Here is a 138,533-nt window from a genome sequence, read left to right on the forward strand (position 1 = left end):
AAAGGCTCTAAGTCTGGCCAGGAAAACTCATTTGATGACAAGTAATTCTTTTGGAATCAGTAAGTCAGACTTCCCATTCTTTCGTACCTATCTTACATGTTAATAAAGGCTTCTGGAAATCAGTTTGAAGATCAAGGAACAATTCAGTTCAAGCATATGCAATCACAGGATCCGTACGTCACCTGCAAAAGTCATTTTATTCTATCCAACCCCATGCTCCTATTACAGAACCTTGCATAAGACAGGTGATATACCTACAAAATTATCTACAGCTTAGACTATGAAAACAGGGAGTCTAGCTAGAGAAAATAATCTACCTGTGCTTCTGAGCAATCTGTTAACCACTCTCACACAGTTCAGGCCATTCCAAACAAGATGCAATGACATGTCAGCCACAGAAACAGCTTGATTTTAGGGTGTTTGTTTGGACAAGCCCCTGTTGCATACAGGCGTCAAACATGCATTACTTGGGGGCACATTGTATTTGATTTAACAGATCCTCTTACCTTTGGCTTTGCACAGAGTCCAAAGTCCATCAGCTTCTAATTGTCAATCAGCAGATTTTCCCGGTGGATGAGAAAGCAGTCAGGAATGATTTCCACCCAAGTGCCCAAGGAAACATATTTTCTCTTCTCTTCTTTCCTGCTGTGGACAGTGGTTCCCAGTCTACTCAAAGCTCGCTCGCTCTCGCTGTCTCAGAGATCTTCACTGACTGCTGGCAAGTTCCCATCTTCCAATATCCCAGGTGGGAAATACTAGCTTGTATCTGTTGGAAAGGACCTGGGGACTAGGAGGACAAGTGGTGAGAGACCACAGGCTGAATGCAAGCCAGCAGTGTGCTCTGACAGAAAAGAAGTACAACAAGATCATCAGCTGCATTAAAAAGCAGCACAACCAGACCAGGACAAGTCATTCCTGCTTCAACACTCATTGCACCACATCTACAATACTGTATCTGGTTTTTGGCCAGGAAGGATAACAACCTGAAACAAGTTCTGTGAATGAACTCCAGCCTGTGCAGGGGGCTGAAGCTCCCACTCAGAGAAGAGAAGCTGGGGAGAAAGATGTTTGTTCAGAGTGCAGAGGAACCTCATGGCAGCTTCTCAATGCCTGCGGGGTGGGGAGAGGGGGTGCGTATGAAGGTTGACTGAGGCTCTGGCCAGCAGGTCACGATGGGATAGTGACAGGAAGCAGTCATACACCAAAACAGCAGACTAGATAGAAGGAAATAGCTCTCAAAGCACTGAACATATTACCCAGAGAGAACATGCAGCCTCATCCCTCGCAGAAGGTGATGATGAGAGTGGGAAAAGCTCTTGAGAAACTTGGTCTCACGATTCCCAGAGCAGCAGGTTCAGGCACAAATCTCTACAAGTCACCTCCACACCCAGTTCCTGTCCAAGCCTATAAATCCATCAGCTTCTCAGATGGAAGCCAGTTACTTCTAAAAGGTATAGACAATGCTTTATTTTTCAGTGAGGAAAGGCTCCTTAGATAGAGGGATTTCATAAGATGCCTAGGAAAATGCTCGTGCTGTAATTATTTGCTTTACTCCGAGATACCAGCAGCTTACAGAATGCCAAGCTCTAACCTACTGGTGAGGAAATATTCAAGCCTTCCAGTACCTAACCTGTGCTTCAAGACTTCAGTGACAGAAAATCCATTGGATGGGGCCAGAGGAATGCATCTCACCCCATACCCTCTGTATAGCCACCATTTGTTTAAAGGATCACTCTTCCTTGAGGCACAAAACTAGAGCAGGTTACACAACAGACTGACACCACAAGGGCTTCTCTCTAGATACAAACTGCAGCAAAGAGCATCACAAAAATATGAAACCAACACTCAGATCAGATCTGTGTCTCTGCTCCGCTCATTCGGAGCATCATGTTTTACTCCCCTTTCAGAGGAAGATACTTCTTCGAGGATAACAAATTCCAGCTCAGCTACAGAACACAGTACCACATAGCAATAATTATCTAACATTTCCTGTAGGGAAAGAATCCTAAGCACACGTTACTGTCTGAGTTTCAGCTGGGACTGAATTATTTTCTTCAGTGTCTGATGTAATACTACGTTTTCATTCTAGAGGCTGAAAATGCATTTAGAGAGTATCAGAGAGAGATAAGTAACAATGACAGCACAGAAAGCATGGAACAGCACCGACAGGACTCTCCAGTTCCCCGTTCTCAATCAGAGAATATATATCAGAATATATAAAATTTTCTACTTAATTTTCAAACCAATGAATCTTGAACCCAGTCTCCACTGAGATATATAAGAATCCTTTCATTTCAGCTTTATTTTTATATTATTGTCTACTGCTAAAGATAAAAACAATCAACTGAAGTGTGGCAGAAATTATTTCTTACCTCTAAGACTATAAATATTTCTTTGATGTCTCTCTTACATGATCCAATGGGCAAACATGTTGATGACTTCAGTTCTTCACGGCATGAATTTCTGTTTTAGCATGAGACAAGTCATCCTTAAGAGACCATAAAAGCATCACTACTGTGACATACCAGGTACCACATCTGACTGCTGTGGAACATAACAAGCACATATGGGACTGTACACAATTCAACATCAACTCAGCAATGACTGACATCACTCCCATAGAAATTCTGAAACAGAGCTGTGAAAACTGAGAAGTAAAACATTCAGCATTTTCATTGGCATTTTGGTAAAGTTGCTGTAATAATGTAATAATGTTGTAATGACATAATGTAATGATGTAATAACTTCCTCCACTTTACAGCCAGAGAATACTGCCCTCTGAACAATGAGGAACAAGATTTGTGGTGCTCTGTTAAACTTTTTCCAGCTCTACAGCATCTTTCAAAAGGCAATGGGACCAGTAGGCTGCATTCCTATGTACCATCCCACCTGCCCCTGTGTTCTAGAGAACTCCACAACTCCAACAGAAGATATTATCATATTTAAATGCCTTTTGGCTTACCCATAAAGTAACTTTCTCCATGATTTTTACTGCAACTTTTTCACCACTAAGAAGATGCCGCCCGAGTTTTACCTTTGCAAAACCACCTACAATTCAGAACACAGATGCTTAAAGTTGAGTGTGAATTCTTCTCTAATATAATATTACAGGTAAAGCAGAGTACCTAGCATACATTGTGTGTAATGCTTTAATTAGAGGAAGAGGTAATCAGCACCATCAATTTCCAACTGGATTCAAAAATCCAATTTCAAGTTTATTTAAATGAAACCTGACTTAGAGAACTGACAAGAGCTGTTAATCTATTCTCAGATTAATTCTAGAGTGGTGAGACAGACTGTTAGGCGTGCTGTTTCTGTACAAAGATGACACTTACCCGTTCCAACTGTTTCATGGAATTCCTAGTACTGGAGAATTTCCTTGTAGTCACTGACAGACATCCTGAATGTGCAAGAACTGAAGATCCTCCAAGCACGTGCAATGAGGAAGTGCCAGCAGTGTTCACATCCTACTTAGGACATATTCTTAGAGGCAGAAGGGACACTCGTGGCAGATCCAGCAATGCTCATCTTCTCACCAACGTGCATCCCCCTCTCACCCAGCAACAACAAAACACAGTGTGTGAAGCTGGCTTCACTTAGGTTAACAATATGGAACATCCCTCAGGGCTTTGTGCCACAGAGCAGTAGCAGGGCTGGACTACAGCTTGAGGAAGCAGTGGAAGCCTTTCCCTGTATGGTTACAGTGTCCCTGCATGCACCCCACAGCCAGAGCATTGCAAGCTGAGCTGCCTTGATGTTTCTTACACTCATCCCAAACTCTGCAAATGAAAACTCAGAATGCAGTCATGGCACGATTGAGCACGAGCGTGCCTTTATTCAGTAGGAGAAAGGAGGGGGTGTGAAGCTTGGCGGAACGACGGGACTCATCCACTGTTGTCTCACGAGAGTGGCTCAGAAGTCGTGCTGTTGCCCGGAGCCTGGGCCTCTTGGCCTGATTCTACCTGCCCCTCCAAGATGTTTGGCTTCTCCTCTGTAAAGCTGACCTGAGCCTGCATGGTTGTGCTGCTGTCGGGCCACTCGGGCTGTGCTTTCGCTGGGCTTTCCTGGAAAGGCTCTGGGTCACAGTCCAGGCTGGTGCCTGAGGTGTCTGGCAGGCTCAGGTCAGCAGGTTCATCAGGGATGGGGTGAATGAGAGCTTCAACGATGATGACATTTCTTTCTTCGTCACTGCTGTCATATGATAGGCTGTCACTTGAAGTGCCGCATCCTGTGCTTCCCATGAGCTCTATATTGATGGAAGCACAGGATGCGGCATCATCATATGAGCTGCGTCCTTCAGTTCCACAAGGGCTATAGTCTCCTAGGAACGAGTAGATGCACAGTGGTTAGTGTTGAATGTTCAGAAGATGAATCATGAAACAGGTTCTTGACATTTGGCATTTTTTAGTGGTGGTGGGCAGAAGCAAATATGCTTCTAGCAACAGTGTCACTGTCTTGAAAGTGATCCTCGTGCAGGTCCAGCTCTTGTGTTGACAAGAGACTCATTTGGGAAAGACAGGGGTCAACTGAAGATGTCAGGCACGGGCCTGAACTCCACAAGGAGGTACAAGCCCACTGAAAGCAAGAATTCTACCAGTGTTGCTGACAAGCAGTGTTTTGAAAGCTGGATTTGCACCCTTACCTGCCAAGACCACGACTTCTGCTTCAGAGGGCACACTGGCACTGCTCTGCAGTTGGTGTTCGGCCATATGGAATGGTCTGTGCAGGCAGAAGCACGAACACCAACTGCAAGCTGGTGACTCTGCCCTCTTACTGGGAGAACTTGGTCTGGAGAGAGAAAACAGAGCATGCTGTCAGTCGTGGTGCAGGGTGAGGGAAGAGCTGCACTGAGCCCTTGCCAATAGTTGCCCATTGCCAGCACTGCCTGCTTTCTGCTGAAACACAGCTTAGAAACACACTCTGTTTCAAACAGCAGAGGATGCTTCCATTCCTACAGCTCAGCCCTCAAGTCCTGCTGGCTACATTCTTCTCAACCATGTCAATCAAGATACAGAGCATGTGAGTAAAGGCTACACAGCTGGACAGGACAGGAGCTGGCAGGCTCATATATATATAATGGACAAATATTAAACCAATAAAACCCACCCAACCAATGAAGATACGGTCTGGAAAGGGAAGTCCTCTTTACCTCTTAGATGGAAAATCAATGACAGTGTGGAAGGCCCCAGGTACAGCTGCGGGGCCTTCCTCCACTTCGATCTCGCTGCTCCACGTAGCAGTGGGAGAGCTGCTCTGGCCGCTTCTCTGAGCCTGTGCCTCCTGCAGCGTGAGCAGCTTTGTAGCAGGAGACACAGACTTGGGCCCGGCCAGAGAACTGTGCCCTGCAAGGGAAAAACACAGGTAAGACGGAGGATCAGAAAGCAGCAGCACAGCCATCCCAGTTCTGCATTTCTCTAAGACTTCCATATCCGAACCACTCAAAGAAGAGGAGCTCAAACTAACAGTGTGCTCAGAGGTATGCTCGTGGCAAAGGACACAGTCATAATTAAGAGCAGCTCACTATACTGAAACAGGCAAACAAAAAGCCTAGAAAAACTAGGGGGCAGGGATCTCAGAAAGCTTTGCTGCCACAATTCAATCAAGCTTCAGCTGCTTGCAAAATATCTTAACAGCAGTGACAGTTTTCTCCATGTAAGGTTTGGGTTTGGACACACTAAGGACCCAGCAACAGGGCACCATATGCTAATCTAAGCCCAGAAGCCTGCTGTCTCCTCGACAGCAAAACCATTTTCAAAGGTTTTGGAGAAGCCCTGGATTGGATCAAAGTGTCAGATCAAGCTAATGGAGGAAGACGCTCACCCTCTCCCACGGCTGATGTGGTTTCGGAGCAGAAGATGAAATCTGTGTGACTGATTATGAATTCCACAACATCTGTCTGTGTCTGCAGCTCCATGCAGGCAGCTTCACTATTGGAGCAGGCAGATGGGCTCTGCTGGGATCTGAAGAAAAGGCAGATCTTACAAGTTATTTCCCCAAGATCATTTCTCCAAGTCTGAATTTCTGTAGCCAAAAACTGTCAAACTGGGCTCTGGAGACTTCCGCAGTGGGCAAACAGCGATGCCACTGACGAAATTCTCCTGGATGATCAGGGACACAGCAGTCCCAGCTAAACAAGTGAGTAGAAACTGTCATCTAGAAATTGTGTCCCTGGGGTAGGAGGAGAGCAGAACTAAGCATCGTGTTGAAACAGAAAAAGAAGTTTACCTTAAGAGGTTTGGAGCCCACACAATAGCTAAGTTGTTAGCGTCCATGCTGGTGTCGGAGCACTTCCCTGCAAGAGACGCCAGGTGTCTCATTAGGTACGCCAGGGTCCTGGAAAACAAGAGAGGCAGATGTTCACCACCAAAAAGCAAGCTGTGCTGCAGTGCACAAAACAAACATAACTTCATCCAGCTCAGCAGACCTAGTGCAGCACTGACCTGTAGTGAGGAGCGGGCAGCTGCTGGATGGCGTCCTTCATTCTCTGCACCCGCTCCTCCTCTTCTGCAGCACCGGCAGCGTCCTGGAAAAAGGCAGGAAGGGATTCAGACACCAATCAGCATAGATAGCTGCCACAGGTTTGTGAACCATGGGACAGTGCGCTAGTGGTCAGCACTGAGGCAGACTCGATGCCTTCCAAGAGGTATCAGGGGAACACAGCAGCACGCAGCCTGTGCCACCAAGGCCAAGCATTGCAAGATCTGGGGGGCTTTACTGCCTGATTACATAGTGCAGCTACTCGCAGCAGGGATTTTTTCTCCAAAATGCTAATAACCCCATTCTAGCAATAGCTGGGGAACAGCATAGGAAAGGGAATTCTCACAAGCATTGTGAATAGCTTAAATAAGCACCTCCTGGCACCACCACAAGTGCCATCAGTGAGAGGCAGGATATGACAAAGACATGCCTCATGGGGCTAACAGGAAGAAGACCTCAGAGCTGGGGCACTGCTGCAACCACTAGCCAGGACGCCCAGGGAACAGGTATGTGTCATTTCCAAGACATTCCCCAGTGCTTACCAGGAACTTGTCATACAGCTCCTCGGTCAGCAGCGGGTTTGGGAGCTCCCTGAAATACATCTTGCACAGGGAGCTCACGCTGTGAATGTCCTGGACGCTGAGCTCGGGAACCTGCTCCGTATCGAATTCATGGCTGCAGAGAAGGACACAGAATTGGGCAGAGGGCTTTGAGAAAGACGAAAACAAGTCCACAGCCACACAAAATAGAGTCAAGAAAAGGAAGGGGATCCTCTGAACACCCGCAGCATGGCACGTGCCCCTACTGACAGCTGTGTCAGTCGCAGCACTCTTACCGTAGTCGCTGGATCTTGGACTTGACTCCAGACAGGCGGTATATCCCCCGCACCACGCCATGATGCTCAATGAATTGAGCACAGCTCTGCAGGACCTGGGGGACTACAGAACAAGAGCCAGCGGTTAGCTCAACTTGCCCAACGAAGGAAGATCTCAGGAATGGGCTGTTCCTTACCATCACGGCCAGTGCGGAGAAGGTGCTCCCCCAGGTCACAACCAAACACCCCTTCCTTCTCTGGCTCCGGCTCCGTCGCTCTCCTGGGGCGGGCCTTCACCAGGGAACGAAGGAAGGGGATGAGCTTGCCCCGTCTCCTTGGCACTGCACAACAAAACAAAGAAACCAGTTCATTTCAGGCTTGGCTCGGTTGGACAAGGCCAAACATAATGCATTTGACAAAGCATGTAACAATGGGAAGAGAATTCCCAACAAGGACACGCAAGAACAGATTTTCCCTATCCCTGGAGGTGCCCAAGGAGCTTAATGCAGTCCTCTTGCTAAGCTTGCTGAACTTGGGTATTAACAAATCCCCTGAAACTCACATTTTGATCCCATTTTACTAACCCGAATTATCAAATGTAACATACGTACCTGGCTCTGGCAATGAGTTGAGGAGGGAATCGGGAACTTTTCCACTGATGAGTTCAATGCACTCACCAGGGAAAAGCCCAACCTGTAATAAGAACAAAAAGACAGGTGGGCATTAGACCAAACACAGAGCCAAAGGGAAGGTCCTCTGACACCAACACAGGGCAACCGTTTTCATCCAGAAGCCATCCTGTGCAGGCAGAGCAGCTCCAACCTGAGATTCCTGACTCTACTCAAGTTGTGCTCTCTGCTCAAAAACGTGTGCCTACCTCAAAGCCACGCTTGCCTCTCCAAAAGGGGCTCAGCTCCTTTGGTGGCATGTCAATAATGCACACCAGATCTCCAACCTGCAAGAGATTGAAACGTCAATCCCACATTCAGCAAATCTGGTAGGAAAACAGATCTCAAACGACTGCCTTCTTCTATGCATGACAACAAGGAACGCCTGTAACTGCTTACCTCAAGGGAGAGCTCACCCGGCCCCTGGGCGACGTAGGTCTTAATAACATGGGCCGCCGCAATCGCTGGAACGTTCAAAGATGACACCACACGCTCCAGCTGCGGCTTCCGCATGTTATCAGCCTGCAAAACAGAGAACAGGCCATGGTCAGGGGCTGAGGACAAACCAGGAGAATTTCAAGGTGAGGAGCACATCTGCAGAGAAAGCTGCAGCAAATGTGCTCCGTCCTTATCAGGTGCACTTCAGAAGGAGCTGCACGTCTCATCACAGTTATTTTTCTTCCTGGCGTGCATTGCCAGGCCATGCAAAGATGCATCTCTCTCTACCCAGACTAATCAGCAATGGCACTGGCGCAGACAGTTGGCCAGGCCTTTTTTGGCCCAATCTTTCCTGCAGGAGAGTACATCTGCAGCTCCTTCTAATGGCTCAACACAGGGAACAAAGACCAGCCAGAGCTTCATACTGTACCTCCATCGCCACCAACTGAGGCTCACGGCTGATCCCACTGCACGCAGCACCCATCACAGCAAGTGTGAACAGCTGGAACAGAGCAGAAACACACTTCTGTTTTCTCTATTCACACAGCACAGTATGGACAGAATTCTTCAGAACTACATTCACATACCATGCGGCAAAACCATGCAGGGGAAAAAACATGGCACGTACCTGGCAGTGAGATCACCTCAAGCTCTCTGCAGCAGTTCCTTGTCGCTTTGCTCAGATGATATGAGAGCAAAAGCTGCACCGAGGCAGTGGGCGGAGGGCGAGGAGAGGAGAGAGAAAGAGCAGGTCAGTGAGCAGGGCTAAGACAGTCATGGAATAACACACACAGCACAACTGTCCCATCCACTTGCTGCAAGACATGCTGAGTCTCAGGCTACGTGATGCCTGTCCACCCAGCAACTTTACAATGCTTCCACTACTGAGCAAAGACAATGGAAGAAGCACGGGACAGGTGCCAACTTTACTGATACCCCCTTTGGAACGTGTGTACCGGGGAAAATTACGTCTGATGGTCCAGAGTAAGCAATATGGTGCTGTGAGCTCCGACAGCCAGCAGTTCTCAACACCTCACTGCCCACCCATCCATCCCACGCCAGCTCAACTTACCTACAAGCTGCTGCACACGATGGTGTGAAGAAAAAAACACTAAAGGAACTAACTAACTAACTAACTAACAACACTAACTAACTAACAACACTAACTAACTAATGGCACTAACTAACTAAAGTCACTAACTAACAAACAGAACTAACTAACAAACAGAACTAACTAACTAACGGCACTAAAGGCACAAGAACCACAACGCAACCAACCACTCCAACCACTAGCTCACCCACAAAGGAACACAGAACGCACCGCTCCTCCCCTCATTCCAGCCGCTTATGACATCACCAACGGCCAACAGCCTGGTCCACCATGACCCCCCACAAGGCGGGGAGCCAAGACCACGTGGTCACATCTGATTCCAACACGGCACCACAACATTCCAGGACTCAGTGTGGGCTTGGAATTCTATCCTGGTGTGGCAGCGCAATGGGAGGTGTTAGGGCACAGCTGAAGAGCTGACAGACACCGGACGTTTCCAAAGGAGGGTGCCAGATTAACTCTCAGCATTCTCTTGCGGGGCTCTTAGGAATGCTTCAAACCCATTTTCACTGCCTATATCATTTCTAGAAAGTCCAGTTGAGAAATGCTCACTTTGTCTGGGGAACGCCTCTATGCATCATGAATGAAAAATAAAATAAAATGGGCACGCGACCCTATGAAACTTACCTCTCTGCTCTTGCTGTCAGCCAGACACCTCAGATGAGCATGACGTGTCCCTGCTCCTGAATGAAGATCCACCCAAGTCTGTGTTCCTCTCTGCTCCATCACAGGGTCTAAAAGAAACACAGACAGAGATGATTGCAAGATAATTTGAGCAGACGAATAGGAAGGATGCACATGAATTCTCTTTAGCAAGAAATACTACTTGAGAATCCACAGACAGTTTTTTGAGAGGTAGTATGAATGATGAAGAGAAAGAAAATAGATTCATTAAAATAACCTAGTTAATTATCTCCCCATCAAAAAAGCAAGCTTTCTGGGCACTGTTACCAGCAGCTCCTAGAACACCTTGCACCACAAACTGCGGCACATACATTTTCTTCCCACAGGTCCCTCCCCTTTCTCATTACTGTCAGATTCACTCAGGTTAAAATACATGGATCAGAACAGCCATTCAGTTCTGATGAGGCAGGATCCCACCACCGGGATGTCCCCCAGTCCCATTCCCTGCTTTTCCCAGCATGGGTTGGGAAATCAACAGCAACTGACATCACCTACCCAGACTTCTGCAGGGCCTTCCATTTGGTCTCACATCACAGCGAGAAGCAGGAGAGCTCTCGTGGCACAAAGCTCGGGGCTGCAGAAATCAAGGCTGCCTCTAAGATGGTGCTTCAAACAAAATGTGGAACTGGACATGAGACATGAAAGACAGGGCTGCATGTGCAACATCAGCGCTTCCTGCAGAGCACATCGCACAGCTGTAGGCACACTGCAGAAGACTCACACAGCACCTGAGAGGTAACAGCTCAGGAAGGAAAACCTTACCCCGGGAACACAGCCACAAGCTACTCTCTTCTTCGTGGCCTTCCTTCACACTCAGCATTTCCCTCAAGAGTGCTGCTCAAGGTGATGCTGTCTCCAGCTGTTGGCCACTTGCACTGCTGGATGCTGCACCCACAGCTCATTCTGCTTGGGGCAAAGCCTGCTGGCTTCACTGCAAACCACAGGCACAGGCCACAGCCTGATCCACCTGCTTTGTCTGAAAGGCTTCTAAGGCTGCTCTCATGGGATCCCTTCTGCTGCTCCTTCTCTCTGGGCAGGAAGCTCTACTCTCTCAGCAACAGCCAAGAGCTGGAAGGCTGGAAACGCCTCCAATCCCCACGGATGATTCTGTCTACAAACACAACAGCTGCCTGCTCTTCAGCAGGGGGATGCTCACCCAGCAAAGCGCTCACCCACCAGATACCTTTTCCATAATCTCAGAGCTGTGACAGCAGTGTGCAGCTCTTGGCACTGCATTTCCAGTCAAGGTAAACATAGATCTAAACTACTCCTTCTGTGTTCATACATAGATCCAGTTTGGGCTGGAGATCGAGAGCTCAATACAACAGATATAATGTGAGGTGCAACTGGAAGACGTTTCTCCAAGCCAACAAAAGCCAACTCACCAACCGTCAGCCAGGTCTTGCTAATTCGGATGATCGGAGCATGAGGGAGGGGATCGGACATCGGACCACAAGTGTCCATTTCCACTGCAGCTCCATCTAGAGAAGAGCATCAATCAGCAGGTGAGGATGAATTCATTCCCAGGCTGCAAAATGTATCTGTTCTTTACACAGACAAACCAACATTGATCCCTAACCAAAAAAAAAGGAACGGCAGGAGCTAATACGGACCAAAGAGGTTCTTGTTCCTACGCCTCATCCTCTCATCTCAAGTCCTGGGTGATGCCCACAGGCTTCAAGTCAGGTCTCAAATCCATTGGACTCCTGTCACTGGATTCACCCTGGCCTGGTCCAAGCCCCGGTCCTACCATAGAATCATAGAATTGCCCAGGTTGGAAAATACCTTGAAGATCATCAAGTCCAACCGCAGCCTAACCAGTGACCTAACTGTAAATACCCTACACTAAATCATATCCCTGAGTACCACATCCAAACGGCTCTTAAACACAACCAGGGATGGCGATTCAACCACCTCCCTGGGGAGCCTATTCCAGTACCTAACTACCCTTTTTGTAAAGAAGTGCTTCCTAATATCCAACCTAAACTTGCCCTGCTGCAACTTGAGGCCATTTCCCCTTGTCCTCTCACTTGTCACTAGTGAGAAGAGACCTGCCCCACTCTCACTGTAAGAACCTTTCACGTACTGGAAGAGGGCGATAAGGTCTCCCCTCAGCCTCTTCCCCAGACTAAACAGCCCCAGCTTCCTCAGCCTCTCCTCATAGGGCTGATTCTCCAAGTTTTTCATGAGCCTTGTTGTCCTTCTCTGGACCTGCTCCAGTAACTCCATGTCTTTCCTTTCCTCAGGTCCCCAAAACTGAACACAGTACTCGAGGTGAGGCCTCATCAATGCCGAGTACAGGGGCAGGATGACTTCCCTAGTCCTGCTCACCACACCATTCCTGATACAAGACAAGATGCCATTGGCCCTCTTGGCCACCTGGGCACACTGCTGGCTCATATTCAGCCGACTGTCCATCAGCACACCAAGGTCCCTTTCCATCTGGGAGCTTTCCAGCCACACCTCACCAAGCCTGCAGGGTTGCCTGGGGTTGTTGTGACCAAAATGCAGGACCCGACTCTTGGCCCTATTGAAACTCATGCCGTTAGCATGAGTTAACCAGACAGACCCTGGAATGAAGACTGCTCTCCAAAGCCCAGCAGGACACCAGCACACAAGAAGTTGATCAGATCCATCCCCAAGCAAGCACCGAGCCTCCCCAGGAAACTCCTTGCCATCAGCTCCTTCATCGCCTTTCCTTTCCTCCACACCTCAATCCCAAAGTAGTTTCCACATCTGCCAGCACGTGTTACCTCCCACCTGCTCATCGCACACTGCTTCAATAGCACCAAACTTGCTTCCAGGGCCCTCCTTCACCTCACTGTGCTAACATTCATGATTCAAAATACACAGAAATCCTAGCAGAAGTTCTTGGTGAAAACTGCACCTAACATTCCTCCTTCTACAAGCAAACAGGCCCAACACGTGGTCATGAAAATGCTTTCATCACAGAGAAGCAGAGATGGCACGGCAGGACAGACGTAATCAGAGTGCAAGTTTGAAGCAATTCGAGAACCTAGTCGTTCTTGCTGCAGGACCCCTGACTTCTGTTAAAAGCTGAACGGTCCCCAGAGCACCTGTTTCCATCAGCTGCCACCATCCAAAGCAGCCAGCCTTCTTACAGTCACCTGGCCCAAACATCCCTTTTGCTCTACACTTGATTCCTGCAAGAGATGGGAGCTCAGCATGCACACCATCCGTCCAAAACCCTATCCTTGTAGCAAGGGATCACAGCACTGGCACAGCTGAAACAAAAAGGGTGTGCGAGTTTCCTGTTAGCACTCACTGTGAACAAATCTACCACTGAGCAACACTGTGAGCCCCCACTTACCTCAGCACAGGTCAACCTGTAACCCCAGCCTTCCCCTATCCATGTGCACACGCACACCCACGCGCCACCCTCCCTGCATTGCACACCCACGTCCACGCACTGCATTGTATGTCCTCCTTTGCATTCATAGACGTGTGCAAACCATCCCTGGAAACACGTATGTGCCTACACCTTCCACAAATATTCGTTTGTCTGCACCTGTGTGCAACCCAACTCCTCAGCAAACGCACGCGTTTGTGCCACCCTGTCCACGCACTCACCACGTGCCCTTCTCATCACTGCTGCCTCCTCTGGTACCGGACCCACAGATGCTTCAGAGCTCATTAGCATGGACTTCCTTCCTCCCCTCAGCAGCTGCTCCTGCACTCACCTTCATTCCTACTCAGATACCGGCCGCTTCCAGCACCAGCTGACCTGCAAGACACAGAAAGGAAAGGTGGGAGTCATGCAAACGCACAAGCCCAAGGCTGCGTCACCACCACGTATGGCAGCCTCGGGAAGTCAGCTGCAACTACAGCCTTTGTCAGAATGGAAACAGGCACCGTCAGTTAAGTGTGACCTCTGAACTCATTGCCACCATCAGAAATAGGCACTGAAATCGCTCACTTCACTGCAGCTGGTTACCTCCAAATTCTTTTGCTTTTGGGAAAATGCGGACACGGAATTGAAGGACACCAGAAAACTGACAACTACTTCATTGTAGGTGGTTAAGCTTGGAAGCAGGACTTGAGCAAGAAAAGCTTCTCAGCTCCTTGTAAGGCACTAAGTGATGGGATGATTTCCCATACCTACAGATATCCTGTCCTCTGCCACAGGTGGCTGAGTGACACAAAAGCTGTGTCCTTGGTTCCCGGCGTTACCTTCTCATGCCGTTCATCTTGCTCTGCAGCTCCTGCTCTGAATAGTCTTCTTATATTCCCATGTGATGTACCCTGAAATGCATCATTTAGTGAGTCTGAACAAAACATAAGACATTAATTGGAACTATGAAGAAATGTCTTTTTTGCAGCCTGGTCACTCTTCGTCATCGGTATCCAGCAGGAGATCACGAAGCCCTGGAGGCACGGTGGTATCCACGCCATCATCCGAAACTTCGCATATATATATATCATTTATATTATTTTATATAGTACATAATATATAGTATTATGTATATAGTATACTTATACATATAGTATATGTATATATATATGCAGACTGCCACTGTCCAAACGTTCGGCTCCCCCAGCTTTTCCTGGGGGTTGGAGCATTCCCGTTTGGGATTTCGGTGTGGCCTCAGCTTTGTCCCCATCTCCTGGAGCTGTGTGAAGTTTCTACCCAGACGCTTGCCGAGTGCTCCAAGTTGCTCTGAAGCTTCTGGCACGCTTCATCACCATCACTTTCTGCCCCTCTCCTGCTGCCTGGTCTCTCTTCGTCATCGGTATCCAGCAGGAGATCACAAAGCCCTGGAGGCACGGTGGTATCCAGCTCATCATCTGAAACTTCTTCCACCAGATTGGAAGGAACCAGTCCTCTTGTGCCGTCTGTCAGCTCTCCCAGAAACCAGCCATCCTCATCCATGTCTCCACAGATGTAAACGTATTGTCCAGCTGTCAGTGGAAGCTCGTTTTCTGGGTCCTCATTCGGGCCCTCAAAAGGATTGTAGCTGTGACGAGCTATGAATCTTCGTATTGGTGGTGATGGTCTGCGACAATGCATGATGCAGACTGCCACTGTCCAAACGTTCGGCTCCCCCAGCTTTTCCTGGGGGTTGGAGCATTCCCGTTTGGGATTTCCGTGCGGCCTCAGCTTTGTCCCCATCTCCTGGAGCTATGTGCAGTTTTCCTCCAGACGCTTGCCGAGTGCTCCAAGTTTGACGTCAGCCTGCTGGACACTCTGCAAGAGAAGGGCTTCATAGAGCAGCAGCTGTGGAGGGAGCAGGAGAAACAGCATGAGAACCAAGGACACCTCTAGGAAAGGAATGAGTAGCTCCAGGCTTTCAAAGTAGGTCTTTGACCAGGAACTGTTATTGCAGTAGCTTTCCTCCAATTGGTGTGTATGGTTTATAAACGCCCTCGTCTGTCTGCTATAAAAGCATGGCTTTTCGGGCAGTCGATGGACGCCGCCGTATTTAACCATATTGCTGTCTGGCTGTTTGTCCTAGCGCGCTGACCTTTTGCCTTCAGGTTTGCAAACTACTGTCTCAGGAACCAGAGTTATTAGGCATTATCCAGGTTATCGTGTGCTTCTTACTGTTAATAGATTGGATGTGAATCCAATAGGTTCTAATGGTACCAATGGTGCTGGAATCTGCGGGATTAATCATTGAATGTATTAGTAATGCTCGGTTATGATGCTATTAGCCTATCTTAATTTAAAGCCTTTTCTTAATTTGCAAAGGCAAAACCTGGAAAGGAATCTCAGGCAAAGGGATGACCCCGTATCACAGAATGGTGATTACATCTTACTCTTCCACCCAGCTAACAGGGATTTTTCCAATAGGACCACTCATCTCTTGAGAGGAAGGCGCACGCTCATAGAACTGAATGGGAGAGTTGATTTCATTTTCCAAGCAGGTGTTCCACTTGGGCTCTGTATCACGCACTGGCCATGCGGATATGGAGTCCAATGGGAAGAAATCGTTCAGAGCCTGAATGCAGGAGAGAATGTGTGGTGGGTGAGAGAGGAAAGGTGCACTTTGAAGCAGGGGACGCCCTGCTGGCACTGCCTGTCGCATCCACCACCAACACGGTTTGCTCTTTCTCCTGCTCCACAGCTGCTGCTCTGTCAAGTCCTTCTCTTGATCCATGGCTGCTGCCATTCTTCTGGGATTACAACAGGGGGCTGGGAGGGAGGTTTTGGGCAGAGGGAGGGAGGGAGGGAAGTTGATTGGGGGTGGGAGTTGGAGGGGGTGGGATCAGAAAGGATTGTTAGGGTGGGAAATGGTTGGGTGGGAATACTGTCATTTCTTGACTGTTTGCTACGTTCCATGATTAAATGTCTTTGCCATATTTCTGCCTGCCTGCCTGCGGCCGTTCCTTCAGTTCCAAAGCCCACCTCCCCAGGCCCCCAGGCCCACCTTCAGGGCAATGTGGCTTCAGGGCAGCAGAAAGGGCAGTGTCCCAGATCTGCCACCACCATTGGACCCATCCCTCCCCTCCTCAGTCAGTTCTGCGTGGGAATGGAGGGATGAGAAAGGGGGATGGATGGCAATTCTAATTAAGGGAGAGCTGAGTGGCTCAGCCTGGAGTGGAGGAGGCTCACTGCCATCCCAGACACAGCCATCAGTCCCCAGGTGCAGAGAGGACTGAGCCAGGCTGCACCCTGCAGCACCCAGCAGCAGGAGCAGAGTCTGAGGCCTGCCTAGGTCGTGTGGCTGCGCTGCAGGCTGAGCTATGGAGAAAGCCCCACTTGGAGATTTCTTCGCTCCCTGAATGTTCCCCCCTTTCTCCATCTTGCTCTGCTCCATCCCCAGCCGCAGCCCGGCGTCCCCGACATGTTGCTGTGCTTGCAGAGCTGGACTTGGCCCTTGACCTGTACAGGCCCCTGTCCCCACCTGTCGGATATCCACCTTGCCTTCTCACCCCTCTCTCTAGATCCAGTTCATGCCCCATCTATCTCACCTCCATGTCCCACCTACGTCCTCTCTACGTCTTTTGCTCTCCCCCAAACCACCCTCACGGTGCCTTACCTCCTGGCAGCCTCAGGGAAGGAGCACCCGGTGCCCTGAGCCCACAGGCCCAGCCCTGCACAGCACTGCACACACCACTGTCATGGCGGCGCCCGGGGCTGCCGCACAGCATCCTGGGAGTGGTAGTTCCTGCAGCTCCCAGCAGGCCCAGGCGAGGGCAGAGGGGAGCAGTGCTGTCAGCCGGGAGCTCGCCCAGAGAGCCCGATGTTCGGAGCACTTCACACCAGGAACTTTGGACTCGGCTGCTTCTGGCCACAACGTCCCTGAGCTGCTCAGGAAGCACAACTGTCTCACCCTCTGACAGCTGGGCTGTGCAAAGGAGGCTGCAGTTGCAGGCTCAGCTCTGCCCTGTTCCAGCAATGCACTTCCTTACAACTGGAGCACTGGCACGCTTGCTTCTTGCTTCAACGGAGCAATCGCCCACCGCTTTGCACACCTCTGTGCTCGTGACAATGGACACCACCCCATCCCTGCACACACACACACACACACACACACACACGGAATCACAGAATCACAGAATGACCCGGGTTGGAAGGGACCTCAAGGATCATGTAGTTCCAACCCCCCTGCCTAGCAGGGCCACCAAACATACACCTTTACTAGATCAGGTTGCCCAGGGCCCCGTCCAACCTGGTCTTTAACACCTCCAAGGACGGGGCATCCACAACCTCCCTGGGCAGCCTGTTCCAGGGCCTAACCACTCTCCTAGTGAAGAACTTCCTCCTAACATCCAACCTAAATCTTCCCTCTTTTAACTTAAAACCATTTCCCCTAGTCCTGCTATTATCAGCCCTTTCAAAGAGTTTACTCCCCTCCTAGGAGTAAGTTCCCTTCAGGTATTGAAAGGCTGCAATGAGGTCACCCCGCAACCTTCTCTTCTCTAGGCTGAACAAGCCCAACTCCCTCAGCCTGTCCTCATAGGGGAGGTGCTCCAGCCCCCTGATCATCTTCGTGGCCCTCCTCTGGACCCATTCCAAAATCTCCATGTCATTCTTGTACTGAGGGCTCCACACCTGGACACAGTACTCCAGATGGGGCCTCACAAGAGCAGAGTAGAGAGGGACAATCAACTCCCTTTACCTGCCGACCACCCCTCTCCTGGATGGGTGGAGATCCCATTTGCTTTCTGGGCTGCCAGAGCACACTGCTGGCTCATGTTAAGTTTCTCATCTATCAGGACCCCTAGGTCTTTTTCAGCCGAGCTGCTCTCAAGGACAACTCCTCCCAGCCTGTACAGGTGCCTGGGGTTCTTCCGGCCCAAGTGCAAAACCTTGCACTTTTCCGTGTTGAACCTCATTAGGTTCACCCGAGCCCAGCTTTCCAGCCTGTCAAGGTTCCTCTGAATGGCATCCGTTCCCTCCACCGAATCGACTGCACCACTCAGCTTGGTGTCATCAGCAAACTTGCTGAGGGTGCACTCCATTCCCTCATCGATGTCATAAATGAAGATGTTAAAGAGCACCGGTCCCAAGACAGACCCTTGAGGGACACCGCTCGTTACCAGCCTCCACCTGGACATAGAGCCATTGACCACCACCCTCTGTCTGCGCCCTTTCAACCAATTGCTTATCCATCTAGTTGTCCACCCATCAATTCCACTTCCCTCCAATTTGGAGATGAGGATGAGATGGGGGACCATGTCAAAGGCCTTGCTCAGGTCCAGGTAAATGACATCGGTCGCCTTCCCTTCGTCCACCAATGCCATCACTCCATCATAGAAGGCCACAAGATTAGTTAAGCATGACCTTCCCCTGGTGAAGCCGTGCTGGCTGTCTAGGATTACGTGCTCGTTCTTTATGTGATCGAGCCTGTTGTCCAGGAGGATCTGTTCCATAATCTTCCCAGGCACGGAGGTGAGACTCACCGGCCTGTAGTTACCTGGGTCCTCCCTGCTCCCCTTCCTGTAAATGGAAGTGACGTGACCCTTCCTCCAATCATCCGGGAACTCACCTGACAGCCACACACACTTACCACCGCGTCCTTGCACACCCTCTTCCCACAGAGTCCAGAGCACATTAATGTCTTCTGACACTCACACTCACAGAGAAAATGTCAAGGGGGAGCATGAGCATGTACATAAAGGATGTACGGACCTACAGTTAAGGATGTGGTTGTGCATCTGAGTCTGTGCCTGCAGACAATGCAAGCGCTATGCATTGTCAACCAATGGAAATGATCAAACAGCTGCTTTGGGACAGACTGTCTGTAGGGCTCAGGCAGTGTGGCCTTCCAAGGTACTTCAGGTGTCTCAAAGAACAGAGGCAAGCAGTGATGATTCCTTTCTCTCTCGATTTTAATACTTGAAGGTAGAGCGCTTGAGAAAGACTTTGGAGGCTTTCCTCAGCCTCCTCCTTTCCTTGTACCTTTACAAAAGCGGACTGCCAAAAACCAAGAAGACTGGACACACTTTTTGGGTTTGGTTGTTTTTATTTTTTTTAGAATATTATAATATATATAATATATATTATATATTACACATAATATATAGTATATAGTACATAATTATATACTATATATATATTATATAATATATAATATTTGTTGTTGTTGTTTTGGTGTATTTTGTGAATTTTTTTGGTTTTTTTTTTTTTTAATCCAGTCCAATGAAATAAATCCTCAGTCATACAAGGGATGAATTTTTAAGGTCTTGCTGCTGATGGACCACACTCCACTTGAACATCAAGTGGAGCAGGAGGTAGCCTTCATCCAGAAAGGTGGAATCTTGATAAGATGTTGATGTCTTATGGAGAGGAATTTCGGTGTCCCCCAGGCTAAGCCAACACACAGGCACAGATTTCTGGATGGTGACCATCACTTTCTGCCCCTCTCCTGCTGCCTGGTCACTCTTCATCATCGGTATCCAGCAGGAGATCACGAAGCCCTGGAGGCACGGTGGTATCCAGCTCATCATCTGAAACTTCTTCCACCAGATTGGAAGGAACCAGTCCTCTTGTGCCGTCTGTCAGCTCTCCCAGAAACCAGCCATCCTCATCCATGTCTCCACAGATGTAAATGTATTGTCCAGCTGTCAGTGGAAGCTCGTTTTCTGGGTCCTCATTCGGGCCCTCAAAAGGATTGTAGCTGTGACGAGCTATGAATCTTCGTATTGGTGGTGATGGTCTGCGACAATGCATGATGCAGACTGCCGCTGTCCAAACGTTCGGCTCCCCCAGCTTTTCCTGGGGTTTGGAGCATTCCCGTTTGGGATTTCCGTGCGGCCTCAGCTTTGTCCCCATCTCCTGGAGCTGTGTGCAGTTTTCCTCCAGACCCTTGCCGAGTGCTCCAAGTTTGACGTCAGCCTGCTGGACACTCTGCAGCTTCTGGCACGCTTCTGGGCCTTCAGGGTGGTTGTGGGCCTTCAGGGCCTGGCACTGCCTCTCCAGGTTGCTCAGGGCCTCTTGTTGCTCTGCAGCCTGAACACCCACCTCTGCTACAGCCCGACGGCAGGCCCTGGCCCCGCTGCAGGAGGCGGGTGGCTGCCCCTCCACGTGCTCCAGGATGTAGTGCAGGAAGCGCCTTCTCTGCTCCTGCAGCTCACACTGGAGGCGCTTGCTCTCCACGGCCTGCTCTCCACGGGACTTCCAGCAGAGCTGCCGCTGGACTTGCTGCTGCATTCTGCGGTCCGCTCTGCTGCTGCCGCTCCTCAGTAGCGCCTCCGCCAGCTGCCGCTGCAGATGCCATGCGTGGCGGATGGTGTCGTTGCGCCGCTTCTGCAGCAGCTCCGTCATCTGGCGCAGCTGGGCCTCCTTCTCCCGCAGCAGTTGGCGAATCTCTGCTTCCCACTGCCTCAGGCTCTGCTCCCGCAGGCGCTGCAGCTTTGACACCCGCACCCGCTCCCACTTGGAGCGCAGTTTGTCGGCCAGCAGCTGCCGCTCCCGCTCTGCCGCCTCCTGCCGCTCACGTCTCTCAGCAGCGCAGCGGCGCTGCAGCTCCTGGGAGCGGAGCCGCTCACCCTCCAGCTGGGCCTGCAGTGCCTTCAGCTCCTGCCTCTTCTCCTCCCACTGCGCAGGGCAGGCAGGGGGCTGTGCCGGGCCCCGGCGGGGTGAGGGCCGGCTTCCAGGGAGCCCCAGGTCTTCCTTGGCTGTCTCTGGCACCTAGAACCAGAAAATCATACCATAACAGAATGGTCTGTGTAGGAAGGGGCCTTCAAGACTCTCCCGTTCCAAGCCCATGCCAAGGGCAGGGACAGCTTCCATTAGCTCACGTTGCCCAGAGGTGCCTCCAGTGGTGTCTGCGGAGCCTCCCCTCCCTCCCCAGGCTGAACAATCCCCACTCTCTCAGTGTGTCATCTCACCTGGACGTGAGCGTCCTTCATGGCCGGTCGACTGGAGCCCTGCTCTGCACAGTGGCGGCGCAGAGCTCCTTCTCCGTCCTGGGAGCAGGACATTCCGTTGCGGAGCTCGTCTTCCAAGCTGCCCACGACGTACTGGTTGAAGAGCCTCCTCTCCAGCTCCAGCTGCTGCTGGAGGTGGCGGATGCAGGCGGGCTGCTCCCCATCCGTCTCCCAGCGCAGCTTGCTGAGGACGTCCTGCAGCTGGGCATGGGCCGCCTCGCTGCAGCTGGGGGGGTTCCTCAGCACCTTGGCCAGCTGCTGCTGCAGCTCCCGAGCCTGGCGCAGGGCTGCATCGCACTCCCGCTGCAGCAGCTCCTTTGTGGCGCGCAGCTCGGCCTCCTTCCAGCGCAGCAGCTGCCGGGTCACCGTCGCCCGCTGCCGCTGCTCCCACTCCTTCAGCTGCTGCTCTTCCTGGGCCTGCTGCTTCTCCCAGGCACAATGCAGTTGGTCGGCCAGCAGCTGCCGCTCCCGCTCTGCCGCCTCCTGCAGCTCACATCTCTCGGCAGCCCAGCGGCGCTGCAGCTCCTGGCAGTGGAGCCGCTCGCCCTCCAGCTGGGCCTGCAGCACCTCCAGCTCCCAGCTCTTCTCCTCCTGCTGCGCAGCGCAGGCTGCGGGCTGTGCCGGGCCCCGGCGGGGAGAGGGCCGGCTGCACTTGCCTTGTCCCCGTCCCGCACTGCCTCGCAGCACGGCCATGGCAAGATCTGAAGCTGAAGAGACCTTCGGCCTCCAAAAGCTCTGGCCAAAGGCCACCAACAATCGCTCTGCTCTCACTCGTGGGGTCTGCAAGGACAGCTGCCCCTGACCCCGTAGCGCCCACTGCCTCTCGTCCCTGTCGCAAGGGTGTGCAGACAGTGAATGCCTTGGGGGTGCTGCGCCAGCACCTTCTGTGCTGTGTGCTGGCCCAGCTCATAGTGGAGGGCGGGGCAGTGGCCTTCAGCTATTGGACAGTGAGGCCTTCTGGCCCAGCTCATAGTGGAGGGCGGGGCAGTGGCCTTCTGTGCTAGATTCTGCTCATAGATTCCACGTGTGAGAGGTAGATGTGTTTTTGCGGCGGAATTTGTCAGTATTATCAAGCTCATCTGGAGTTATAAGTTCAATGGTGCCATGCTTATTTGGAATTGTTTTAATTATTTTTTAAAGAAACTAAGGAGTATTTAAAAACCAAACAGATGGAAACACACACAAAGATGAAAGGAAACAAACAACAACAACAACAAATCCTTCCCTCCCCAACCAATCCAGACTCCGATCTTTCACTGGAATCACTTGATAAGCATTAACCCTTGGCAGCTGGCTTTGCCGTAATTGCTTCCCAGAGCTTGGCCTGCGTGCTTCTTAACAATATTATCTCTGGGTGGCTGTGGGTGGTGATGTCAGTCCTGAGAACGGTTCAACTTCACACTGGGGTTAACACAGTTTGTACAGGTCGTCCTGGCTCACCAGCACTCCCTGCACTGTGGTACCATTCCTTTTGACACCTTCATTCCTTGCTTTTATCCACCTGATGATGACTGACGTGTAACTATCCATGGTATCTCCAACTTCCTAACAAACTGGGATTTGAATCAAGGGACCTATCTGCTATCAGTTAGATGTGGTCACAGAAGAAACCCATCATAAAGCCCTTTGCAACGTGATGTAGTGTCATGGAGTCATTGATTGTAACACCAGTCCAGGAGGCCCATTGGGAACACGGTTGTTGGAAAGTGTCTAAGTTTTGATAAGAGATGTGAATGTGCTGGGGTCACCCTCTTGTAATTTATATGGTGGGGTGCCCTACGCACTCTGTTCTCTGAAATTTCTATAGACTATATCAATACCTGAACTGGCCAAATCAGTCTTTATCCTGAACCATTTGGATTGCCTTGGAGATGCTCAAATGGAAAATTCTATTTGTATTTAGCCTTGGAGCAATGTTCAGAGTTGTAGCGTGGTATAGTGATAGTGCTGCCCAAATCGAGTGTTCAGCTCAGTTCAGAGCTGACTGCTGGACCGAGAATCTCTACGATATTAGAGAACATATTTGCTCTATAAATTGTCCTGGCAAAACATAAAGTCATCTTTGAAAACACCACCTGGCAAGTCCACATGTTGTCAAATTGGACTAGACATGCTTTTGAAGAATTAAACTCACAAGTGCAACAAGCATTGCAAATGGCACTGCAACAACACTTAGTGCTTGATATGTTAAAACTTAACAGAGTGCATGTGGCATGCAAAGTGTAATCAAAGGGTAATGTATTTCTGTTCGTAATGCTACAGCCTTCCTAGAAGAAGCTTGAAGACAAGAGATCATAGAGCAAACATCTGAACTGTTCCACTCGGACCATCCTCTGACATTCTGGATGCTTCTCCTAACCAGGATTTCCTGCATATTGCACTTTAAAAAGCACTATGTTCTGGGAATGAACACTGACGTCACTCGACACCATGTGCAGCGGATGGGTGATCACCGTGTGAGCTGTGGAGGCTGCTGTGCAGGGCTGGGGATGGCACCTCCCCCATCTTAACTTAGAGGCCAGATGGGGATTGATTGGGAAATAAATTCCAAACTCACATTAAAATAAGTTTTGTATTGGCTCTGGTGTTCCGAACAATGTATATCTGGCAGTAACCTCCACCTGTGGTGCAGCAGTTTGGGCAGTGATGTTGGCAGTGTTTGGCAGATGCTGCTAGTGAGCTGTGTCTGCAGGGGCAGCACGAGTGCCACTCTGCTCTGCTCCCAGATTTATAAACACGATGGAACTCAGGTTGGAACAGATGGAAGAATTCACTGGGTCTGACGTCTTCTGCAGATCTGCAGTCGGTTCATGGAGCTGAAACAATTCATCTCCTTATTGCTCCTGAAAAAGATTTTGCATAAAACAGTTGATATGTGATCACTGAAAATTGGAGAGTTACAGCAACACAGGAAAGAATTTACAGAAAATGGCTTATTTTATGAGGAAAAACTTGCATTACTTCAGGAGTTTGGTGTAATTCTGTCTCCCGGCAGAAAGTTCCCAAGGTACAGACAGAAAAATCTTGGCAAAAATCATCAGGTACTGCACTTTCACTTGACTAAGTGCTATTGAGACATTGTATAGTGGAATCTGCAGGAAAGGTTGTGAGGGGATTTCCCCAAGGAGAAGTGAGATTTCAGGAACGGGACACACTCAGAAAACCCAGAATGATATTGAGGCAAATGTAAAAACGGCTGCTACAAAGCCAGTGATAACAAGAAAGAATTCACTTCCAGGAGTTTTTCAGAGCCCAGTTAAAAAGATTCACGGCACTGGCTGTAGGATCCTCTTTATTTCAAACAATCTGGATTTCTGAGCTAACTTTAGTTTACTTCCAATGAGAGCTGTGATTCAGACCAAGGTATTTCACAAGAAAACACCACTTTCCCAGAGTTCAGATTTGTTCCTAAGAAATCCCAACAAATCCCAGAGCTCTGGAAATAAGGAACTATAAGGGAAACAATGGCTGAGCTCGTATGTCTGCTTTGGGAAACCAAACAATCCCATTAAGTAACGCCCCCATGAAAGCCAGCAGCACTCTTCCACTGACGCAGTAAAGATCCCTGTTGCATACTGGTGATGGATTGGCTGCAATGGAAACCTCTTTTCTAAAGGTTAACAATCCCCCCAAAGCCTGGACTGCCTCATGGCTGTAACTCGTTATCTATCTGGAAAATGTCAGGTTGGCCGGTGTCCATTGTCACATGCAGCATTAAGTGTCCCGAGGTCTTTACCAAGGAAAATGTTTGTCACAGACAGGTAACTGCCAGCAAAGAACGTCCAGCATTGTCTGCACTGGAGCAAGCAAACAGCAAAGCAGAGCTTTTCACAAAGGACAAAGAGAAAAGTTCCCATGTGTACTGATCTCTACAAGAACCAACAGAATAATGGCAAGAAGGGATTACCTTATATCAGAGAGGTGTTGCAGTACAACAGGAGCTTCTCTGTATTTTGAATGTCCAGCCTGCAGTAACAAAGCAAGGTGGCACAGCGATGGAAAAAGGACTCGTTACTGCAGGCTGCCAGGACGGGCTGCAAGGGACCTGCAAAAGAAAAGGGTTTTTAAATGGCTGCACAGATGTTGGGGCAGAACAAATAAACTGGTGACTGATGGCTTTTCAGGGCTTTATATGCAACCGGAATAACTGGGTTGGTTCTGGGCACATGGTGCACAACTCAGGTAGAACTAGGAATGGCGTGGCATTGACTGCACCTACAAACCACCGAGTGCCATCCTCCTGAAGTGGAGTACATCTCATCAAGCATTATACGACACACTGAAGGCAACAGTATTTGTGGGCACCTGCTAGATGACACTGTCAGGTGAACAAACTGACCAACAGCAAATGCCTTCAGTGCAGAAGTGGCACCGTGTGAAGAGGCAGCAGCCCGTGCAGCCTCTGTCTGCAGCGTGTGCACCAAAAAGCCATCCTGAACACAGTCCTGCCTGTCAGTAAGACCCCAGAGATAGAGTCAGCAACTAAAGAGACCAAGTGACAGAAAGCATACTATGGATTTACAGTCCAGCTCGTGTCTAGCAGTTTGAGGCATGTTTTGTCAGAGCAGCCCAATGCTTTGGTCCATTAGTGCTTCAGAACAGAAGCAGACAGCAACTTGTCTATAGGCAACTGATTCTACCAAAGAGAAAAGCACTGCAGAAAGTCTTATCTCCAGCTGCTGAGAAATCAATTCCCAGTCCTACCTCCATTCAATTAAGCATGACTCCTCCTTCTCCAAGGAGGATCCTCTATGAGGAGCAACATGGCAAAACGTGACCCTCTCACGTTACTCCACTATCCTTCAAACCAAGGCATCTAGCATCTCAAGCTTGGATTCTGGCAGGCAACAGGTTAGGAGGCAGTGGGTTCTTTCCTCACCAATCAGATCTTACAGCCGCACTGACCTTCCTATTTAGCAAAGCCAGACCCAAATCTCTCTTGTGCAATATTATGGCTGGTTTTGAAACTTGCAGCACATCCCTGTAATGGGGGCCGTGTGTTTCCCACATAGCTGGATTTGGGCTTTGGCATGAAAATTTGCAGTTGCTTTCTTTGGAACAGCAACAACCTACCTGTTAAGGGAGCTTGATGAAGATTTTCCACTCTCTGAGTACGATCTGACACAGCATCTGTTCCACAGCTTTTAGCAGGCCACTGGTGAGATGATACACTCACATTGGAGTTATTACATTTCATTTCTCAAATTTCATTCTGTTAAAGACAGTGTTTCAATTAAGAGAATGTACAGGTATTCCATAGGTACTTGAAGGAAATCTAAGCAATGATCCCTACAGTCTCGCTGTATAAAACTCCGCTGAGAGTCTGAAAAAAAATTCAGGAGTTAACTGCTGGAATAATTCAAGATCTGCCCACGCTGTACAGAACACTGAGTCTGTTCTTTTGCACTTTACTTGGAGAATGTTCCATCCTATAACTTCTGCTCTCAATTGTAACACATGATTTTTTATAAAAAGAAAGATAACAAGTCAGCTCTTCAGTGTGCACATTGATGAAACTTGGTGAAATACAACTTTAAGAAAAGGTAATTTGAAAACTTCAATATTCTTATCAGAATCTCTGCTATTAGTTACCGTTCCAATGTTCTGATCTGATGATGTGTCTCTCAGAGCTGTTTTGTCACTCCCCCCCTCAAATGCACTTCAAGTGCTTTAGGAGCATCACTGGAATTTTGAATAAACTTGATATATTTTAGCAAAGCTGCTACAGATGCATGACTGAAGTACTTTGGAAAAATATAATCTTGATTGAACGCTGAACAGTGTTATTTAATTATAATCCAGGTAATTAAATTAATTAAACCAAGGAAATCACCTTCCAGTCACTCAGCTCTCACCAGGGAAATCGCTTCCCTGCCAAGCAGATGCAACCAACACAAGCTGCTACATCACTCTAGGGCCCCACTGAGTCTTCCCAAGGGGTCTCCAAAGGCTTCCCTGTTGACTTCTGGGAACCTGGGAACACTCACATGGAAGCCAGTGCCCCCTAATGTGCCCCAGACGTTTCTCAGGGCCCCACAATTAGCTCTACAGACATCCAGACATGCCCCAGAGCAAGTATGTGTGCTGTAGGGAGCCCAAGAGACATTCCAGAGCACCCTAGTACTCCTCAGTGCACTCATGGATGCTTCACCTGTGTCTAAATATGCCCTACTGGACTTTGTTTTCTCTTCTGGAGCTTTCCTTAGTTCTCAGCTTTGCTTTCTCATGCCATTTATCTCGCTCCACAGCTTTTGCTCGCAATATTCTCTCTTGCATTCCCACCTTCCAACAGAATCACAGAATTGTAGGGGTTGGAAGGGACCTCTAGTGATCGAGTCCAACCCCCCTGCCATGGCAGGTTCCCTACACCACGTTGCACAGGTAGGTGTTCAGGCGGGTCTTGAATATCTCCAGAGAAGGAGACTCCACCACCTCCCTGGGCAGCCTGTTCCAGTGCTCCGTCAGCCTCACCGTAAAGAGGTTCTTGCACACATTTGTGCGGAACTTCCTATGCAGAAGTTTCAGCCCATTACCCCTAGTCCTGTCCCCACGCACTACTGAAAAGAGACCAGCCGTGCCACTATGGCCCCCACACCTCAGGTATTTATAAACCTGGATCAAATCCCCTCTCAGCACCGCCAACGACAACCCTCTGCACTCTGCCAGTCAGACAGTTCACGACCCACTTCACTGTCCACTCATCTATCCCATACTTCCTCAGCTTTGTTATAAGGATGTCATGGGGGACAGTATCAAAAACCTTTCTGAAATCAAGGTAGACTACATCTACCACTCTAGCCCCGTCCACCCAGCTAGTGACATCTTCATAAAAGGCCACCAGGTTGGTCAAGCACGACCTCCCCTTGGTGAACCCATGCTGAGTACTCCTGATAACCTCCTTATCACCCAGTTCTCTGGAGATGGCATCCAGCACAAGCTGTTCCATCACCTTCCCTGGGACAGAGGTGAGGCTGACTGGCCTATAATTACCTGGCTCTTCCTTCTTGCCCTTTTTGAAGACTGCAGTGACATTGGTCATCCTCCAGTCTTCAGGCACCTCCCCAGTTCTCCAAGACCTCTGAAAGATTACAGAGAGCGGCTCAGCAATGACCTCCACCAGTTCTCTCAGCACCCGTGGATGCACCCCATGCACCCATCCCATGTATTTATGGACATTAATGTTTCCTAGGCAATCACAGACCACCTCTTCCCTGACTAAAGAGAAATCTCCTATTGTCCAGACTCTCTCATTAACCTCCAGGGTCTGGGATTTCTGAGGGAGAGCCTTTTCACTAAAGACAGAAGCAAAGAAGGCATTCAGTGTTTCTGCTTTCTCAGCATCCTCTGTTATCAGAACGCCTTCCTCCCCCCCTTGTTTTTTGTTTATTAGCAAACTATTAATATACTACAAAATAATAGCACTAATTACTAAGTAACATCACCATGCCAGCATCCCGACCACCTGCTTTAGAGATTTATCCTTCATTTTGTGTAACACTTCAAACACTGCAAAGAAACAAAGCAAGTGCAGAAACAGGATGCCACTTCCCTCAGGATTTTACAGACTCATTCATGTCTGACAGATGGAGGCCCTGACAACAAGAGCTGTGTCTGTCCATAACAAGGACTCACCTCTGCAGGTGCAGGGGCAGCTCTCAGAGAAGCCTTCTTCATTTCTGCTTTCTTCTCTTTTTGTCTTTTGACTGGGAGCTGGTGTCGATCTGCCTGAGGGAAGGGAGGCCCCTTCAGAGGGATCTAGATAAGCTGGATCAACCTCACTGGGCTGAGGTGAATGGGATGTGGTACACCCAGGCCAAGTGCCAGGTCCTGCACTTTGGCCACAATAACCCCATGCAGCGCTATAGGCTTGGGGCTGAGTGGCTGCAGGGCTGTGCAGAGGAAATGGACCTGGGGCTGTTGGTTGATGCTCAGCCGAACATGAGCCAACAGTGTGCCCAGGTGGCCAAGAAGGCCCACGGCATCCTGGCCTGTCTAAGAAATAGTGTGGCCAGCAGGAGCAGAGAGGTAATCATCCCCTTGGACTCAACACTGGGGAGGCTGCGCCTCAAGTCTTATGTTCAGTTTGGGGTTCCTCGCTACAAGAAAGTCATTGAGGCACTGGAACTTGTACATGGAAGTCTGTCCCTCGAGCAGCTCCCATTCATCATCAGCTCCCATTTTGCAAAACAGCAAAACTTCTACTGCAAATGGCTGCAGTCACCAAAGCTCAGCCCACTATCCAGGTATCAGCCTTCTCCCTTCTGTTTTCCATCTTAGCCCATAGTTTTGCTTCCAGAAATGGAACTCCTCTTTAACAGCCAAAACACAAACTAATACATCACTTTCACTGCTCCTTCCCGCACCCCCATAGGAATGGTTACCTGACATCCCCTACAGCACAGCACCTGCTCACAAGTATCATTCAAACTCTATTCTTTCATACTTCTTGAGAGAGGACAGTAAAAACTCCCTTCTGCATGGCACTAAGGACAGTCTGTCCCCATCACATCCCTCTGTGTGCTGAAAGCTGCCATTGGATCTCTTGCAGCCTGCTGGCTGCTGCTCACAAACACAGGGAACTGCACCACACTGATTCTAAAGAGAGAAAGGAAGAAACGCTGGTGGGAATGGGCACCCAAGGATTGCAGAGATGCTCCAGATTGTGACAGAGATGGAATATCAGAGTGCTGGGACATGATTGATCACTAAGGAAAACACTTGGAAGCACATTCAATCTGCAGAAGCTGTAATTACTGGGCACAGTCAGCTTTCCTATGGCTCAGCTGGAGTAGGCGGGTGCTCTCAGACATCTGCTCAGGGGCTTCAGCTGAGACACTTGCACAATGCTGGGATCATTCTGATGGAAACTATGTCTTCAGATACCATGGTTAAATCCATCCAAAATGATCAAGCCGAGCTTTAGCTCTTGAGCAGCACTTCTTCCCCACCCTTCACTACTCCAAGCAGCTCCAACAAACTTCTCAGAAGAAATCCAGGCCAGCACAGACCTGGCAGACCAGAACCAAGTGCAGCTGGTGGGACGGCAGTGCCCACTCCTTGCTTCCACCCTGCTCCAGCAGGTTAAGGAGTCTGAGCATCACTGGCCTTTTACAGCTCAAGACTTTCAGCACCTCATGCCAACATTTCTCACTAAGATACACCTCAGGCATTGAATTCTCTTCTCACTACCACCTCCCAGTCCTCTCCTAGGAACAGAAACCATTCAGATTCTACAGCAAACTACAGCTTCTGCACTGCAAGAGCACACTGAACCACCTGCAACAATGAAACATGGTTTTGGAGAGTGGGTTTGAAAACACACCTTTAGACAGCTGTCTCCCTGTAACCAAAAGGAAACCAAGCAGCAAAAGAAGAGTCCAGCCTGAAACATGCCCATGCTACTAGCCCAGGTTTTTCACAGTGAATGTAAAATCCATCCTGTTCTTGAGGTAACAAATGACCAGTGGGTCTCCCTTTGCTCCACCCCTTCTCCTTCAAAGCCAGAAAAAGAAAGAAAAAACAAGCAGAAGAAACCCAGACGTACCTTTCCACACACAGAGCAGAAAGTGGAACAGCAGTTGGTCTCCTTCCTGAGACATGGTGGGGAGCATCCCAGAGGAAGCCCAAGTTCTTTGCTTCTCTCCACAGGGACTTCAAGCACTCTTGGCAAGAGCTGCTTTGGTTCTTTCTTCAACTGCTTCCATCACCAGAATCTCCTTTGGAAAAGGAACACTAAAGAAAGAATCAGCAAATGAAAAAGAATGAGCAATAACCACTTTCCCAGCTTTCTTCTGACATGCAATTAAGACTCACGACTTGGGCAAGGTCTTAAAATCAGCTGGTTACAAGAACTGTCCCCAAATATATCCAGCTTCTGTACAGCTGCTGTTATTTCTGACAGCGAGTGTAATCACAGAATCATAGAATGGCCCGGGTTGGAAGGGACCTCAAGGATCATGAAGATCAATCACCTCCCTGTCCCTGCTGGCCATCCCCTCTTCTGATGGAGCCCAGGGGACCATTTGCTCTCTGAGCTGCAAGAGCACGCTGATGGCTCACGTTCTGTTTTTCATCCACCAGGACCCCCAGGTCCTTCTCTGCGGGGCTTCTCTTAAGGACTGCTCCTCCCAGGCTGTAGAAATGCCTGGGATTCCTCCAGCCCAAGTGCAAAACCTTGCACTTTGCTGTGTTCCACCTCATTAGATTCACCTAGGCCAACCTCTCGGTTGAGCTCCCTCTGAATGGCATCCCTTCCTTCCACTGCATCAGCCGCACCACTCAGCAAACAGCAGAGGGTGCACTCCATTGCATCATTGGTGTCACTGATAACCATGTTAAAAAGCACTGGTCCCAAGACAGACTCCTGGATGACACCACTTGTTATCAGCCTTCACCTGGACATCGAACCATGAATCACCACCCTCTGTCTGTGGCCTTTCAACCAATCCCTTATCCACCAGGTGGTCCACCTGTCAAATCCACATCCCTCCAGTTTAGAGATAAGGATGTGGTGGAGGGCCATGTCAAAGATCTCGCTCAAGTCCAGGTCAATGACATCAGTTTCCTTCCTTTTGTCCACAAATGCAGTCACTCCATCATAGAAGACCACCTGATTAGTTAGGCATGGCCTTCCCCTGCTAAAGCCACACTGACTGTCTTGGATCACATGCTCATTCCTTATGTGATCAAGCATGTCTTTGAGGTGTATCTGTTCTTCACCATCTTCATCACAGTTACACATTTGAATCAAATAATTGGTGTTGCTGTCACAAAGAAAACCTCTTTGTCTTCTACTCCTGCTGCACTACTGTGCTTTCACCAGAAGCAAAGGGAGAGGCCACCTCCTAGATCCAAATTTTAAGAAACCAACACCCAATAGGTGTCATCTGAAGTAAAATAGCAGAGAAATTAAGATGACTCTTCTGCATCCAGCTTGGATCACTCCCTCACTCAGGCACACCACCATCAGATCAAGGAGATGCTGCCTTCAGCTTAGAGACTGTATGGGAAATCACAGCTTGAACCTCTGATTAATCAGCTGAGGCCAGTGTTGGGTCAGCTGCGGGAGCACAGGTGAGAGTAATCTAGCTGTGCTCCTGGAAGGGGTGGATCTCGACTCCACCTCCTCTGAGACCTCATTTAAAGGCTGACCACCACTGAGGCAGCACCTCTTGGAGATTGCTCCCCAGTTGAGACTGCCTCAGCTTTCTGGTCAAAACATCGACATTGGTGAGTTTTCCTTTGCTAACAACCTTTGACTATTTACCACCATCTTGGTTAACATCTTTATATTAGCCACCCTTACAGAGACCATAAGGGTTTGGGCTTCCAAACTCTCAGCAAGCACTTGGATCAGACAGCTTCCTGCTGGGGAGCCCCCTGCATCACTTCTGCTTCTTCTGATTCCGAACCCGCAGATGCTTCAGAGCTCATTAGCATGGACTTCCTTCCTCCCCTCAGCAGCTGCTCCTGCACTCACCTTCATTCCTACTCAGATACCGGCCGCTTCCAGCACCAGCTGACCTGCAAGACACAGAAAGGAAAGGTGGGAGTCATGCAAACGCACAAGCCCAAAGCTGCATCACCACCACGTATGGCAGCCTCGGGAAGTCAGCTGCAACTACATCCTTTGTCAGAATGGAAACAGGCACTATCAGTTAAGTGTGACCTCTGAAGTCATTGCCACCATCAGAAATAGGCACTGAAATTGCTCACTTCACTGTAGCTGGTTACCTCCTTATTTTGGAAAATGCGGACATGGAATTGAAGGACACCAGAAAATTGACATCTACTTCATTGTAGGTGGTTAAGCTTGGAAGCAGGACTTGAGCAAGACATGCTTCTCAGCTCAGAATCACAGAATTATCAAGGTTGGAAAAGACCTACAAAATCATCTGGTCCAACCATTACCAATACTTCCCGGCTTAATCATATTCCTCAGCACCACATCCAAACGTTTCTTGAACACTGCCATGATCGGTGACTCCACCACCTCCCTGGGCAGTGCATTCCAATGCCTGAATACCCTTTCCGACAAGTAATGTTTCGCAGTGTCCAGCCTGAATTTTCCCTGGCGCAGCATAAAACCTTTCCCTCTAGTTCTATCAGTGATTACACAAGAGAAGAGGCCAAACCCCAGCTCACTACAACCTCCCTTCAGGAAGTTATAGAGAGTTATAAGGTCTCCCCTGAGTCTCCTCTTCTCCAAGCTGAACAATCCTAGCTCCATCAGCCGCTCCTCATAAGGTCTTTGCTCCAAACCCCTCACTACCTTCGTAGATGAAGACGTTCCAGAACCGCAAGGTTTTCTCTCATGGAAGGGCCCAAAACTGAAGAGGTCAGACCTCCTTCTCTCCATCATTGCTGTCATGGGGAAGGCTGTCCTTGGAAGTGCAGTGACTCATACATCCTAACTGCACTCCATTGATGGAAGCACAACGTGCATCATTGCAAATTGCTGGTGGGTTCCTGTGTTGGCGAGGGATGGATTCACCAGGAAAGAGTAGATACACAGCAGTTAGTGTAAACTTTCACTATCCAAGGAGGCAAAGGCTTGGTGCTGCCTGTCAAGCAGGTTTCAAGCAGCTTGCGAGACTCATTTGGGAAAGACAGGAGTCAACCAACGATGTCAGGCACGGGCTCGAACGCAGGAATACAGAAGGAGGCACAAGCCCACTGAAAGCATGAATTCTACCTGTGTTGCTGACAAGCAGTGCTTTGAAAGCTGGATTTGCACCCTTACCTGCCAGGACCACGACTTCTGCTTCGGAAGGCTCCCTGGCACTGCTCTGCAGTTGGTGTTTGGCCACAGGGGATGGTTTGCCCAGGCAGAAGCAGGAACGCCAACTGCCAGCTGGTGACTCTGCCCTCTTACTGGGAGAACTCAGTCTGGAGAGAGAAAACAGAGCATGCTGTCAGTTGTGGTGCAGGATGAGGGAAGAGCTGCACCGAGCCCTTGATGACAGTTCCCTATTCCTGGCACTGCCTGCTTTCTGCTGAAACACAGCTTAGAAACGCGCTCTGTTTCAAACAGCAGAGGACGCTTCCATTCCTACTGCTCAGCCCTCAAGTCCTGCTGGCTACATTCCTCTCAACCATGTCAATCAAGATGCAGACCATGTGAGTAAAGTCTCCACAGCAGAACAGGACAGGAGCTGGCAGGCGTAACTGCTTTCTGAGGAATGGTGCAGCCATAAGGGAAGCTCAAAAGCATCTCTGACTCTTACGTTAACACCTCCTCGGCCTCAGCTCACTGCCATCTTTAATTTCTAGTGCCTGCAAGTCTGACCAACAGCTCTGCTTACAGGAGAAGCACAATTGGTTTCAGGTGTGTGGCCCTGAAATCTGGAAAACCCCAGTGTTTCCAGGTACAGCCAACACAGACCAGGATAGACGTCAGCATGGCTTTCTGCATCTCGTGACTGCCTGCCCAACCAGGAAGGAAATGCACCCTTGTGTGGCTCCACTGAGCCCGTAGGGCAACTGTGTGTAAGTTGAGTCCTTGGAGATGTAACGGACAAAAAGTAAACCAATAAAAATCACCCAAATAATGATGATGGGGGCTGGAAAGGGAATTCCTCTTTCTTTATCTTTCAGATGGAAAATCAGTGATTGCATCCAAGTTCCTTAGTACAGCTGCAGGCCCTTCCTCTGCTTGTATCTTGCTGCTCTGTGTTGCAACAGGAGAGCTGCTCTGACCTCTCCTCTCAGCCTGTGCCTCCTGCAGTGTGAGCAGCTTTGTGGATGGAGACACCCACACAGACTTGGGCCCTGCCAGAGAACTGTGCCCTGCAAGGGAAAAACACAGGTGAGACGGAGGAGGAAGCAGGAGCACAGCCATCCCCATTCTGCATATCTCTCAGAATTGCTCATCCGAGCCACTGGAAGAAGAGGAGCTCAAAATAACCGTGTGCTCAGTGGTATGCTCGTGGCAAAGGACACAGCCACAATTAAGAGCAACTCACTGTATCGAAAAAGGCAAACAAAAAACGTAGAAAAACTAGGGGGCAGGGATCTCAGAAAGCTTCACAGCCACACTTCAATCAAGCTTCACCTGCTTGCAAAAAATCTTAACAGCAGTGATAGTTTTCTCCATGTAAGGCTTGGACATTCTCAGGACCCAGCAACGGGGCACAGTATTCTAACCTAAGCCCAGAAGCCTGCTGTCTCCTCGACAGTAATAGAATTTTCAAAGGTCTTGGCGAAGCCCTGGATTGGATGAAGCTGTCAGATTTAGATCAAGCTAATGGAGGAAGGTGCTCACCTACTCCCTCTCCCAAGGCTGGTGTGGATTTGGAGCAGAAGAGGACATCTGTGTGGTTGATGAGGAATTCCACAACAGCTGACTGGGTCTGCAGCTCCATGCAGGCAGCTTCACTGGCGCAGGGAGATTGGCTCTGCTGGGATCTGAAGAAAAGGCAGATCTTACAAGTCATTTCCCCAAGATCATTTCCCCAAGTCTGAATTTCTGTAGCCAAAAACTGTCAAACTGGGCTCCGGAGATTTCCGCAGTGGGCAAACAGCGATGCCACTGACGAAATTATCCTGGATGATCAGGGACACAGCAGTCCCAGCTAAACAAGTGAGTAGAAACTGTCATCTAGAAATTGTTCCCCTGGGGTTGGAGGAGAGCAGAACTAAGCATCGTGTTGAAAAGGAAAAAGAAGTTTACCTTAAGAGGTTTGGAGCCCACACAATCGCTAAGTTCTTCGCGTCCATGTTTATCACCAAGCAGATCCCAGCCAGAGACACCAAGTGTCTCATTAAGTCCCATGGGGACAGTGCACTGGTGGTCAGCACTGAGGCAGACTTGATGACTTCCAAGAGGCATCTGGGGAACACAGAATCACAGAATGACCCGGGTTGGAAGGGACCTCAAGGATCATGAAGCTCCACTCCCCCTGCCTGGTAGGGCCACCTATCTTCCACATTTATTAGACCTGTCTGTCCAGGGCCACATCTAACCTTGCCTTGAATACCTCTACAGATGGGGGATCCACAACGTCCCTGGGCAGCCTGTTCCAGGACCTCAGCACTCTCCTAGTAAAGAACTTCCCCTACCAACCAACGTAAATCTTCCCTCTTTCAACTTAAAACCATTTCCCCTTGTCCTGATATTATCAGCCCTTTCAAAGAGTTAACACCCCTCCTGATTATACACACAGCCCGTGCCATCAAGGCCAAGCTTCTATCTCTTCTTGATTCCTAGTTCCATGGCGTGCACAGCATGCTGTGCTGCATGCACAGCACAGCTGTTCTGCAGAGGAACAGGGGCACCCAGTGACCAACAGCAGCCATTGTCTGCAAATACACAGCAACTTCCCAGGATCTGCAGCAACAATCTCCCCACACACTCCACTTCACACAGACACTATGACCCTGAATAGACTCAAGCAGCAGACTTAAAACAAGTCAGAGTTTTAGATTCCAGGATATTTGAGGGTCTATAATGTGTGAAATTCAGTTACACAACAGTGCCGAGGTGCCTGCGTTTCAAGCAACTTTCAGATCACAACCATGTAAAATAAAAACAAATTCAGTGCAGAAATAGCAAGCCTGTACCTTAATACCCATGAGATTATCCATTTTTTACTGCGTTCTGACTAAGTTCTAAAATTTGCTCATCCCAGTTCACTTCAACAAGTTCCACCAATTCACGCAACGCAGTTCTGAGATCCTGTGTATGTTAGGCAGATAGAATTGAGCAGTGCAGAAATAATCTCTGACAGCTTTAAGAGCTCGGTTCTGCTTACAAACTCTCAGTCCAAAACTATTCTCAGTTTTAAGGAAATGAACACCTGAAGCAGTTGGATCATCTGCCATTTGCCGCATTCTGCTTCTTGGCATCATGATTAGCACAAAGGGTTTTCTGCTGTCCTGCAGAAATGGACAAAGTCCTGCTTACAAATGGACCAAGTTTCAGTCTACAGCAGAGTTTGTACCAGACTAAAAAGCCACGTCATTCAGTTCATGTGCTCAGGTTGTTATGCACTCCCAAAGGAAACAGAACTAACTGCTGGATTCTGAAGGCAATCTGTGGGGTCCTACATTACCTCCTGATTCTGGAAGAGGAAATTCTAATAGCAAATGCAGAACTTTGCTCTTTGTAGACATGAGAAGAGCTGGCAATTAGGAACATTCATTTCTGGGAAATCAAATGATGTGTCTCTATTTTTACTACAGATAGTATAGGGAGCAGCCAGTTGAAGAACCAGATACAAAAAATCCGCCCATTGGCAAGAAAATACTTCTCCTTAAATTCTGTATGCTATCATGGTATAGAATCAGGCTACAGTGCCACATAGGCCAACCAAGCGTAGAACCCAATCCACAAAATACTGGCAGACAAAGCAGCAAAAACAGGGACAATATTCAGCAGACAGGCCTTTCACAGAATCACAGAATCACAGAATCACAGAATTACCCGGGTTGGAAGGGACCTCAAGGATCATGTAGCTCCAAACCCCCTGCCCAGCAGGGCCACCAAACATACACCTTTACTAGATCAGGTTGCCCAGGGCCCTGTCCAACCTGGCCTTGAACACTTCCAAGGACGGGGCATCCACAACCTCACTGGGCAGCCTGTTCCAGGACCTAACCTTTCTACCCACAGCTCAGCATGTTCTGCCATCCGAAAAGCAAGGCCTCTTGTCAAGCTCAGCTATTTCCCTTCTCAGTGTATTCTAGCACCACTGATATCCACTGGTATCCTCCTGTAGAGTCCCATCATATTGTCATCATCCAAAGGAAAAACCCACACAGCAGAGCATACAGCAGTACACCCACGCTCCAAATATCCGCCTCAAAAAACAAAAAGACAAGCTTACAAACCTGAAGCACCTCAAATGGCTTCCTGACAGACTGGATTGTCTGCCCTTGCCAAAGCCCACATATAGCCCATGAAAAGCTGGCTCTTTATCTCAAGAAAAAAAAACCTTATCGTCCCAGAGAAAGCATATAACCCTAATTCAATTGTTCTTCCACTCAGCTTAGAGCACTACTAAAACCAGCATCTTCACCTTAGCTCATCACACTGCTGCAGTTCCTTTTACAAGGATTTCACTGGCAAAAATGAAATCAAAGCCGTCACAAGGGATTTAGCACAGTTACGTGCTACTGGCTACAAGAGCTGTCAGCACAGTCACCTGTCAGGCTTTGCTGCTGTTCTCTTTATGTAGAGGCACAACAAGGTTCAGACACTTCACAGTGCAATTCTCACTTGGACTGTAAAGAAAAAGGAGGCTTGAAAAGCAGCGTGTGGAAAACAAAGAAACAAGAATTAGAACAACAGTGGGGCCATGGCACTTGTAGGAATTGCTCCGCTTTTAACAGCAGAGCGATTCAAGAAGGATGAGGGCATTGCAAACCAGACCAGTTTGGACAGATTAACAACTGCAAGTAGTGGGTTCCAAAATTCCAGACATCTCTCAGTTTTTAGTACATTATAAATCACAATGCAAATTAATCTTCACATACAACATGGAATCTAAGGAGAAGTCTGACAAAAAAGACTGCACAAAAATGATGGATAATTAGAACACAGCAAATTGCTCTTTCAAAAACTTAGTAATAGAAAGAGATCTCTGAAGCTGCTGTTCTGTAGAGCCCCAAAGCAGTCGCTTGAGGCAGTTCAGGATTAGCCAGAGACAAACCAGCCAGCTGTGTGAACTGAGACCAATTGCACTTTTCTAGTCTGTGGCCACTGACAGCTTCTGAGAGCTACCAAGCAATGCAACCTAGCAGAATTCAGAAGGGAAACCAAGAGAGCCTACCTGAGCTCCACTGCCTTGAAATGCTCTGTGGAGAGGGAAGGGAAAGAGGGGGAAACAAACACCGCTCTACATCCCTCTGAGCCAATAGACGCTTTGCCCTGGATTAGCTCTGGTGCTGCATAAGCTGGGCTTCCACAGCATGTGTTCAGGCGGTAATCAAGGCCTCCCTGGAAGAACACTAAAAAGAGAGAGAAACGTTTGCTTTAACAGAGTTTATGTCTTCTGGTCATAACACTTCAGAAGCCTCAGAGGCTTCTTCTCCTGTGTATATTTTCATTCATCTTAGATTTTGCTTTCATTCAATGTGACCTCACTAAGCAAATATTGTCTAAGACCATGAGCATCACATGAATGTGCAGATCTCAAGCTGCTCACTTATCTAGTTCCCTTGGCATGATGCTTTATTTTCCTCAGCTGATCATCTCGATTGTGCCTGTTGATTGTGCAACAACAGCCTGTTGGTCTCGATTACCTGTGAGAGGCTCTAAATTTGGCCAGGAAAAATCATTTGATGATAAATAATTCTCTTGGAATCAGTAAGGCAGTCTTCCCATTCTTTCTTACCAGCACCCATCTTACATGTTAATAAAGGCTTCTGGAAATCAGTTTGAAGATCAAGAAACAATTCAGTTCAAGCATATGCAATCACAGGATTTGTACGTCACCTGCAAAAGTCATTTTATTCTATCCACAATCTCATCCTACATACAGATCCTTAGAAGGTCCCTTAGGCACACCAACCCCATGCTCCTATTACAGACCCTTGCATAACACAGGTGATATACCTACAAGATTATCTACAGCTTAGACTATGAAAACAGGGAGTCTAGCTAGAGAAAATAATCTACCTGTGCTTCTGAGCAATCTGTTAACCACTCTCACACAGTTCAGGCCATTCCAAACAAGATGCAATGACATGTCAGCCACAAAAACAGCTTGATTTTAGGGTGTTTGTTTGGACAAGCCCCTGTTGCATACGGTGCTCAAACATGCATTACTTGGGGGCACATTGTATTTGATTTAACACATCCTCTTAACTCTGGCTTTGCACAGAGTCCAAAGTCCATCAGCTTCAAATTGTCAATCAGCAGATTTTCCTGGTGGATGAGAAAGCAGTCAGGAATGATTTCCACCCAAGTGCCCAAGGAAACATCTTTTCTCTTCTCTTATTTCCTGCTGTGGACAGTGGTTCCCAGTCTACTCAAAGCTCGCTCGCTCTCGCTGTCTCAGAGATCTTCACTGACTGCTGACAAGTTCCCATCTTCCAGTATCCCAGGTGGGAAATACTAGCTTGTATCTGTTGGAAAGGACCTGGGGACTAGGAGGACAAGTGGTGAGAGACCACAGGCTGAATGCAAGCCAGCAGTGTGCTCTGACAGAAAAGAAGTACAACAAGATCATCAGCTGCATTAAAAAGCAGCACAACCAGACCAGGACAAGTCATTCCTGCTTCAACACTCATTGCACCACATCTACAATACTGTATCTGGTTTTTGGCCAGGAAGGATAACAACCTGAAACAAACTCTGTGGATGACCTCCAGCTTGTGCAGGGGGCTGAAGCTCCCACTCAGAGAAGAGAAGCTGGGGAGAATGATCTTTGTTCAGAGTGCCTTCCAGTAGCCTTAGATAGAGGGATTTCATAAGATGCCTAGGAAAATGCTCGTGCTGTAATTATTTGCTTTACTCCGAGATACCAGCAGCTTACAAAATGCCAAGCTCTAACCTATTGGTGAGGAAATATTCAAGCCTTCCAGTACCTAACCTGTGCTTCAAGTCTTCAGTGACAGAAAATCCATTGGATGGGGCCAGAGGAATGCATCTCACCCCATACCCTCTGTATAGCCACCATTTGTTTAAAGGATCACTCTTCCTTGAGGCACAAAACTAGAGCAGGTTACACAACAGACTGACACCACAAGGGCTTCTCTCTAGATACAAACTGCAGCAAAGAGCATCACAAAAATATGAAACCAACACTCAGATCAGATCTGTGTCTCTGCTCCGCTCATTAGGAGCATCATGTTTTACTCCCCTTTCAGAGGAAGATACTTCTTCAAGGATAACAAAATCCAGCTCAGCTACAGGACACAGTACCAAGTAGCAGTAATTATCTAACATTTCCTGTAGGGAAACAATCCTAAGCACAAGTTATTGTCTGAGTTTCAGCTGGGACTGAATTATTTTCTTCAGTGTCTGATTTAATACTACGTTTTCATTCTAGAGAAACAATGGAGATAGCGCAGTGATGCTTACAGCTGCTGCCAGGCAGCGTTGTACAGAGCCACAGTCAATCTCAGCTGAGAGCCCAAGGAAGTGAGAAGGAACAGAACTAGGACAGCTGACTTAAGCTGGCCAAAGGATATTCCATACTATATGACATATTGTGGAAGGAGTTTTGAACGGGGTAGAACTTCATGAAAATCTCTTCCACTACTAGGAGGCTAACTGGACACTGATTGGTAGGTGGCGAGCAATTGCTTTTGCATTCATCATAACTATTATCCTTTTCTCTATCTCAGTAAATAATTCTATCTCAACCCATGAGTTCTACTTCGTGTTTTTTTTTCCCCCTTCAATTCTCTCCTGCAATCCACTGGATTGGAGTGGAGTACTGTAACTTTCTCTCCCAACCGAAAGTGCATAATGTTTTAATTAGATGAAGAGGTAATCAGCACCATCAATTTCCAACTGGTTTCAGAAATTCCATTTCAAGTTTATCCAAATGAAACCTGACTTAGAGAACTGACAAGAGCTGTCAATCTATTCTCAGATTAATTCTAGAGTGGTGAGACAGACTGTTAGGCGTGCTGTTTCTGTACAAAGATGACACTTACCCGTTCCAACTGTTTCATGGAATTCCTAGTACTTGAGAATTTCCTTGTAGTCACTGACAGACATCCTGAATGTGCAAGAACTGAAGATCCTCCAAGCACGTGCAATGAGGAAGTGCCAGCAGTGTTCACATCCTACTTAGGACATATTCTTAGAGGCAGAAGGGACACTCGTGGCAGATCCAGCAATGCTCATCTTCTCACCAACGTGCATCCCCCTCTCACCCAGCAACAACAAAACACAGTGCATGAAGCTGGCTCCACTTAGGTTAACAATATGGAACATCCCTCAGGGCTTTGTGCCACAGAGCAGTAGCAGGGCTGGACTACAGCTTGAGGAAGCAGTGGAAGCCTTTCCCTGTATGGTTACAGTGTCCCTGCACGCACCCCACAGCCAGAGCGTTGCAAGCCGAGCTGCCTTGCTGTTTCTTGCATTCATCCCAGTCTTTGTGAATGAAAACTCGGAATGCAGTCAAGGCGTTGATTGAGCACGAGCGTGCCTTTATTCAATAGGAGAAAGGACGGAATGAAAGGTCTGGGGTAAAGATGGGACACGTCCTCTGATGTTAAGGGGAAAGTGGCTCAGAGCTTGAGCTGCTGCCTGGTGCCTGGGACTGGAGGCCTGACTCCAAGTCCCCCTCCAAGAGGCTCGGCTGCTCTTCAGTAACGCTGTCCTGGTCCTGCTTGGAGGTGTTGCTGTCAAGGCAGTCGGGCTGCGCATGGGCTGGGCTGTCCTGGAAAGGCACCAGGCCACAGTCCAGGCTTGTAACTGTGGCATCTGGTAGGCTCAGGTCAGGAGCTTCTGGAGGGATAGGATGAATGAGGGCTTCAACAACGATGACATTCTTCTCTGCATAACTGATGTTATATGGAAGGCTTTCATCAGAACTGCAGCATCCTGTGCTTCTCAACAGCTCTTCATTGATGGAATCACTGGATGCATGATCGTAACATGCCCTGCGTCTTGGGGATATACAAGGGCTCGGGTCACCTAGGAAGGAGTAGATGCACAACGGTTAGTGTCGAACGTTCACAAGATGAACCATTAAGAGGTTCTTGACATTTGGCTATGTAGTGGTGGTGGGCAGAAGCCAATAAGCTTCTAGCAACACTGTCACTGTCTTGAAAGCTATCCTCGTGCAGGCCCAGCTCTTGTGTTGACAAGAGACTCATTTGGGAAAGACAGGGGTCAACCAAAGATGTCAGGCATGGGCTTGAACGCCAGAAGGAAGTACAAGCCCACTGAAAGCATGAATTCTACCTGTGTTTCTGACAAGCAGTGTTTTGAAAGCTGGATCTGCACCCTTACCTGCCAGAACCAAGACTTCTACTTCAGAGGGCTCCCTGGCACTGCTCTGCAGTTGGCGTTTGGCCACAGGGGATGGTTTGCCCAGGCAGAAGCAGGAACGCCAACTGGCAGCTGCTGACTCTGCCCTCTTACTGGGAGAACTCATTCTGCAGAGAAAACAGAGCATGCTGTCAGTCGTGGTGCAGGGTGAGGGAAGAGCTGCACTGAGCCCTTGCCAATTGCTGCCTGTTCCCGGCATTGCCTGCTTTCTGCTGAAACACAGCTTAGAAAAGCGCTCTGTTTCAAACAGCAGAGGATGCTTCCATTCCTACAGCTCAGCCCTCAAGTCCTGCTGGCTAAATACCTCTCAACGATGTCAAGCAAGGACATGGATCCAGAGAATGTCGTTGGTTCCGGCTGCTTTGCTCTCCTGGGGTGGGCCTTCACCAGGGAACGAAGGCGGGTGATGAGTTTGCCCCGTTTCCTTGCCACTGAGCAACAAAACAAAGAAACCAGTTCATTTCAGGCTTGGCTCAGTTGGATGTGGCTGAGTGCAATGCATTCGACAGAGCACGTAACAACAGGAATTACGTTCCCAACAAGGACACACAAGAACGGATTTTCCTCATCCCTGGAGGTGCCCAAGGAGCTTAATGAAGTTCTCTTGCTAAGCTTGCTGAACTTGGGCATTTACATACCCCCTGAAAGCCACATTCTGACCCTATTATACTAACCCGCTTTGTCAAATGTAAAATACGTACCTGGCATTGGCAAGGAATTGACCAGTGACTCAGGAAGTTTTCCCCTGATGAGTTCCACGCACTCACCAGGGAAAAAACCAACCTGTAATAAGAACAAAAAGACAGGTGGGCATTAGCGCAAGCCCAGAGCCAAAGGGATGGTCCTCTGACATCGGCACAGGGCAACTGTTCATGGCAAGAAGCCATCCTGTGCAGGCAGAGCAGCTCCAACTTGAGATTCCCGATTCTGCTGAAGTTGAAATTATAGTCGAAAGCGTGTGCCTACCTCAAAGCCACGCTTGCCTCTCCACCAGGGGCTCATCTCCTTTGGTGGCATATCAACAATGCACACGATGTCTCCAACCTGCAAAAGATGAAACATCAATCCCAGCTTCAGCACAGCTGGCAGGAAAGAACAGCTCAAATAACTGCCTTCTTGTGTGCTGCAGAATACCCTCAAGCTTGACAGCAAACTCCTCCCAACCCAGAAAAAGTCTAAGCTGCAACAGAACCTTCGAAGCTTCATCTCGCAAGATATACTAAAGGTGTCTGAGACTATTCCTGCTGCGTTCACAACTTCTACTACTTTCCCATGCATGACAACAAGGAACGCCTGGAACTGCTTACCTCCAGAGAGAGCTCACCCGGCCCCTGGGCGACGTGGCTCCTAATAACATGGGCCGCCGCAATCGCTGGTACGTTTAAAGATGACACAGCACGCACCAGCTGCGGCTCCCGCATGTTATCAGCCTGCAAAACAGAGAACAGGCCGTGGTCAGGAGATGAGGACAAACCAGGAGGATTTCAAGGTGAGGAGCACATCTGCAGAGAAAGCTGCAGCAAATACACTCCGTCCTTATCAGGAGCACTTCAGAAGGAGCTGCACATCTCAACAATCGTTTCTCTTCTTGGCGTGCATTGCCAGGCCATGCAAAGATGCATCTCTCTCAACACAGACTAATCAGCAATGGCACTGGCGCAGAAAGTTGGCCAGGCCCTTTTGGGCCCATTCTTTACTGCAAGAGAGTACATCTGCAGCTCCTTCTAATGGCTCAACACAGGGAACAAAGACCAGCCAGAGCTTCATACTGTACCTCCGTCGCCGCCACCTCAGGCTCACGGCTGATCCCACTGCACGCGACACCCATCACAGCAAGTGTGAACAGCTGGAACAGAGCAGAAACACACTTCTGTTTTCTCTATTCACACAGCACAGTATGGACAGACTTCCTCAGATCTACCCGCGCATACCCTGTGGCAAAACCATGGGGGGGGACAAATCATGGCACGTACCTGGCAGTGAGATCACCTCAAGCAATCTGCAGCAGTTCCTTGTCGCTTTGCTCAGATGGAATGAGAGCTAAAGCTGCACCGAGGCAGTGGGCGGAGGGTGAGGAGAGGAGAGAGAAAGAGCAGGTCAGTGAGCAGGGCTAAGACATCCATGGAATAACACACACAGCACAACCGTCCCATCCACTTGCTGCAAGACAAGCTGAGTCTCAGGCTACGTGATGCCTGTCCACCCAGCAACTTTATAATGCTTCCAAAATTGAGCAAAGAAGACAATGGAAGAAGCACGGGACAGGTGCCAACTTTACAGATACCCCCTTTGGAACGTGTGTACTGAGGGAAAATTACGTCTCATGGTCAAGAGTAAGCAATACGGTGCTGTGAGCTCCGACAGCCAGCAGTTCTCAACACCTCACTGCCCACCCATCCATCCCATGCTGGTTCAGCTTACCTACAAGCTGCTGCGCACGACGGTGTGAAGAAAAAGGCAATAAAGTCACTAACTAACTAACTAACTAACTAACTAACTAACTAACTAACTAACTAACTAACGGCACTAACTAACTAACGACACTAACTAACAACACTAACAAACAACACTAACTAACAAACAACACTAACTAACTAACAACACTAACAAACAACACTAACTAACTAACAACACTAACTAACTAACAACACTAACTAACAACACTAACTAACTAACGACACTAACTAACGACACTAAAGGCACAAGAACAACAAGTCAACAACCACTCCGACCACTAGCTCACCCACAAAGGAACACAGAACGCACCGCTCCTCCCCTCATTCCAGCCGCTTATGACATCACCAACGGCCAACAGCCTGGTCCACCATGACCCCCCACAAGGCGGGGAGCCAAGACCACGTGGTCACATCTGATTCCAACACGGCACCACAACATTCCAGGACTCAGTGTGGGCTTGGAATTCTATCCTGGTGTGGCAGCGCAATGGGAGGTGTTAGGGCACAGCTGAAGAGCTGACAGACAACGGACGTTTCCAAAGGAGGGTGCCAGATTAACTCTCAGCATTCTCTTGCGGGGCTCTTTGGATGCTTCAAACCCATTTTCACTGCCTAGCTCATTTCTAGAAAGTCCAGTTGAGAAATGCTCACTTTGTCTGGGGAACGCCTCTATGCATCATGAATTAAAAATAAAATAAAATGTGCACGCGACCCTATGAAACTTACCTCTCTGCTCTTGCTGTCAGCCAGACACCTCAGGTGAGCATGACGTGTCCCTGCTCCTGAATGAAGATCCACCCAAGTCTGTGTTCCTCTCTGCTCCATCTCTGGGTCTAAAAGAAACACAGACAGAGATGATTACAAGATCCTTTGTGCAGACGAAAGACACGGGTGCACACGAATTCTGTTTAGCAAGAAACACTACAGTCCCAATGGACTGCTGTGGTAGTACTTGAATCCTCATTTGGGGCTGGAGCTCAACAGGTCAACACATCAGAAATAAAACAAAGTGAATCTGGAAGACGTGTCTCAAAGCCCAGAAAATCCAGCACGGGAGGGGGCTGGACAGTGGACCACAAGTGTCCATTTCCATTGCAGCTCCCTGTAGAGAACAGCACCAATCAGCAGGCGTGAATCAATTCATTCACAGGCTGCACAATGACTCTGTTCTTTACATGATAAACACACAGAGATTCCTGACCTAAAAGTTGGGAGTTAAGAACGACCAAAGAGGTTCCTGTTCCTACGCCTCATCCTCTCACCCCAACTCCTGGGTGATGCCCACAGGCTTCAAGTCAGCTCTCAAATCCATTGAACTCCAGTCACAGAACTCCATCAAAAAGGATGTCACACATGTGACACTTACATACATTTTGCATCAGAAACAGTGACGCCAGCAGGAGCAGAGAGGTGACTGTCCCCCTGTACTCAGCACTGGTGAGGCCACAACTCGAATTCTGTGTCCAGTTTGTGGCCCCTCACTGCAAAAAAGACACTGAGGCATTGGAACGTGTTCAAAGAAGGGCAACAAAGCTGGTGAGGGGTCTGGAGCACAATGGGGCCATATGAGGAGAGGCTGCAGGAGATGGGAATGTCCAGCCTGGAGAAGAGATGGCTCAGGGGAGACCTCATTGCTCTCTATAACTTCCTGAAGGGAGGTTGCAGTGAGCTGGGGGTCGGCCTCTTCTCTCGTGTCATTATTGATAGAACTAGAGGGAATGGTTTTAAGCTGCAGCAGGAGAGGTTCAGGCTGGACATTAGGAAATATTACTTCATAAAGGGTGTCCAGGCACTGGAATGGACTGCCCAGGGAGGTGGTGGAGTCACCCACCCTGGGGGTGTTCAAGGAATGACTGGATGTTGTGTTGAGGGACGTGATTTATTGGGAGCTAGTGGTAATAGGAGAACGGTTGGACTGGATGATCTTTTAGGTCTTTCCCAACCCTCGCGATTCTATGATTCTGTGATTCATACGCTAAGAAGCAAGGAGAGGCTCTTTTGTTAAATCTTTCAGTAGAGAGAAGACTTGATATTTGCTTCTCCCGACAACAGAAACACGGTACCAGCTTTCTAAGCCAACCCACCTACAGCAGGCAGACAACGCATATGTAAAGGAGCACGCACATCCCCTCCGGCATCACTTGAGACGACAACCCACCTTCAGATCTCTGTGCATTTCCCTTGTTTTACAAAGATGCAGCCTCGCTGCAGCTCCATGGGTGTCACACAAGGCCTGCAGGACCTTCCTCCACAAACCCCATTTGCAGGCCTTGCTCCGTGAGGATTGCCACCGGCCCTCCTGAGCAAAAACAAGCACTAAGAACGAGAGTAAAGCACACTGGATTCGCCCTGGCCTGGCTCAAGCCCCAGTCCTACCAGACAGACCCTGGGATGAAAACTACTCCACAAACACCAGATGGACACCAGCACACAAGAAGTTGATCAGATCCAACGCCAAGCAAGCACCAAGCCTCCTCAGGAAACTCTTTGCCATCAGCTCCTTCATCACCTTACCTTTCCTCCACACCTCAATCCCAAAGTTGTTTCCACACCTGCCAGCACGTGTTACCTCCCACCTGCTCATCGCACAGAGCTTCAACAGCACCAAATTTGCTTCCGGGGCCCTCCTTCAACTCACTGTGCTAACACTCATGATTCAAATTACACAGAAATCCTATCACAAGTTCTCAGTGAGAACTGCACCTAACATTCCTCCTTCTACAAGCAAACAGGCCCAACACGTGGTCATAACAATGCCAGCATAAAAAGAAGCAGAGATGGCACGGCAGGACAGATGTACTCGGTGTGCACGTCTGAAGCCATTTGAGAACCTAGTCGCTCTTGCTGCATGACCCCTGACTTCTGTTAAAAGCTGAATGGTCACAACAACACCTGTTTCCATCAGCTGCCACCATCCAAAGCAGCCAGCCTTCTTGCGGTCACCTGGCCCAAACATCCCTTTTGCTCTACACTTGATTCCTGCAAGAGATGGGAGCTCAGCACGCAGACCATCCTTCCAACACCCCATCCCTGCAGCAAGGGATCACAGCGCTGGCACAGCTGAAACAAAAAGGGTGTGTGAGTTTCCTGTTAGCACTCAGTGTGAACAAATCTACCACTGAGCAACACCGTGAGCCCCCACTCACCTCAGCACAGGTCAACCTGTATCCCCCGCATTCCCCTATCCACGTGCACATGCACACCCGTGTGCCACCCTGCCTGCTTTGCACACCCCCATGCACACTCTGCATTGTGTGCCCTCCTTTGCATTCACAGACATGTGCAAACCATCCCTGGGAACACCTACGTGCCTACACCTTCCACAAATATCCCTTTGTGTGCACCTGTGTGCAACCCAACTCCTCAGCACACCCATGTGCAAGCATACATTTGTGCCACCGCATCCATGCACTATCCATGTGCTCACACACACTCACACAACCACATCCCTTAGTGCAGCCCTGTGCACACACATACAGACACATGTGTAACCCCTTCCTTTCACTCCCAAAGTGCACGCACACACCGGTACCACAATGTCCTTGTGCAGCTCCAACACTCTGCACACCCCTGTGCACACACATATATGTGCATGCTCGTCCTTGCACACATACCCACAGACCTACACACACCTGAGCAACCCCACTGGTTTATACACTCATGGACACAAATGTGTGTGCATCACCATCCATGCACAAATACACACACAAACACATACACACACACACACACGGATCCCCACTGCTTTGCACAACCCTGTGCACACTCACGTGTGTCATGCACTGATTTCCCAGCCAGTCCCCGTATGGTCACTTACTTAGGACAGGAGTGCAGGGGAGCAGCCAGAAGCTGTTTGCATTCCCTGCTGTCTGCTGGGCAGCTTTGCTGGAGATGCTTGGGCTGCTTTGCTTTTCCTTGGGAGGTGGGAAGGAGCTTTGAGTTTGAGGCACATACCGCGCCAGAGCATCCTGATGGCACAAGGGGGATCAGGGCCCCTCTATTGGTTACCTCGGTGGCTTGCAGCAAATGGAACTTTCCCCCTTTTGGAAGGGTTCACCTTGGTGGTTGTTTTGTGTTTTAATTCTTTCAGTCGTGCCTGATGTAGATGAATCCACGGTGGTACCAGATGATGGAGACCAGGATTCCCACGATCGCCTATTGAGAAAGCTAAACAATGTGAGTTTTTACTGACCCATATCAACAAAAATCTCAACCATAAAAAAGAGACGTCTTCGTATTCAAGCACATGACAACAATAAGACCATGCATGTTGTTTTGCTGTATTTCCTCTGTAATCATGGGGAGGATATGAAGAAGTGGTATAATTCATCCACTTCTGCACTTCAGGCACGAGTTCCTTAGAATTGGAAGAGACCCTTAAAGGCCATCTAGCCCAGCTCCCCTGCAATAAACAGGGACATTCACAGCTAGATCAGGTTGTTCACAGCCTGGTCATTAGTCATTCCAGAGGCAAACCACATACTGAATGATCTCTCCTTCAGTCATAAATCCTTGGAGACAACAGCATTGACACTGCATGTTACTGAAGCAGTAAAAGAAACTGCTCCTGTAACTCTCCTTGTGTTAAGTAAAATGATGATAAAAAGCAATGGAATGCTTTGGCAGGACACCAAAACCATCCTCCTTCCTTGGTATCTGCTGCAATGGAACCTTCCACTGGAAGAAAGCCCCTGATGACTTGTCACCCCAGAGAGGTGAGCTTTAGAAGCAGGATTGCTGCACAACAGAATGAACTGTAGCTCCTTAGCATCTCTTACATCAAGGAGGTGTGTGATCAGACCCACCTATCACCTTCAGGTGCGCGCTTTCTGACACCTTGTCTGACTTCACTGTCACTGTGCCAGCATCCTCAGGCTTAACCTGCTTCATCGTCAGTGTGCAGCAATTGCCAACGTTCTTGATGTCATTGTAATTGTTGGTGTAAAGGAGGTTGCCATTCAGGAACCATTCCACGTCCTCGTCATCATGGGACAGCTCGCAGGAGAAGACAGCAGAGCTCTCTTCTTCAATTTCCACATCCTGCAGCTGCTTCGTTACTTCTACATTGCGGGCTGTGGGGAAACAAGGTGAACTGTTACCACTGTTACTATAAATCATACTGGGATGTGGTAGAATGGTTGGACTAGATGATCTTTGTGTAATCTTCTCAATGAAGATTATACATTTATAAAGTTAGCAGGAGAGAACGGCAGAAATCAACCTCAAGAAGAGAAATCTGAGGTGAAATAGGACATGGAAGAGGCCACCCGCCTTGCTCATACCTTCAGCTGTCAGCGTGGCCTCAGTCTCTGCACACCAGCATCATCGGGCTTCAGCTTCAGAATCTTGAGCTCTGCTGAATGCTTATCCCTCTTGATCTTGTACTTCTCAGAGGGCTCGATGGGTGGGTGGCACTTGAACCATTTCACAACCTTTGCAGAAGGCCTGAAGTCACAGGACAGGATGACAGAATGACGTTCCAAAACTGTCTTGTCCTCCAACTTCCTGGTGATTTGTATATGGTAATCTGCAAAGCAGGGGTGGAAGAGAAGAAAGGATGAGGACAAGTGGAAGAAGAGGAAAGTATCTTGCGTCTATTCCATTCCAATTAATTTCATGTTCACAATGGTTCTTTGAACCACTCCAAAGATAAAACAAACGATTCCCTATAGGGAATGCCATTGACTACATTTCTATAAAGTAATACTGTATATTATCTACCAAATGCATGGTCCAGCTCTTGTCCTGTGCCTATTAAATTGCTCCCAGTTGAGGCTTTTATTCAAATAAGAGTGAGCTGAACATTTAACAAGTACTTTAGGATGTGAATGAAGACTCTTACACTGGGGACAACAGCAGATAAAAAGCCTGGAATTTTCTTTCAGATGAAATCAATGACACACTGCATCAAATTTAGGTGCTACCAAACTTAAACTTGTCTAGTTCAGAAATACAATTAATTTCACCTGATTTGACTTCTTTGCTATAGCCAGGGACAAAACGTCAGCTCTGTAGATCTGAACAGTAAGCACATCACAACTATACAAACAGATCTTTTACTGAGATGCAGCTGTCTCATTTAGTGTCCAACGACTTTGAACTGGAAATGGAGCAGACCCTCCAGACACACACACAATATTTCAAAGACCCCAGTGAAGGAAGACTGTACGTTAATTAATTCTTCATCTTCATGATGTAAACCAAGCCAGGATACGCTACCTCTGACGAGCAGATTGGCTGTGGATTTGGATTTGCCAATTGAGAACTGAATGGTGCCTGTCATATCAGTGGTGGTTTTCGGTATGGTCAGCCGGTGGATGGTGCCTTCTTGCTGCATAATCAAGTTTCTTCCAGCCTGTAAGACTTCCCAAGTAGATACCACTTGGGAGGTTTCACAGAAGGAATGGATATCTCGCATTCAAATTTGGTTTCTTCAGGCTCAGTCACATCCTTGTCACACAGCTCCTTTACTAGATGAATGGATTGCTCTTAAAGAAGGAAGGAACAAAAGAAATCAGAGATTTAGAAGGAATGTAAAAAACCCTTACATTATCACCTACTTACTCACATCAGCATTACTGCACGTGAACACTACACCTATCAGCTCAAAATGCCTTAAAACATCATTGGAAAAATAACTGAAAGAAAGGAATGTTGAAAAGAAGTCCGACAATAAGACTGACAACCTGAAGAGAGCCCAGATCTTCTGATTCCCAGTCCAACATCCATATCAAACCATGACCTTCCCATCCCAATATCAAAGTCCTCACATTACGAACTGGAAAAGAGGTTCAATGAAACACGGACATTGATAATTACTTTGGTAAAATATAGTAACTTAGCTCTGAGCAAACCCACACCTACACTTGGCTTCCTCGAGCAAAGAGCTCTGAGGCACATGGCCAGGCTGAGCATCATCCATCTGGTTTCACAGCATCACTGCCTGTTCTCTCATGTCAATGAAACCATCCATTCCCCCACATCCACATCCCCACCAAAGCAGAATCTAAACATGGCTTCTACAAGGACTGACCGAATGCGGCCGCCGTCACCTTCAAAGTACCTGATACAGAAGGATCACACTCACTGTCAGACAAAACCTCTTTGGAGAGGTGAAGTGACTGACCTGTTCACCCTCACTTTGGAAAGAACTGCACTCATTTCCTACCTGCTCCTGGCAGTGTGGGATGGTGGGATAGCATCACACTTCCCACACTAAGCTTCCCACCTGTCACTTGTTCCACCCTAACCTCAGTCCCAAAACGAAAGGGGAACTCCCTTCTGAACCTTCTTCACTTCATTTCAGATGTCCTTTCTGCTTCATCTCCAACCCACACCCCCTCAGGAGAAAGATCCCCCTCTTACACCCTACCATCTTGCCGCATTCTGATGTTGTCATCAGCCTTCAGCTTGTTGTCCTCTTTGTACCACTGGCTCTGAACCTCATCGTGTGAAATCTCACAGACAAAAGATGCACTCCCATATTCATTCACTTCCACATCTTCCAGTTATTCTAAACCATCATCAATTCCTGAGTCATTTCTCTCTTAAACACAGTCAATGCATTACTGCCCTTGAACATAAAGACAGACTAGCTAAAACTGAACTCCCTGCAAACAGTTTTCATGGAAACCAGAATGTCATTTATTCTAAAACCTTTCAAGCAAAATTAAGGGTAGAAGAACAATAGAACTGAATGAATCTTTAAGGTCATTTAGTTCCAATCCCCCTGCTATCGGCAGGGACACCTCCCTCCAGACCAACTCTTCTCCTCAGGGTCAAGGCTACTCTCAAATCATTCTCCTCTAAGCCTGTGCCTGTGCTTGGCATTGCCCTGACCCAGGTGCAGAGCCTTGTACTTGGCCACACTCAAGTTCATGAGGCTGCCAAGGGCCCACCTCTCCAGCCTGTCCAGGTCCCTCTGAGTAGCATCCCTTCCCTCTAGCACATCAACAGCACCGCTCAGCTTGGTGTCATCTGCAGACTTGCTGAGGGTGCATTTGATTCCACTGTCCATGTTGCCTACAAAAATGTTAAATAACACTGGTCCCAACACCACCCTCCACCTGGACACTGAGCTATTGACTGCAACTCTCTGAGTGTGACCATCCAGACAGTTCCCTATCCTGCAACTGGTCCATCCATCAAAACCATTTTTCTCCACTTTGGTGACCAGGATGTCATGCAGGACGGGATCAAATGCTCTGCACAAGTCCAAGTAGATGATGTCAGTTGCTCTCCCATTATCCACTGATGCTGTTACTCCATCATGAAAGGCCACCAAGTTTGTCAGGCCTGGCTTGACCTTGATGAAGCCATATTGGTTACCACCAATCACCTCATCTTTATTTTCCAAACTATGCCAAGGAGAACTAGACGGAACTCTACAATGTCGTGTCACTACAAACCTGTCTGAACCATTGGCTTCTCTGCATGCTCATCACTAGTCTCTCCTTAGCTTGTGTGCCCACAATGTATGGGGAATGTCAGCCACAAATCTTACCTAGGGGACATCTGTACTTCAAAATCCCTTGAACATCACACAATCCCTTTTAACTCTCCAGGTCTGCACTTACTTATGTCAGAATCAGCTCATATTTCTGTGCTACTGTTTCCCTTTCCTTCTGAAGGGCTTGGATACAACTTGGATTAACCTCAGGAGCAGAGTTCCTGCATAAAACAGCCAGTACTGAAACAGCAACCCAACCTGGCTGCAGACTGAGAGAGAAAATGAGAGTTCACCAAAGTCATGGGACAGGACAGATGTTCATGTTCATGCTAACACTGAACCCAAGTGGCCACATGAGGACAGCATCTAGTAGGAAATCAGATAAAAGCATCCTTTCAGACGTCCCTTTGGAAGGTGGCATCTACCAGGGCACAGCAGACCCGTGTGTTCAGTAACCAGTCTGATGCTTCAGAGCCAGCTGATGAGCTACAGACTGGGGTTTAACCAGTGCAACACACGGAGGGAAAATCTGTCATAAGCATAAAGAAAAAAGAGAAAGGTATCCAAAATGACTAACCAAGAAATGCCCAAACTGCCCATGAAGCATTTCTTCCTGTGGTACAAAACACCACAAGAGGATTTATTTGCTCTTTCAGTTAAATATACCATGAACCTTTAGGGTAACTGACGTCTTGTCTTCGGCTGCTTTGCACGAGTATGTTCCCTGATCTTCATATTCACACTTGTGAAAAATGAGGCTTCTCTTATTTCCCTGGGAAGAAATGCCCACTTTTTTACTTTGACGCAGCTCCTTCCATTCCTAGAAGGGAAAATACCAAGTCAGATCTACACGAGTCCTTCCATCTCTGCACTGAGCATAGGCAGCCTTCAGATCTATGCTTAATTCACCCACTCCCCTAGAATTAATGGAATTGTGCTTACTGGAACATATGCTGAAGCTTAAGCACAGTGCAGTGTTTTCAACATGTAGGAATGGCTATAGAACATGCATAAATTCTGGCTGACCTATGACAGCTTAAAGCACTGTGGAAAACTGTTAACAAGCCCATTTGGACATCACCTTGAATAAATGATGTTATCCCCAAGTAAGGGAAGGAACAGCTGAGCACTGCGGAGGTACACAAAGTGCCAGAGCAAATTCTCACACTGTCAGGTGCAAAGAAAACTCAGATTTCACCCTAAAAGCCAGATCACAACAAGGCTACAAAATCCTGGCTGAGAATTTCTGTGTTAGAGTTGAAGCTCAAGACTCTACACCAACCAACAATATTTTGTGCAGCAAGACCTCAGGAGTTCACAAGAAACACAAAACAAACTTTCATTTCAACTTGATAAATGAACTCAGGACATAATAACAAAGAGTGCTGATCTGGGCAAGTAAAAGAGCATAAAGAAAAGAGAGCAGTGCAAAAGCTATCAGGCAAAAGCTTAAACTCTCATCCCTTGGAAGTGAAATTAAAGGCTCTCATTCATTTCCAGACAAGTCAGAAAGGAAAACACCATTACATGCCATACCTTGAACCACTTGATGTCCACGTTGGGCCTGGACAGCTCACACTCAAATGTGACCTTGTCCTTTTGTATGATGCTAATGTCTGCCAATGGTTTGCTGATTTACAAATGCAGTTCTGAGAAGGAGAAAGAAGGATGTGGATTTAGTTGGGAATGAGGTCTCTAGGAGCATCTGGCATAAGGAATAGTGAAAGGCAGTGCCTACTCTCTATGCTTACTAGAACTTGTCATTAACAACAAAAAAACCTATTGTTTTGAGCACATTATCATTACTTGTGCTAGGGACAATAATGTTACAACAATCCTCTTGATATATCAGGGATACTCTGGTGGCAATGGCCCAGTGCAAAACATTCTTATATGCATTATTGACATAATTGCCAATAGAATATTGGCATAACTGCCAATAGAAGTGATAAGTGCACATTTTGGGACACAGAGCAGAATTTTGTGACAACTCTCAGTCCGGAATATGTTGATGAAGAAGATGTCCTAACAGTGCATGCCAGTGATTTGACAAACCCTGCTCTATATGACACAGTTCATCTTCAATTTTTGGGAACTTTGATTCCCAGTTGGCTCTTAGGAAAAAAAAAAAAAAAAAAAAAAGCCACCCAAACAACCTAGTCCTCCCTCATCTCACCCTTCTCATCCAGCTGCTGCCTCACAGAAGGGGTAAAATAAAAACTCTCCTGTACTAGCAGAGAGATTTGCAACGGAGTAACTCAAATAAGGATGGGAGACTGAAGGTGCTGGGGAAGACATCCAGGCTTTAGCTACAGGGCATGCATGCAGAATCACAATACAAAGGCCAGTCAGAGAAATCTGAACTTCATGAGAATTAATGGGGTTGTTTCTACATGCCCACCATATCTGCCAGTGTAAAACCTTCCAGTGAAAAAAAGGAAAGCTACATATAGGTGGGGAGAATTGTTGGTGAAATTATTTGTGATATTTCTGCTAAGAATATGCCCAAAATCCTGGAGCAAGACTTCAAGTTAAGCAACTCAGTCTGTGTAAGTAGACTTACAGAAAGGAACCATAAAGCATGTGGAAGGAACTGTAAAGTTAATCCACAGCTAAAACAGTAGAGACGAATTGCAGGAGCTTGTTTACTTTGCACAAGTGTGAGCTTTAACCACTGCTGAGCTCCTAGTACAAAAGTCTGAACCAATGCAACAAACCAACCCGTCCATGCTGTACGAAAGAATGTACTGACACCACCAGAACACAAAATTCTATGGCTGAAAATACGCGCAAAAATCATCCAGCCCTTCTCCATTGCTCCAGGACATGCTCAGCTCTTTGTGCCCCAGATATTTCACTAACCTTTTCTGAAACCCACAGTGAAGGCTTCAAAGCCCCTCCAAATAACTAATCCAGTCATCCAACCATTAAAGGCTTTTTTGTTGTATAACTCAAAACCAGCTATCATGTTATGTATGAGCACCTTCAAAGAGCCAACAGAGTCAATGATTTTATTGGAAGCTTCAGATTTTATGACTTGCAGTAAGTGATCACCATAACTCACACTCACATCCCCTGCCTGTAGAGGAGATCCTCCTTGCATCTACAAAGATGCAAGAAGAAAAGAGGCAAAGAAGGGGTAAAAAAAAATCCCATCTCACATTTGGGATTTTTAATTCCAGCCTTGAAGGCTGATTTGCCCACTTAACAGCTGTGCTCTTCAGAAGCAGTTGTTCCACAGTTATTTAGAGAGAAAGACAAGTTTTGTACTTGGTTGTTAACACAGAGAACAGCATAAACACACAAATGAACTCAACTTTGCAGTGTTGTAATGGCTGATGAGGGAAGCCAAGGATCCTTCCACACTGTCAGCCTTCATTTCCAGAGACATACCTTTGGGGGTGATGGTAATGCTGCTCTTGTCATCTCTGGACTCACAGAAGTACTCTCCCTCATCCTCAGCCCGGATCCCTGTTATTGTCAGGGTTCTTCTGACCCCTTCCTCATCAATCTGGAAACATTTGCTGGGTTTGATCTCAACTGCATTCCTGCACTACACCACCTTCCCTTTGACATGGCTCACTTCCTCTTCCTCTAAGCCACATAAACAGCTGCTTAGTGCTCCCAAAGCGAATGCTCACCAGTTGTTTCCAACTTGAAGGTCATCTTCTGGCCAGCAGCCTCGCAGATGTATTCTCCAGCACCTTTCTTCTCCAGCTGCTCCACAACCAGACGCCGTGTTTTGCCCACAGATTCCATTCTGAACTTTCTGGAGGAGGCAAGCAGTCTTCCATCCTTGTACCATTTTACTCCAGTTGGATCCTGTGCTACTTCACAGCTGAGGGAGGCACTTGCTGCCAGGGCAGCACTCACCTCTTTCTGCACCTTCTCCTGGTTTATAAACACAGGTTTTGGCTCTGAGGGAAGAAAAGAGAAAGTATTGACTGAGGGACTGAAATGAGACCATCTTGCAGGTCTGTATGTACAGCTTGGAACAGGTTTAGGTTACCACTTGTGCCCAAACTAATAGCCTTCACTAGAGAATATCAGCTCTTCTGTTGAAACTAAGTGTCAAATCTAGGCAAGAAAGAACCTAGGAACTGAAGGAACCAAGAGGGTCCTTGAACACCAGTCCCATGGTTGCAAGTCACTATGCAAACATATTGAACCCAAAAGAACATCTGTCCTGCAGGCAGCCAAAACCTGAGTTCCTTTAACTTAAGACCCACTGTGAAACATCAAAACACATAAACATGTGATAGTCAAACCACTGGCTGCCTTTTCATGACCCAGAACAGTACTCCTGGCTTCCTGAACAGACTCCTCATGGCCTCTACCATTGCCACAACTGTGACTGTCAAAGGCACAAAGGAAATATGCTCACCAACGCAGTCCTTAGTTCTTTGTGTGTGATTTGCAGATATCTATTTTACTTTGAGCTCTGGGAATAGTCAGCTCTACCAGGTCTCTTACTGGGAGTAGCAGACTCACCTATCCAGATGCAGCCTCCAACATAAAGGCATAGTAAAAAGGCAGTGTACTACTAGGAGAAGTTCCTGCTTCTCCTGCCATGAAAGGCTGCACGTACAACATGCACTCCAGCCTCACTGCACATACTTATCTTAGTCAAATGTTTCGGTGAACAAGAATTACAGTTTGGGATCTCAGGCACAGGAGAGATTTGAATAATATCTTGAATATTGCTTCCATTGTACATAAATCAGTAATTATTATTCTACAGACAGACTGAAACAGGTCTTTGTGCCATACTAAAACCAAATACTTTCTACAAACCCAGGCAATCAAGTCTAGGGAAAAAACCTCAGAACAGACTACTGCAACTGGATCACTGTATAATAGAAACTAGATTTTACTTTACTGTTCTCTGCTGTATTTCAGACAACACCTGTCTCACCTGTGACATGAATCTTGAAGGTGAGTTTCTGGCCAGCAGCCTCGCAGCTGTACTCCCCTGCATCTTTCTTCTCCACCTGGCTCACCACCAGCCGATGCTGTTTGCCCTCTGACTCCACCCTGAACTTCTTGTTCCAGGTGATCAGTTTCCCCTCCTTGTACCAGTTCACCTCCGTCTTCTCCTGGGCCACCTCACAGCTCAGCGTGGCATTTCCTGTTGGTGCAGCCTTCACCTCCTTTTGTACCTTCTGCTTGTTGATAAAGGCATCCTCTGCTTCTGGAACTGGAAAAACATTGGGTAAAACAGACATTAGATATGAACAGCTTGTGACTGGAAGACATTAAAATTTGCTTCTATGTTGTACTGTGCAATTTCCTGCAGCAACACTGCTTCACAGTGTTTATCACACATTATAATGCATCCTCAGCACAGTCCTTATGGTCATCCCATCCCTCTCGGTAGTCTTTACTATCAGCTGGGACTCCTAATTTTCAGATTTCTTCTAATGAAGACAATGACAGATCTTCATCTGTGTGTCTTTTTGATATTGCTCCACTCTATGCTGGAGATCAGCCAAATACAGCTCAATTAGGAAGACCTCAAAATCAGGAAACCATAGAAAATTAAGAGCAGAAAACCATCTTTTGACTCTACCCTATGGCAATGATATAGCCCTTAATATGGTGAATACTTGGCCTACATTAGATTTTGTAGCTCCGTTTTATGCATAAAGCATGGTTTTCCACTCTCAGCAACCTCTGATTCTTCAGAGAACTGGCTGAGGTCATCTCCTCTTAATACCTAACACATATAGAAGAAAGTGTTTAAAGCCCACCTTACCCTTTGTGACAACAAATGGAGTTAGCATCAGAAAGACATCAAGTGTAATTGGTTAGGCATACACACTTCAGTTAAGGTGGTTCAGTTAATCACCTTGCTAAGTGGTGTCGATTGATACATCGAATCTTTAATTGATTACTTTAATGACTGTTTTATCTGATTCTTTTTTTACCAACAACTGGTTGCTGAGAGCTTTCATGCTAGTTCCTATTTGAGGCGTGGGAGAACAGATAAACCCTAAATAAATGGGCTTCCACTTCTATTAAATGGTTTGCCCTACAAAAGGCTGTAGAAGTGCAGAATATTTCTGACGCACTTACATCATGGATTTCTCTAGTGCTAGCCAGCTTCTAACAGCAGCCCAATTTTGAAGAAGCTTCCTATGCTTGTTTGGGTCCCAGGAAAGATCCCAGGGTCCTGATGTTGATACCAAGACAGAGGCTCCAAGGATGAATGCAGGACTAGCAGGTGTGAGGGGGACTGACATTGTCTTTTATTTGCAGTGGAGACATGGAAGACCACTCATTCAGATCATTCGTGCAAGCATATTCAGGCATACCCAGCTCAGGTGACCGGGAAGGCTCCTGCTCCCCAGCAGTCATGGCAAACCCTTCCAGGACCTGTCCCCTATCTCCTTCCTCCCCGCTGTCACTCTGTGAAGCCTTCTGCTGCCATCCCTTTCCCTTCCTTCATGACTTTCTCCTCTGCATGCTGTCTGAATTCTGAGTGGCAGCAGCTGCCCAGGAGGGTAAGTTCAGCTCAAGTTGCTGTGCTGCTGACCGTTGCAGTACGTGCAATCCCAGGATTCACACCACAGCTCTACCACCAGCACTGCAGTCCACTGAAGGCCAGGGAGCAGGGCAGCAAGCCAATGCAAGAATGCAGTTGATACACTCTACATTTGATCTCCCTGCTTGTATTGACTGTAGAAGCATCATTCTCTCCGCCCATCTCCAACAGCCCCTGTTTTGACTGATGGTTTTCAGGGGAGCTTCAAGTTGGATGTTAAGAAAAACTTCTTCTGAAGAGGAATGGTGATGTGGTGGCACAGCTTTGCAGGGAGCTGGTGGGGTCACCATCCCTGGAAGTGTTCAATAACCATGGAGATGTGGCACTGAGGGACGTGGGCAGTGTGCATGGTGGGATGGGTTGAGGCTGGATGTGGGGATCTTTGTGGTCTTTTCCAACTACAATGATTTGATGAAGATCAGAAGGCTTGCTTATTAGCAAGACAACAAACATGGCCTAGACCAACCAGGTGATGCAAAACTTCTCACAAATGCAATGGAGCTTTGGCCCACTTCAAGTAAGGATTTCAGCGTGCACCACAAATACTGAGAGAATGAGATGGCAGAATCAGCCCTTTTTACTCTAGTTTTCTATAGGTTTCCAAGGTGTGCAGCACTTGTTTCTTTTAAGCAAGAAGGTCTAATCTGCATCCCATAATGCTCAACACTGAGCACCTAACATTCACGATGTCCTTAAAATGGGATTGTTCTGTGCTACCAGTGGAACCCTGGGGTAGAGGAACCCTGAAAATCTTTCTGAGTGCAATGGGAAGAGGATTAATTAAGACTCAGAAAGCCATTGCACTTTGGGAGAAGCTAGTAAGATGAGGATTTCTGTAGTGAAAGAGCCAGCCACTCCAAGAGTACTCATAATCCCTCCTGACTTTCACACCACATCATTTTGCAGTGAGGGCTGGACTGGCACGTCATGTTACAGTGGTACACATGAGAAATACAGCAACGGTAGCTAGGCAAGCACTCTCCACGTATGGCAGAGGAGGAGGTATTACATTACCCTGTGCAGCCATGAGGTCATCCGGTCTGAAAGAGAACAGAAAACCTTTGGTTTCTGAGGCAAACAGCTAATAATAGCCCTCAGCTAGTAAAATTCAAGTGTAAAAGCACTACATTTCTGGGTTTTCCCCCTACACCTCTGCAATAAGACGTGGGCTGGCTTTGGCTGCTGAGGATTAACTTGGTTGATTCCAGTTGTTGCCATAATCTTTCTGTCATCATTTATATTTCATTTTCTCTGACAGATACCTCCCAAATCTATCCTTTCTGTAATCCACTCTTTGCTGAAACTGCCAATTTCCTGAGCCAAAAGCATGAGCTACACAACTCACGGAACAGATCCAAAGGCCACAGAATCACATCCACGTGGTGTGGGAACAGTGAGAGCTGATAGTTTAGAGTCTACACCACAGGCAGCAGCAAAACTGTCTACTACAGGAGCAGAGATATATTGCACACCAGGGACTGAAGGAGCAGAATGCCCCAAGACGGAGAGAGCAAAGACTGCAACCTTTACAAGGGAACAGAACGCAAGCTATGCCCTGCAAGGACACCAGGTCTGTGTGAGCAGAAAGGCAGTAGACTCCCAGTACAGTTGCTCCTCCACAGAGCTGATCAAATGCCAAACCTTGACCAGGATTAAGCTCCAATGTGTTCACTGCCATAAGAAAGAAGAGGAGAAAACAGATTCCCTGTCCTGATCAGCTCAGAATACAAGACGAGAACTGTAAAGTTAACAGAGAACAAGTTGACTTATGAGCAAAAACCAGTAGAGTGCAGCTACAAATAAAACAGAAGACAAACCCTCGTCATCAGCCAGCTCACTAATGGTCACTCAGAATGCAGCTGATGTGCCCATGGCTATCTGGAGTCTAAGTTAAAATTTACCGGATCTTGTGCAAAATATACTGACACCAGAGCAATCTCTACTGCAGCTGGAGTGAAAGATCTACCTCCGTGCTAAACTCTCAGACTAATGAGAAACGTACAATTAGAAAGGTATCAATGGATTCACGACTGATCATTACATTTACAGAACATGAAACGAATGGTCGTCAACGTGGGATTCAACAAGCCAAAGGCAAGTGCAATGCCTCTGACTAAAGGTTCTTAGGACACTGACAACCAAACCTTCTCAGTGCAGCCACAGTAGAGATCTGTAAATAGTACTGTTGAAATATCAAGTGCCAGAGCAGTGTTGCACATTGTACAAATCACAGTTGGACATCCATGGACAGCTGATGATAAAAGTAGTCCTAGGGGAAGAGATAGATAAAACATTGTTAAAAACAAATAATCATTTTAGCTGCACGTTTGTAAGCATTTCTTGTCTTCCTCGCCAAAACAATTTCATGGCAGAATCAAGAGGACACGTTCACACAGACATTTCCACAGCCAGACTATGGAAATATGGAATAATCAAAGAATATCAACCAAAATGTGTTTCCTACCAGTTACATCAATATTGAAGGTGAGTCTTCTCCTGGGCCACCTCGCAGCTCAGCATGGCATTTTGAGTCAGTACAGCCTTCACCTCCTTTTGTACCTTGTCCTTGTTTGTAAACACGTCTTCTTTCTCTGCAGGGACATCACAACAGTCACACCGTTTTGCTGTAGTCTGTGGCAGAGCTTACTCCAGTTCCCTGTTTTCACTATACTTGCCCTTGACAGGGAGCATCATGATGCCTCATTAAGACAGGTAAATGCTTTCCCCTCTATTTTGCCTTGGGAAATGATAGGCATATCATATCATATCATATCATATCATATCATATCATATCATATCATATCATACCATATCATATCATACCATATCATATCATATCATATTACATCATATCGCAAAGCTAAACATTTTGCAGTCTGATAGCAGATTTGGACATGAGATTTAGAACACCTGCATGCACTGCTGAACCTCCTCCCTTCTCTTTTTTCCTTCTGATGTCTTTCTACATTTCCAGTAAATCAGAAGGGAACAGCCCTCTAGAACAGGTTGCCCAAGGAGACTGTGGATGCTCCATCCCTGCAGGCATTCAAGGCCAGGCTGGATGTGGTTCTGGGCAGCCTGGGCTGCTGCTTGGCAACCCTGCACATAGGAAGGAGAGGGTTGGAACTGGATGAGCACTGTGGGCCTTTGCAACCCAGGCCATTTATCAGTCTGATTATTGGCATTTTCCACCTCATTGTGTCATTCAAATTTTGTAACCAGATCTCTTCAAACACCTCCCCTTTTCTCACTCCTTGCATGCCCGGTGTGCTCTTGCACTGTAACCCTGCAGACACCAGCTGACTACAAGAGCTGCACAAGTTACCCTCCTTGCCTATGGTTTGTTGCAGTAGTTCATTCCTGGATGGAAAAGCACATGTAGAAAAGTGTTGCTATGACACTAGATGACAAAGAAAGTCCTATAGCCAAAATGTTTTGCACCAGAGAGGCTGTCAGTTGATCCTCCAAACGCAAGACACACCAAATGAAGCGTTCCTTTATCTCTGGGATTCCAAGCATTTTCTCACCTCTGACTTTCACTTGGAATGTTGCTTTGTCATCTTTTGTTTCACAGCTGTAGCTCCCTTGGTCTTTCAGGGTCACATTTTTGACCATGAGCTTGCGGTGCGTCCCCTGGGAGATGATGGTTGTCCTCTGGTCCTGCTTCACCTCTGTTTCATCTTTCTTCCATACAACAGCTCCGCTTGCAGCTGACACCTCACACACCAGCTCCAGGTCTTCAGAAGGACTGACTGATATTTCTGGAGTCGTTTTGGGCTTGTTGACAACATTAATGGCTTCATCTGAAGAAAAAAAGAGAAAGTGGTTTACATCCTGACTCAGGCTTATTCAGCACAGCATGAAGATACAGTTAGAACTGATTGTAATGTCTCTGCTCATTACATTTGGGTGATTGAGTTTCACCTCTGGAGGTACTCACATACAAACGTGTGCTTGATTCTCCTGTGTAAGGAAAGAGTAAGTTCTATGCAGACAGTTCTTATTTCTTCTAATCAATTCTGTATTCTGCACATGTTCTTCTGAAGCTAAAATGAAGGCAGCTAAGTAATGTATTTTCAATACATGAACAAACCTATTCAACACCTTGTGTCTAAGCTAACAAGCAGCGTTTGAGGAGCACATCAGTATTTCATGCCCTTCATTCCATCCAGACACAACCTGCCTGAGGAGCAAGCTGATGGCTGTCAGCTACAGGCAGACCTAGCTTAGTATTGCATTTCTTAGAGCAACAACTGTTGCTTTCAGTCACTGACTATACCAAGGCCAATTGCTATGCCAGGCACATTTATGGCATCAGTGAACAAATAATGAGTTAAAAATTGTAATAGACAGGAGTCATCTATTCTTTTAAAACTAGGTGACCTAAGAAGAACAGTCCCACTAGAGTCAAGCTGTTAAGAACTAATAGCATCAATCAATATCACATAGAAAGATTACAGCGAAAGGTTTTCAGTAGAGCTTCAGTTCATAAATGAAAACTGGGTTATGGAAAAGAGGCTCAAGATAGAAAACAGAAAACAGATCTTAACGCCAGGTTCTGTGAATGCAGCCAGCTGAATTTCACAGATATTGAATTTCAATGACAATTTCTTGTGTTATTTAACCCACCAGCTCCACCCTGAACAGGAACATGTCAGTGACAAGCATTACTCCTCCAGGCTTGACCTGACAGTGCTTTACTTGCACTATGAGCTAATGGCTGTGCTTACAGCACCTCAGGGAGACACCTCAGAGATCACAACGTCCTTCGGGTACAGCAGGAGACACTCAACTCTCCAAATGTGGAGTTTAATTTGTCAAAAGAGGAGACTGGATTCCCATGCTAAGAACCTAGGACCATTTCAGTCATAGGTTTAAAGATGATGTAAGTGCTGAGGCAATTCATGAACTAGAAGAATGAAGCCCAGATGTCAGGGCTCAAGTCGTGACTCCAGCCCCAGCTGCAGCTAAGGCTGTCTTGAATTCATCACAACACAGTTACATTATTTGCTCATACTGTGGATTTGCATAGGGACAACAGGAAGGTCAGAACTGCTTCAACAGAGCTATGCAATCTTTGTGCTAAATACTGTAAACCCACAGGGTTGGACAAATTAAATGAATTAAGTCTGAAGTGCTTTACATGGATTGTGATCCCATGTTTGCCTCACAAACTTACCTGAGACTTTCCAATCAAAAATCAGAGTGTCATCTCCAATTCTGCAGATGTATGTTCCCTCGTCTTCTTTCGTTACACCTGAAGCCACAAGCTTATGCAGTTTCCCTTTATCTTCCGTTGTGAATTTCTTACTGGTCGTGATTTCTTTGCCATTTTTGTACAACTTCACCATGACACTGGCTTCAGAGGTCTCAGAAACAAATTCAGCTTGTTTTCCAGCAACGGCCCTGATAACTCCTCCAGTTGTCTCTTTGTTTATGAAGTCTGCCAGTGCTGAAACAAAATATGGACACACAAAATATGTATGATGGTAAAGAACTGCAGGGACATTGCTGACCATGAGGCATTCATTTATCATAAAACCAAACGTACACGTTTAATCCCAGTTCTAATTGCTGGATTCTAATTCAGAAGCTGGCAAATTGGCAGCTTTTATAAACCACGTACCAGATTACCTTATATCCACAAGTTTAAGGACATACACTGTACAGGGGACGGAGGCAAAAGAAGAAGCCGAAGGCTTCAAGAAAATGTTTAAAATAGGAAAACTGAGGAAAGAATTGGAACAAGCAAACTAGAAGGAAATCAATGGAGGGGGTATCTATTACTGCATTGTAACCCCCTGGCAAACAAAATGAGCCTAAAAGATGGAGATATCACTTAGGACTGAAAAGAAAATCACAATTCGTTTATGGAAATTAATTGGAGCGCAAAAGTTAGATGAGGAAACTGGCCCCTATTAACACACAGTGGAATAATTGACTTCAAAGATTCAAAATCTCACCACTTTCTTAGCCAAAAGTTTAAGCCTATGGGCACGGTCCTATTTTACTCTGGGCAATGGAGTTTGTTTTCCAACTTCTTGTTAACATATCATTTCAAAACAGCGCACACAACTGAGTTGGGTCTGTTGAGACAGCGCAGTCAGAGCTGCTAAAATCAAAGTCTGGATTATGCATGCATTTGTTCTGCAGTTCCAAGAACACGCATGTATAATACAAATTCAACAACATTCTACAGCACGCCTGTCTTTTAGGAGCTCGAGAGCCAGCTGATGGACACTGGGATGCCTGAGATCCTGTCAATACATTTAACTCCATCCTATCATACAGTCAAATTTCATTCATTTTTTCAGCAACTGTCTCTTATCATTGTAGTTCCCTCACCACTGCTGGATGTGAGCCCAGCCACACAAAAGCAGCTGCTGGTTTTCATTGCAGATACTGCAGGAAGGAGGAACAGCCTCTGGACTGGACCAGCTGAGCGTGGCCCTATCAGGATTTGCTCCAAAGGTCTTATTACCAGTAGTGCTTCCTGCTGAAATACATGGGGGTCCTCCTTTGATTCCAACCCCAACCCACCTCACCATGCCCCCTGATAACATCCATCAGGGCCACATCTCCACAGTTCCTGAACACCTCCAGGGATCCCACCACCTCCCTGGGTAGCCTGTGCCAGTTAATTCTGAGGGCAGACCTGCCAGTATGAAATATTATGCTAACGTGACAAAGAGGGAGAAGAAAAGCAAAATTAAGACTAGCTGACAAGCCTTGGCAGGAAGTTCTGCTCTCCATCAATTTAGTCCTGTTATTCAATTCTGTTTGGAGCTGTCTTCATGCCTCTCTGGAGTTTGTTCATTGAGAAGAAGCAATTAAGTAAGCTCTCCAATGCCAAAGTGCATACACTACTCTAGGGCTTTGTTGTTTCTCCATGGATCAACAAGGGTGACAAGCCAGCAGAATATGATGAAGAGCCTCATTCATATTCAGTGTAAAAAAAAAAAAAAAAAAGGCAATTGTTGCTGGGAAGAAGGTGCATTTGCATTTGTGTCATCTGCAGAGGGTACTGCAGAAATGGAAAGTCTTCCACTGGAGCAAACAAAGGGCTCTCATTTATTGCAATCAAGGCCCAGCGTGTGGATCTCAGAGATCAGACCTACACCCTGCAGCAAAACAGAGACCTGCGTGGGAAAGTTCAGTTTCTCTCTACATCTGTGTCAGAAAAAGCCCACCATGGAATGACAGCTAAGGAAACATCCCTGTGACTCTTCACAGGTCTCTTCTACATTTGGGATCACTGCTACAAAAGAGCTGTTGACATCATCTCTCGTGGCCACCCAGAGAGAAGAGCAGGAAGGCTGGGATGCTCTTTTTCCTATCTTTCCCTTCATTTCCTCTATATCTTAGGGACGAATCACAGGACAGAACACAGAAATCAAATGGCTCTACAAAGCAGATTGGCCAGTTCAAGTCAAAACAGCCACTGAAAACACCCCAGATGCTGTCTGACAACAGCTGGACTGTCGGGGAGTCAGGTGAATGCAGTCTGCTGGCCCTGGGCAGGAAGAGGACAGCCCAGACTGTCACATACCTTTCACTGAAAGCTGATAGAGCATTTTATCCCCCTCACAGATGCACTGACAACTTCCAGCATCATCCATTGAGACGCTGTGAATTTTCAGGGTGTGCTTCTTCCCCACAATGTGCAGTTCATATTTTTCACTGGCCTTGAGCTCCTTCCCATCCTTCATCCACTCCACAGTAGCGCCTGTGTCTGAAAGCTCAGCCTGCAATTTGGCTTCCTCACGCAGCCGAGCGGAGATCTTTTCTACATCTTTGCTCTTATTGCTAAATCTCACTGCAGCACCTGTCAGGAGCAAAGGCCTTGTTATTTCAATTTAGATCAGGCTAACGTGGTCAATGTTTGCTGCAACATCTCTGAAAAAGTATCACCTTCTGTTCCTACACTCATCATTGTGTCACTGCTGAGCAATTCAAGATATTTCATTTGCTCTTCTTGCCGGATTTACTAAGTAAAAATCAACCAAACATCTCCTTCTACTGATCAATAATGCTCTAAACATGCTTCTGCAGAGGTTTCCACCCAATGACAAACAGCTCCTCCCATAATGAATGTTTATTTGTTCTACTTGGTCATGCAAAGCTGATTGATAGAGATATTATTGGCATGATTTCTCCCCTACTTCTAAACTATTCCAGTGCAATCAGAAAGGCTGTCTGAACCTGGAGCTGAAAGTACTGCTCTATGGTGATGCAGTGGTAAACCTGCTGACTGAATGCACTGGCCAGTAGCTGTGAACTGCAGACATTCATCAGCTGGCATGAAGCAATCTGGTTCAGATACCAAGCAGCTGGGTAGACTGGCTTACCCTACACTCAGTGCTATCATGTTTAGGTCATTACCAGGACTCATGTCAGTCCATGGGATGCAATTTCAGGTATTTGGTACAGTCAGTGAATGCCTGCAGCCCCAGTTCTAATCATCAGATCACAGCAACTATGCCTTGACTGTAAGAGGAAAGGAGAAGGATCAAAGCAAATACCTCTCACTTTCATCTTGGTGCTGACATCAACATTTTTGGCAACAAATTTCACTTCTGCTCCATCATCGTTCTTGGTGACGTTCTTTATCATTAGGCTGTGAGTAGTTTGGGTTCTCTTGATGATGCAGGTCTCGCTTTCCTGTAAGACTTTACCATTGATGTACCAACTGCCGCAACACGTTGTTGTAAGGTCAATAGTAAACATGGCATTCCTTCCAGGTACAGCTTCACCAGTTGTTAGTGGGGATTTCACAGCCAGGACTGGTTCTGAGGAAGAACAACATGGATGTCTTAATGCTCTTTAGATGCAAGTCTGGGATCTCATTTAGAGATGGAAGATTAAATCATAGGGACATTTCTACTTCTCCCTTTGCATGAGTGCTGGAAGAAGCACTTCTATGCTTCAAATCTGTTACAGAAAGTTCTGCCTCTTGCACATGTGAGATATCAAAAGATAAGGATATTCATGTCTCTGATTAAATCATAGGTACATTTCTACTTCTCCCCACAACCCCTAAATCCCTCAGAGCCCCCTAGAGCTCCTAGTCCTCCTATGGCCCACCACAGCCCCATATCCCCCCTAGATTCCCCCTCAGCTCCCTTTACAGCCCCTGCACAGCTCTATAGAACAGTCTTACAGAACTACCTCTAGTAGAAGCAATCTCCACACAGAGATCCTTTCCCAGTGGCACTCAGCCCTTCAGTGGGGTCTAAGAGAGCTGCAGCCAGACTCAAACACAACTGCTCACACAGCTCAGCTGCCTTCACCTGTGCTCCTGACGCTGACACATTGCAGCCCCACATCCCCCTCTGCCCCCCCACAGCCCCACACCCCCCTGTCCTCCCCGCACTCCCCATCAGCCCATCCCACCTCAGTGCTGCCTCTGTCTCTTCTCTCCTCTCCCCGTCCCAGCGCCGGCCTCCCCCGGCCTCCCATTGGGCAGCGGCAGCTCCGCCGGCTCCGATTGGCTGAGCCGCAGTGCGTGGGAGTGGCCGTTGTGGGGGGGGCAGAGGGGGATGTGGGGCTGCAATGTGTCAGCGTCAGGAGCACAGGTGAAGGCAGCTGAGCTGTGTGAGGATATGGGCAGGTATGGGGCTTGAAGGGGTGGTGTATGGAGAGATAGAGGGTTGTGGGGGCCTTAGGGTGATATGGGGCTACTGGGGGCTGTCGGGGACTGTGGGGAGGAATATGAAGTTGTAGCAGATTGTGGGGGTGTAGGTGTGGTATATATATGTACATCTATGGGAATATACATATGAAAAAGATAGATCCATGCGTGTTCTGGGCTGCACTGAAAAAGGGGTGGCCAGCAGGAGAGGGAGGTGATTGTCCCCTCCTGCTCAGCTCTTGTGAGGCCATATTTGCAGCACTGTGTCCAGGCCTGGGAAGGATGTGGAGCTGTTGGGGTGGGTCCAAAGGAGGGCCACTGTGATGATCAGACAGAAATTTGGGTGAAGCTGCCTGATTTTATGAAGCTATTCCCATTATTTTCTTGGTGCTGTGTTTCCCAAATGAGTGGTTTCTGGCTGTGCTGCAGCACCAGTCTGCATGTGAACATCAACTCTATTCACCATCTGGGAAGATCACGACTTCCCTTCTCCCACCAGCACCACTGAATTACAGTTACTCTAAGGAATCCTTAAAGAAGGGTTTATAGCTGTCATGTTATCTGAAGTGCTTGGGGCATTCTGATGCTATTAAGCTCTATGTATTAACAAGTTCAAAAAGAAAAGGTAGGCATCTGATTGTTGTGCCAGTTTCTAAGTTATTTGGAAAGCTGTACCACCCAACCACTCCTTCTGTTTGATGGAGGTGACAAAGCTCAGTTTAATTTCTGACTGCTGTTTAAATTCTGGAGCTCAAGCTGGTTCCTGGAGCAGAAAAAGCTCGGAAGCTGTCCCTCCTAAAAGCAGGCACCTCTGAGCAAAATATGACATCTCAATTTCTGATGGTAAGGTCAGGAGATCTGATTCCAGCGTCTAGCTTTTGGCTTCATGCTGTGTTAGTGGGACCTTTGGCATCCAGCACTGACTAACAGCAACTGACAGGCTGGTAACAGTGCACATCAAAGCAGTTATGTGTCAGGATGGGTCAGGAAAATTGTATGGCATTGAGATTTCCTGTCTTTGCTCTCTGCAGATCTAACTAGCTGCTGGAAGAATCCTGTACGCCATGTTCACACCATTTTCAATGAGCTGGATGAGTCTGTTGTTGGCATTTTAATGCAATTGACCAGGCAGGCAATATGTATGGAGTATTTGGCTCTCTCTACAGTAATGAATATTTCAGTGTCTTCAACGTGTGGCTCATTGCTTCCATTTCAGGCTGCCCAGAGAAGCTGAGGATGCCTATCCTTGGTGTTGAAGGCGAGGTTGGATGGGTGATGGGCAGCCTGAGCTGGTTAGTGGGCAGCCAGCCCATGGCAGGGTGTTTAGAACTGGATGATCTTGAAGGTTTCTTCCAACCCAAGCCCTCCCGTGATCCTATGATTCTGTGATTTCATTCAGGTTTATTGAGATGAGATGAGTTCTCCTAAATGCGCTGTTCTCCATATGATTATAATTGGAGTCTTAAATTATAATTGGGTGACATAAAGCAGACACCATACCTTCTGATGGCCAAAATGAAATGAAATCAATCCTTTACTGTGTCAGTAGTCTGTAACTAGAGCCCATCAGGTAATTCCCAGCCTCCTGCCTGTATCAGTGGCTGCATACAGTGAAAAAGTCTGATGGGAATTTAACCTCTAAAATGTTCAGAAGCAACCAGAGGGTGAATATATTCCCTATGCAAATACCTGCAGGAATAAGCTTGTCATGTATGTCCTCAGGTAGCACAGTAGTTAATGGTGGGACTCAGTAGGTCATGCTGAAAGTTGAGTCTGCTGATCTTGAAGGTCTTTTCCAGCCTACATGACCTTATGCTAATATTTCTGTATTTATTTCTGTTCAGCTCCCAGAAAACCTCCCACCCAGCCCCCAGCTGACCCCGTGGTGAAAAATAAAACAGAAACCTCAGTGACGCTGGCATGGTCCCCTCCGAAGATGCACCTCCCCATTCCAATCGATGGCTACATTGTGGAACCCAATAAACTAACTGGCTTCACCTGGGTGAGTGCCACAAGTCTCATGTCCCCGTCCCAGAGTTCACGGTGAGCAATCTGTCTGAAGAGGCTGATGATCAGTTCCGAGTGTCTGCAGTCAATGCGCATGGACAGAGCCCGTCTCTGGAATTCCCAGGGAGCGTGCACCTTGGTAAGCACAAAAGCCCCAATGGAAATGGGTCAGTGTGTGCTGAGCAGCTGTGTTGGTTCCCTAAAGTTGTTTTCTTTGACTTGAAGGATAGGAGTGCATTAACACACCAAAGACTTTCCCTTATTCCTAGTTCTCCTATCTCCTATCAACCTCCAGCTACCACTAAAGTGATACAAGTTATGTTTCTGTGACAGAGACATGAATATTATTATCTTTTGATATCTCACATGTGCAAGAGGCAGAACTTTCTGTAACAGATTTGAAGCATAGAAGTGCTTATTCCAGCACTCATGCAAAGGGAGAAGTAGAAATGTCCCTATGATTTAATCTTCCATCTCTAAATGAGATCCCAGACTTGCATCTAAAGAGCATTAAGACATCCATGTTGTTCTTCCTCAGAACCAGTCCTGGCTGTGAAATCCCCACTAACCACTGGTGAAGCTGTACCTGGAAGGAATGCCATGTTTACTATTGACCTTACAACAACGTGTTGCGGCAGTTGGTACATCAATGGTAAAGTCTTACAGGAAAGCGAGACCTGTATCATCAAGAGAACCCAAACTACTCACAGCCTAATGATAAAGAACGTCACCAAGAACGATGATGGAGCAGAAGTGAAATTTGTTGCCAAAAATGTTGATGTCAGCACCAAGATGAGAGTGAGAGGTGTTGCTTTGATCCTTCTCCTTTCCTCTTCCATTCAAGGCATAGTTGCTGTGATATGATGATTAGAACTGGGGCTGCAGGCATTCACTGCCTGTACCAAATACCTGAAATTGCATCCCATGGACTGACGTGAGTCCTGGTAATGACCTAAACATGATAGCACTGAGTGTAGGGTAAGCCAATCTACCCAGCTGCTTGGTATCTGAACCAGATTGCTTCATGCCAGCTGATGAATGTCTGCAGTTCACAGCTATCGGCCAGTGCATTCAGTCACCAGGTTTACCACTGCATCACCATAGAGCAGTACTTTCAGCTCCAGGTTCAGACAGCCTTTCTGATTGCACTGGAATAGTTTAGAAGTAGGGAAGCAATCATTCCAATAATATCAATCAGCGTTGCATGACCAAATATAACAAATAAACATTCGTGATGGGAGGAGCTGTTTGTCACTGGGTGGAAACCTCTGCAGAAAAATGTTTAGAGCATTCTTAATCAGTAGAAGGAGATGTTTGGTTGATTTTCACTTAGTAAATCTGGCAAGAAGACCAAATTAAATATCTTGAATTGCTCAGCACTGACATGTAGAAGAGACCTGTGACGAGTCACAGGGATGTTTACTTAGCTGTCATTCCATGGTGGGCTTTTTCTTACACAGATGTAGGGAGAAACTGAACTTTCCCACGCAGGTCTCTGTTTTGCTGCAGGGTTTAGGTCTGATCTCTGAGATCCACACGCTGGGCCTTGATTGCAATAAACGAGAGCCCTTTGTTTGCTCCAGTGGAAGACATTCCATTTCTGCAGTACCCTCTGCAGATGACACAAATGCAAATGCACCTTCTTCCCAGCAACAATTGCCTTGTTCTTTTTTACACTGAGTATGCATGAGGCTCTTCATCATATTCTTCTGGCTTGTCACCCTTGTTGATCCATGGAGAAACAACAAAGCCCTAGAGTAGTGTATGCACTTTGGCATTGGAGAGCTTACTTAATTGCTTCTTCTCAATGAACAAACTCCAGAGAGGCATGGAGACAGCTCCAAACAGAATTGAATAACGGGACTAAATTGATGGAGAGCAGAACTTCCTGCCAAGACTTGTCAGCTAGTCTTAATTTTGCTTTTCTTCTCTCTCTTTGTCACGATAGCATAATATTTCATACTGGCAGGTCTGCCCACAAAATTAACTGGCACAGGCTGCCCAGGGAGGTGGTGGGATCCCTGGAGGTGTTGAGGAACTGTGGAGATGTGGCCCTGATGGATGTTATCAGGGGGCATGGTGGGGTGGGTTGGGGTTGGAATCAAAGGAGGACCCCCATGTATTTCAGCAGGAAGCACTACTGGTAATAAGACCTTTGGAGCAAATCCTGGTAGGGCCACGCTCAGCTGGTCCAGTCCGGAGGCTGTTCCTCCTTCCTGCAGTATCTGCAGTGACAACCAGCAGCTGCGTTTGTGTGGCTGGGCTCACATCCAGCAGTGGTGAGGGGACTACAATGATAAGAGACAGTTGCTGAAAAAATGAATGAAATTTGACTGTATGATAGTATGGAGTTAAATCTATTGACAGGATCTCAGGCATCCCAGTGTCCATCAGCTGGCTCTCGAGCTCCTAAAAGACAGGCGTGCTGTAGAATGTTGTTGAATTTGTATTATCCATGCGTGTTCTTGGAACTGCAGAACAAATGCATGCATAATCCAGACTTTGATTTTAGCAGCTCTGACTGCGCTGTCTCAACAGACCCAACTCAGTTGTGTGCGCTGTTTTGAAATGATATGTTAACAAGAAGCTGGAAAGCAAACTCCATTACCCAGAGTAAAATAGGACTGTGGCCTTAGGCTTAAACTTTTGGCTAAGACAGTGGTGAGATTTTGAATCTTTGAAGTCAATTATTCCACTGTGTGTTAATAGGGGCCAGTTTCCTCATCTAACTTTTGAGCTCCAATTAATTTCCATAAAGGAATTGTGTTTTTCTTTTCAGTCCTAATTGACTCCATCTATTAGGCTTGATTTGTTTGCAATGTCATGGTGAAGCGGTACAAAAATGGCAAAGAAATCACGACCAGTAAGAAATTCAAAATGGAAGATAAAGGGAAAGTGCGTAAGCTTGTGGCTTCAGCTGTAACGAAAGAAGACAAGGGAACATGCTTCTGCAAAATTGGAGATGACACTCTGATTTTTGATTGGAAAGTCTCAGGTAAGTTTGTGAGGCAAACATGGGATCGCAATCCATGCAAAGCACTTCAGACTTAATTCATTTTATATGTCCAACCCTGTGGGTTTCCAGTATTTAGGACAAAGATTGCATAGCTCTATTGAAGCAATTCTGACCTTACTGTTGTCCCTGTGCAAATCCACAGTATGAGCAAATAATGTAACTGTGTTGTGATGAATTCAAGACAGCCTTATCTCCAGCTGGGGCTGGAGTCATGACTTGAGCCCTGACATCTGGGCTTCATTCTTCTAGTTCATGAATTGCCTCAGCACTTACATCATCTTTAAACCTATGACTGAAATGGTCCTAAGTTCTTAGCATGGGAATCCTGTCTCCTCTTTTGACAAATTAAACTCCACATTTGGAGTGTTGAGTGTTTCCTGCTGTACCCGAACGATGTTGTGATCTCCGAGGTGTCTCCCTGAGGTGCTGTAAGCACAGCCATTAGCTCATAGTGCAAGTAAAGCACTGTCCGGTCAAGCCTGGAGGAGTAATGCTTGTCACTGACCTGTTCCACTTCAGGGTGGAGCTGGAGGGTAAAATAACACAAGAAATTGTCATTGAAATTCAATATCTGTGAAATTCAGCTGGCTGCATTCACAGAACCTGGCGTTAAGATCTGTTTTCTGGTTTATTTCTTGATCCTGTTATCCATAACCCAGTCCTCATTTATGAACTGAAGCTCTACTGAAACCTTTCACTGTGTATGTTCATGCTGCAGTGCAGCGCTTGTGACCTTTAACAGCACATTCATGTTCCTCTAATCACAGGATCCTTAAGGTTGATTGAGACCCTCTAGTCCAACTGCTCACCCATCTCCACCATGATGCTCACCATCAGCTGGCTAAAAACTCAGCAGAGATGATAGATCAAGCACAATACTGGATTTGGGATGGCTAGAGATTCCTAAGATATTGAAGGATTGCTTGCAGGTGGTGTTGGCTCAGGTATTCACCCTGCATCCCACCTCCCATTCTGTTTGGTTGAGAATCATGCATTCTGCAATTTCACTTTGTAATTCAAAGACCCTGGCTTTATCTGTTGAAAAACTGATCTAAAACAAGCCGAGAAGACTCCGTTGGAACTGGTTGATGCAGAACAAAGGCATCCCCAAAGGACAAGTTGCACTGTTTGATGAACATTATTGGATGAGAGCTAAGCTAAGATTTAAAAAGTTCTGGGGCTGTCTCTGAGCATCAAATCCAGAGGAAGCCTGCATGATTCCCTGAGAATGGATACCTCCTACTTTGGTGTAGGGTGAAGGGAACACTAGCAGTAACTCCTATCACAAAATGTCACATGGCTCAGACAAAAAAGCCATCAAGAGGGCTTAATTAGGAGCACCAAATGCTCACAAGTTGGTCTTAGGGCAGGGAAGTAATCTATCTATGTGATACTGATTGATGCTATTAGTTCTAAACAGCTTGACTCTAGAGGGACCGTTCTTCTTTGGTCACCTAGTTTTAAAAGAATAGATGGCTCCTGTCTATTACAATTTTTAACTCATTATTTGTTCACTGATGCCATAAATGTGCCTGGCATAGCAATTGGCCTTGGTATATTCAGTGACTGAAAGCAACAGTTGTTGCTCTAAGAAATGCAATACTAAGCTAGGTCTGCCTGTAGCTGACAGCCATCAGCTTGCTCCTCAGGCAGGTTGTGTCTGGATGGAATGAAGGGCATGAAATACTGATGTGCTCATCAAACGCTGCTTGTTAGCTTAGAGACAAGGTGTTGAATAGGTTTGTTCATGTATTGCAAACACGTTACTTAGCTGCCTTCATTTTAGCTTCAGAAGAACATGTGCAGAATACAGAATTGATTAAAAGAAATAAGAACTGTCTGCATAGAACTTACTCTTTCCTTACACAGGAGAATCAAGCAGACGTTTGTATGTGAGTACCTCCAGAGGTGAAACTCAATCCCCCAGATGTAATGAGCATAGACATTACAATCAGTTCTAACTGTATCTTAATGCTGTACTGAAGAAGCCTGAGTCAGGATGTAAACCACTTTCTCTTTTTTTCTTCAGATGAAGCCATTGATTTTGTCAACAAGCCCAAAACGACTCCAGAAATATCAGTCAGTCCTTCTGAAGACCTGGAGCTGGTGTGTGAGGTGTCAGCTGCAAGCGGAGCTGTCGTATGGAAGAAAGATCAAACAGAGGTGAAGCAGGACCAGAGGACAAGCATCATCTCCCAGGGGATACACCGCAAGCTCATGGTCAAAAATGTGACCCTGAAAGACCGAGGGAGCTACAGCTGTGAAACAAAAGATGACAAAGCAACATTCCAAGTGAAAGTCAGAGGTGAGAAAATGCTTGGAATCCCAGAGAGAAAGGAACGCTTCATTTTGTGTGTCTTGCATTTGTAGGATCAACTTGCCGCCCCTCTGGTGCAAAACATTTTGGTCAACTAGTGTCATATCAACATTTTTCTACATGTGCTTTTCCATCCAGGAATGAATTCCTGCAACAAACCATAGGCAAGGAGGGTAACTTGTGCAGCTCTTGTAGTCAGCTGGTGTCTGCAGGGTTACAGTGCAAGAGCACACCAGGCATTCAAGGAGTGAGAAAAGGGGAGGTGTTTGAAGAGATCTGGTTACAAAATTTGAATGACACAATGAGGTGGAGAATGCCAATAATCAGACTCATAAATGACCTGGGTTGCAAAGGCCCACAGTGCTCATCCAGTTCCAGCCCCCTCCTATGTGCAGAGTTGCCAAGCAGCAGCCCAGGCTGCCCAGAACCACATCCAGCCTGGCCTTGAATGCCTGCAGGGATGGAGCATCCACAGTCTCCTTGGGCAGCCTGTTCTAGAGGGCCGTTCCCTTCTGATTTACTGGAAATGTAGAGAGACATGAGCAGAAAAAAAGAGAAGGGAGGAGGTTCAGCAGTGCATGCAGGTGTTTTAAATCTCATGTCCAAATCTGCTATTAGACTGCAAAATGTTTAGTTTTATGATATGATATGGTATGATACGATATGGTATGATATGATATGGTATGATATGATATGATATGATATGATATGATATGATATGATATGATATGATATGATATGATATGATATGCCTATCATTTCCCAAGGTGAGTCTACAAACAAGGACAAGGTAGACAAGGAGGTGAAGGCTGTACTGACGCTGAGCTGCGAGGAAGCCCAGGAGAAGGTGGAGGTGAAGTGGTACAAGGAGGGGAAACTGATCACCTGGAGCAAGAAGTTCAACGCTGAGTCAGAGGGCAAACAGCGTCGGCTGGTGGTGAGCCAGGTGTAGAAGAAAGATGCAGGGGAGTACAGCTGCGAGGCTGCTGGCCAGAAACTCACCTTCAAGATTCATGTAACAGGTGAGAGAGATGTTTCTCATCACAGAATGGCCCATGAGTCCCACTTGGTTTCCAGTTATACCTGAAGTTCTCTAAAGATCCCTGCTGGCGTCCAGCTGCTGTGTTAGAAAGGGAAGGCTCTCCTAAGAGTGCCGTGTAGATTTCCCAGCCTCATGAAGACATCTTGGATGCACAGAGCATGTCGAATTGCCCAAGATGCCTGAATGTGGGGAACTGGATTATGGTCAGTTGTAGTCAGTATAGTCTGAGGAGTGAGCTGCCACCATCTGCTGTAGGGTGAGGTGAGTCACCCACTGCCTTCCACTGAAGGTCACCACTCAGCACAGCACAGCTTCAAATCCCTCAGTCTCATTGGGAAACTGAAGCTTGAATGTTTTCCTATGGGAACCAAGATCAACCCTAACTCTCAGGTGGCTGAAGTTAAGTGCAGTTAACTTGTTTCATGATGTCGTATTGTTTACTACTGAGAATTAGCTGTGGCCTCTGAGTTTCAGTATCTAAACCTTATTTACAATATTGAGGATTTGGTAAAGAAGTGAGATTGGTTTGTAGGTATTCAGTGAAAGAAGTACTCCTGTTGACAGGGACAGAAATGAACACCTTATCAGGAGTCATATCAATATTGCATGAGTACATTGTTCTGTGTAAATGACATTTCAGTTTTGAATAAGAAATATGTAAATCAGCACTGCTTTTCTAGAGTGTAATTCGTAACACCTGTATGTCACTGAGCACAACATGCTTATATTTGGTGTTTGCTTTGGCTTCCAAATTTTGATGAATGTAATCATATTGACCCCCTCTAAAAATAGTTTTTTTAGGAACAATTTAAGCAAAGCTCCAAGAACCACAGAGAAATTATGTTAAAACTGATCTCAAGTGGTGCATATAATGCATCCTTCTCTGCTGCATTAGTAGATTCCCATCTGCTTATGGGGGGAGATTGCAAGGATTTAAATAAGGTTTAAATAAGGAAAATATTTACTCACAAACCTTAATTTTTTCAAACTATTGAATGTAAGAAGAATATTTAATGATATGAATGTGAAGGATATTTAAAGATATGAAGAATATATTTAGCATAGTAATGGACGATGAAGTGTTGGGTCACTGGTAATTAATAGAGAGAACGTATTTAATCTGGATCATGTTTAGTATGAATGAGACCATTCCAAAATTACAAACATACATGAAGTTGTCACAAGCAGCATTTTGTGTTTGGTTTTGAACACATTGGACAGCGTGAATGTAGCTGTGCATCCTAAATGCTCTCCCAATCTGCAGAAGCAGAAGATGCTTTCATCAACAAGCAGAAGGTGCAGAAGGAGGTGAAGGGTGCACCAACAGAAAATGCCACGCGGAGCTGCGAGGTGGCCCAGGAGAAGATGGAGGTGAAGTGGGACAAGGAGGGGAAACTGATCACCTGGAGCAAGAAGTTCAAGGCTGAGTCAGAGGGCAAACAGCGTCGGCTGGTGGTGAGCCAGGTGGAGAAGAAAGATGCAGGGGAGTACAGCTGCGAGGCTGCTGGCCAGAAACTCACCTTCAAAGTCGATGTAACAGGTGAGAAAGGGTACTTTTTGACCTTTCTATTTCTAGAATAATTTCTCGAATATTTATAAAAATGATTATTCTTTTATAAGAATATTTCCTATTGGGTGTCATATTTTTGTAAACCATGACTGGTATTGTTCAGGTCTGCTGGGAAAATGGAGAAAATAGTTCTGAATATATTTCACTTTGTATCTCCTCCATAAAGCTTTAGAAAGTCCTTAGGACAGGCAGCTCCATCCTTTAAAAACTGGCAGAGTTTCCCATTGCTGTGGGAGCAGATCCATACACAGGAAGGTTGTACTTGTGCCTGTCTATCCCCACACACTGGTACAACTGGAGAACTGTGAAGTGCAGCTGATTCTAGGAATGATTTAGAAGAGGGGCATCGTGGTGAGCATTTGGGTGTCAGCCCAATGTCTGATCACTTTTTATTCATCTTGGAAGGTCTTGTCTCATGCTATGGGGAAGATATAACTGAAAGGTTTTCTGTAGATTAATGTTTCTGGGGCATCAAGTAGTTGGCAGCAAGGGGAAGAAAGTGGTGTGGCGAGTCATCCAAGATTCATTGCCATGTTGTGGCTCCAGAGTAGGAAAAACACTTTTGTTTTCTGACCTACTCTGCCTCCCAAGTGACCTGACTAATGTGCCTCCAGGACGATGAGGATATTCCACCATTTGGATGCAGTAGAGGGTTTTTAGAGTTAGGGTACTATGGTTAGGCTGTGGTAGGAATTGATGATCTTCAAGGTCTTTTCCAACCTGGGTAATTCTATGATTCTAATAATGTGAGATAAGCTTAGCTCTTCTCAGGATGGGATGGGAAATAGTGACAAAGTCCTGAACATGGAGTCCTGGTCCGTCACTCTTTGCAGTGAACAGAATGATCCAGTGCTGACAACAGAGGCAGCTACTGGGATCGAAAGAAATGAATGCTATGTGTCTCTGATGCAGCACGGTACATTTCCTGACGCTAAAATTTGTCAGTTTGCACTCAGCTTCAACCAAAATATTTCCTCCTTTGCAGCGAAGTGACTTTAAGAACCCCTCAGGTGATCTCCTACCTTGCTGCACAGAGATAGTTGCTTTGTCACAAAGAGATTACTAAAAGCTTCTTTAGGAAACAAAGCTTCATCAAACAGACAAGCAAATGAAAATCACCCTCCATGGCACAGTTTGCATGTTATCCCAGCAGATTTAGGTGTGTTCTGCCAGGTCAAAGAGATGGTTTTCCATTGTTCCTGTAAGGTGGAAGGGCAGTGGGCACATTCCTATCTTGGACATGAATTATTTTCCCTTCTAAGAGCCAGAAGTGGTATTTACAAACAAGGAGAAGGTGCAGGAGGAGGTGAAGGCTGCACCAACAGAAAATGCCACGCTGAGCTGCGAGGTGGCCCAGGAGAAGATGGAGGTGAAGTGGTACAAGGAGGGGAAACTGATCACCTGGAGCAAGAAGTTCAAGGCTGAGTCAGAGGGCAAACAGCGTCGGCTGGTGCTGAGCCAGGTGGAGAAGAAAGATGCAGGGGAGTACAGCTGCGAGGCTGCTGGCCAGAAACTCACCTTCAAGATTCATGTCACAGGTGAGACAGGTGTTATCTGAAATACAGCAGAGAACAGTAAAGTAAAATCTAGTTTCTATTATACAGTGATCCAGTTGCAGTAGTCTGTGCTGAGGTTTTTTCTCTAGACTTGATTGGCTGGCTTTGTAGAAAGTATTTGGTTTTAGTATGGCACAAAGACCTGTTTCAGTCTGTCTGTAGAATAATAATTACTGATATATGTACAATGGAAGCAATATTCAAGGTATTATTCAAATCTCTCCTGTGCCTGAGATCCCAAACTGTAATTCCTGTTCACCGAAACATTTGACTGAGATAAGTATGTGCAGTGAGGCTGGAGTGCATGTTGTACGTGCAGGCTTTCATGGTAGGAGAAGCAGGAACTTCTCCTAGTAGTACACTGCCTTTTTCCTATGCCTTTATGTTGGAGGCTGCATCTGGATAGGTGAGTCTGCTACTCCCAGTAAGAGACCTGGTAGAGCTGACTATTCCCAGAGCTCAAAGTAAAATAGATATCTGCAAATCACACACAAAGAAGAAAGGACTGCGTTGGTGAGCATATTTCCTTTGTGCCTTTGACAGTCACAGTTGTGGCAATGGTAGAGGCCATGAGGAGTCTGTTCAGGAAGCCAGGAGTACTGTTCTGGGTCATGAAAAGGCAGCCAGTGGTTTGACTATCACATGTTTATATGTTTTGATGTTTCACAGTGGGTCTTAAGTTAAAGGAACTCAGGTTTTGGCTGCCTGCAGGACAGATGTTCTTTTGGGTTCAATATGTTTGCATAGTGACTTGCAACCATGGGACTGGTGTTCAAGGACCCTCTTGGTTCCTTCTTGGTTCCTAGTTTCTTTCTTGCCTAGATTTGACACTGTGTTTCAACAGAAGAGCTGATATTCTCTAGTGAAGGCTATTAGTTTGGGCACAAGTGGTAACCCAAAGCAGTTCCAAGCTGTACATACAGACCTGTAAGATGGTCTCATTTCAGTCCCTCAGTCAATACTTTTTCTTTTCTTCCCTCAGAGCCAAAACCTGTGTTTATAAACCAGGAGCAGGTGCAGAAAGAGGTGAGTGCTGCCCTGGCAGCAAGTGCCTCCCTCAGCTGTGAAGTAGCACAGGATCCAAGCGAAGTAAAATGGTACAAGGATGGAAGACTTCTTGCCTCCTCCAGAACGTTCAGAATGGAATCTGTGGGCAAAACACGGCGTCTGGTTGTGGAGCAGCTGGAGAAGAAAGATGCTGGAGAATACATCTGCGAGGCTGCTGGCCAGAAGATGACCTTCAAGTTGGAAACAACTGGTGAGCATTCGCTTTGGGAGCACTAAGCAGCTGTTTATGTGGCTTAGAGAAAGAGGAAGTGAGCCATGCCGAAGGGAAGGTGGTGTGGTGCAGGAATGCAGTTGAGATCAAACCCAGCAAACGTTTCCAGATTGACGAGGAAGGGGTCAGAAGAACTCTGGCAATAAGAGGGATCTGGACTGAGGATGAGGGAGAGTACTTCTGTGAGTCCAGAGATGACAAGAGCAGCATTACCATCACCCCCAAAGGTATGTCTCTGGAAATGAAGGCTGACAGTGTGGAAGGATCCTTGGCTTCCCTCATCAGCCATTACAACACTGCAAAGCTGAGTTTATTTGTGTGTTTATGCTGTTCTCTGTGTTAACAACCAAGTACAAAACTTGTCTTTCTCTCTAAATAACTGTTGAACAGCTGCTTCTGAAGAGCACAGCAGTTAAGTGGGCAAATCAGCCTTCAAGTCTGGAATTAAGCATCCCAAATGTGAGATGGGAGTTTTTTTATTCCTTCTTTGTCTCTTTTCTTCTTGCTTCTTTGTAGATGCAAGGAGGATCTCCTCTACAGGCAGGAGATGTGAGTGTGAGTTATGGTGATCACTTACTGCGAGTCATAAAATCTGATGCTTCCAATAAAATCATTGACTCTGTTGGCTCTTTGAAGGTGCTCATACATAAAGGAGCTCATACACTTAGGGACACATCTTTTATGTGCTCCTAAGTGGTTTCTTCTTGTCCATCATCTCACAGGGTGGTGAAATTTGTTGGTTCAGACTTTTGTACTAGGAGCTCAGCAGTGGTTAAAGCTCACACTTGTGCAAAGTAAACAAGCTCCTGCAATTCGTCTCTACTCTGTTTTAGCTGTGGATTAGCTTGACAGTTCCCTTCCATAAGCTTTATGGTTTCCTTCTGTAAGTCTACGTACACAGATTGAGTTGCTTAACTTGAAGTCTTGCTCCAGGATTTTGGGCATATTATTAGCAAAAAATATCACAAATAATTTCGCCAACAATTCTCCCCACCTATATGTAGCTTTCCTTTTTTTCACTGGAAGGATTTACACTGGCAGATATGGTGGGCATGTAGAAACAACCCCATTAATTCTCATGAAGCTCTTATTTTTCTGACTGGCCTTTGTTTTGTGATTCTGCATGCATGCCCTGTAGCTAAAGCCTGGATGTCTTCCCCAACACCTTCAGTCTCCCATCCTTACTTCAGTTACTCCATTGCAAATCTCTCTGCTAGTACAAGAGAGTGTTTATTTTACCCCTGACTTTTAACTGAGTTAGTTCCATTAAGTGGCTGAAGCCCTAAGTGATCCAAGAATGAAAATTGCAATCAAAATTAGCGTCACTCAGAAGGACAAGGTCACATTTGAGTGTGAGCTGTCCAGGCCCAAGGTGGACGTCAAGTGGTTCAAGGTATGGCATGTAATGGTATTTTCCTTTCTGACTTCTCTGGAAATGAATGAGAGCCTTTAATTTCACTTCCAAGGGATGCAAGTCTGAGCTTTTGCTTGATAGCTTTTGCACTGCTCTCTTTTCTTTATGCTCTTTTACTTGCCCAGATCAGCACTCTTTGTTATTATGTCCTGAGTTCATTTATCAAGTTGAAATGGAAGTTTGTTTTGTGTTTCTTGTGAACTCCTGAGGTCTTGCTGCACAAAATATTGTTGGTTGGAGTACAGTCTTGAGCTTCAACTCTAACACAGAAATTCTCAGCCAGGATTTTGTAGCCTTGTTGTGATCTGGGTTTTAGGGTGAAATCTCAGTTTTCTTTGCACCTGACAGTGTGAGAATTTGCTCTGGCACTTTGTGTACCTCCCCGGTGCTCAGCTGTTCCTTCCCTTACTTGGGGATAACGTCATTTATTCAAGGTGATGTCCAAACGAGCTTGTTAACAGTCCTCCGCAGTGCTTTAAGCTGTCATAGGTCAGCCAGAATTTATGCATGTTCTATAGCCATTCCTACATGTTGAAAACACTGCACTGTGCTTAAGCTTCAGCATATGTTCCAGTAAGCACAGTTCCATTAATTCTAGGGAAGCGGGTGAATTAAGCATAGATCTGAAGGCTGCCTATGCTCAGTGCAGAGATGGAAGGACTAATGGAGATCTGACTTGGTATTTTCCCTTCTAGGAATGGAAGGCGCTGCGTCAAAGTAAAAAAGTGGGCATTACTTCCCAGGGAAATAAGAGAAGTCTCATTATTCACAAGTGGTGAACTCTCATTTTCTCTCTCAGTCTGCAACCACGTTGGGTTGCTGTTTCAGTACTGGCTGTTTTATGCAGGAACTCTGCTCCTGAGGTTAATCCAACTTCTATCCAGGCCCTTCAGAAGGAAAGGGAAATAGCAGCACAGAACTATGGTCTGATCTGACATAAATAAGTGCAGACGTGGAGAGTTAAAAGGGATTGTGTGTTGTTCAAGGGATTTTGAAGCAAAAATGTCCTCTAGGTAAGATTTGAGGCTGACATTCCCCATACATTGTGGGCACACAAGCTAAGGAGAGACTAGTGATGAGCATGCAGAGAAGCCAATGGTTCAGACAGGTTTGTAGTTTGGAAAATAAAGATGAGGTGATTGGTGGTAACCAATATGGCTTCATCAAGGTCAAGCCATGGCTGACAAACTTGGTGGCCTTTCATGATGGAGTAACAGCATCAGTGGATAATGGGAGAGCAACTGACATCATCTACTTGGACTTGTGCAGAGCATTTGATCCCGTCCTGCATGACATCCTGGTCACCAAAGTGGAGAAAAATGGTTTTGATGGATGGACCAGTTGCAGGATAGGGAACTGTCTGGATGGTCACACTCAGAGAGTTGCAGTCAATAGCTCAGTGTCCAGGTGGAGGGTGGTGTTGGGACCAGTGTTCTTTAACATTTTTGTAGGCAACGTGGACAGTGGAATCAAATGCAGCTTCAGCAAGTTTGCAGATGACACCATCTGCAAGCATTTGGAGGTAACCAGCTGCAGTGAAGTGAGCAATTTCAGTGCCTATTTCTGATGGTGGCAATGAGTTGAGAAGTCACACTTAATTGACGGTGCCTGTTTCCATTCTGACAAAGGCTGTAGTTGCAGCTGACTTCCCGAGGCTGCCATACGTGGTGGTGACGCAGCCTTGGGCTTCTGCGTTTGCATGACTCCCACCTTTCCTTTCTGTGTCTTGCAGGTCAGCTGGTGCTGGAAGCGGCCGGTATCTGAGCAGGAATGAAGGTGAGTGCAGGAGCAGCTGCTGAGGGGAGGAAGGAAGTCCATGCTAATGAGCTCTGAAGCATCTGCGGGTACAGTACCAGAATAGGCAGCAGTGATGCAGGGAGCTCCCCAGCAGGAAGCTGTCTGATCCAAATGCTTGCTGAGAGTTTGGAAGCCCAAACCCTTATGGTCTCTGTAAGGGTGGCTAATATAAAGACGTTAACCAAGATGGTGGTAAATAGTCAAAGGTTGTTAGCAAAGGAAAACTCACCAATGTCGATGTTTTGACCAGAAAGCTGAGGCAGTCTCAACTGGGGAGCAGTCACCAAGAGATGCTGCCTCAGTGGTGGTCAGCCCTTAAATGAGGTCTCAGAGGAGGTGGAGTCGAGATCCACCCCTTCTGTGAGCACAGCTCCATTACTCTCACCTGTGCTCCCGCAGCTGACCCAACACTTGCCTCAGCTGATTAATCAGAGGTTCAAGCTGTGATTTCCCATACAGTCTCTAAGCTGAAGGCAGCATCTCCTTGATCTGATGGTGGTGTGCCTGAGTGAGGGAGTGATCCAAGCTGGATGCAGAAGAGTCATCTTAATTTCTCTGCTATTTTACTTCAGATGACACCTATTGGGTGTTGGTTTCTTAAAATTTGGATCTAGGAGGTGGCCTCTTCCTTTGCTTCTGGTGAAAGCACAGTAGTGCAGCAGGAGTAGAAGACAAAGAGGTTTTCTTTGTGACAGCAACACCGATTATTTGATTCAAATGTGGAACAGTGATGAAGATGGTGAAGAACAGATACACCTCAAAGACATGCTTGATCACATAAGGAATGAGCATGTGATCCAAGACAGTCAGTGTGGCTTTAGCAGGGGAAGGCCATGCCTAACTAATCAGGTGGTCTTCTATGATGGAGTGATGGCATTTGTGGACAAAAGGAAGGAAACTGATGTCATTGACCTGGACTTGAGTGAGATCTTTGACATGGCCCTCCACCACATCCTTATCTCTAAACTGGAGGGATGTGGATTTGACAGGTGGACCACCTGGTGGATAAGGGATTGGTTGAAAGGCCACAGACAGAGGGTGGTGATTCATGGTTCTGTGTCCAGGTGAAGGCTGATAACAAGTGGTGTCATCCAGGAGTCTGTCTTGGGACCAGTGCTTTTTTACATGGTTATCAGTGACACCATCGATGCAATGGAGTGCACCCTCTGCTGTTTGCTGAGTGGTGCGGCTGATGCAGTGGAAGGAAGGGATGCCATTCAGAGGGAGCTCAACCGAGAGGTTGGCCTAGGTGAATCTAATGAGGTGGAACACAGCAAAGTGCAAGGTTTTGCACTTGGGCTGGAGGAATCCCAGGCATTTCTACAGCCTGGGAGGAGCAGTCCTTAAGAGAAGCCCCGCAGAGAAGGACCTGGGGGTCCTGGTGGATGAAAAACAGAACGTGAGCCATCAGCGTGCTCTTGCAGCTCAGAGAGCAAATGGTCCCCTGGGCTCCATCAGAAGAGGGGATGGCCAGCAGGGACTGGGAGGTGATTGATCTTCATGATCCTTGAGGTCCCTTCCAACCCGGGCCATTCTATGATTCTGTGATTACACTCGCTGTCAGAAATAACGGCAGCTGTACAGAAGCTGGATATATTTTGGGACAGTTCTTGTAACCAGCTGATTTTAAGACCTTGCCCAAGTCGTGAGTCTTAATTGCATGTCAGAAGAAAGCTGGGAAAGTGGTTATTGCTCATTCTTTCTCATTTGCTGATTCTTTCTTTAGTGTTCCTTTTCCAAAGGAGATTCTGGTGATGGAAGCAGTTGAAGAAAGAACCAAAGCAGCTCTTGCCAAGAGTGCTTGAAGTCCCTGTGGAGAGAAGCAAAGAACTTAGGCTTCCTCTGGGATGCTCCCCACCATGTCTCAGGAAGGAGACCAACTGCTGTTCCACTTTCTGCTCTGTGTGTGGAAAGGTACGTCTGTGTTTCTTCTGCTTGTTTTTTCTTTCTTTTTCTGGCTTTGAAGGAGAAGGGGTAGAGCAAGGGGAGACCCACTGGTCATTTGTCACCTCAAGAGCAGGATGGATTCTGCATTGACTGTGAAAAACCTGGGCTAGTAGCATGGGCATGTTTCAGGCTGGACTCTTCTTTTGCTGCTTGGTTTCCTTTTGGTTACAGGGAGACAGCTGTCTAAAGGTGTGTTTTCAAACCCACTCTTCAAAACCACGTTTCATTGTTGCAGGTGGTTCAGTGTGCTCTTGCAGTGCAGATGCTGTAGTTTGGTGTAGAATCTGAATGGTTTCTGTTCCTAGGGGAGGACTGGGAGGAGGTAGTGAGAAGAGAATTCAATGCCTGAGGTGTATCTTAGTGAGAAATGTTGGCATGAGGTGCTGAAAGTCTTGAGCTGTCAAAGGCCAGTGAGGCTCAGACTCCTTAACCTGCTGGAGCAGGGTGGAAGCAAGGAGTGGGCACTGCCGTCCCACAGGCTGCACTTGGTTCTGGTCTGCCAGGTCTGTGCTGGCCTGGATTTCTTCTGAGAAGTTTGTTGGAGCTGCTTGGAGTAGTGAAGGGTGGGGAAGAAGTGCTGCTCAAGAGCTAAGGCTCTGCTTGATCATTTTGGATGGATTTAACCATGGTATCTGAAGACATAGTTTCCATCAGAATGATCCCAGCATTGTGCAAGTGTCTCAGCTGAAGCCCCTGAGCAGATGTGTGAGAGCACCCTCCTACTCCAGCTGAGCCATAGGAAAGCTGACTATGCCCAGTAATTACAGCTTCTGCAGATTGAATGTGCTTCCAAGTGTTTTCCTTAGTGATCAATCATGTCCCAGCACTGTGATATTCCATCTCTGGCACAATCTGGAGCATCTCTGCAATCCTTGGTTGCCCATTCCCACCAGCATTTCTTCCTTTCTCTCTTTAGAATCAGTGTGGTGCAGTTCCCTGTGTTTGTGAGCAGCAGCCAGCAGGCTGCAAGAGATCCAATGGCAGATTTCAGCACACAGAGGGATGTGATGGGGACAGACTGTACTTACCGCCATGCAGAAGGGAGTTTTTACTGTCCTCTATCAAGAAGTATGAAAGAATAGAGTTTGAATGTTACTTGTGAGCAGGTGCTGTGCTGTAGGGGATGTCAGGTAACCATTAATTTGGGGGTGCAGGAAGGAGCAGTGAAAGTGATGTATTAGTTTGTGTTTTGACTGTTGGAGTGCAGTTCCATTTTTGGGAGCAAAACTATGGGCTAAGATGGAAAACAGAAGGGAGAAGGCTGATACCTGGATCGTGGGCTGAGCTTTGGTGACTGCAGCCATTTGCAGTCGAAGTTTTGCACAGTGGGGCTCAGAATGGGAGCTGATGATGAATGGGAGCTGCTCAAGGGACAGACTTCCACGTACAAGTTCCAGTGCCTCAATGACTTTCTTGTAGCGAGGAGCCCAAAACTGAACATAAGACTTGAGGCGCAGCCTCCCCAGTGTTGAGTCCAAAGGGATGATTACCTCTCTGCTCCTGCTGGCCACACTATTTCTGATACAGGCCAGGATGCCGTTGGCCTTCTTGGCCACCTGGGCACACTGTTGGCTCATGTTCAGCATCAACCAACAGCCCCAGGTCCATTTCCTCTGCACAGTCCTGCAGCCACTCAGCCCCAAGCCTATAGCGCTGCATTAGGTTATTGTGGCCAAAGTGCAGGACCTGGCACTTGGCCTGGGTGTACCACATCCCATTCACCTCAGCCCAGTGAGGTTGATCCAGCTTATCTAGTTCCCTCTGAAGGGGCCTCCCTTCCCTCAGGCAGGTTGACACCAGCTCCCAGAAAAAAGACAAAAAGAGAAGAAAGCAGAAATGAAGAAGGCTTCTCTGAGAGCTGCCCCTGCACCTGCAGAGGTGAGTCCTTGTTATGGACAGACACAGCTCTTGTTGTCAGGGCCTCCATCTGTCAGACATGAATGAGACTGTAAAATCCTGAGGGAAGTGGCGTCCTGTTTCTGCACTTGCTTTGTTTCTTTGCAGTGTTTGAAGTGTTACACAAAATGAAGGATAAATCTCTAAAGCAGGTGGTCGGGATGCTGGCATGATGATGTTACTTATGTAATTAGTGCTATTATTTTGTAGTATGTTAATAGTTTGCTAATAAACAAAAAACAAGGGGGGGTTGGAGGGGTCGGTAACAGAGGAAGGGGTTCTGGTAACAGAGGATGCTGAGAAGGCGGAAATACTGTATGCTTTCTTTGCTTCTGTCTTTAGTGAAAAGGCATTCCCTGAGGAATCCCAGAACCTGGAGGTTAATGAGAGAGTCTGGGGAATGGGAGATTTCCCTTTAGTCAGGGAAGAGGTGGTCCGTGAGTGCCTAGGAAACATTAATGTCCATAAATCCATGGGACCTGATGGGGTGCATCCACGGGTGCTGAGAGAGCTGGTGGAGGTCATTGCTGAGCCGCTCTCTGTAGTCATTCAGAGGCCTTGGAAACTGGGGAGGTGTCTGAAGACTGGAGGACGGCCAGTGTCACTCCGGTCTTTAAAAAATGGCAAGAAGGAGGACCCAGGTAACTATAGGCCAGTCAGCCTCACCTTTATCCCAGGGAAGGTGATGGAACAGCTTGTGCTGGATGCCATCTCCAGAGAACTGGGAGTAAAGCAGGTTATCAGGAGTACTCAGCATGGGTTCACCAAGGGGAGGTCGTGCTTGACCAACCTGGTGGCCTTTTATGAAGATGTCACTGGCTGGGTGGATAGGGGGAGAGTGGCAGATGTAGTCTACCTTGATTTCAGAAAGGCTTTTGATATTGTCCCCCATGACATCCTTATAACAAAGCTGAGGAAGCATGGAATAGATGAGTGTACAGTGAATTGGGTCAAGAACTGTCTGACTGGCAGAGTGCAGAGGGTTGTCGTTGGCGGTGCTGAGAGGGGATTTGATCCAGGTTTATAAATACCTGAGGTGTGGGGGCCATAGTGGCACGGCTGGTCTCTTTTCAGTAGTGTGTGGGGACAGGACTAGGGGTAATGGGGTGAAACTTGTGCATAGGAAGTTCCACATGAATGTGCACTATAACTTCTTTATGGTGAGGGTGACAGAGCACTGGAACAGGCTGCCCAGGGAGGTGGTGGAGTCTCCTTCTCTGGAGATATTCAAGACCCGCCTGAACACCTACCTGTGCAACGTGGTGTAGGGAGCCTGCATTGGCACGGGGGTTGGACTCGATGATCTCTAGAGGTCCCTTCCAACCCCTACAATTCTGTGATTCTGTTGGATTGTGGGAATTCAAGAAAGAATATTCTGAGCAAAAGCTGTGGAGTGAGATAAATGGCATGAGAAAGCAAAGGAACTAAGGAAAGCTCCAGAAGAGAAAACGAAGTCCAATAGGGCATATTTAGAGACAGGTGAAGAACCCTTGATGTCACTGAGGAGTACTAGGGTGCTCTGGAATGTCTCTTGGGCTCCCTACAGCACACATACTTGCTCTGGGGCATGTCTGGATGTCTGTAGAGCTAATTGTGGGGCCCTGAGAAACCTCTGGGGCACATTAGGGGGCACTGGCTTCCATGTGAGTGTTCCCAGGTTCCCAGAAGTCAACAGGGAAGCCTTTGGAGACCCCTTGGGAAGACTCAGTGGGGCCCTAGAGTGATGTAGCAGCTTGTGTTGGTTGCATCTGCTTGGCAGGGAAGCGATTTCCCTGGTGGGAGCTGACTGAATGGGAGGTGATTTCCATGGTTTAATTAATTACCTGGATTATAATTAAATAACACTGTTCAGCGTTCAATCAAGATTATATTTTTCCAAAGTACTTCAGTCGTGCATCTGTAGCAGCTTTGCTAAAATATATCAAGTTTATTCAAAATTCCAGTGATGCTCCTAAAGCACTTGAAGTGCATTTGAGGGGGGGAGTGACAAAACAGCTCTGAGAGAATCATCATCAAATCAGAACATGGGAACGGTAACTAATAGCAGAGATTCTGAAAAGAATATTTAAATTTTCAAATTACATTTTTCTGAAGTTGTATTTCACCAAGTTTCATCAATGTGCACACTGAAAAGCTGACTTGCTATGTTTCTTTTTATAAAAAATCATGTGTTCCAATTGAGAAAAGAAGGTATAGCATGGAACATTCTCCAAGTAAAGTGCAAAAAACATTTCTTCACAGTTCCAATTAATGTCTTATGTTTTGTTCAGACTCACTAAATGATGTATTTCAGGGTACATCACATGGGAATATAAGAAGACTATTCAGAGCAGGAGCTGCAGAGCAAGATGAACGGCATGAGAAGGTAAGGCCGGGAACCAAGGACACAGCTTTTGTGTCACTCAGCCACCTGTGGCAGAGGTCAGGATTTCAGCAGGGATTTCTGCAGACGTTCCTTGAACACCCCCAGGGTGGGTGACTCCACCACCTCCCTGGGCAGTCCATTCCAGTGCCTGGCCACCCTTTATGAAGTAATATTTCCTAATGTCCAGCCTGAACCTCTCCTGCCGCAGCTTGAAACCATTCCCTCTAGTTCTATCAATAATGACACGAGAGAAGAGGCCGACCTCCAGCTCAATGCAACCTCCCTTCAGGAAGTTATAGAGAGCAATGAGGTCTCCCCTGAGCCACCTCTTCTCCAGGCTGGACATTCCCATCTCCTGCAGCCTCTCCTCATATGGCCTCATTGTGCTCCAGACCCCTCACCAGCTTTGTTGTCCTTCTTTGAACACGTTCCAATGCCTCAGTGTCTTTTTTGCAGTGAGGGGCCACAAACTGGAAACAGAATTCGAGTTGTGGCCTCACCAGTGCTGGGTACAGGGGGACAGTCACCTCTCTGCTCCTGCTAGCGTCACTGTTTCTGATGCAAAATGTAGGTAAGTGTCACATGTGTGACATCCTTTTTGATAGAGTTCTGTGACTGGAGTTCAATGGATTTGAGAGCTGACTTGAAGCCTGTGGGCATCACCCAGGAGTTGGGGTGAGAGGATGAGGCGTAGGAACAGGAACCTCTTTGGTCGTTATTAACTCCCAACTTTTTGGTCAGGAATCTCTGTGTGTTTCTTTATCATGTAAAGAACAGAGTCATTGTGCAGCTTATGAATGAATTGATTCACGCCTGCTGATTGGTGCTGTTCTCTACAGGGAGCTGCAATGGAAATGGGCACTTGTGGTCCACTGTCCAGCCCCCTCCCGTGTTGGATTTTCTGGGCTTTGAGACACGTCTTCCAGATGCACTTTGTGTTATTTCTGATGTGTTGACCTGTTGAGCTCCAGCCCCAAATGAGGATTCAAGTACTACCACCGCAGTCCATTGGGACTGTAGTATTTCTTGCTAAACAGAATTCGTGTGCACCCTTGTCTTTCGTCTGCACAAAGGATCTTGTAATCATCTCTGTCTGTGTTTCTTTTAGACCCAGAGATGGAGCAGAGTGGAACACAGACTTGGGTGGATCTTCATTCAGGAGCAGGGACACGTCATGCTCATCTGAGGTGTCTGGCTGACAACAAGAGCAGAGAGGTAAGTTTCATAGGGTCGCGTGCACATTTTATTTTATTTTTAATTCATGATGCATAGAGGCGTTCCCCAGACAAAGTGAGCATTTCTCAACTGGACTTTCTAGAAATGAGCTAGGCAGTGAAAATGGGTTTGAAGCATTCCTAAGAGCCCCGCAAGAGAATGCTGAGGGTTAATCTGGCACCCTCCTTTGGAAACGTCCGTTGTCTGTCAGCTCTTCAGCTGTGCCCTAACACCTCCCATTGCGCTGCCACACCAGGATAGAATTCCAAGCCCACACTGAGTCCTGGAATGTTGTGGTGCCGTGTTGGAATCAGATGTGACCACGTGGTCTTGGCTCCCCGCCTTGTGGGGGGTCATGGTGGACCAGGCTGTTGGCCGTTGGTGATGTCATAAGCGGCCGGAATGAGGGGAGGAGCGGTGCGTTCTGTGTTCCTTTGTGGGTGAGCTAGTGGTCGGAGTGGTTGGTTGTCTTGTGTTCTTGTGCCTTTTGTGCCGTTAGTTAGTTAGTGTTGTTAGTTAGTTAGTGTTGTTAGTTAGTTAGTATTGTTAGTTAGTTAGTGTTGTTAGTTAGTTAGTATTGTTAGTTAGTTAGTGTTGTTAGTTAGTGTTGTTAGTTAGTGTCGTTAGTTAGTTAGAGTCGTTAGTTAGTGCCGTTAGTTAGTTAGTTAGTTAGTTAGTTAGTTAGTTAGTTAGTTAGTGACTTTATTGCCTTTTTCTTCACACCGTCGTGTGCAGCAGCTTGTAGGTAAGCTGAGCTGGTGTGGGATGGATGGGTGGGCAGTGAGGTGTTGAGAACTGCTGGCTGTCGGAGCTCACAGCACCGTATTGCTTACTCTTGACCATCAGACGTAATTTTCCCCTGGTACACACGTTCCAAAGGGGGTATCAGTAAAGTTGGCACCTGTCCCGTGCTTCTTCCATTGTCTTTGCTCAGTAGTGGAAGCATTGTAAAGTTGCTGGGCGGACAGGCATCACGTAGCCTGAGACTCAGCATGTCTTGCAGCAAGTGGGTGGGAAGGTTGTGCTGTGTGTGTTATTCCATGGCTGTCTTAGCCCTGCTCACTGACCTGCTCTTTCTCTCTCCTCTCCTCACCCTCCGCCCACTGCCTCGGTGCAGCTTTAGCTCTCATTCCATCCGAGCAAAGCGACAAGGAACTGCTGCAGATAGCTTGAGGTGATCTCACTGCCAGGTACGTGCCATGATTTGTCCCCCCACATGGTTTTGCCGCAGGGTATGCGCGGGTAGCTCTGAAGAAGTCTGTCCATACTGTGCTGTGTGAATAGAGAAAACAGAAGTGTGTTTCTGCTCTGTTCCAGAGTCTTCACACTTGCTGTGATGGGCGTCGCGTGCAGTGGGATCAGCCGTGAGCCTGAGGTGGCGGCGACGGAGGTACAGTATGAAGCTCTGTCTGGTCTTTGTTCCCTGTGTTGAGCCATTAGAAGGAGCTGCAGATGTACTCTCCTGCAGGAAAGAATGGGCCAAAAAGGGCCTGGCCAGCTGTCTGCGCCAGTGCCATTGCTGATTAGTCTGGGTAGAGAGAGATGCATCTTTGCATGGCCTGGCAATGCACGCCAAAAAGGGAAATAACTGTGATGAGACGTGCAGCTCCTTCTGAAGTGCTCCTGATAAGGACGGAGCGCATTTGCTGCAGCTTTCTCTGCAGATGTGCTCCTCACCTTGAAATCCTCCTGGTTTGTCCTCAGCTCCTGACCACGGTCTGTGCTTTGTTTTGCAGGCTGATAACATGCGGAAGCCGCAGCTGGTACGTGCTATGTCATCTTTAAACGTACCAGCGATTGCGGCGGCCCATGTTATTAGGAGCCACGTCGCCCAGGGGCCAGATGAGCTCTCCCTTGAGGTAAGCAGTTCCAGGCGTTCCTTGTTGTCATACATGGGAGAGTAGTGTAGGGTGTGAACGCCTCAGGAATAGTCTCAGACACCTTCAGAATATCTCCCTTGCTGTCAAGCTTGAGGATATTCTGCAGCACAGAATTAGGCAGTTATTTGAGCTGTGATTTCCTGCCAGCTGTGCTGAAGCTGGGATTGATGTTTCAATCTCTTGCAGGTTGGAGACATGGTGAGCATTATTGCAATGCCACCAAAGGAGCTGAGCCCCTGGTGGAGAGGCAAGCGTGGCTTTGAGGTAGGCACATGTTTGTGACTAGAGAGCACAACTTGAGTAGAGTCGGGAATCTCAGGTTGGAGCTGCTCTGCCTGCACAGGATGGCTGCTGGATGCAAACAGTTGCCCTGTGTTGGTGTCAGAGGACCTTCCCTTTGGCTCTGGGCTTGCGCTAATGCCCACCTGTCTTTTTGATTTTATTACAGGTTGGGCTTTTCCCTGGTGAGTGCGTGGAACTCATCAGTGGAAAAGTTCCCGATTCCCTAATCAACTCATTGCCAGAGCCAGGTACGTATGTTACATTTGATAAGTGGGTTAGTAAAATGGGATCAAAATGTGGGTTTCAGGGGATTTGTTAATACCCAAGTACAGCAATCTCAGCAAGAGGACTGCATTAAGCTCCTTGGGCACCTCCAGGGATAGGGAAAATATGTTCTTGCGCGTCCTTGTTGGGAATGCTCTTCCCGATGTTACATGCTTTGTCGAGTGCATTATGTTTGGCCTCGTCCAACCGAGCCAAGCCTGAAATTGAAATGAACTGGTTTCTTTGATTTGTTGTGCAGTGCCAAGGAGACGGGGCAAGTTCCTCCCCTTCCTTCGCTCCCTGGTGAAGGCCCGTCCCAGGAGAGCGACGGAGCCGGAGCCGAAGAAGGAAGGGGTGTTTGGCTGTGACCTGGGGGAGCACCTTCTGCGCTCTGGCCGTGATGGTAAGGAACAGCCCATTCCTGAGATCTTGCTCCATTGGGCAAGTTGAGCTAACCGCTGGCTCTTGTTCTGTAGTCCCCCAGGTCCTGCAGAGCTGTGCTCAGTTCATAGAGCATCATGGCGTGGTGCGGGGGATATACCGCCTCTCTGGCGTCATGTCTAAGATCCAGCAACTACGGTAAGAGTGCTGCGACTGACACAACTGTCAGTAGGGGCACGTGCCATGCTGCGGGCGTTCAGAGGAACCCCTTCCTTTTCTTGACCGTATTTTCTGTGGCTTTGGACTTGTTTTCGTCTTTCTCAAAGCCCTCTACCCAATTCTGTGTCTTTCTCTGCAGCCATGAATTCGATACGGAGCAGGTGCCAGAGCTCAGCGTCCAAGACATTCACAGCGTGAGCTCCCTGTGTAAGATGTATTTCAGGGAGCTCCCAAACCCGCTGCTGACTGACCAGCTGTATGACAAGTTCTTGGTAAGCACAGGGCAATGTCTTGGAAATGATACATACCTGTTCCCTGGGAATCCTGGCCAGTGGTTGCAGCAGTGCCCCAGCTCTGAGGTCTTCTTTCTGTTAGCCCCATAAGGCATGTCTTTGCCACATCCTGCCTCTCACTGATGGCACTTGTGGTGGTGCCGAGAGGTGCTTATTTAAGCTATTCACAATGGTTGTGAGAATTCCCTTTCCTTTGCTGTTCCCCAGCTATTGGTAGAATGGGGTTAATAGCAAAGTGGACTTGGAGAGGAATGCCTGCTGCGAGGAGCTACACTGAGCAATCAGGCAGTAAAGCCCCCAGAGCTTGCACTACTTGGCCTTGATGGCACAGGCTGCGTGCTGCTGTGTTCCCCTGATGCCTCTTGGAAGGCATCGAGTCTGCCTCGGTGCTGACCACCAGCGCGCTGTCCCCATAATTCCCAAACCTGTGGCAGCTCTCCAGCCTGACTGGTGTCTGAATCCCTTCCTGCCTTTTTCCAGGACGCTGCCGGTGCTGCAGAGGAGGAGCGCGTGCAGAGAATGAAAGATGCCATCCAGCAGCTGCCCGCTCCTCACTACAGGTCAGTGCTGCCCTCGGTCTGCTGAGCTCAGCCCTGCTGCCTTTCAGAGGGCGATGATGCGATTCCAGGTGTTGTCTCACACCTGCAACATCATGCCTGTGCACGCTGCAGCGGCTGAAGGCTGCATTGGGTCAATTGATTGGGTCAGTTCCTTGGCACGGGGGCACGGTTGGTGCAGCCGATGGCTGCGGCTGTGCTTTGTGGGGCTTGGTGCTGCAGCGTGGTGGCACGGGGAACGTTTTATCTACTTCATATTCAGGGTGGTAGCAATGACAACAACCAGCATGAAGTGATGTTTGTTTTGTGCACTGCAACACGGCTTGCTTTTTGGTGCTGAACATGTGCCTCTCTTGTTTTCCAGGACGCTGCAGTACTTGATGACACACCTGGAATCTCTGGCCAGGAACTGCTCCGTGACCAACATGGATGCTAAGAACTTAGCAATTGTGTGGGCTCCAAACCTCTTAAGGTAAACTTCTTTCTCCATTTCAACATGATGCTTAGTTCTGCTCTCCCCCAACCCCAGGGGACAGTTTCTACTCACTTGTTTATCTGGGATCAGCCAGGAGAATTTCGTCAGTGGCATTGCTGATTGCCCACTGTGGAAGTCTCCGGAGCTCAACTTGACAGTTTTTCTCTGCAAAAGCTCAGACATGGGGAAATGACTTTGGGGAAATGACTTATATGATCTGCCTTTTCTTCAGATCCCAGCAGAGCCCGTCTGCCTGCGCCAGTGAAGCTGCCTGTAAGGAGCTGCAGACACAGTCGACTGTAGTCGAGTTCATCATCAGCCACGCAGATGTCCTCTTCTGCTCCACACCAGCTGTGGGAGAGGGTGAGTGTCTTCCCGCATTAGCTTAATCTGACACTTTGATGTAATCCAGGCCTTCTCCAAGACCTTTGCAAATGCTTTTGCTGTCGAGGAGACAGCAGACTTCTGGGGTTAGATTAGAATATGGCGCCCCATTTCTGGATCCTGAGAGTGTCCAAACCCAAACCTTACATGGAGAAAACTGTCACTGCTGTTAAGATGTTTTGTAAGGAGGTGAAGCTTGATTGAAATGTGGCAACAAAGATTTCTGAGATTCCTGCCCCCTAGTGTTTCTAGGCATTTTTGTTTGCCTGTTATGATACAGAGAGCTGCTCTTAATTATGACTGTGTCCTCTGCCACATGCATACCTGTGAGCACAGAGTTATTTTGATCTCCTCTTCTTTGAGTCGCTTGGATATGCAAGTCTGAGAGAAATGCAGAACTGGGATGGCAGTGCTGTTGCTTTCGGATCCTCAATCTTACCTGTGGTTTTCTCTTGCAGGGCACAGTTCTCTGGATCGACCCAAGTCTGTGTGGGTGTCTCCTCCACCCACAAAGCTGCTCACACTGCAGGAGGCACAGGCTCAGAGAAGCAGCCAGAGCAGCTCTCCTGCAGTGACACAGAGCAGCAACGTCGAGGTGGAGGAGGACCCCACAGCTGCTCAAGGGAGATTCCACACCATCATTGATTTTCCATCTGAAAGGTAAAAAGGACTTCCCTTTCCAGCCCCTGTTTTGATTGGTTGGGTGGGTCTTATTGGTTTATTTTTAGTCCATTATAAGTGAGCCTGCCAGCTCCTGTCCTGTCTGGCTGTGGAGACTTTGCTCATGTGCTCCGCATCTTGCTCGACATGGTTGAGAGGAATTTAGCTAGCAGGACGTCAGGACTGAGCAGATTTCAGCAGAAAGCAGGCAGTGCCAGGAGGAGGGAACTATAGGGGCAACAAACGGGCAACAATTGGCAAGGGCTCGGAGCAGCTCTTTCTTCAACCTGCACAACAACTGACAGCATGCTCTGTTTTCTCACCAGACCGAGGGTTCCCAGCAAGACAAAGGAGTCACCAGCTGGCAGTTGGTGTTCATGCTTTTGCCTGCGCAGACCATCCACTGTGGCTGAACACCAACTGCAGAGCAGTGCCAGGGAGCCCTCCGAAGCCGAAGTCGTGGTCCTGGCAGGTAAGGGTGCAAATCCAACTTTCAAAACACTGCTTGTCAGCAACACAGGTAGAATTCATGCTTTCAGTGGGCTTGTACCTTTTTCTGGCGTTCAAGCCCATGCCTGACATCTTCAGTTGACCCCTGTCTTTCCCAAATGAGTCTCTTGTCAACACAAGAGCTGGACCTGCATGAGTATCACTTTCAAGACAGTGACACTGTTGCCAGAAGCCTATTTGCTTCTGCCCACCACCACTACATAGCCAAATGTCAAGAACCTGTTTCATGATTCATCTTGTGAACGTTCGACACTAACCGTGTGCATCTACTCCTTCCTAGGTGACTCCAGCCCTTGTGTAACCCCAAGACACAGCGCATATGATGATGCAGCATCCTGTGCTTCCATCAATATAGAGCTCATGGGAAGCACAGGATGCTGCAGTTCAAAGGACAACATTGCATGTGAGTGCAGCAATAGAGAGAAGAATGTCCTCCACGTTCAAGCCATAATTAATGCAATCCCTGATGAAGCTCCTGACCTGAGCCTGCCAGACACTACAGGCACTAGCCTAAATTGTAACCCAGTGGCCTTCGAGGACAGACTAGCACAAGCACAGCCCGAATGCCCTGACAGCAGCAATACCATGCAGGCTCAGGTCAGCATCACCGACGAGAAGCCGAGCATCTCGGAGGAGGGCGTAGAATCAGGCCACCAGTCCCAGGCTCCTGGTAACAGCACGGGCTCTGAGCAGCTCTCATGAGACATAAGAGGATGAGTCCCACTGTTCCAGCAGACCTCACACGCCCTCCTTTGTCCCATTGAATAAAGGCACACTCGTGCTCAATCAACACTTTGGCTGCATTCCGAGTCTTCATTCACAGAGATTGGGATGAGTGCAAGAAACATCAAGGCAGCTCAGCTTACAACGCTCTGGCTGTGGGGTGTGTGTGGCCGAGCTCTGGGTGTGTTCCCAATTTCCCTGACAGCACCTGTGAGCTGTCCCTGCAGATCATCTCCAGCCCTGCCATCATCGCGCTGCGGCAGGAGGAGCTCACCCTGACCAACATCAGGCAGTGCTGCCTGCCTCTCTCACTCTCTAGACCAAGTGTAACTACACTGTCGTGGAGACAAATGCTTTCTGTCACATCCTCCATTCCCTGCAGACATTCACTGGTAGGCGGCTCTTGCAGAAGAAGATTCAAGCAGCAGAACCTTTTGCTCAGCTACAGCACACGAATGCTACAAAAGCAGGAACAACCCTCAAGCTCTGGGTCTGTTTGTCTTGCAAAGGCATGAACCGACTGCGTTTGATGGTACCCCCCATCCTTGATTTCCTTCCCTGCTTCTTGTCTGATGGCACTGCTGAGCCAGGAACAAGCTGCCCAGTGTGGCAGAGCATGGTGCAGAGCTGTGCTGGGACCTCCTCCCCTTCCTCTGCTGCAGATCAGTGCCCCACACGTGCCATCGGGATGCTCTGGCACGGGATGTGCCTCCAACCCAAAGCTCCTTCCCACCTCCCAAGGAAAAGCAAAGCAACCCAAGCATCTCCAGCAAAGCTGCCCAGCAGACAGCAGGGAATGCAAACAGCTTCTGGCTGCTCCCCTGCACTCCTGTCCTAAGTAAGAGACCCCACGAGGAATGGCTGGGAAATCAGTGCATGACACGAGAGTGTGCACAGCACTGCGCAAAGCAGTGAGGTTCCACAAGTTTGTGTGTGTGTGTATCTCTGCTGTTAAGAAAGAATGGGAAGACTGCTTTACTGATTCCAAGAGAATTACCTATCCTCAAATGATTTTTCCTGGCCAAAGTTAGAGCCTCTCACAGGTAATCGAGACCAACAGGCTGTTGTTGCACAATCAACAGGCACAATCTAGATGATCAGCTGAGGAAAATAAAGCATCATGTCAAGGGAACTAGATAAGTGAGCAGCTTGAGATCTGCACATTTATGGGATACTCGTGGTCTTAGACAATATTTGCTTAGTGAGGTCACACAGAATGAAAAAAAAAAATCTAATGAATGAAAACATACACAGGAGAAGAAGCCTCTGAGGCTTCTGAAGTGTTATGACCAGGAGACATAAACTCTGTTAAAGCAAACATTTCTCTCTCTTTTTCGTGTTCTTCCAGAGAGGCCTTGATTACCACCTGAACACATGCTGTGGAAGCCCAGCTTATGCAGCACCAGAGCTAATCCAGGGCAAAGCGTCTATTGGCTCAGAGGGATGTAGAGCGGTGTTTGTTTTCCCCTCTTTCCCTTCCCTCTCCACAGAGCATTTCAAGGCAGTGGAGCTCAGGTAGGCTCTCTTGGTTTCCCTTCTGAATTCTGCTAGGTTGCATTGCTTGGTAGCTCTCAGAAACTTGTCTGCAGCAAGGTTTCCATGTAGTTCTATGCATATACTATTCACAATGGTACCCTTCAAAAAGTACTCCAGGTCAGCTTTTGATTTTTTATATTTAATTATTTTTATTATTTTTAAAATCCTGATTATTTTTTTATTTGATGAGCTGAATAATGCATGTGTCCGAAGTCCTGATAATTGTTTTTGACTTCTTGGTGGCAAAGAAAATTAGTAAGTTTCTTCTCTGAGAAGCTGAACAAGTGAGGTTAACTGACAAAACCAGGGAATGTAAAGACCTCCAAGAGTAATCGTTTTCTCTATACTGGACCATAAAATAAACTCATTTTCCACCACTGGAAGAGTTGTGTGACTGTCTTGAGGCCAGAAAGGTTCCTCATCTAAAATTTACTTAATTATTACTCTTTCTGTATTAACAGAAATATTACAAAGCCTGTCAGCTGACCCTAGGACTGAAGGTTGCTATGGGCTTGTCCTCTCAGCTTACTCTCACAACATCTCCTCTTTCTCCATTCTGTGTTCATCACTTTTGGAATGCTCTTTCCAGTGCGTTGGGTATTTTACACAATCTGTTCGTGCTGATATCTTAGCTTGTTGTCTGTCAATAAACAAAATATATAGTGTTAGGAAATAGGTGTGCCGTTCCTGTAGAAGACCTTTGTCTTTGATTTGCAGGAGCTTGCTTATTTCTGAGTCCATCAAGAGTAGTTTACGTTATTCCAAGGTTACAGGGAAGTCACTGGCAGAAATGAGCCTAATCCCCTTATCGGATCAAAGAAAAACACCAACATTAGATTTAAAAAGAAAATAAAAAGGTGCAATTTTTTATGCTTTTTTTCTCAGTTATTTCTGAAAATAATTTCGTACTGCATGAATGCCTTCTACAAATTTGGTACCATATTTGTGCAGTTTGTTTCTTGTATGTAACAAATCTAATTGAGGGTTTGGGAAGCTATTGATATTTCTTTAATAACATTCATTTGCATTCAAATATATTTGGAGGGGAAAATAATTTAACCTTGTATTTTGCAATACAGTGGCCTAATAACACTAAGATATACATGCAAAAATATTTTGAGTTAGATATAATGATTCATTTATTTTTTGGCCTCTAGTAACTTTTCTATTTCAAAATCAATGGAATTTCTTTTTTCCTTATCTCTTGTGATAATACTTCCTTTTTTCTACCTCACTGGTAAAATTCTTGTACAAGTCATGGTTATTTCTTCTGAACCTGTATACTGCAGCTTCTTCCTCCGCTCTGATGAAGGTTACTCTATGCATGATAACGCAGACATAGATGCAGATTTCCAGAGTGTGAACACACATTTTTAATCTCAAAACACATTTTCATTGCAGTGGGTGGTACAAAGAATGCAGGGAAGAAAAGTGACACTCATCACTTCTTTGTTGCTTACAGAGTTCTCAAAGGTAGTCCCGAGTGGGTAAGATAGACAACCTGATTAGTTTTCTTTTCACAAAGACTGTCTAATATTCTTTTAGTGTAAGTCAAGTACTTCATCACTAGATGGCAATGTTGTATGAGACTTCGGACTGTGTTTCCAGAAGGAATTAGTGAGACCTGTGGAAGGAGGTGGTGCAATTTGTTCACAAGAATGAGCAGCCATTTTTGACAAAATTCTTTTATCTCCTTTGAAGTACCTACAGTGGGGGGTCAGAAACGATAATTTTATTCTTTGTCAAGTACAGAGAAAGACTGGAAGAAAGTTCTTAGGAAATTCAGCACATGCAGAAAAATTAAGCACACCTTTCTTGAAGAGATGTATGTTCACACTTCTCTGTCCTTTTTGCAACTCCTTTGTTATTTATTATAAAATAGTTAATGCTCAAAGACATTTGCTAAGTTAAATCAGCTGTAGGCAAGATTTTTGCCAGTTGGGATTTCTCAGTCCAAAACAAACAAACAAACAAATAAATAAATGAAAGTGAGAAAACAGATACTATTTACGTGATCACCAAAGCTCTGAAATTATAACTTTTACTGATCTTAAGACATCAGCTGATTATATCTTTTATGGGCTTGCATAATTTAAAAAAGTTATTTTACTTTGTCTTGAAGTTTCTTGGCAATTTAATTCTACATGCATAGAATTTTTTTCCAGCTTGCATGGATTATTTTTGAACAGAAGTAGTGTCAGGAAACATTTTGCACTGAAAAATCATTTGAAATTTCTGCCACTTCAATCTACTTGTGTTATCAATTATGCATTATCAGCACAAATGACCTAAGGAGTACTAGTGTGTTCCACAGTGTGTCCATAATACTGAGTATGATGTTAAGATTACAGTAAAATAGCTTACTTCTAAATCTGAATATTAGGGATCTAAGTGGCAGAAATAGGTGAGAACATATTTCATCCAAACCAAAGGCAAAGTCTTACTGTGAAAGCAATTCTAAAGCTCAGTTTTCATGGTGAGAAACATGATTTAATACAGGTACACTTAGTTAAACAGTGCCCACAAAAACACAAAACGTTTCCTTGCATTTCTGATATCTTTTCTCCATGTGCACCCCACAGGTGAAGCTGAAGTAGTCGTAGCATCAGTAAATTGGATGTGGTTTTGTCCTAGTGAGTTCATTCTTGCCTGAGGTGCCCATGCTAGATGACTTCTTGCCTTTGGTACCTCTTTAAACTTACAGTTAATTCTGCCCAACATTTTCCTGTATGGACTCCAGAGGTGCTACCAGTTATGTGTTTGTCTGTACCTCTGAACTTCATCGTAATAATTACAGCAAACTGTAAGATAAGGTTAAATGAAAATTGTCCAGAAACCAGAGAATTACAGTCAGTTCTGAGTGGTTATCTTGCTTTGTACTTCCCAAGTATAGCTTTTCAGACGAGTGCTGTTAGTTCTGTGTTCTGGTTTCAGCTGTTGATAGCACAGTGATGTTTTTGTTAATGCTAAGTGTTGGGAGAGCTCTTGGGACCAAGCCAGTCTTCTTACAGGGGAAGAGCTGCTGCCTTTACAGTACAGGGCAGGGGTTAGGGTAGAGCCAAGACAGCTGGCCTCAATTAAGCAGGGAGTTATTTGATACTACATGACAGCATGCAGAAGGCTATAAATCTGTGGAGGAGTTCACTGGGAAGTGCTTGGTGGATGGTAAGACTTTGCATCACCAATGGGGTGTTGGTCTGCAAAAAGTTATATCGTTAACTGGGTGCTGGTCAGTGGATGGTGAGTAATTGTACAGTTGGTTTGTGTGTATATATATATATATGTATGTATATATATATATTCATGTGTATATATAAATTTTAGTTTCCATTCTCCTTTTCTGACTTAGTAAATAGTTTCAGCTTTCTCTCTCAAGCCACTTGCAGGGGAGTAAGTGAATGGCTGCCTGGCTAGGCTGAGTCATGACAGTCCTTTTGGGGCTGGAGGGGTTGAGATCTGGTCAGAATGTGTTAAAAGTAAATTGCTATAAGAGTTGTATTAGTTTAATAGTTACTGGTCACAATGTTACATTTTTCATTTTCAGAGATCAGTCAGAGCTCTTTCATGGAAACCTGTTATTTGATACCTTACTCACTATATATATGATCCCTGCTGCATTATGTATTATTTCTGAGAGATAAATTAAGGTTATCATTTTTCTGCATGGTATAACACTGACCATGAAGCTAGTCTGGTGTTAGTATTTAGTATTGCAGTCATCTTCAGGCTTGAGGAATCTTGTAGCAGGGTGTGGGAGTGATGAACAGGAGTGTTCAAGCCAGTACACTAATGTTTCTATGCCTACTAAATGTGTTTCAGAATTTGCATAAGATTAAACAACTATTAACAAATCTCTTCTAGGAATCTGCCCTGTAGCTAGATATTTATGAGTGGCAAGGAGTTTGAGATGGTATAGGCAGGCACCTAGAACAAAATCCTGAGAAACTAGTAAAATATTTGGAAAATGTATGCTGCCACTCTGGCATTTCTAGAGAGACACGAATCATTGCAACATGCCTATGCCTACAGAGCCATGTTCAACAGTTCAACACTAGTCAGCACCCTGAAGGGAAAACTGAGTGGTGTGGTTGACTTACAAGAGCAAAGGGATCCCATCCAGTAGGACACAGGCAGGCTTAAAAGGTGAGCCATGCCAACCTCGTGAGATTCAGGTGTGGAGCCCTCAGTACAAAAAAGATATGGAGATTTTGGAAAGGGTCCAGAGGAGGGCCACGAAGATGATCAGGGGGCTGGAGCACCTCCCCTATGAGGACAGGCTGAGGGAGTTGGGTTTGTTCAGCCTGGAGAAGAGAAGGTTGCGGGGTGACCTCATTGCAGCCTTTCAGTACCTGAAGGGAACTTACTCCCAGGAGGGGAGTAAACTCTTCGAAAGGGCTGACAATAGCAGGACTAGGGGAAATGGTTTTAAGTTGAAGGAGGGAAGATTTAGGTTGGATGTTAGGGGAAAGTTCTTTACTAGAAGAGTGGTTAGGTCCTGGAACAGGCTGCCCAGTGAGGTTGTGGATGCCCCGTCCTTGGAGGTGTTAAAGACCAGGTTGGACAGGGCCCTGGGCAATCTGATCTAGTAAATGTGTATGTTTGGTGGCCCTGCTAGGCAGGGGGGTTGGAACTACATGATCCTTGAGGTCCCTTCCAACCTGGATAATTCTGTGATTCTGTGATTCTGTGATTCAACAAGACCAATTAGGAAGTCCTGCACATGAGCTGGGGGCAATCCCAAAGATGTAGGTTGGATGGTGAATGGCTTGAAATCAGCCCTGAGAAGGAGGATTTAGGAATGCTGGTGGATAAAAGACTCAACACGACCATCAGTGTGTACTTGCAGCCCAGAAGATCAATGATATGCCATACCTGGCTTGCATCAAAGAAGTGTGGCCAGCAGGTCAAGGGAGGTGATTCTGCCCCTCTGCTCTGCTCTTGTGAGACACCACCTGGGATACTTGCGGGTTCTCAACAAAAGGACACTAAGGTGTTGGAGCAGGTGCTGAGGAGGGCTGCAGAGAGGGTAAGAGGGCTGGAACACCATCCCTAAGAGGATAGGCTTAGATAGTTGGGGATCTTGAGCCTGGGGAAGAGATATCTCAGGGGGAATCTTCCAGCACCTGATGGGGATCTAAAGGAAAGATGGGAAGGGACTTTTTTAAATGGAACTCTTCCATTCAAGGGACTTCCTTACAAGATGGATATGGTCTCAGCTGAAAGATCTTTCCTTCCTTTGCCCCCCAAATTCTGTAGAGTACATGCCATTCTCTCTTAGTTCTGTTTGTATGTCTCTGGCAGAAGACAATTTGAGAGTGTGTTTAATAAGAAATTGTGGAATGAGGAAAGAATATTTGCACCTACTTAATTTGATAAATAATTACGGGGGGAGAAAGAGTAATACTTTAAGACTGAGTTATAATGACTTCATGTTTATTTTAATACCAATGCAGTCAACTTCTGTCATGAACCTTGCTGTTTTGTAATTTTTCAAAATAGATAAGACCAATTTTGTTCTGTACTTTGTGTAAGGTCCAGAAGAACATCAAAATTCAGTTTTGGTACATGTCATCACTCTGTGCATTACAAGAGATGCCTCCTACACCTTTTTATGCTTTGTCAATGACACAACTGATTATTCTTTTTTGCTCCATGCAGATAGTCTTGCCAATGCCAGTCATGAATCATAGAATCACTATGTTGGAAAGGACCTACAAGATCTTCTAAGTCCAACCATCCTGCCGTTATCGATGCTGTCACAAAGAATGAAGGCGAGCAACATCCAGATTCTTTCAGTAGAGAAACAAGTAAACAGATTAACTAGTAATCCAGAAGAACAAAATGCTTTTGTTTTTAAAAAATAACAGATCTTTTATATGTTCAGGTAATATTTTGCTCTGGGGAGAAGGAATATGGTACAAAGGATAAAATGTATAATAACTCACCAGGCTTCTAAAAATGCCCTTTTAAAACTAGAACACAGGTTTGATAATACACATATGAGCTGAATTTTGCCTCAGAAGTCCTCCTGTACAGCCTTGGAAAAATGTTTACTTTCCTACCATCTGTAACACCTGTTAATGCTTGTTTTTGAGGCTGAGCTGACTTCAAGAATTTTTTATTTATTTATTTATTTATTTATTTATTTATTTATTTATTTATTGAGAAAAGCAAGCCTATCGGCTTTAGAAAGAAAGAAACTGGTGTAGGTAGAAGCACACCATGAGAATCTAAAAATAGGTAAACAGAGTTGAAAATAGCCAAACACAAGATCTAGCTGAACAGTGCAGTGTGCTATGTGATCCTGCTCTAGGGTAGGAAACAACAAACATAAACACTGATTATCAGCACTAGTAACATTATCTGTATGGACACATATAATTAAGACCACATTGTGCAAGGTGCTGCACAATAAAATGTCATGAAAATGATAACAGTATGAAACATATGAAACAGTATGAAAGAGAGCGTATAAACAGGAGGGGGAATGACTGTGTATGAGGGTGGATAGTGATAGGACAAGGGGGAATGGTTTTAAACTGAGACAGGGGAGGTTTAGGTTGGATCTTAGGAAGATGTTTTTCGCTCAGAGGGTGGTGACGCACTGGAACAGGTTGCCCAAGGAGGCTGTGGATGCCCCATCCCTGCAGGCATTCAAGGCCAGGCTGGATGTGGCTCTGGGCAGCCTGGTCTGGTGGCTGGCGACCCTGCACATAGCAGGGGGTTGGAACTGGATGATCTTTGAGATCCTTTTCAACCCAGGCCATTCTATGGCTGTACAGTTCCATACTGGAACAAATATAAAATGCTAACTATGTAAAACATGGAGTCAAACCTGTGTGATTTGTCCAGACCAGGAGGTGATATGGCAGGCAATATGTATGGAGTATTTGGCTCTCTCTACAGTCATGAATATTTGAGTATCTTCAACATGTGGCTCATTGCTTCCATTTCAGGCTGCCCAGAGAAGCTGTGGATGCCTGTCCTTGGTGTTGAAGGCGAGGTTGGATGGGTGATGGGCAGCCTGAGCTGGTTAGTGGGCAGCCAGCCCATGGCAGGGTGTTTAGAACTGGATGATCTTGAAGGTTTCTTCCAACCCAAGCCCTCCTGTGATCCTATGATTCTGTGATTTCATTCAGGTTTATTAAGATGAGATGAGTTCTCCTGAATGTGCTGTTCTCCATATGATTATACTTGGAGTCTTAAATTATAATTGGGTGACTTAAACCAGACACCAAACTTTCTGATGGCCAAAATGAAATGAAATCAATCCTTTACTGTGTCAGTAGTCTGTAACTAGAGCCCATCAGGTAATTCCCAGCCTCCTGCCTGTATCAGTGGCTGCACACAGTGAAAAAGTCTGATGGGATTTTAACCTCTAAAATGTTCCAAAGCAACCAGAGGGTGAATATATTCACTATGCAAATACCTGCAGGAATAAGCTTGTCATGTATGTCCTCAGGTATCACACTAGTTAATGGTGGGACTCAGTAGGTCATGCTGAAAGTTGAGTCTGCTGATCTTGAAGGTCTTTTCCAGCCTACATGACCTTATGCTAATATTTCTGTATTTATTTCTGTTCAGCTCCCAGAAAACCTCCCACCCAGCCCCCAGCTGACCCCGTGGTGAAAAATAAAACAGAAACCTCAGTGACGCTGGCATGGTCCCCTCCGAAGATGCACAGCCCCATTCCAATCGATGGCTACATTGTGGAAGGCAATAAACTAACTGGCTTCACCTGGGTGAGTGCCACAAGTCTCATGTCCCCGTCCCAGAGTTCACGATGAGCAATCTGTCTGAAGAGGCTGATGATCAGTTCCGAGTGTCTGCAGTCAATGCGCATGGACAGAGCCCGTCTCTGGAATTCCCAGGGAGTGTGCACCTTGGTAAGCACAAAAACCTCAATGGAAATGGGTCAGTGTGTGCTGAGCAGCTGTGTTGGTTCCCTAAAGGTGTTTCCTTTGACTTTAAGGATAGTAGTGCATTAACACACCAAAGGCTTTCCCTTATTCCTAGTTCTCCTATCTCCTATCAATCTCCAGCTACCATTAAAATGATACAAGTTCTGTTTCTGTGACAGAGACATGAATATCCTTATGTTATTTGCCTTTTCCCAAAATGTTGATGTCAGCACCAAGATGAGAGTGAGAGGTATTTGCTTTGATCCTTCTCCTTTCCTCTTACAGTCAAGGCATAGTTGCTGTGATCTGATGATTAGAACTGGGGCTGCAGGCATTCACTGACTGTACCAAATACCTGAAACTGCATCCCATGGACTGATGTGAGTCCTGGTAATGACCTAAACATGATAGCACTGAGTGTAGGGTAAGCCAGTCTACCCAGCTGCTTGGTATCTGAACCAGATTGCTTCATGCCAGCTGATGAATGTCTGCAGTTCACAGCTATTGGCCAGTGCATTCAGTCACCAGGTTTACCACTGCATCACCATAGAGCAGTACTTTCAGCTCCAGGTTCAGACAGCCTTTCTGATTGCACTGGAATAGTTTAGAAGTAGGGGAGCAATCATTCCAATAATAACTCTTTCAATCAGATTTGCATGACAAAATAGAACAAATAAACATTCATGATGGGAGGACCTGTTTGTCATTGGGTGGAAACCTCTGCAGAAGCATGTTTAGAGCATTACTGATCAGTAGAAGGAGATGTTTGGTTGATTTTTACTTAGTAAATCCGGCAAGAAGAGCAAATGAAATATCTTGAATTGCTCAGCACTGACACAATGATGAGTGCAGGAACAGAAGGTGATACTTTTTCAGAGATGTTGCAGCAAACATTGACCACGTTAGCCTGATATAAATTGAAATAACAAGGCCTTTGCTCCTGACAGGTGCTGCAGTGAGATTTACCAATAAGAGCAAAGATGTAGAAAAGATCTGCGCTCGGCTGCGTGAGGAAGCCAAACTGCAGGCTGAGCTTTCAGACACAGGCGCTACTGTGGAGTGGATGAAGGATGGGAAGGAGCTCAAGGCCAGTGAAAAATATGAACTGCACATTGTGGGGAAGAAACACACCCTGAAAATTCACAGCGTCTCAATGGATGATGCTGGAAGTTGTCAGTGCATCTGTGAGGGGGATAAAATGCTCTATTAGCTTTCAGTGAAAGGTATGTGACAGTCTGGGCTGTCCTCTTCCTGCCCAGGGCCAGCAGACTGCATTCACCTGACTCCCCGACAGTCCAGCTGTTGTCAGACAGCATCTGGGGTGTTTTCAGTGGCTGTTTTGACTTGAACTGGCCAATCTGCTTTGTATAGCTATTTAATTTCTGTGTTGTCTCCTGTGATTCGTCCCTAAGATATAGAGGAAGTCAAGGGAAAGATAGGAAAAAGAGCATCCCAGCCTTCCTGCTCTTCTCTCAGGGTGGCCACGAGAGATGATGTCAACAGCTCTTTTTGTAGCAGTGATCCCAAATGTAGAAGAGACCTGTGAAGAGTCACAGGGATGTTTCCTTAGCTGTCATTCCATGGTGGGCTTTTTCTGACACAGATGTAGAGAGAAACTGAACTTTCCCACGCAGGTCTCTGTTTTGCTGCAGGGTTTAGGTCTGATCTCTGAGATCCACACGCTGGGCCTTGATTGCAATAAATGAGAGCCCTTTGTTTGCTCCAGTGGAAGACTTTCCATTTCTGCAGTACCCTCTGCAGATGACACAAATGCAAATGCACCTTCTTCCCAGCAACAGTTGCCTTTTTTTCTTTTACACTGAGTATGCATGAGGCTCTTCATCATATTCTGCTGGCTTGTCTCCCTTGTTGATCCATGGAGAAACAACAAAGCCCTAGAGTAGTGTATGCACTTTGGCATTGGAGAGCTTACTTAATTGCTTCTTCTCAAAGAACAAACTCCAGAGAGGCATGGAGACAGCTCCAAAGAGAACTGAATAATGGGACTAAATTGATGGAGAGCAGAACTTCCTGCCAAGGCTTGTCAGCTAGTCTGAATTTTGCTTTTCTTCTCTCTGTTTGTCATGTTAGCATAATATTTCATACTGGCAGGTCTGCCCACAGAATTAACTGGCACAGGCTGCCCAGGGAGGTGGTGGGATCCCTGAAGATGTTCAGGAACTGTGGAGATGTGGCCCTGATGGATTTTACCAGGGGGCATGTTGCACTGTTTGATGAACATTATTGCATGAGAGCTAAGCTAAGATTTTAAAAGTTCTGGGGCTGTCTCTGAGCATCAAATCCAGAGGAAGCCTGCATGATTCCCTGAGAATGGATACCTCCTACTTTGGTGTAGGGTGAAGGGAACACTAGCAGTAACTCCTATCACAAAATGTCACATGGCTCAGACAAAAAAGCCATCAAGAGGGCTTAATTAGGAGCACCTAATGGTCACAGGCAGCACCTGTCTTAGGGCAGGGAAGTTATCTATCTATGTGTTATTGATTGATGCTATTAGTTCTTAACAGCTTGACTCTAGAGGGACTGTTCTTCTTTGGTCACCTAGTTTTAAAAGAATAGATGGCTCCTGTCTATTACAATTTTTAATGCATTATTTGTTCACTGCTGCCATAAATGTGCCTGGCATAGCAATTGGCCTTGGTATATTCAGTGACTGAAAGCAACAGTTGTTGCTCTAAGAAATGCAATACTAAGCTAGGTCTGCCTGTAGCTGACAGCCATCAGCTTGCTCCTCAGGCAGGTTGTGTCTGGATGGAATGAAGGGCATGAAATACTGATGTGCTCATCAAACGCTGCTTGTTAGCTTAGAGACAAGGTGTTGAATAGGTTTGTTCATGCATTGCAAACACGTTACTTAGCTGCCTTCATTTTAGCTTCAGAAGAACATGTGCAGAATACTGAATTGATTAGAAGAAATAAGAACTGTCTGCATAGAACTTACTCTTTCCTTACACAGGAGAATCAAGCAGATGTTTGTATGTGAGTACCTCCAGAGGTGAAACTCGATCCCCCAGATGTAATGAGCATAGACATTACAATCAGTTCTAACTGTATCTTCATGCTGTGCTGAATAAGCCTGAGTCAGGATGTAAACCACTTTCTCTTTTTCTCTTCAGATGAATCCATTAATTTTGTCAACAAGCCCAAAACGACTCCAGAAATATCCATCAGTCCTTCTGAAGACCTGGAGCTGGTGTGTGAGGTGTCAGCTGCAAGTGAAGCTGTCGTATGGAAGAAAGATCAAACAGAGGTGAAGCAGGACCAGAGGACAACCATCATCTCCCAGGGGACGCAGCGCAAGCTCATGGTCAAAAATGTGACCCTGAAAGACCAAGGGAGCTACAGCTGTGAAACAAAAGATGACAAAGCAACATTCCAAGTGAAAGTCAGAGGTGAGAAAATGCTTGGAATCCCAGAGATAAAGGAACGATTCATTTGGTATGTCTTGCATTTGGAGGATCAACTGACAGCCTCTCTGGTGCAAAACATTTTGGCTATAGGACTTTCTTTGTCATCTAGTGTCATAGCAACACTTTTCTACATGTGCTTTTCCATCCAGGAATGAATTACTGCAACAAACCATAGGCAAGGAGGGTAACTTGTGCAGCTCTTGTAGTCAGCTGGTGTCTGCAGGGTTACAGTGCAAGCGCACACCGGGCATGCAAGGAGTGAGAAAAGGGGAGGTGTTTGAAGAGATCTGGTTACAAAATTTGAAGGACACAATGAGGTGGAAAATGCCAATAATCAGACTGATAAATGGCCTGGGTTGCAAAGGCCCACAGTGCTCATCCAGTTCCAACCCCCTTCTTCCCATGTGCAGGGTTGCCAAGCAGCAGCCCAGGCTGCCCAGAACCACATCCAGCCTGGCCTTGAATGCCTGCAGGGATGGAGCATCCACAGTCTCCTTGGGCAACCTGTTCTAGAGGGCCGTTCCCTTCTGATTTACTGGAAATGTAGAGAGATATGAGAAGAAAAAAATAGAAGGGAGGAGGTTCAGCAGTGCATGCAGGTGTTCTAAATCTCATGTCCAAATCTGCTATCAGACTGCGAAATGTTTAGCTTTGTGATATGATGTAATATGATATGAAATGATATGATATGATATGATATGATATGCCTATCATTTCCCAAGGCAAAATAGAAGGGAAGGTATTTTCCTTTCTTAATGAGGCATCACGATGCTCCCTGTGAAGGGCAAGTATAGTGAAAACAGGGAACTGGAGTAAGCTCTGCCACAGACTACAGCAAAACGGTGTGACTGTTGTGATGTCCCTGCAGAGAAAGAAGACGTGTTTACAAACAAGGACAAGGTAGACAAGGAGGTGAAGGCTGCACCAACAGAAAATGCCACGCTGAGCTGCGAGGTGGCCCAGAAGAAGACGGAGGTGAAGTGGTACAAGGAGGGGAAACTGATCACCTGGAGCAAGAAGTTCAAGGTGGAGTCAGAGGGCAAACAGCATCGGCTGGTGGTGAGCCAGGTGGAGAAGAAAGATGCAGGGGAGTACAGCTGCGAGGCTGCTGGCCAGAAACTCACCTTCAAGATTCATGTCACAGGTAAGACAGGTGTTGTCTGAAATACAGCAGAGAACAGTAAAGTAAAATCTAGTTTCTATTATACAGTGATCCAGTTGCAGTAGTCTGTGCTGAGGATTTTTCCGTATACTTGATTGCCTGGGTTTGTAGAAAGTATTTGGTTTTAGTATGGCACAAAGACCTGTTTCAGTCTGTCTGTAGAATAATAATTACTGATATATGTACAATGGAAGCAATATTCAAGATATTATTCAAATCTCTCCTGTGCCTGAGATCCCAAACTGTAATTCTTGTTCACGGAAACATTTGACTAAGATAAGTATGTGCAGTGAGGCTGGAGTGCATGTTGTACGTGCAGCCTTTCATGGCAGGAGAAGCAGGAACTTCTCCTAGTAGTACACTGCCTTTTTACTATGCCTTTATGTTGGAGGCTGCATCTGGATAGGTGAGTCTGCTACTCACAGTAAGAGACTTGGTAGAGCTGACTATTCCCAGAGCTCAAAGTAAAATAGATATCTGCAAATCACACACAAAGAAGAAAGGACTGCGTTGGTGGGCATATTTCCTTTGTGTCTTTGACAGTCACAGTTGTGGCAATGGTAGAGGCCATGAGGAGTCTGTTCAGGAAGCCAGGAGTACTGTTCTGGGTCATGAAAAGGCAGCCAGTGGTTTGACTATCACATGTTTATGTGTTTTGATGTTTCACAGTGGGTCTTAAGTAAAAGGAACTCAGGTTTTGGTTGCCTGCAGGACAGATGTTCTTTTGGGTTCAATATGTTTGCATAGTGACTTGCAACCATGGGACTGGTGTTCAAGGACCCTCTTGGTTCCTTCAGTTCCTAGGTTCTTTCTTGCCTAGATTTGACACTTAGTTTCAACAGAAGAGCTGATATTCTCTGGTGAAGGCTATTAGTTTGGGCACAAGTGGTAACCTAAACCTGTTCCAACCTGTATATAAAGACCTGCAAGATGCTCACATGTCAGTCCCTCAGTCAATACTTTTTCTTTTCTTCCTTCAGAGCCAAAACCTGTGTTTATAAACCAGGAGCAGGTGCAGAAAGAGGTGAGTGCTGCCCTGACAGCAAGTGCCTGCCTCAGCTGTGAAGTAGCACAGGATCCAACTGGAGTAAAATGGTACAAGGATGGAAGACTGCTTGCCTCCTCCAGAAAGTTCAGAATGGAATCTGTGGGCAAAACACGGCGTCTGGTTGTGGAGCAGCTGGAGAAGAATGATGCTGGAGAATACATCTGCGAGGCTGCTGGCCAGAAGGTGACCTTCAAGTTGGAAACAACTGGTGAGATGGGAATTTTTTTATTCCTTCTTTGCATCTTTGTAGATGCAAGGAGGATCTCCTCTACAGGCAGGAGATGTGAGTGTGAGTTATGGTGATCACTTACTGCGAGTCATAAAATCTGATGCTTCCAATAAAATCATGGACTCTGTTGGCTCTTTGAAGGTGCTCAAACTTAAAGGAGCTCATACACTTAGGGACACATCTTTTATGTGCTGCTAAGTGGTTTCTTCTTCTCCATCATCTCACAGGGTGGTGAAATTTGTTACGCGTCTCAACCACGTGGCTTCTGAAGAAGGCAAAGAGGCTGTGTTCAAGTGCACTGTTTCTCCTAGTGATGCTGTGGTCCCCTGGTTCAGGAATGGCGTCAAGATTGAAGCCAGTAAGAAACTCGTGATCTCACAGTAGGACACCAACCACAGCCTCACCATCACCGATCTGACACTGGAAGATGCAGCTGAAATCTCTGCCAGTGCTGAGGGCGTAGAAAGCACAGCCAATCTCAGAGTCCGAGGTAAGGGGCTGTAATGCCCCATTGATAGGCTGTCACTGGTGCTGTGGTTTGTGGGTTTCACATGTTGCCTTTCCTCTGATTATGGTGACGATATGGAATTTTGCTTCCTTAAATAGGGTTCCCCTGAATGCACTGGGACTGGAACCACTGTTTATATTCTTTCTAAAAAAACTGTTTGGTGGATTCACTGTGTTCTTACTGTTATTTTTTCTCACTGATCAGAGGCCTCAGTCTCATTCAAGAAGAAACTGGAGCCTAAAACTGTTGAAGAGAGAGAGACACAGTGACCCTGGAGGTAGAGCTGACCAAGCCTGCAGAAGTCAAGTGGATGAGGAACAGCATTGTATTGAAGGCCAGTGAAAAAACAGAGATCAAAGCTGAGGGAACAAAGTATATCTTGATAGTTAAGGACATCTCCTTTGCAGACAGGGACTTTTACTGCTGCGAGAGTCCTGACGACAAGAGCCAAGCCAAGATCAATATGGAAAGCAAGTGGAATGATTGCAAGGTCTGTAAAGACACTGGATGTGATTTGAACTTGGTTTCAGGTCTTCTCTATGATCACAGTGGCTACTGCCAGCCCTACTTGCCATGGGGGCAGGGAGACACAGCCCTGGGCTTGGACACCATTGTAATGCTTGAAAGAAGGTGAAAGAGAGGGCAGTCTTACCACTAACCCTCTTTATAATCTTTATAAGCAGTCAGAGCTAAAAGAAAAAATAAAAATAAAAACACAAGAGTGCATCTATCTATGGATGCTTTCCTTTCAAGTAAGCTAACGGTGTCTCAGCTGTAGCCCTGTACTTCTGTCCTATTTCCTGCATCCTTTTGTCATGTTTGCTACGGAATGGACAAGGACAGAATTGAAGGTCTATCTGATTTTTGTCTACAAAGCCCCTGCCACCAATTGCTGCTGTGTAGGTCATCAACAGGTACTGAAAGGCTTGATAGCAGGCTTTGAGTACATAAAAGGCTCTTAGAAAGTGGAAGCAAACAATCTGTTCTCTGTGCAGAAATAATAGACCTAAATTGCAATGATAAAGATGCAAGTTATACAACAAAAAAGCTTTTTAATGGTTGGATGACTGGATAAGTCATTTGGAGGGGCTTTGAAGCCTTCACTGTGGGTTTCAGGAAAGGTTAGTGAAATATCTGGGGCACAAAGAGCTGAGCATGTCCTGGAGCAATGGAGAAGGGCTGGATGATTTTTGCGGGTATTTTCAGCCATAGAATTTTGTGTTCTGGTGGTGTCAGTACATTCTTTCGTGCAACATGGACGGGTTGGTTTGTTGCATTGGTTCAGACTTTTGTACTAGGAGCTCAGCAGTGGTTAAAGCTCACACTTCTGCAAAGTAAACAAGCTCCTGCAATTCGTCTCTACTCTGTTTTAGCTGTGGATTAGCTTGACAGTTCCCTTCCATAAGCTTTATGGTTCCCTTCTGTAAGTCTACTTACACAGACTGAGTTGCTTAACTTGAAGTCTTGCTCCAGGATTTTGAGCATATTATTAGCAAAAATATCACAAATAATTTCACCAACATTTCTCCCCACCTATATGTAGCTTTCTTTTTTTTCACTGGAAGGGTTTACACTGGCAGATAGGGTGGGCATGTAGAAACAACCCCATTAATTCTGACAAAGCTCTGATTTCTCTGACTGGCCTTTGTTTTGTGATTCAGCGTGCATGCCCTGTAGCTAAAGCCTGGATGTCTTCCCCAACACCTTCAGTCTCCCATCCTTACTTAAGTTACTTCATTGCAAATCTCTCTGCTAGTCCAAGAGAGTTTTTATTTTACCCCTTTTGTGAGGCAGCAGCTGGATGGGAAGGGTGAGATGAGTGAAGACTAGGTTGGTTGGGTGGCTTTTTTTTTCTCAAACGTCCCTTCCAACCTAAACCTTTGTCTGATTCCTTTGATGATTCTATTTCTCAGCTGCTTGTGTGAGATCTCCAACCTGTCCCCGTTGTCTTTCAGTGCGGCAGATGAAGCTGGTGAAAGGTCTGCAGCCCCTGGAATTCCCTGAGAAGGGAACTGTCACCTTTTCGGTGGAGGTGTCCCATGAGGATGTGGAAGGGACTTGGCAGAAGGACGGCGTGCGGCTGAAGCCTGCACCAAATATCACGATGGGTGTCCAGGGGAAGAAACATTCCTTGACACTTTCTTCTCTGAGCCTTGAAGATGCAGGACTCATTTCCTTTAAAGCAGAAGGCATGAATTCATCGGGGAGGCTCACTGTGACAGGTATTGGTTGGTGCAAGGTGTGCTTATCTGCTCCTGTCCCAGATTACTTGAACAGCAGAACCAGCTTTCCTTCCAGCTGCAAAGAATGTTTTGCACTGGGCCATTGCCACCAGAGTATCCCTGAAATATCAAGAGGATTGTTGTAACATTGTTGTCCCTAGCACAAGTAATGATAATGTGCTCAAAACAATAGGTTTTTTTGTTGTTAATGACAAGTTCTAGTAAGCATGGAGAGTAGGCACTGCCTTTCATTATTCCTTATGCCAGATGCCCCTAGAGACCTCATTCCCAACTAAATCCACATCCTTCTTTCTCCTTCTCAGAACTGCCTGTGAAAATCAGCAAACCATTGGCAGACATTAGCGTCACTCAGAAGGACAAGGTCACATTTGAGTGTGAGCTGTCCAGGCCCAACGTGGACATCAAGTGGTTCAAGGTATGGCATGTAATGGTATTTTCCTTTCTGACTTCTCTGGAAATGAATGAGAGCCTTTAATTTCACTTCCAAGGGATGCGAGTCTGAGCTTTTGCTTGATAGCTTTTGCACTGCTCCCTTTTCTTTATGCTCTTTTGCTTGCCCAGATCAGCACTCTTTGTTATTATGTCCTGAGTTCATTTATCAAGTTGAAATGAAAGTTTGTTTTGTGTTTCTTGTGAACTCCTGAGGTCTTGCTGCACAAAATATTGTTGGTTGGAGTACAGTACATTGCTGAGCTTCAACTCTAACACAGAAATTCTCAGCCAGGATTTTGTAGCCTTGTTGTGAACTGGGTTTTAGGGTGAAATCTGAGTTTTCTTTGCACCTGACAGTGTGAGAATTTGCTCTGGCACTTTGTGTACCTCCGCGGTGCTCAGCTGTTCCTTCCCTTACTTGGGGATAACGTCATTTATTCAAGGTGATGTCCAAACGGGCTTGTTGACAGTTTTCCACAGTGCTTTAAGCTGTCGTAGGTCAGCCAGAATTTATGCATGTTCTATAGCCATTCCTACATGTTGAAAACACTGCACTGTGCTTAAGCTTCAGCATATGTTCCAGTAAGCACAGTTCCATTAATTCTAGGGAAGCGGGTGAATTAAGCATAGATCTGAAGGCTGCCTATGCTCAGTGCAGAGATGGAAGGACTAATGGAGATCTGACTTGGTATTTTCCCTTCTAGGAATGGAAGGCGCTGCGTCAAAGTAAAAAAGTGGGCATTTCTTCCCAGGGAAATAAGAGAAGCCTCATTTTTCACAAGTGTGAATATGAAGATCAGGGAACATACTCGTGCAAAGCAGACGAAGACAAGACGTCAGTTACCCTAAAGATTCATGGTATATTTAACTGAAAGAGCAAATAAATCCTCTTGTGGTGTTTTGTACCACAGGAAGAAATGCTTCATGGGCAGTTTGGGCATTTCTTGGTTAGTCATTTTGGATACCTTTCTTTTTTTTCTTTATGCTTATGACAGATTTTCCCTCCGTGTGTTGCACTAGTTAAACCCCAGTTTGTAGCTCATCACGGGGCTCTGATGTATCAGACTGGTTACTGAACACACGGGTCTGCTGTGCCCTGGTAGATGCCACCTTCCAAAGGGACGTCTGAAAGGATGCTTTTTTCTGATTTCCTACTAGATGCTGTCCTCATGTGGCCACTTGGGTTCAGTGTTAGCATGAACATGAACATCTGTCCTGTCCCATGAGTTTGGTGAACTCTCATTTTCTCTCTCAGACTGCAGCCAGGTTGGGTTGCTGTTTCAGTACTGGCTGTTTTATGCAGGAACTCTGCTCCTGAGGTTAATCCAAGTTGTATCCAAGCCCTTCAGAAGGAAAGGGAAACAGTAGCACAGAAATATGAGCTGATTCTGACATAAGTAAGTGCAGACCTGGAGAGTTAAAAGGGATTGTGTGATGTTCAAGGGATTTTGAAGAAAAGATGTCCCCTAAGTAAGATTTGTTGCTGACATTCCCCATACATTGTGGGCACACAAGCTAAGGAGAGACTAGTGATGAGCATGCAGAGAAGCCAATGGTTCAGACAGGTTTGTAGTGACACGACATTGTAGAGTTCTGTCTAGTTCTCCTTGGCATAGTTTGGAAAATAAAGATGAGGTGATTGGTGGTAACCAATATGGCTTCATCAAGGTCAAGCCATGCCTGACAAACTTGGTGGCCTTTCATGATGGAGTAACAGCATCAGTGGATAATGGGAGAGCAACTGACATCATCTACTTGGACTTGTGCAGAGCATTTGATCCCGTCCTGCATGACATCCTGGTCACCAAAGTGGAGAAAAATGGTTTTGATGGATGGACCAGTTGCAGGATAGGGAACTGTCTGGATGGTCACACTCAGAGAGTTGCAGTCAATAGCTGAGTGTCCAGGTGGAGGGTGGTGTTGTTACCAGTGTTCTTTAACATTTTTGTAGGCAACATGGCCAGTGGAATCAAATGCAGCCTCAGCAAGTTTGCAGATGACGCCAAGCTGAGCGGTGCTGTTGATGTGCTAGAGGGAAGGGATGCTACCCAGAGGGACCTGGACAGGCTGGAGAGGTGGGCCCTTGGCAGCCTCATGAACTTGAGTGTGGCCAAGTACAAGGCCCTGCACCTGGGTCAGGGCAATGCCAAGCACAGGTACAGGCTTAGAGGAGAATGATTTGAGAGAAGCCTTGACCCTGAGGAGAAGAGTTGGTCTGGAGGGAGGTGTCCCTGCCTATAGCAGTGGGATTGGAACTAAATGACCTTAAAGATTCATTCAATTCTATTGTTTTTCTACCCTTAATTTTGCTTGAAAGGTTTTAGAATAAATGAGATTCTGGTTTCCATGAAAACTGTTTGCAGGGAGCTCCATTGTAGCTAGTAAGTCTATGTTTAAGTTCAAGGGCAATAATGCATTTACTGTGTTGAAGACAGAAATGACGCAGGAATGGATGATGGTTTAGAATAAAACAAAATCCTACTTATTTTCTATGCAAATATGTGTAAGGAAAAGATGCTTGACTCATTTCTGGAAATACCCTGACAAATATATCTCTACTGTTTCACAGCTGGAGATATCAAGATTGTTAAACCACTGGAAGATGTGGAAGTGAATGAATATGGGAGTGCATCTTTTGTCTGTGAGATTTCACACGATGAGGTTCAGAGCCAGTGGTACAAAGATGACAACAAGCGGAAGGCTGATGACAACATCAGAATGCAACAAGATGGTAGGGTGTAAGAGGGGGATCTTTCTCCTGAGTGGGTGGTGGGTTGGAGATGAAGCAGAAAGGACATCTGAAATGAAGTGAAGAGGGTTCAGAAGGGAGTTCCCCTTTTGTTTTGGGACTGAGGTTAGGGTGGAACAAGTGACATGGTGGGAAGCTTAGTGTGGGAAGTGTGATGCTATCCCACCATCCCACACTGCCAGGAGCAGGTAGGAAATGAATGCAGTTCTTTCCAAAGTGGGGGTGAACAGGGCAGTCAGTTCACCTCTCCAAAGAGGTTTTGTCTGACAGTGAGTGTGATCCTTCTGTATCAGGTACTTTGAAGGTGACGGTGGCCGCATTTGTTTAGTCCTTGTAGAAGCCATGTTTAGATTCCGCTTTGGTGGGGATGTGGATGTAAGGGAATGGGTGGTTTAATTGACATGAGAGAACAGGTACTGATGCTGTGAAACCAGATGGATGATGCTCAGCCTGGCCATGTGCCTCAGAGCTCTTTGCTCAAGGAAGCCAAGTGTAGTTGTGGGTTTGCTCTCAAGAGCACAGTTTGGTAGGAATGAGTTGGCAGTTGGACTAGATGACCTTATTGGTCTTTTCCAGCCTTAGTGACTCTGTGGTTCTCTGCTTCAGGAAAGACCTGCTCTCTGACTTACACACGTGTCCAAGTCAAGGATGCAGCAGAATTAAAATCTGTATCAGAAAAGGCAGAATCTCGTGCCCATCTTACAGTTAAAGGTAATTGTGCTTCTGATGACGATTTTGCTTAAATTACCTTATGTTATAAACCAGCTAACATCCTTTGCTCGAATGTCAAGGAAGTTAAACACCACCAGGACCTTTCACAGAAATAAAAACTCCTACCTACCTGCCTTTCTGCCCACAAAATATCCAGCTTGTCTTTTGGGATTTACTTTTGCTAAGTAAAACAGATTATTTTCCTAGGAAGTTGATTTTCTACCTTTAGACTTCAGATTTGTGTTTGAACGTTGAGGGATAAAAAATATAGCTTGACTTCTTCTTCACTTTCTCTTGCTGTTCGAAAAGAGCACAGTTTTTTTTTTTTGTTTGTTTGTTTTTTTAAAATACAATGTTAGGGTATATATATGATGTTAAGTGTGATAAAGAAAAGGGAGACATTTGAGTTAGCACAGTGCTCAAGAGTTCAGTCCCCAGCTTTGCCACTGTTATAATTATAAGGGCAAGAACATCCTAGAAGATGAATTTCTACTAAGTTGAGTCATTACATTTGAGCTACAGAGACCTTTACTAGGTGAAAACTTGTTTTTACGAGCTAAGTTGCTGTATTTAATCAAAGTAATTATGAATGTCCGTGTTTCACTGATGCTCTATTCCATCTTGTAATGTGAGGAGTTTGATATCGGGATGGGAAGGTCATGGTTTGATTTGGATGTTGGACTGGGAATCAGAAGATCTGGGCTCTCTTCAGGTTGTCAGTCTTACTGTCTGACTTCATAACAACATTCCTTTCTATTCTTTGTTTAATGATGTTTTAAGGCATTTTGAGCTGATAGGTGTAGTGTTCATGTGCAGTAATGCTGACGTGAGTAAGTAGGGTGATAATGTAAGGGTTTTTTACATTCCTTCTAAATCTCTGCTTTCTCTTGTTCCATCCTTCTTAAAGAGCAATCCATTAGTCTAGTAAAGGAGCTGTGTGATGAAGATGTGACTGAGCTTGAAGAAGCCAAATTTGAATGCGAGATATCCATTCCTTCTGTGAAACCTCCCAAGTGGTATCTACGTGGGGAAGTCTTACAGGCTGGCAGAAACTTGATTATGCAGCAAGAAGGCACCATCCACCGGCTGACCATACCGAAAACCACCACTGATATGACAGGCACCATTCAGTTCTCAATTGGCAAATCCAAATCCACAGCCAATCTGCTCGTCAGAGGTAACATATCCTGGCTTGGTTTACATCATGAAGATGGAGAATTAATTAATGTCCAGTCTTCCTTCACTGGGGTCTTTGAAATATTGTGTGTGTGTCTGGAGGGTCTGCTCCATTTCCAGTTCAAAGTCGTTGGACACTAAATGAGACAGCTGCATCTCAGTAAAAGATCTGCTTGTATATTTGTAATGTGCTTACTATTCAGATCTACAGAGCTGAGGTTTTGTCCTTAGCTATAGCAAAGAAGTCAAATCAGGTGAAATTAATTGTATTTCTGAACTAGACAAGTTGAAGTTTGGTAGCACCTAAATTTGATGCAGTTTGTCATTGTCATTGATTTCATCTGAAAGAAACTTCCAGGCTTTTTATCTGCTGTTGTCCCCAGCGTAAGAGTCTCCATTCACATCCTAAAGTACTTGTTATATTTTCAACTCACTCTTACTTGAATAAAAGCCTCAACTGGGAGCAATTTAATAAGCACAGAACAAGAGCTGGACCTTGCATTTGGTAGATAATATACAGTATTACTTTATAGAAATGTAGTCAATGGCATTCCCTATAGACAATCATTTGTTTTATCTTTAGAGTGGTTCAAAGAACCATTGTGAACATGACATTAATTGGAATGGAATAGACGCAAGACACTTTCCTCTTCTTCCAATTGTCCTCATCCTTTCTTCTGAATGGTTCCTGAATGGCAACCTCCTTTACACCAACAATTACAATGACATCAAGAATGTTGGCAATTGCTGCACACTGACAATGAAGCAGGTTAAGCCTGAGGATGCTGGCACAGTGACAGTGAAGTCAGACAAGGTGTCAGAAAGCGCGTGCCTGAAGGTGATAGGTGGGTCTGATCACAGCCCTCCTGGATGTAAGAGATGCTAAGGAGCTCCAGTTCATTCCATTGTGCAGCAATCCTGCTTCTAAAGCTCACCTCTCTGGGGTGACAAATCATCAGGGGCTTTCTTCCAGTGGAAGGTTCCATTGCAGCAGATATCAACGAAGGAGGATGGTTTTGGTGTCCTGCCAAAGCATTCCATTGCTTTTTATCATCATTTTACTTAACACAAGGAGAGTTACAAGAGCAATTTCTTTTACTGCTTCAGTAACATGCAGTGTCAGTTCTGTTGTCTCCAAGGATTTATGACTGCAGGGAGAGATCATTCAGAGTGTGTGTTTTGCCTCTGGAATGACTAATGACCAGGCTGTGAGCAACCCAATCTAGCTGTGAATGTCCCTGTTTATTGCAGGGGAGCTGGGCTAGATGGCCTTTAAGGGTCTGTTCCAATTCTAAGGATACTTTGATTCTAATCTGCTCTCCCCAGCAATTAAGCTCTTTTACTCTATGCACTCAGAGTTTGAAGTTTTTCCTCTTTCTCCTTTCTTTTGCATTTGGTGGATGTTTTTTTTCCCAGTATAAACACCTGATGTGTGAAATAGAAGATAGATAAAGGGAGTCAATAAAACAGGAAAATCAAAAGTGTTTAGCAGCTTATCCTCTTAATACTGAGCTCTGCTGTATGAGCTCTGCTCCATGTGAGGGCGATGCCAGCTCTCCAGCTTTAGAAGAGCTGCATCCCAATTACTTCATATGCTATCAGTCCCACCCATGGCAATGCAGGCTGTCCCTCCTGTTCCCTGTATTCTCTTACTGATTAGTTCAGAATTCCATAAAGCATATTCAGTCAACAGACATGAAACCGCTTTAGGTTCTACATTGGTGTCGTCAGTACTGGTAAAGATTTATTGATCCCTCTTTAAAAATCTGAAAGCAACTGGAAATGTCTCAACTTTTGTATCACGTTGTTCTGTTTTGCCTGTTTAATTGCAGAGAAGCCTGCTGTCTTCATGAAGTGTTTGAATGATGTTTTTTATGAGGAGCGGGGTGCGACTAAATTGGAATGCGAAGTCTCTAAAGAGAAGGTCAAACCAATGTGGAAAAAGGACGGTGTTGTGCTCACTTCTGGCAACAAGTATGAGCTGGTACAGTCTGGGAAGACCCTATGTCCCCTTATCCATGACCTCGAGAAGTCAGATGCAGGATTCTATACCCGTGATATTGGCACAGATGTTGCCAAGTCAAAGGTCGGCGTTCAGGGTAAGTACTGTGGAAAGTAAAGGAGTGCTGAAAGCACATTCAGTGTGGTCACTATGTCTTACACCTATTCCCCGATGAGCTTTAATAGTTTCTACAATAGAACTGTATTTCTGCAATTTAGCACAGTGATGTCTGCAGAATTCCCATTGCTTTTGATGTAAATGTATCTCCTTTTGCCATGAAAATCACCAAACACATCAAGAATGTCCTGGAAATGTTTCCTTTCTAAACATCCCTAAAATGGAGAAATGGTTTGAACACCAGTAGGGGTAGGATGGTAACAAATGAGCTAATAGAAACATTTAATTTCTTGTCATAGGCAAAACCCTTTTTCTCACGCAGCATCCTAGAGTTGTCCTCTCTGTTAGGTTTTTCCCTCTGTAGCTCATTGAATCTTCATTGTGCTCCATGGACTGAGCTGCTCGCCTTGTAGTTCTTCCAGAGCAAAGCCAAGAGATTCACGTCTCTTTTTTTTTATAGCTTTCTGGTAATTCTGAGTGGAGAATGTCTTAGAGAATACATCAGTGAGGAACGCAGCCATGATCTGCAAATCCTGAGTTAAAACACCAGTACTGCTACTCACATCAATCACAAATGCCTTTTCTCCATATAAACCTCATACTAACCCATCTCTTATCTTCCAGAGCTGAATATTGGCATTACCAAATGGCTGAAAAACACTGAAATCCCGGAGGGAGAAGATTGCACTTTTGAATGCATTCTGTCCCATGAAAGCATTGATGAGTTCATGTGGACACTGAATGGAAGCAGAGTGGAAAGTGGTGGGCGATTTAAAGCTTTTAACGTGGGTTGGTAAGAGACTCTCCTTATCAAAAGTGTGACTCCTACTGACGCTGGGGAAGTCGATTTTACTGCCCGTGGTCTAACCTCCAAAGCCTCTCTGTCTGTGAAAGGTAATGAGATGGGAGAGATTCTTAGGTCTGATTCCTTCAGCTGTCTTCTGATAAGATTGTCGTGAGAGCTAACTCATAATATGGTTAAAGTGAATAGCAACCTTCTACTTGAACCTTGAAGCACTGAGAATTTCTCTTAAAAATAAGTAAGAGGAGGAACCATTTTACACAAATGTGAGAACTACCCAAAACACTGGGGTAGTGTTGGAAATGGGCATCTCACTACACCTTGTTCCATTACCAGTAATTCAGGAATGATCTGTTGAGGGAACGGTGGGAGCAAATATCCTCTAAGTATAAGCTGAAGGGATGGCCTTCACATCATCTAGCTGTACAACAAATTCCTATCTAGAACATGTGCATCTGAGAGCATCATCTGAGGCTCCCAGGGTGATCAGTGGAGAGAAGGAAGAGGCAGTTTTCAGACATGGTTCATCATCCTCAATGGGGTAGATTTAAGAGAGAATTAATGGTGCCTGGAATTCTATTGTCTGTACTTTGCAGATTACTGCTGGCTGTAGGATGGCCTCTGTTGCAAGTGCCTCTCTAACTTATCTCCAGCATGTAGATGCGTGTATTTTGAGAGAGGCATCCTACCCTAAGTGTATGTTACTCAAAAAGCATGTTTTCTTTCAGAAAAACCTACTGAGGTAACAAAACAGCTGGAGGATAAGACAGCAGTAGCAGCTGTGAGCTGTCGAAACCTGATGTGAACATGATGTGGTACAAGGATGGCAAAGCAATCAGAAATAGCCAGAAGTACGACTTGCAGCAGGAGGGAACTGGGGCCATTCTGATCATCCATGACTCTACTGCCAAGGATAGCTGGGAGTACACCTGTGAGACAGAGGACTCTGAAACAAAAGCCAGGGTCACTGTGCAAGGTGAGTTGAAAAGCACACTGGGGATAGCATGTAGAGAAGTCGAGGTAAATATCTGCAGCCTGTGGGTGGTGTTTTTCTCTTCTGTTTCCTTGAGCGGGATCAATTCTTAGTTTTCAGAAAATATGATGGATTAAAATCTTTTCCTTAAAATAATCTGGAAACTGAATGATTCTCCAGTGTGATGTGGATCTGGGCAGCCTGGTCTGGTGGTTGGTGGCCCCTTGGCAGGGGGTTTGAAACTAGATGATCTTTGAGGTCCTTTTCAACCCAGGTCACTCTATGATTCTGTGATCATTCTATGAATCTATGATCTTGGGTCTAATTGAGCCAAGAAAAGATGGCAATCTGAATTAGTCTGTATTGAATATGTGTAATCAAAACTATATGCAGTTGATCAGATGAGATCCTACCAGCGCATGTATAATGGTATGAAACTTTCCAGATATCTTCTGGAATGATCAAGCCTATGTAAATGGGTGGACTCTGTGGTCTTCTTAGACTCTTTTCATCTCTATGTGATGTTCTAGAAGTGAGGGCAAAGGAGATTCAGGACACCTCTGTATGCTTGGGACTTGTTGTGGTAACAAATCCCTTTGTCCTACACCCTCATTCCCCTTTTTTCCTTCCAGAAAATGCTAATTATTAAGGAACTTTCAGATCTGCAAATTGAAGAACGTGGAACTGCAGTTTTTACATGTCAGAGCGAGAAAGGCTCATCCTCTGTCATATGGAGGAAAGGCATTGCTGAGCTCAGGCCTGGCAGGAAATACGAGATGGCACAGAAAGGACGAGACCTGCAGCTGACCATAAGAAATCTGGAGAAAAGTGACAGTGACGTGTACACCTGTGACATTGGTGATGCCCAGTCCAGAGCCAAGCTGGTTGTACAAGGTATGTGTGAGAGCCATGTGACTGCGCATCCTGTTTCTCCACTACCAAGACATTATCCTGGTAGAATTTGTACATTTATGGCAGGTCTTTGGGGCTGCAGCTGTCTGGCCTGAATAGCGGTTCACGAGCCATGCACAGAGCGAGCTGCATGGAAAGGGAAAGAACTACCAGCTAGAGCAGTGCCATTGAGAAGTTTATGTATCATTTAAAAACCAAAAATGCTGATGTACGGTGAGGCTGGTGACCCAGAAATCAGTGTGAACTTTCTATCTCTGACCTTTCTGAGTTAAAAATAGTTCTCTAAAGTTCTAGGCAAAAATTCCCTGATGCTGCATTCTGGGTAGTTGTCACGGTTTAAACAAAAATCTACCTGTGTCCGTGACAGGGGGGGCTGCAGGCAAACGAGGTACTAGAAGGAGCTGAACCTCTGTCCCAACTACTTCAGAAGCAGCCCGAACCCCCTCATACACGGCTAAGATCTCCTTCTCAGTTGGAGTGTAGCGCTCCTCAGACCCTTTATATGCTCGACTCCAAAATCCCAGGGGTCGGCCTTGGGTCTCTCCTGAGGCTCTTTGCCACAAACTCCAAGTGGGACCTTTCTCTCCAGCAGCAGTGTAGAGCATGTTCTTTACATCCTGTCCCATCCGTACTGGCCCCAAGGCCACGGTACGGGCTATCTCTTGTTTTATCTGCTCAAAAGCCTGCTGCTGCTCAGGACCCCATGAGAAATTATTCTTCTTCCGTGTTACCTGATAGAGGGGGCTCACTATGTGGCTGTAGTTTGGGACATGCATTCTCCAAAAGCCCACTACTCCCAGAAAAGATTGGGTCTCTGTCTTGTTGGTGGGTGGAGACATAGCAGTGATTTTGTCAATCACATCTGCTGGGATGTGTCGATGCCCATCTTGCCGTTTTACACCTAAGAACTGGATTTCCTGGGCAGGCCCCTTCACCTTGCTGCGCTTAATGGCAAAACCAGCTTGCAAAAGAATTTGGATTACCTGTTTTACTTTCTTGAGAACCTCTGCTGCTGTATGGCTCCACACGACAATATCATCAATATACTGCAAGTGTTCAGGAACATTACCCTGTTCCAAGACAGCTTGGATCAACCAATGGAAATGGTTGGGCTGCGCTTCCACCCTTGAGGTAAACGGTTCTAGGTATACTGAACAGCTCTCCAGGTAAAAGCAAACTGTGGCCTACATTTTGCAGCCAATGGGATGGAAAATTAGGCATTAGCAATGTCAATGGTGGCATACCACCTAGCTTCTTTTGACTCCAGTTCATACTGGAGTTCTATCATATCTGGTACAGCAGCACTCAGTGGAGGTGTGACTTCATTCAGGCCACGGTAATCCAGTGTCAGCCTCCATTCTTCACTGGCTTTACGCACTGGCCATATGGGGCTGTTAAAAGGTGAGTGAGTTTTGCTAATCATTCCCTGATTCTCTAATTGGCCATAGCTTGTGAATGGGGAGCAATGAGTCCCTATTGGTGCAGTACTGCCATCTGTGAACCACTTTGGTGGCAATTGGTACCACTTGGTCTTTTACCTGGAGCAACCCCACAGCAGAAGAATCATCTGACAGACCAGGTAAAGCTGACAGCTGCTTAACACCGTTTGTGTAAACAGGATCTATCCCAAAGACCCATTGATACCCCTTGGGATCCTTAAAATATCCCCATCCTAAGGTAATCGATACCCAAAATACATGGAGCCTCTGGACCAGTCACAATAGGGTATTTTTGCCAGTTTTTACCAGTGAGGCTTATTTTGGCCTCCAACATAGTCAATTCTTGGGAACCCCCAGTCACTCCATGGATATCTATTGGTTGTGTCCCTTGGTGACTTGAGGGCATTAAGGTGCATTGTGCAGCAGTGTCCACAAGGCTTTATATTTCTGTGATTGTGATGTGCCAGGCCACCTAATCCGCACAGTCCAGTATACTCTATTGTCCCTTTCCCTGCCCTGGCTGGGGTCAGGGCCACTCTATTTCACTTGTGCCTGAAGTGCAGAAGTGGATGAATTACACCACTTCTTCATATCCTCCCCATGATTACACAGGAAATACAACAAAACAACACGCATGGTCTTATTAGTAGTCATAGTCATTTGCTTGAATACAAGGACGTCTCTTTTTTATGGTTGAGATTTTCGATGATATGGGTCGGGAGGAACTCAGGTTGTTTAGCTTTCTCAATTGGCGATCGTGGGAATCCTGGTCTCCATCATCTGGTACCACCGTGGAATCATCTACATCAGGCACAAGTGAAAGAATTACAATGCAAAACAGCCACCAAGGTGAACACTTCCAAAAGGGGGAAAGTTCCAGTTGCTGCAAGCCACCGAGATAACCAGTAAAGGGGCTGGGAACCAAGGACAGATCTTTTGTGTCACTCACCCACCTGTGCCACCTACAATGAAGTAGATGTCATTTTGCTGGAGTCCATCAATACCATGTCCATCATTTCCCAAAAGCGAAAGAATATGGAAGTAACCACCTGCAGAAAAATGAGCAATTTCATTGCCTATTTCTGATGGTGTCAATGAGTTCAGAGGTCACACTTAATTGCCGGTGCCTGTTTCCATTCTGACAAAGGCTGTAGTTGCAGCTGACTTCCCGAGGCTGCCATACGTGGTGGTGACGCAGCCTTGAGGTGTGCGTTTGCATGACTCCCACCTTTCCTTTCTGTGTCTTGCAGGTCAGCTGGTGCTGGAAGCGGCTGGTATCTGAGTAGGAATGAAGGTGAGTGCAGGAGCAGCTGCTGAGGGGAGGAAGGAAGTCCATGCTAATGAGCTCTGAAGCATCTGCGGGTCCAGTACCAGAGGAGGCAGCAGTGATGCTGGAGGGCACGTGGTGAGTGCGTGGATATGGTGGCACAAACGTGTGCGTGTGCTGAGGAGTTGGGTTGCACACAGGTGCACACAAAGGGGTGTTTGTGGAAGATGTAGGCATGTACGTGTAACCAGGAATGGTTTGCACATGTCTGTGAATGGAATGGAGGGCACACAATGGGGTGCGTGCATGGGGGTGTGCAAAGCAGGCAGGGTGGCACACGGGTGTGCGTGTGCACATGGATAGGGGATGGCTGGGGTTGCAGGTTGACCTGTGCTGAGGTGAGTGGGGGCTCACGGTGTTGCTCAGTGGTAAATTTGTTTACACTGAGGGCTAACAGGAAACTCGCACACCCTTTTTGTTTCAGCTGTGCCAGCGCTGTGATCCCTTGCTGCTGGGATGGGGTGTTGGAAGGATGGTGTGCGTGCTGAGCTCCCATCTCTTGCTGGAATCAAGTGTAGAGCAAAAGGGATGTTTGGGCCAGGTGACTGCAAGAAGGCTGGCTGCTTTGGATGGTGGCAGCTGATGGAAACAGGTGCTCTGGGGACCGTTCAGCTTTTAACAGAAGTCAGGGGTCATGCAGCAAGAGCGACTAGGTTCTCAAATGGCTTCAGACGTGCACACCGAGTACGTCTGCCCTGCCGTGCCATCTCTGCTTCCTTTATGCAGGCATTGTTATGACCACGTGTTGGGCCTGTTTGCTTGTAGAAGGAGGAATGTTAGGTGCAGTTCTCACTGAGAACTTCTGCTAGGATTTCTGTGTAATTTGAATCATGAGTGTTAGCAGAGTGAGTTGAAGGAGGGCCCCGGAAGCAAATTTGGTGCTCTTGAAGCACTGTGAGATGAGAAGGTGGGAGGTAACACGTGCTGGCAGGTGTGGAAACAACTTTGGGATTGAGGTGTGGAGGAAAGGGAAGGGAAGGGAAAACGGAAAGGGAAAGGGAAAGGAAAAGGAAAAGGAAAAGTGATGACAAAGCAGATGGCAAAGAGCTTCCTGGGGAGGCTTGGTGCTTGCTTGGGGTTGGATCTGATCAACTTCTTGTTTGCTGGTGTCCATCTGGTGTTTGTGGAGTAGTTTTCATCCCAGGGTCTGTCTGGTAGGACTGGGGCTTGGGCCAGGCCAGGGCGAATCCAGTGTGCTTTGCTCTCGTTCTTAGTGCTTGTTTTTGCTCAGGAGGGCAGGTGGCAATCCTCACGGAGCAAGGCCTGCAAATGGGGTTTGTGGAGGAAGGTCCTGCAGGCCTGTGTGTTTCTTTATCATGTAAGGAACAGAGTCATTGTGCAGCTTGTGAATGAATTGAGTCACGCCTGCTGATTGGTGCTGTTCTCTACAGGGTGCTGCAATGGAAATGGACACTTGTGGTCCGCTGTCCAGCCCCCTCCCGTGTTGGATTTTCTGGGCTTTGGGACACGTCTTCCAGATGCACTTTGTGTTATTTCTGATGTGTTGACCTGTTGAGCTCCAGCCCCAAATGAGGATTCAAGTACTACCACAGCAGTCCATTGGGACTGTAGTATTTCTTTCTAAACAGAATTCGTGTGCACCCTTGTCTTTCGTCTGCACAAAGGATCTTGTAATCATCTCTGTCTGTGTTTCTTTTAGACCCAGAGATGGAGCAGAGAGGAACACAGACTTGGGTGGATCTTCATTCAGGAGCAGGGACACGTCATGCTCATCTGAGGTGTCTGGCTGACAGCAAGAGCAGAGAGGTAAGTTTCATAGGGTCGCGTGCCCATTTTATTTTATTTTTCATTCATGATGCATAGAGGCGTTCCCCAGACAAAGTGAGCATTTCTCAACTGGACTTTCTAGAAATGAGCTAGGCAGTGAAAATGGGTTTGAAGCATTCCTAAGAGCCCCGCAAGAGAATGCTGAGAGTTAATCTGGCACCCTCCTTTGGAAACGTCCGTTGTCTGTCAGCTCTTCAGCTGTGCCCTAACACCTCCCATTGCGCTGCCACACCAGGATAGAATTCCAAGCCCACACTGAGTCCTGGAATGTTGTGGTGCCGTGTTGGAATCAGATGTGACCACGTGGTCTTGGCTCCCCGCCTTGTGGGGGGTCATGGTGGACCAGGCTGTTGGCCGTTGGTGATGTCATAAGCGGCCGGAATGAGGGGAGGAGCGGTGCGTTCTGTGTTCCTTTGTGGGTGAGCTAGTGGTCGGAGTGGTTGGTTGTCTTGTTGTTCGTGTGCCTTTAGTGCTGTTAGTTAGTTAGTTCTGTTTGTTAGTTAGTTCTGTTTGTTAGTTAGTTCTGTTTGTTTGTTAGTTAGTGACTTTAGTTAGTTAGTGACATTAGTTAGTTAGTGACTTTAGTTAGTTAGTTCCGTTAGTTAGTTAGTGCCTTTAGTTAGTCCCTTTAGTGTTTTTTTCTTCACACCATCGTGCGCAGCAGCTTGTAGGTAAGCTGAGCTGGTGTGGGATGGATGGGTGGGCAGTGAGGTGTTGAGAACTGCTGGCTGTTTGAGCTCACAGCACCGTATTGCTTCCTCTTGACCATCAGACGTAATTTTCCCCTGGTACACACGCTCCAAAGGGGGTATCAGTAAAGTTGGCACCTGTCCCGTGCTTCTTCCATTGTCTTTGCTCAGTAGTGGAAGCATTGTAAAGTTGCTGGGCGGACAGGCATCACGTAGCCTGAGACTCAGCATGTCTTGCAGCAAGTGGATGGGACGGTTGTGCTGTTTGTTTTATTCCATGACTGTCTTAGCCCTGCTCACTGACCTGCTCTTTCTCTCTCCTCTCCTCACCCTCCGCCCACTGCCTTGGTGCAGCTTTTGCTCTCATTCCATCTCAGCAAAGCGACAAGGAACTGCTGCAGATAGCTTGAGGTGATCTCATTGCCAGGTACGTGCCACATTTTGTCCCCGCACATCGTTTTGCTGCAGGGTATGCGAGGGTAGTTCTGACGAATTGTACCCATACTGTGCTGTGTGAATAGAGAAAACAGAAATGTGTTTCCGTTCTGTTCCAGCACGTCACAGCTGCTGTGATGGACGTCGCGTGCATGGCCGGGGAGGAGAGTGGGGCTCCCCAGGACAGAAGATCTCCAGCGGAGCCCTACCAAGTGACCGAGTTCATCCCTCTGCATGCTGGTGAGTGAGGGTCTAAAGCGGGGTGGGCAGGGCTGGGGCAGCGAGTGCCCCCTGCTCCACACCAGGACCCCTTGTCACGGGCAGACTTTGCCATGGGAGCGAGCCCAGGGCCGGAGAGGGCAGAGCTCCTTCTGCTCCTGCCTGCCTTTGGCCCCTCTATAGCACTGCTCTCTCTCCTTGCTCAGATGCTGAATTGCTGCCTCTATCTGATGTGGAACAGGAGGCAGCGGATTTCATCCAAGCCAACAGCATCAGCAAGGAAATGGTAAGAGCAGCCATCTCCATCGTGGCTATACCTGCATCTCCAGACGGTCCCTCTGGCTCTGCCTTCAGGCTGCAGGAGGGCTGATGGCTGGGCAGAGCTGCTGCTGTCCTGCAGCTGTCCTGTGCTGCTCCACACCCCGCAACGCCTGGTCCCCCTGGCCATGGTTGTCCCCACTCACTCTCCTCGGTCTCTGTGTGCTTGCCAGGATCTGGTGCAGAAGCTGCGGTTCCTCAACAGCATTTGCATACTGTGCAGCACCGCTGGACAGGAGGGCCTCACACTGAGCCATGATATCTTCTGCTTGCTGAAAAATCAGTGCAAGAAGATTGAGGTGAGGGGACATGGCACCCAGGTAGCTGCACCCTGTGAGAAGGACAGGACAGGGGGAGAGGGAGGCAGGCAAATGATGCACAGACACCCAAGTGCCCCAGATGGGACTCCAGGTGCTGCTGAGAGCTCAGCAGTGGAGGTGGACAGCAGCACCAGTGTGCCAGTGTTTGTCAAGGGCCACTGGGGCGACTCAGGCCCTAGCGGCCGGTGGCAGGTTTGCTGTTGCTGGGTGCTGGCAGCTGCCAGGTGCCATCCTGATTGTGCTTTGCAGGTTCTGTTGTGTGAGGAGCCCATGGAGCAGCTGAGCACCGGCCTGAGATACTGCTGCATGAACACCATTGCTGCCTTGAGGTACCTGCCCAGCCTCTGCTTTTGCCAGCACAACACCGGGCACCATCCTGGTGGCCCTGACGCAGCTCCCCGCTAAGTCTTGGCCCTCGCCCCAAAGCTGGTGACATCAGGACTGTCCTCTGACCCAGAGCAGCCCCGTGGGGGAGGAGGCACCTCCTGGCAGGGCTCCCCATCCCTCTCAGGGAGCCTTGCCCAGGGGAGGACCTGTTCCACCCCTGCCTCAGCACCCAGGCACCTCTCCTAGCATCAGTGTCTCTCTAATTGCAGCACTGTGAATGCAGTTACGGAGGAAGAAATACTCCATCTCTTCAAGGTGTGCTGCAGCATCGTCTTCTATCTTCCTCCAGCCAGGGCCTTGAACATTTCCCTCTACAGTCAGGTATGTACTGGGCAATCTACTGTTGACCCCATGCCTCTGGGCTGCCGCTTGCATTACTTGTGTCCAGAGATCTATCAAGATGTTTGTGGGATGAATTGGCAGCCTTGCTTGCCCTCACCCCTCTCACTCTTGCCTTAGGCTTGGCAAACAGCCTGTGTTGTAGCCTGCTCTGAGTGCAGCAGCCTTGCAGGGTGCCCCTGTGCACAGATCTGTGGGTATCCTTCCTTGGCAGCCAGAGCGGTTCACAGCAGTCTCCTTGGTATGAAAGGGAACCCTGAAAGACTTCCACAACCCACTGTTCTCTTTACAGACCCTGGAAGCTATGGACGACATGCTGCAGACTGTACTAGATGTCTGTCCCATTGCCACTGTCAAGAGTCGGCTGCAGGGAATCTTGGAGGTCTGTCTATTGTGAAGTTCTGCCCCCAGAGCTCCCTTCTAGTAGTTTATCCCACTCCATGGAAACGGCACTGGCAGCAGCTGGAGCCGGCAAGGGACCCTGGCGGCAGTAGCCCCATGATGGGCTTGGCTTAAGCTCAGGGGAAGCCTGGATGGATGCTGTGATTCCAGCCAGGAGCTCAGCAGACCTGCTTCTCCTGCAGTGGGCATCAGCAGCTCCCAGGCTAACCAGCAGCTCCTCTCCTCACAGGTGCTGCTGCCTTTCAGCATCTCCAAGACACAGGCTGTGTGTGAGAGGGCTTTGGGGCGCATCTGGAAGCTTAGTGGCTTCATGACCAGCAGTTTCTGGCAGCAGGTAAGGAGACATGAAAATTGTGTACCTGTGAGAAAAGCTGCGGCTCAGGTGTGAACCCTCAGAATGCTTTTGACATGAAGGGAGGGTCTTTATCCTTCCTTTGGCCTGTGCTCATCCTGCTCCAGATGCTATTCTCTCATTCTGTTTAACATGCCTTCCCTCCTTTTTTCCTTCTTACTGCAGCCCCTTGGAAAAAATCTTGCCCCTTCTCAGAGGACAGACATTGCCCTTGTAACCCTGGAGAAGATCATTGGGGACTATGGTTTTGATGAGAAGAAGTGGGCTGAGACTATGCTGGATGTGCTTCGGAGAAACCCTGGCACCTGGCTGATGGATGTAAGCAGAGTGAGGCGACCCTGCCTGCCACAGCTCTTGGGAACTGAAGCCATTTGAAGGCAGCAAAGAGCTGTGGGAAGGGCAGTAATAACACAGCCTGGGAGGCAAATGGCTGCAGTCCAGTGGCAGCAGCAGTCTCCCTGTGTTCTCACAACAGGTGCCAGAGATTCTGGGATTCATCCACGCCAACCTGAAGATCCAGAGCACATCAGTCCAGCAGATCCTGCTCTCAGTGCTCGATGTGCTGACCTTCCAGTTTCCCAGGGATGTGCTGAGGAGTGTGTTGACCGACCTCCCACAGAATGACAGGTATCAGCCCAGACAGCCCCACACGTTTGTTCCATGTGAAGAGCAGGGCTCAGAAATGGTCTGGGTGCCAGAGCCAAGGAAAGCTGCAGGACATCCCGAGGAGCAGGCCCTCCATCCCACTGTGCTTTCCAGTGCTGGTGGGCAGCTCAGGGCTGCAGCAGCCAATACCAACCATGGCAGCCCAGAGTCCCCCATCAGGCTCCTGCCTGAGCCGTGGTGCTGTGGCTAAGGCAGCCCTGCTGACACAGCATTGCTCTCTGTTTATAGCACTACCCTGGACATACTGAAGAGTGTGCTGACCCTGCTGGAAGCATCCAAGCGGATCTGGGATGAGCTCAGCAGTGTTCTACAGGACCAACAGCTGTGTGAGATATTGAGCATCAGCACAGAGGAGTTGGGCCTCCTTCGCTTGACTGTGAGTTACTGGACAATGCACTGTGCTCTCCTACAGAGCACTGGTAGCTCAGGCTGGGCTGTGTCTCCCTAGTGCCCTGCCTTGAGCTGCCAAAGCAGCCAGGAGCTGCAGGGTGCAGGATGTCCTGCTGCCTCTGCCTGCCTCTCACTGCTGTGTTGGTTTCAGGCGATGCCTCCCACTGAAGAGCTGTTGAAGGAGCTGTGTAAGCCAGCACTGCTCCAGAAGCTTCTGAATGTGGAAAGCCTGCCAGTGCTCTGGCTGGTGCTCAGACGTCTCGTGCTGCTGTCGGATAGACCTGAGATGGTGAGCAGGACCTTGTCAAACGAAGGCCTCATGTTGACAGCCTGGCGCTGGGGCAATAGGCAACACTGTCCCTTGGCATCTGTCCTCCTGATGGAAAGGAAATTGTGTGTTTTGTACAGGCAATTGAAATCCGGGCCCTGCTTCCAGGCGTCATGGAGAACCTGCTGTTTGCCAACACAGCCATTACTGTGAAGGTGCTGAATATCTTCAGGAATGCAATGCACCATCTGGGGAAGAGGCACGCCAGTCCGTTTGCTCTGGAGCTGGCTGAGAAGATCCTGCCTCTTTTTAATCACGTAAGTCTGTTGTGGGAGGCTGAGCTCTGCGGGTGGGTGCTTGACAGGAGCGTCTTCTCCTTTCTTTCCTTCTCTGGGCTCTCAGGAATGAGATGTCCTGTGGGCTCTGTAGCACTGCTGGCCGTGTCCCTGCTAGTGCAGCTTGGTTGTTCTTGGTGATGTCAGGCCCCTGTGCTGGGGCTCAGCCTACACTCATGCTCACCATGGGCAGTGAGAGTGTGCTACTGAGGTCTGACGTCCTCCTGTTCTCCCTCAGGCGTCATCTGAAGTGCGAGAAGGTTCCATCCGCCTCTTCAGGGATGTGATGGACGCTGTGCTGTGGTCTCAGAAGGGAA

At 46.8% G+C, this 138,533-nt stretch overlaps 7 protein-coding genes and 4 long non-coding RNA genes across 22 annotated transcripts in view; 4 read left to right on the forward strand and 7 right to left on the reverse strand.

Moving 5' to 3' along the window:
* Window positions 1–3,811: 3,811 nt before the first annotated feature.
* LOC146753501 (rho GTPase-activating protein 32-like) lies at window positions 3,812–42,529 on the reverse strand. 3 transcript variants are annotated; one of them, XM_085530570.1, is made up of 12 exons: window positions 8,359–8,477; window positions 8,169–8,246; window positions 7,903–7,984; window positions 7,489–7,632; window positions 7,313–7,415; window positions 7,020–7,152; window positions 6,441–6,523; window positions 6,226–6,333; window positions 5,821–5,960; window positions 5,150–5,342; window positions 4,643–4,788; window positions 3,812–4,321 (listed from the first exon to the last, which is right to left on the reverse strand). In XM_085530570.1, the coding sequence occupies exons 1-12, from the start codon at window positions 8,470–8,472 to the stop codon at window positions 3,900–3,902; spliced, it is 1,746 nt and encodes a 581-aa protein (XP_085386696.1). In that variant the 5' UTR covers window positions 8,473–8,477; the 3' UTR covers window positions 3,812–3,899. The 3 variants fall into 3 exon arrangements, with proteins under 3 accessions (XP_085386696.1, XP_085386697.1, XP_085386698.1); XM_085530571.1 differs by lacking the exons at window positions 6,226–6,333; window positions 6,441–6,523; window positions 7,020–7,152; ... (3 more) ...; window positions 8,169–8,246; window positions 8,359–8,477 and adding exons at window positions 36,201–36,359; window positions 39,301–39,478; window positions 42,137–42,529; XM_085530572.1 differs by lacking the exons at window positions 6,226–6,333; window positions 6,441–6,523; window positions 7,020–7,152; ... (3 more) ...; window positions 8,169–8,246; window positions 8,359–8,477 and adding an exon at window positions 36,201–37,505.
* LOC146753502 (uncharacterized) lies at window positions 8,834–15,051 on the reverse strand. 2 transcript variants are annotated; one of them, XR_014939412.1, is made up of 6 exons: window positions 13,784–15,051; window positions 11,578–11,673; window positions 10,688–10,766; window positions 10,136–10,242; window positions 9,026–9,098; window positions 8,834–8,899 (listed from the first exon to the last, which is right to left on the reverse strand). It is a non-coding gene; the product is annotated as an uncharacterized LOC146753502 (long non-coding RNA). The 2 variants fall into 2 exon arrangements; XR_014939411.1 differs by having other exon boundaries at window positions 10,688–10,798.
* On the reverse strand, window positions 19,259–31,423 carry LOC146753503 (uncharacterized). Of its 2 annotated transcripts, none has more exons than XM_085528429.1 (5): window positions 31,074–31,423; window positions 26,603–26,741; window positions 25,437–25,574; window positions 21,491–24,372; window positions 19,259–21,290 (listed from the first exon to the last, which is right to left on the reverse strand). In XM_085528429.1, the coding sequence occupies exons 4-5, from the start codon at window positions 22,220–22,222 to the stop codon at window positions 20,037–20,039; spliced, it is 1,986 nt and encodes a 661-aa protein (XP_085384555.1). In that variant the 5' UTR covers window positions 22,223–24,372; window positions 25,437–25,574; window positions 26,603–26,741; window positions 31,074–31,423; the 3' UTR covers window positions 19,259–20,036. The 2 variants fall into 2 exon arrangements, with proteins under 2 accessions (XP_085384555.1, XP_085384554.1); XM_085528428.1 differs by lacking the exon at window positions 31,074–31,423 and adding an exon at window positions 28,520–28,707.
* An 84-nt stretch (window positions 42,530–42,613) lies between the features above and the next one.
* LOC146753504 (uncharacterized) lies at window positions 42,614–44,907 on the reverse strand. The gene is made up of 6 exons (XM_085530573.1): window positions 44,789–44,907; window positions 44,448–44,525; window positions 44,183–44,264; window positions 43,786–43,912; window positions 43,443–43,588; window positions 42,614–43,124 (listed from the first exon to the last, which is right to left on the reverse strand). The coding sequence occupies exons 1-6, from the start codon at window positions 44,900–44,902 to the stop codon at window positions 42,700–42,702; spliced, it is 972 nt and encodes a 323-aa protein (XP_085386699.1). The 5' UTR covers window positions 44,903–44,907; the 3' UTR covers window positions 42,614–42,699.
* Window positions 44,908–45,254: 347 nt separating this feature from the next.
* Window positions 45,255–46,329, reverse strand: LOC146753505 (uncharacterized). Its single transcript, XR_014940020.1, has 3 exons — window positions 45,903–46,329; window positions 45,455–45,527; window positions 45,255–45,327 (listed from the first exon to the last, which is right to left on the reverse strand). It is a non-coding gene; the product is annotated as an uncharacterized LOC146753505 (long non-coding RNA).
* Window positions 46,330–46,669: 340 nt separating this feature from the next.
* Window positions 46,670–51,460, reverse strand: LOC146753506 (uncharacterized). Its single transcript, XR_014940019.1, has 4 exons — window positions 51,220–51,460; window positions 50,743–51,009; window positions 48,096–50,092; window positions 46,670–46,770 (listed from the first exon to the last, which is right to left on the reverse strand). It is a non-coding gene; the product is annotated as an uncharacterized LOC146753506 (long non-coding RNA).
* A 388-nt stretch (window positions 51,461–51,848) lies between these two features.
* Window positions 51,849–58,298, reverse strand: LOC146753507 (uncharacterized). 3 transcript variants are annotated; one of them, XR_014940023.1, is made up of 4 exons: window positions 58,028–58,298; window positions 55,923–56,035; window positions 55,060–55,206; window positions 51,849–52,425 (listed from the first exon to the last, which is right to left on the reverse strand). It is a non-coding gene; the product is annotated as an uncharacterized LOC146753507 (long non-coding RNA). The 3 variants fall into 3 exon arrangements; XR_014940021.1 differs by having other exon boundaries at window positions 55,053–55,206; XR_014940022.1 differs by lacking the exon at window positions 51,849–52,425 and having other exon boundaries at window positions 54,122–55,206.
* A 12,166-nt stretch (window positions 58,299–70,464) lies between these two features.
* LOC146753508 (obscurin-like protein 1) lies at window positions 70,465–83,998 on the forward strand. The gene is made up of 10 exons (XM_085529378.1): window positions 70,465–70,540; window positions 72,406–72,707; window positions 73,107–73,373; window positions 75,348–75,563; window positions 76,352–76,528; window positions 77,614–77,889; window positions 78,669–78,923; window positions 80,208–80,483; window positions 81,776–82,051; window positions 83,985–83,998. Exons 8-10 carry the CDS (start codon window positions 80,309–80,311, stop codon window positions 83,996–83,998), a joined length of 465 nt encoding a protein of 154 aa, XP_085385504.1. The 5' UTR covers window positions 70,465–70,540; window positions 72,406–72,707; window positions 73,107–73,373; window positions 75,348–75,563; window positions 76,352–76,528; window positions 77,614–77,889; window positions 78,669–78,923; window positions 80,208–80,308.
* An 8,571-nt stretch (window positions 83,999–92,569) lies between these two features.
* On the forward strand, window positions 92,570–100,679 carry LOC146753509 (rho GTPase-activating protein 32-like). Of its 3 annotated transcripts, none has more exons than XM_085530575.1 (16): window positions 92,570–92,767; window positions 93,876–93,982; window positions 95,100–95,172; window positions 95,300–95,372; window positions 95,719–95,841; window positions 96,049–96,126; window positions 96,311–96,392; window positions 96,668–96,811; window positions 96,885–96,987; window positions 97,148–97,280; window positions 97,782–97,861; window positions 98,223–98,330; window positions 98,566–98,696; window positions 99,176–99,377; window positions 99,704–99,849; window positions 100,168–100,679. In XM_085530575.1, exons 4-16 carry the CDS (start codon window positions 95,319–95,321, stop codon window positions 100,587–100,589), a joined length of 1,806 nt encoding a protein of 601 aa, XP_085386701.1. In that variant the 5' UTR covers window positions 92,570–92,767; window positions 93,876–93,982; window positions 95,100–95,172; window positions 95,300–95,318; the 3' UTR covers window positions 100,590–100,679. The 3 variants fall into 3 exon arrangements, with proteins under 3 accessions (XP_085386701.1, XP_085386702.1, XP_085386700.1); XM_085530576.1 differs by lacking the exon at window positions 92,570–92,767 and adding an exon at window positions 92,768–92,823; XM_085530574.1 differs by lacking the exon at window positions 92,570–92,767 and having other exon boundaries at window positions 92,857–93,982.
* Window positions 100,680–116,013: 15,334 nt separating this feature from the next.
* On the forward strand, window positions 116,014–126,749 carry LOC146753510 (obscurin-like). Its single transcript, XM_085530581.1, has 10 exons — window positions 116,014–116,407; window positions 116,630–116,915; window positions 118,381–118,647; window positions 118,971–119,083; window positions 119,805–119,958; window positions 121,670–121,831; window positions 122,456–122,560; window positions 123,468–123,737; window positions 125,569–125,835; window positions 126,480–126,749. Exons 3-10 carry the CDS (start codon window positions 118,389–118,391, stop codon window positions 126,650–126,652), a joined length of 1,503 nt encoding a protein of 500 aa, XP_085386707.1. The 5' UTR covers window positions 116,014–116,407; window positions 116,630–116,915; window positions 118,381–118,388; the 3' UTR covers window positions 126,653–126,749.
* LOC146753511 (uncharacterized) overlaps window positions 126,660–138,533 on the forward strand; it is a 13,357-nt gene continuing 1,483 nt past the window's right edge. Inside the window, exons 1-19 of one of the 4 annotated variants that reach the window (XM_085530577.1) lie at window positions 126,660–126,749; window positions 127,386–127,633; window positions 128,263–128,524; window positions 131,232–131,386; window positions 132,969–133,075; window positions 134,140–134,212; window positions 134,340–134,460; window positions 134,646–134,725; window positions 134,931–135,056; window positions 135,327–135,406; window positions 135,674–135,785; window positions 136,096–136,185; window positions 136,435–136,539; window positions 136,723–136,875; window positions 137,033–137,184; window positions 137,452–137,599; window positions 137,765–137,902; window positions 138,022–138,198; window positions 138,455–138,533. The exon at window positions 138,455–138,533 is cut by the window's right edge and continues 77 nt beyond it. In XM_085530577.1, coding sequence (XP_085386703.1) covers window positions 134,358–134,460; window positions 134,646–134,725; window positions 134,931–135,056; window positions 135,327–135,406; window positions 135,674–135,785; window positions 136,096–136,185; window positions 136,435–136,539; window positions 136,723–136,875; window positions 137,033–137,184; window positions 137,452–137,599; window positions 137,765–137,902; window positions 138,022–138,198; window positions 138,455–138,533 — 1,543 coding nt within the window. In that variant the 5' untranslated portion in view covers window positions 126,660–126,749; window positions 127,386–127,633; window positions 128,263–128,524; ... (2 more) ...; window positions 134,140–134,212; window positions 134,340–134,357. Of the gene's footprint in view, window positions 126,750–127,385; window positions 127,634–128,262; window positions 128,525–130,534; window positions 131,387–132,968; window positions 133,076–133,519; window positions 133,768–134,139; window positions 134,213–134,339; window positions 134,461–134,645; window positions 134,726–134,930; window positions 135,057–135,326; window positions 135,407–135,673; window positions 135,786–136,095; window positions 136,186–136,434; window positions 136,540–136,722; window positions 136,876–137,032; window positions 137,185–137,451; window positions 137,600–137,764; window positions 137,903–138,021; window positions 138,199–138,454 lie in introns of those variants that run through there. The other 3 variants (XM_085530578.1, XM_085530579.1, XM_085530580.1) reach the window with 3 other exon arrangements.

Source organism: Coturnix japonica, chromosome Z (assembly GCF_054131305.1).
Source record: "Coturnix japonica strain WE chromosome Z, WE-NBRP24, whole genome shotgun sequence".
NCBI classification, from domain to species: Eukaryota; Metazoa; Chordata; class Aves; order Galliformes; family Phasianidae; genus Coturnix; species Coturnix japonica.

Coding starts and splice junctions, on each gene's coding strand:
- LOC146753501 (XM_085530570.1), bottom strand. CDS start 8,472: ATGCGGAAGCCGCAGCTGGAGCGTGTGGTGTCATCTTTGAACGTTCCA. Junction 7,153..7,312: donor TCCAAGATCCAGCGACTACG/GTAAGAGTGCTG, acceptor CCTTCTCTGCAG/CCATGAATTCGATACGGAGC. Junction 6,524..7,019: donor AGCTGTATGACAAGTTCCTG/GTAAGCACTGGG, acceptor GCCTTTTTCCAG/GACGCTGCCGGTGCTGCAGA.
- LOC146753503 (XM_085528429.1), bottom strand. CDS start 22,222: ATGGCCGTGCTGCGAGGCAGTGCGGGACGGGGACAAGGCAAGTGCAGC. Junction 21,291..21,490: donor TGAAGGACGCTCACGTCCAG/GTGAGATGACAC, acceptor TTCTGGTTCTAG/GTGCCAGAGACAGCCAAGGA.
- LOC146753504 (XM_085530573.1), bottom strand. CDS start 44,902: ATGCGGGAGCCGCAGCTGGTGCGTGCTGTGTCATCTTTAAACGTACCA. Junction 43,589..43,785: donor TTGCTTGACATCGTTGAGAG/GTATTTAGCCAG, acceptor TTTTCTCTGCAG/AATGAGTTCTCCCAGTAAGA. Junction 43,125..43,442: donor AGAAGTCTTGGTTCTGGCAG/GTAAGGGTGCAG, acceptor ACTCCTTCCTAG/GTGACCCGAGCCCTTGTATA.
- LOC146753508 (XM_085529378.1), top strand. CDS start 80,309: ATGGAGGTGAAGTGGGACAAGGAGGGGAAACTGATCACCTGGAGCAAG. Junction 80,484..81,775: donor CTTCAAAGTCGATGTAACAG/GTGAGAAAGGGT, acceptor TTCCCTTCTAAG/AGCCAGAAGTGGTATTTACA.
- LOC146753509 (XM_085530575.1), top strand. CDS start 95,319: ATGGGCGTCGCGTGCAGTGGGATCAGCCGTGAGCCTGAGGTGGCGGCG. Junction 96,127..96,310: donor GAGGCAAGCGTGGCTTTGAG/GTAGGCACATGT, acceptor ATTTTATTACAG/GTTGGGCTTTTCCCTGGTGA. Junction 99,850..100,167: donor CGAAGTCGTGGTCCTGGCAG/GTAAGGGTGCAA, acceptor ACTCCTTCCTAG/GTGACTCCAGCCCTTGTGTA.
- LOC146753510 (XM_085530581.1), top strand. CDS start 118,389: ATGAAGCTGGTGAAAGGTCTGCAGCCCCTGGAATTCCCTGAGAAGGGA. Junction 119,084..119,804: donor TGGACATCAAGTGGTTCAAG/GTATGGCATGTA, acceptor TTTCCCTTCTAG/GAATGGAAGGCGCTGCGTCA. Junction 121,832..122,455: donor CATCAGAATGCAACAAGATG/GTAGGGTGTAAG, acceptor TCTCTGCTTCAG/GAAAGACCTGCTCTCTGACT.